General features: G+C 36.7%; 1 protein-coding gene across 2 annotated transcripts; it reads left to right on the forward strand.

Annotated features, from left to right (window-relative positions):
- Positions 1-3,818: 3,818 nt before the first annotated feature.
- ITGB8 (integrin subunit beta 8) lies at positions 3,819-97,737 on the forward strand. 2 transcript variants are annotated; one of them, XM_069587636.1, is made up of 15 exons: positions 3,819-5,065; positions 39,018-39,103; positions 49,159-49,330; positions 58,264-58,510; positions 59,843-60,008; positions 60,593-60,751; positions 74,914-75,009; positions 78,951-79,040; positions 83,082-83,216; positions 85,997-86,402; positions 88,825-89,050; positions 90,288-90,394; positions 93,626-93,789; positions 93,886-93,995; positions 94,080-97,737. In XM_069587636.1, the coding sequence occupies exons 1-15, from the start codon at positions 4,939-4,941 to the stop codon at positions 94,105-94,107; spliced, it is 2,319 nt and encodes a 772-aa protein (XP_069443737.1). In that variant the 5' UTR covers positions 3,819-4,938; the 3' UTR covers positions 94,108-97,737. The 2 variants fall into 2 exon arrangements, with proteins under 2 accessions (XP_069443737.1, XP_069443738.1); XM_069587637.1 differs by having other exon boundaries at positions 93,886-96,551.
- The last annotated feature ends 46,442 nt before the right edge of the window (positions 97,738-144,179 follow it).

The following is a 144,179-nucleotide window of genomic DNA, read 5'->3' on the forward strand; positions in this document are numbered from 1 at the left end:
ACCCCATGAATCGCAGCACGCCAGGCCTCCTTGTCCATCACCAACTCCCGGACTTCACTCAGATTCACGTCCATCGAGTCCGTGATGCCATCCAGCCATCTCACCCTCTGCCGTCCCCTTCTCCTCCTGCCCCCAATCCCTCCCAGCATCAGAGTCTTTTCCAATGAGTCAGCTCTTCGCATGAGGTGGCCAAAGCACTGGAATTTCAGCTTTAGCATCATTCCTTCCAAAGAAATCCCAGGGCTGATCTCCTTCAGAATGGACTGGTTGGATTTCCTTGCAGTCCAAGGGATCTCAAGAGTCTTCTCCAACACCACAGTTCAAAAGCATCAATTCTTCGGCACTCAGCCTTCTTACAGTCCAATTCTCACATCCATTAGGGGCTCTTAAACCACAGTATATAAAGCACTGTTTGAGAAGTTAGTAACAATGCATACTGCTGGGCATCACACCACATCTACGAATTCAGTATCTCCTGAAATAGTAAAGAATCACTCTACAGGTGATTATGTTATAGGCAATCTTCAGTTCACAGCATGAGGAACACTACTTTCTGTAACATTTCAGTGAAAAGTACTTCTTGATGGCTTCTATTCTTTATTATTGGAAGAATCTAGAAATCATAGTCACAATAATATATCCCACTGGCTCAATCATTCATCATTCCGAAAAGCTGTAGATGAAACAAGTTCACAGACAACTTGTGAACATGAACTTAAAACCTCTGAATAAAACTTTGAATATCTTTGATCTCGACTTCAGAAAGACACAATATTAAAATGTGAATATGGCTTTGGCTGTAACCATGGGGTCAATGGGCTTCCCCAGTGGCTCAGAGGTAAAGAACCCACCTGCAATGCAGGAGCCAGAGGAGACACGAGTTAGATCCCTGGGTTAGGAAGATCCCCTGGAAGAGGGCATGGCAACCCACTGCAGTATTCCTGCCTGGAGAATCCTAAGGACAGAGGAGTCTGGTGGGTTATAATCCATAAGGTTGCAGAGTCGGACACGACTGAAGCGACTTAGCAGAAGCAGCAATATCCAGTTAAAGGCTGAACACACACTAAAAGGAGCAGTCTCTCAGATGTTTCTGTCACTCCTATTAACTGTCTGCAGCTTATTCATTTCTCACCATAAACTGAGATATCAGGGTTAAAGGAGTAGGTGAGAAACTTAATTCATCCAATCTTATGACTTATTACTACTAAAGGATTTTGATTATAGGAAGCCCAAAATGAAGAGCTAAAATGTTATTTTTAGACTATACGTGAATTTCATTTGCTTTCATTAACATAAATAATGAAATATCACCTGTCAGAAATTTCAAAGACACCAGAGCACGATAGAAACAAAAATTACTCAGGTCACTATCTTCTGAAACATTTTTTTCTTTGTTAGATTTCTGCAGGTAATACATGAAGAGAATAATACAACATTTATTCACAATAAATACTGTACATTTTTCTTACAGGAAAAAGGTGAGTTGTGGTGACAGTTTTTTGTTGTAAAAAGCAAACTTTGCCCCAAGCGACGAGCTATAATTGGTCTTAGAAAACCTTGCAGTTGATTTGCAAGATTTAGGAGAATTCACTTTTGTCTTTATAGCCCCAAATGTAATTTGTTAGTAAATAGCTTGCAAGGATCACAGTCTTGCAGCTGGAATATTCACTTTTTTTGATAACCAGAATTACGACCTCTTCGCAACTGGTGAGTGATGATACATGGAGTTGTGCTTATTCTTCCATGTCTCCATAAAACTGGCATCCTGACATATATTTGCGTGAGCTCCATATAACACAATATGAGACTCTTTCCAAAGGGCTTCAAATTTACAACGTTACAGATTTATATGTTTGTTTTATTCCTCTTGCCACACAGTTGTGTTGACTAGGATATACAGCAGTGATATCTAACAACACAGTTTAAAATTTTGTACATACCTTCTCAATTTCACATTCTCATTATTATTTGCATAAATTTATATCTTATTTAATATGTAACTTCCATTTACATTTCCAGCACTAAGAGTTAGACTTTAAAATGTTATGAAACTTTGATATGATAGTCACTCAACAACACAGAGTGTACTTATATTAACACATCCTTACAGAGTTTATGGATTGAACTTTTTGCTTTATTGTAGCACTGAACTGTCTCAAAGGTGGCTGCATTCCTTAGAATTCCAAAGAACTAATCTCTGGAAAATACACATGCTGCCTCACCAAAGAGTCACTAATCAGAGCTTGAGTATGTTCCTTTTGTGTTCCAATTTCAAATCTCCATCCCCATTCCAGCTGTTTCTCAGGCTCTGTCCTTTAGGACCACCAAAAGCAAAACTATAGCTGTTCAAACTTGGAAGTGAGGAAAGAAAAAATGAAGCTGGGCTGAATTTAATTTTATCTACTTAGAGTACATTTCCAATAGTGGAATTATATTTACAAGTATTTTTTTTTTTTTTCAAATTTGGGTCATTCATTCAGTCTCTCAAAAGGACTTGCTTTGTAGATCCAGAGCACTTGTAATTTTCCAACTAGGTTCCTGGCTTGCTTAGCTAACTAATACTGTGGGCCCCAGTGTTCAGTCCACACCTGAAAAGGGGGAGTTTTTAACGTCGTGGTTTATTAACCAGGTACTTTCCATTCACTCAGTTAACAATTAGAAAAGAGAAAGAAAAAAAAGAGAGAAAGAGCGAGAAACCCTCCTACTTGTTTTTTTACTCCAAATATGGAGATGGAAACTATTAAACAAATAAGAAGGAGGGAAACTCCCGCATATTTCACCTTGACCTGGCTGGAATGGCATCAGAGTGATGCCTGTAAGAGGTGGCGCTCTATATAAAAGATAGTGCTGCTAATGGAAAAATGAGAGGTCAGACTTTACTACAGGGAACCTCTCCTGCCCCTAGAGGAAAAAGAGAACCATCAGACTGTCTCAGATTGGAAACAGCGCCTTGTTTTCAATCAGGGGTACTGGGTTCCCTCCCTCGGCCTAACGTCGTAGTAATGTGACCCAAAGAGGCGCGCGGCTTTCCCGACAGCTGCCGGGCATAACACCGCCTCCCGGCTTGTACCTAAATTTCTGAGCTGTAAACCGGCAGAAAGGTCCTCCCACCTCCTCTCCTTAGCCTCACTCTTCTGCTTCGCCGCCCTTTGTAATTTCTTTGTTCCGTTTATTCGGAAGGTGACGCTTAAGGTCAAAAGATCCATTGTGACTAGCAAAAGCCCAGGGCCACCACGAGACTCTGGGAAGAACAGGGCTGTCCAGCTCAGGGCTGAGGCTCCAAGTAGAGAAGGAGCCGTGAGAAATTTCAGCCGCAACTCCGGGTACAGCCCCTGCGGACCGGCCCAACTCTCCAAGGGTTGGGAAGACGCTCGACAATCTTGCGGTGGGGCAAAGGGTGAGCTACTAATTCTGCAAGCAAAATGGGCAGCGCGCACCATCGGAACAGAGGGTGTTGGGGGCAGGGAGAGGCCTCTAAACTCCACTTAGTCTGTGGTAGCGGCCGAGCAGTGAGTATCTCCCAACAAAGGGGCGCGCAGCGTCGGGGTCAGAGGCTGGGACTTTCGCGCAGCTGCCACTCTTGCTGAGCGTGTCTCCGCGCTTGCTAGGCGAGCACTGGGGTGCAAGGATTCCGGGAGGAGGGGGAAAGAGAACCGGCTGTGCGATTCCTGCTGCGTGGCTACGCATCAGGAGCTCTTGTGAACGATGGGAATGGCAACTATCAGAGCCAAGGGGGAGAAAAAGAGCTGGAGTGAGCAAAACAAAGAGCGAGTGTGGGCCGTGGTGACTTCATGCCTCACCAATGTCCCGCCCACGCTGCTCCGAGCTGTTGCTGCTGCCGGAGCCGCTGCCGCTGCGCCTGCGGGCGGCCGGGGCTAGGAGCTCTGTAGCGTGGGGCGGTTTCCTAGCAACTCGCCGCCCTAACGCTCCTAGCTATCCACACTTTGGGAGCCCCAACCCCCCTCACCCCAGACGGGGGCCGGGACAGGACCATTCCTCCCCTCCCCTCGCCAGCTTCGCTTCTCCGGAGTGCACCCCAGAGAGCGACAGCTGTCCGGGCTCCGGACGGCGGCACGCCTGAGCCTCACACTGGGGCCAAGAGAACCAGGGCACTAAGCTCCCGCCCCGTGAAACCAGGCTCCTGCGCCCCCGCGGATCCTCCCCTCCTGAGCTCTCCGTCGGTCGTGCGCTTCTCTTCGGGTCAAGCAGGGAGCTGCGATGCCTCGCACTGTGTCCGCCGACGCCGGCGGGGGCTTGTAGAGCGCTCGGGGGCCGCCTCCCCTGGTTGCTGGCACCTCAAGCTTCCTCCCTCGCTAACCAGGACGCTGTCGTTTCGACTTTGCCCGCTGCTCAGCTGACGAGGCTGCAAAGCTGCAACTAACTGAAGTTGGCCTCCCTACCCACCTGTGGAAGAAGCTCGAGCTGATTGATGCGCCATCGACTTTTTTCCCCTTCGGCCTCGCCAACGTCCCCTCCCACAGATGCAACATCACCCACTGAATGTACATTAGGCTGGTTTTTCCCCCAGCTTCGGGCTTTGTTTGGGTTTGATTGTGTTTGGCTCTTCGCTAAGCTGATTTATGCAGCAGAAGCCCCATCGGCTGGGGAGAGACAAAAGCTCTTTTCTTTGTCCCAGAGCGGGCTGCGGAGCCTTTGCTCGCGTCGCCGCCTCGGGCCACTGGCCGTCAGAGGAGCTGCTTCTCGCGGAGCTCTTGGGACCCGCAAGATTGCCGAGCTGGGAGGGCCGCCGGGGCCCTGAGATGCCGAGCTGTGACCAGGCCGGCGTACCTGCAACGTTTGCTCCAAGCCGCGGGGTCCGCCTGCTGGGCCTGCTGGAAACGTCCTTGCAACACTTGGCACTTCGCGCCGCGGAGCGCGAGCGCGCATCCGGTTAGCAGCCAGGCGGCGGGCGCGGTGTGGTGCGGACTGCTTTGCATTATGTGCCGCTCGGCCCTGGTTTTTTTTACTGCCACATTTGTCTGCCTGCAAAAGTGCAGGCCAGGTCCTGCCCCATTCCTTCGGGCGGCCTGGATGTTTTCCGTTGTTCTTGGACTGGGCCAAAGTGGTAAGTTGTTTTCTTTTGTTTTCTTCCTTTTCTCAAAGGTCTTGGGCTGTCAAGAAGAGCATCCCAGCCAGGTAAGTGGCCTGGTGACAGCCTCCAACTGCGGAGAACTTAAGAAGGGCGGGTATGTGGCAGCATTCTCCATCGCAGGCAGCCCAAGGGAGGCCAGGTGTCAACCAAGCATTTCCTCCCTGGTGTGACGGCAGTAACTACTTGTATCAGGAGACACTATGTGTTGCTCAAGGAGGCAGTAACAGAATGAAAGTTTGGAAAGGTGGTGGATATTTATAGAAGCCAGTTTAGCTGTTCCGCTTGGTCTTTGAAGGTGTCCTCCTTGAAGGCATCCTTGAAGATGCTCCCCCATGTTTCTAGCATTTGGGTCCATTACCCACTAGCTTGCATTTGATTCAAGCTTGAGAATGAACTGGTATAATGAGAGTGATGGTCCGGTTTGTGAGTCCCTGAAGGAAAAGGATAGCAGCACACGTTTATTCTACCATAGTGCTTAGCCTGAATGAACTGAACACATATGAAGAATATTCCTGCTTTAAGTCACTGTTTTTTCAGCTCAAAAACCAATTCCCAGCTAAGTGATCCCTCAGTGAGATCAATGCCTGAGCCTGAGACTCTGAGACAGAAGCCTAGTGCAAGATTGCCAGCTTTCATTCCAGGCAAGCCACTTTTGTCAGAACGACCTGATTTGGAGAGGATACTTCTTTATAAAGGATATCATCTTCATTTTATGAATCACAAAGAAAAGCTCAAGTCAAATAGTGTATGAAAAGGTGTTTTGGCACTTCTGAATTATATGCAAATTTAAGGTGGCAGTACTGGATCGTTAACAAACAGTAAGACAAAGTAACAGTAATAATCGAATTTAGGATGAGTTCTTATTGGCATTAAATATAAGGCAAATATTTATTTTTACCAATGCAGTGCTTATTGCCATACTTTTTAGAAAATGTTACTTTATCTGTGTTTGGTCATTGAACCTTTAAATTCTATTAGAGCCTTTCTCTCATCTCTCCTGTTAAAGGAGACTTGTAATTGTTTTGTAGACTAAACTGTTCCTCTATGCTTTGAATAGTCAAATTCCTATATGATTAAATAGAAATTAAAACCATCAAGTCATAACCACATAAATAAGAGTCTATAATGGAAAAATGCTATCAATTGGTCACATATATAGCTGTCTGACATTTGTTTCAAAAAATTTACCCAGCTATGTGAAATGAGAGCAATTAGAATTAATTTTTAACTTGTGGTTGTTTTTTTGGCTTGTAAATTGATTTTAAATAAGTGAAACTTCAGGCAAAGGGAAATGTAACATCATTAATTGTCTCAAGTGAAATACTCATTTATTGCAAATTTTCCACTGACTATAACTCCATCCTGTGTTAATAAGTAACAAAGTATTTTCTGGATTTTGTAAATAGGCACACACATATGCATTAGTAAAACGATCAAAACTTGTGTCAACAAAGTATATTTTGTCCCCAGTAGGTAGACAAAAGAAAAAGCCATACTTGCCCCCAGATTCTGCTAATAATAGTGAGTTTTTTAAAAAAAATATTCATTGTGTTTGTTAAGATTAGTCAGGTTCTCCTCTAATAGCTGTATTTCTATCCAGTGACTGTAGCTGATTTGAAGCAAATATTATGAATGGGCTCCCTTGCACCTGCAGTTGTAAAAAGGGAACGCTTATCTGAAATCAGAACAAGGCATCCTTTTCCCGGTCTCTGTCAATATACAAAGGTTTCTGATGTATACTGGTTTGCACTACAGTTAAAAACATGCAAAAAATTTAAATTATAGCCAGGACAAGTCAGAAAATTAGAGATCAGCATAAACTGTTGTACTTTTGTGATATAGCTACAAGTCTCAAATTATATGTCTTCACAGTACAAATTAGATGCTTAAAGCAGAATAGAAATTTAGGTATCAGTTACAAAGGAAATCTTGTTCCCCTGCTTGGTAGTTTACACCAAGGAAATGTTGAGGGCAATAAAGTTAAACAACAACAACCAAAAAACCATCAACTGCACAACTCTGGGTTTAATTTTCAAAGAAGAACTTACAAGTCCCAAATATAATGAATATATAGTGAGCAAGGGGGATGTTATTAGTAAAATCTGAACATTATTCTGATCTAGAAAAAAAATTATTGGAGTTTGTTTTTCAACTTTCATTGGTGGAAATTACCGACAATCAGAGAAACAATAACACCATAAAATGGTTAATGAGTAACTGGAAAACACTAAAGAATACCTAATGGTTAATATTTGAAGAGTTAATGTAGGAACACTTCCATTTCTACATTTGCTAGTTTTGAATGGCTAAACATCATTTTAACCTAAATTTTCACATAACAATATGAGTGAAAAATTTCAGAAATTACCATTTCTTTTTAAAAAGTGGTAGCTATTACCATGAAATTTCATCTTCTGTGCATAATCAACTATTCTTTTAACATAAAAATCAACTGGATTACCATTGTTTTGTAAATGTAGTATTATTTTTACCTCAGAACATATTTTATAGAATAAGCCTTTTCAGAATTCTTTATGCTTACCTAAAGTGAAAGGATATTTAAAAGAACCGATGCTTAATTTTTAATTTTTAAACTCCAGTTTTCCAGATTATTTACACAATAAGCATGCAAAGTGCTTCTGTCTTAAAGTAACTGAGATACTTTTTGATAAAAAAAAAAGCTTATGCTGTATATGAAAAGGGCTTCCCAGGTGGCTCAGTGGGTAAAGAATCCACCCGCAATACAGGAGATATAGGCAGACATGAATTCTATACCCGGGTCAGGAAGACCTGGAGAACGGCATGGCAACCCACTCCAGTATTCTTGCCTGAAGAATCCTATGGACAGAGCAACTTGGTGGGCTGCAGTCCATAGGGTTGCAAAGAGTCGGACACAACTGAAGTGACTGAGCATGAAAAAACACACATATGTAAAAAGGCAATGTTTGTGCTGTATATTTTCAAATCATATAAGTAGCTGTTATGATTTGGATAATGCCATACAATTTCTGAGCCCTCAAACTTTGTTTACCTATTATCAAATTATCAGAAATTTCACCATCTAATGGATTTCTTTGGATTAAGCATGGTATTGACATCTGTTTTTTCTAATTTTTAACTTTATATTACGGAAATTTTCAAACAAGCACAAGAAGAAAGGTGTAAGGAATCACCATAGGTCTATAACCCAGCTTCATCAACTATCAACTCAACCCAAACTTGTTTCATGTCTTCCTCCCACTCATTTTCTTTTCCCAACAAGACTCTTTGGAAGCAAATATCTCATATCATTTTGTTCTAAAATATTTCAGTAAATCAAAATACTACTACAGGAGAAGCACACATTTAATCACCACAACATGAATTTTTTTGGCTGAAATTTAGGGCCACAAGAACATCCACTATCTTCAAGGGAAGAATGTAGAAGTGAGAGAGGCAAGCAAAGACAGACAGTTTTAAGCATTTATTTTGCAGTGGTTCTATTATATAGCTCCACTAAAAATATTTGTTAAAGTATCCATGTATGTGAAAAAAAAAATGTAATTAATTTATTCTAATTGAATCACAGCAGGTGATTTGAGTTTCAGTTTTAAAGATTGTTCCCCTGTCTCTTGAATTGTCATTTTTCTCCTCTAGATCATTTATAGCATATGCATATCCATACATGCTGTAATAACTCTCATCTTTTATTCTCAGTCTCCTTCATAGCAAAAGTTCTTGAAAGAGTTGTCACATACTTGCTGTCTCCAATTCCCCTCACCTTCTCTTTTAAACCACTGCATTTAGGCTTTCTTTATCTTCTCTGATGTTATGCCACTCTGTTATGACTACAGTGACCTTCCTATTGTCAGATCTGATGATCAGTTCATCGTTTTCATTTTTCTTGACCTGTCATCGGTCAGCGAGTTGATACTGTTGATCACTCCCACCTTTGAGGCACTCTCCTTGACTTCCTGAACCCACCTTCTCTTGGTTTAAGCTCCTTATCCATTCTTGATGTTGGTTCTTTCTCATGTTCCAGCCTCCAAATACAGGAGTGGCCCAGGATTCAGCCCTCAAATATTCTTTTCTAGATATATACTGGTCTCAGGTGGAGCGATCCAGTGTTGGGTCTTAAATATCATTTCTATGCTGACAGCTCCAGTCCTGCCCTCTTATCTAAATCTCCAAAGCAAACTGCCTATTCAAGACCTCCACTGTAGGTCTAGGGCTTCCCTTGTAGATCAGCTGGTAAAGAATCTGCCTGCAATGTGGAAGACCTGGGCTTGATCCCTGGATTGGGAAGATCCTCTGGAGAAGGGAATGGCTACCCACTCCAGTATTCTGGTCTGGAGAATCCCAAGGACTATGTAGTCCATGGGGTCCCAAAGAGCTGGACATGACTGAGCGACTTTCACTTCACTTCACTGTAGGTCTAAAGATAACCTTAAGATATTCAAAACTAAACTTTCCATGTTCTCCTTCAAGCTTGCTCCTTTCACAGTCTTCTTCATCTTAGTAAGTGATGTCAGTCTCCCAGTAGTTCAGGATAATACTTTGGCAGTGCCCTTGATTTCTCTAATACCTTCACTGTCGATCCCTGGGTTGGGTTGATGTCTCTGTTTCTCCCACATTCAACAGTCAGTTCACCACTTCAACTGCCTAAAAAGATGACTTTGCAGTCATTTTTTTTTTTCTGGTCCATTCAGAGTTGATGAAAATTGAATTAATAGTGTAAGCTTTTTTTTTAAAAAAATATAGGATATCTTCAAATGGTAGAACCATATATAACACTCTATAAAGAATAAGAGGACTGACCAGGTAGAAAAAGTTCTTAGAATATTACCAGCTGATAATTTTTTAAAATATATTTTTAAAAGTATGTTTAAGTCTTAAAGATATATTATTTATTCATGAATATATATATGTACTAGGCTAATTAAATCTTGATTGGACTGAAAACATAATTAGTTAATAATAAAACAAGGGAAGTAAGAGGATATAGTTTAGAAGAGAAAGGGACATTGTTAAATAGGATTTAATGTAGACAATTAATAAGATAATCCGTTTCCATTCCAATTTGATATTTTTATGAGATGTAAAAGTATATATGATATAGCAATACTATATTGCCTTTTCAGTTTTCCTGTACTCCATTTTGAATGATCTTCCCTTGAAGCAAACAAAATATTTGAGATAATCTGGTTTGTGTTTAACAGTTTAGAGCCTTTTCTGTCCCACCTGTTAAATTTCATTTATCCAGGTACAGTTTATGTTAAATTTCTTACTTTGTCCACCATGCCCTTCCCCAGGGCCATTCTGTTAACCACTAGATGGATGTCAGAGGGTACAGTTTTTATCTAAAGTTCTTTAAACTTTAGTAAATGGGGCCTGATATGCAGAGACAATCCAGTTTTCTTTAAAAAAGTAATAAACTATTTGCCTTGTGATACAGTCTTTCTCTTGTTTGTACTTATTAAGCAAAGATGCTCAAAGCATCCTCCTTGAAAGTGCCTGTTGTATAGTAGTCTCCATTATTTACATGACATCTTTTCACAAGTTTGATAAGTCTCAGTGAGGAACTTACATTAAAAAAATTTTTTTTATTATTGAATCTTACATTACCAAACTGACACAAGGAAACAGTCTTTTTAATATGTTCACTGAGTGACCTGAAAACAGTCATAACCAATTCTGTATTGTTTATGCTCAGTCTTCCTTTGGCCTCAAAACTCTAGTCCCTGATGCATCCCAAGTCTATACATTTAGAGAAGTTTTGCCAGCATGAGGACTGTGAGGCTTTAAGTATCTTCTCCAGTTCTATATGAAATATATTCTGTAAGCTATTTATTGATTATAAAAGAAGCTATAGAAAAAAATAGTATTTTATGCTTATGCATATTGCATTTTATTAAATTGAACAATTAGTGAGCTTAATAAGTAGGTGATCTAATTGTTAACCTCTGAAAATGTAACTTTCCCATTTGTATCCAAAAGATGTCTTGTTAAGTATGGCTTCTATATGTAGTGGGAAAAAAGTGCAATGCTTATGTAATTTCACAAACAACTGGGTACTCTCTCTCTCTGTACCATGCACTGATATAAACAATCTAAATGGCATTAATTTAATCTTCATAATAACACTGTGAGAGAGATAGGTTTGTTATTCCTGTTAAAGAAATGAGAAAACTGCTGAAACATAGAAGAGATAAGTAACTCATTCAAAATCACGTAGCTAGTAAGAAGAAAAGATGGGATGAAACTCCAGTACTTTGGCCACCTCATGCGAAGAGTTGACTCATTGGAAAAGACCCTGATGCTGGGAGGGATTGGGGGCAGGAGGAGAAGGGGACAACAGAGGATGAGATGGCTGGATGGCATCACCGACTCGATGGACTTGAGTCTGAGTGAACTCGGGAGTTGGTGATGGACAGGGAGGCCTGGCGTGCTGCAATTCATGGGGTTGCAAGGAGTCGGACATGACTGAGTGACTGAACTGAACTGAACTGATGCTGCCTCATAATTCATTTTAAAAAAGCTTCTAGATGTTGCTTGAAGTTATACCTTCAGTGTGACCGTCAGGTAGAGGGCTTTGTAAGGAGGCCCATGGCATATTTGGAAAAAGGTCTTTCATTCATCCCTTCTCAACTGTTGGTGTGCAAAGGGAATTGTGGTGGAAGTCTGGGTGTTTTAGGGTTGCCCAGGAGGCAAGAAGTGACGGCCACAGTTGAGGGCACATGCGAGCGCCCAGAAGCCTAGAAACAGAGGCTGGGGCTCCTTCCCTGGAGACTGCTGGATGCCCTATAACGCTGAGGTGCTCACAAAATAACTGAAGAGAGGAGGATAAAGGCTGGCGAATCGGGGTATGGCCAAAATATACTTTCAGTGGCAGCCCTCGAATACTCCCAACTCAACCCTAAATACTTCTCACTAAGGTTGTTTTCATATGGGAGTAAGAAAGGGAGAACACAAGTGGCCTTATGAGAGTAATCTGGAATGAAACTCTGCCTCCCGAAGGATTTCCAATGTGTTAAAGATGTGTATGACTTGTTATGAGACAGAAAGGAAAAGGGAAAGTTCAGTCAAAGAGTTCAAAGAAATAAAATCATGATGCAAGGCATCACATAATTGACCAACATAGGGCTTATCACATTCCTAGCCACTTGGAGCCACTCTATTATAGAGCTTGATACTCTGTATCGTTTAAAATATTCATATTAGTTTTTCCTCCCTGCATTTTTACAAAGTAAGTGTCCCTTCAGCTGTTAAATATTTGCACTGATTAGTCACAGCCAATAGTCTAACAGTATTGGTCATTTAGAGCATAGCACTTCTGGTGTATGCCAGGCTCAAGGCATCTACTGCTATACTTTCTTCAGGCAGAAGTTTTTGCTGCTTTTGTGTGTTTATGTATTTGAGTATTTTCAGTTTTATAACTATTTGACAATCAGCAGCTAGTTCACATCTAAGTTGACTGCCTACAGATTTCTGAAAGTGGTGACGGGTATATAGGTAATCAACATGCAGAGCTTGTTTAGTGAAACTTCACCCTTGTTTCCTGGACAACCACAAAGGGATATGGTATGGGACACTCCTTATTTTTTTGGTTCAGTCAGCTTTGTTAAATCTGGTATCAATGAAGATGTCTAGAGTTCCCACCTTCTTCATGGCAAATTTCCAGATATCTATGAATGTCCAAAGGTCATGCTTCTTTTAAAGCCTACTCCTTACATGCACAGGATGCTGATGGCTTATTTTCTGGTCACCACCCCACTGATGGCAGAATTGCCCTCTTGCTCACCAGTCTTTTCCATGGGAGTCATCCAAAAAGAGCAAGATATTATGACTCTTCAGGCAGAAGTTTAATGCTGAGGCATTGAAAGCTCTATCTAAGCACTAAGATTAACATGATGCTTACATTCTAATTGAAGAGGACAAATACATATTATATATATATATGCATGATATATAATTATAATTTATAATATAGGATATGTATCATACATACATGTATATGTATGTGTGTATATATATGTGCGTGTATGTGTGTGTGTGTGTGTGTGTGTGTGTGTGTATGGTAAAATGAAGAAAAAATAAGGCAGAGTGAAGAAAGTGTTCTGAGAATGACTGGGCAGACTATTATATACAAGACAGAGTAGGCCATTCTAATAATGTAACATTACATTTTTTAAATGTTTTTCTTTCTATGGTAAACTTAATATATTTTACAATGTTTCTTATAGTTTAGCTCCTTACGGAAAATGGGAGGCAAAAAGATATGCTAGGATTTCTAAGCTGTTAACAGTAATAGGAATTTTTTCTCTTTTGCTATTAAAGGGGATCAACTTTTCACTAATGGCTAGGAAGGAAAGAGTTCAAAAGTCATGAGGGAGTGACAAGATGATAAATAAGCGGGTGATTTTAAGATGACTAAAGGAAAATAGAGGGTTTGGGTTTTTAGCATCAATTCTTTGTTCATAATGGCTTATCAAATCTATCCCCTCCTTTTAATACAATGCCACTAGGGTAGGGAAAGCCTGAAATAGCCTTCATTCCAGGAGGCAAATCTTTTGGCAAATTCTATGCGTGTCCTAACCAGTCTCTATTATTACAAACTTTTGTCCACATTTTATCTCCCTACTCAGAACCTTCCATAGCTTTCATTGCCTTCAGGCTCCTCTGTATGGTATGCAAAGCTCTTCCAGAACATCCCATGCCTAACATTGTGGCTCCTTCTTCATACTCTGTCTCCTGATCAACCTGTGACATCCTTGAGAGGAGAAATTGTTCCTGTTGATTCTGTGTTTTCAATGCCTGGCACGCAACAGGCCCTAATAAATTATTTTAAGTAAATGACTCAATGAATGAGGTGAGGATAATAGTGATCAGTTTTAAATTGGGTAGGTAAGCAAATAAGCCATATTTGCTCTAATTCTCAGTAGAATTTGATTTTTAAGAAATACACTTTTCTTTTAAAAGTGAGTTCTACTATGAAAGGTTTAACACTATAAAAGATGTTTGTTTCTGCATTCCCAGTCCACTTTGAAAAGCAGTCTCTTGACTTGATAGGCAAATCTTTAGCAAAGATCAAAACAGAGACTTGGTACTTTTTAATCTACTTTTAACAAATCTGTTTTGTTTTTCAAATTTCTGTGATTATTTTCATTGTTTTTAATTAAATATGAAAAGTAACCCTCATCCCTTATCCTCAATGTATATTTTTAAATTGATAACTGTTTAGATGATAGAAACTGAAATTTGTAGTCATTTTAACCAAATACTAAAAAAAAATGTAATAAAAAGACTAGCTATTCTAATAACTTTAATCATTATTCATCCAGATTTTCTTAAAGCATCTATAGCTTATAGTTAATATTTGCAAAGTATATTCTTTATGCAAGACACACTGCTATATATATGGTATGAAAATATATTCTTTAATGCCCACAACCCTCTGAGGTATATATTCTGATAATTGCCATTTTATAGGTAAGCAAACTAAAGAGTCGCTGAATAACTTGCTCAAAATCTCTCACTTAATAAGTAATAGAGCCAGAATTCAGATCTGCATGCATTTGACTCTGCACTCTAAATCATCACTACAGACTATTTTCCAGGAGTAAGAAGAATCTGTATCATGGGCCTTTGGGGCCCTGCTCTGGCCCTCTCCACGTCCAAGGAATCCGTGGGGCATGCCTATCCAAAGTCTTCAGTTCCCTTCTAGATCATCTTTAGAATTCTCTGCCCAAACAGCCCCAAACTACTTTCTTTAGACTGTGCCACCCATATGCCAATCCCTAGGAGAGGGGAAATAAATAGAACTTGGACACGCAGGCTGGAGTATCCATGCAGGTAAGTTATAGGCTATTTGTAATGCAGAATAAAGCTAGAAGTGAGAGAAAAGAGGGGCAGATTGAGGGCTGGAGAAATAACACACTGCCAAGTTCCCAACCAGAAATCTGAAAGAGTTCACAATCCTAAATTGAGACCTACCCTTCTAGGTCATCAATGCATGCTTATCAATGTAGGAAAACAGAACTTATTTTACTTAACAGTTTCTTAGCCTGGGTTTAAACTGTTAAATATTTAATCCTGTTATGCCTGCCATCATTTGTACTCTGGTTCCTGGCCCTAAAATAAGTTAGGGACAGGTCTGTCTAGTATATTAAATATTACTGGGGTGAGGATGATAGATAATGAATACACCATCTATGACTGAATAAAGAGAACTACTTTATGTCAAGGTAGTTTTGGTAAAATTCTTAAAATGTGTACAGATTACCCTGAATTTTATTTTCTTGTAATTAGTATCATAGAGTCTAGTGTATGTATATTTTTAATTTAGTTTTACTTTTTAATTTCCTCTTATTAATTTAAAACATATTATAGAAAATAACATTTTATTGACATGAATTAGCCAATTTGGTTTAATTATTCAGTTGGCATATATTTAATATCTATAAGTGAATTAATGTGTACAAAAAATACTGCCATGTTGCCTTTATGGACTAAAAGTGCTAGTTTTCAATTTAAAAATCAGTTTTAATGTGACTTTCTGTTTTTATAGAAAGTAAGTTAGCATAATTTACATATCAAAGGAAAATGTATTAAAAGTTAAAATGGTTTCCACTGGGATTTTATAATTTAATTAAATGGTGTTCTACCTTTCAACGTAAGGACGAAGATCAATCCTGGTACTGCTGCTGCTGCTTAGTCACTTCAGTCATGTTCAACTCTTTGAGAACCCATGGGCTGCAGCCTGCCAGGCTCCTCTGTCCATGGGATTCTCCAGAAAAGATACTCGAGTGGGTTGCCATGCCCTCCTCCAGATCTTCCCGACCCAGGGATTGAACCCCGGTTTCCTGCATTGCAGGCAGATTCTTTACCACTGAGCCACCAGGAAGCCCAAATTCTTGTGAGGAAACTACTAACATTAAACAAAAACGTATTAAAATGATCTTCTCTGACATTTTAAAAGATTCCCAACTGAAATTAGTTCAGGAAATAAGAATAATCTCATTAAATTAAAATTGCAGTGTTAAAGTATAATGGTCTTATTGGATATATACTCTTCAGATGATTCTAAAAGACACTTTTATTTTGAATACTATTATTCAAAGTATTAGCAGTTCATGTTTTAAAACAGCACACAAAGTCAAAAAAGTGGTCTTTCATGCTGACCTTATCAATGAGCCAAATATCATTACTTATGTTGTTTTGAAGAGAGTTGTTACTCTCTTTCCTAGGTGTTTTTGTTGACGCTTCATTTTAATCTACATATACTGTTACATTTGTCAGAGTCGGTTGCCATTCCAGATCAGCAGTGGTACGTTTTGATTATTCTAGAGAACTGCCCCAATAATCATAGCCTCCACGTGGTATAGAATGAGGAACAGAACAGTGACCAAAGGCTATTTCAAGCTATAGTCCATGGGAGACACTGAATTTGGAAGGGCTGAAATGGGAAAGGCTGGCAATGAAGACAGAAGAACAGAAGACTAGAAACATGTTCAGTTCAGTTCAGTTAAATTGCTCAGTCGTGTCCGACTCTTTGTGACCCCATGAATCGCAGCACGCCAGGCCATCACCAACTCCTGGAGTTCACTCAAACTCACGTCCATTGAGTTGGTGATGCCATCCAGCCGTCTCATCCTCTGTCGTCCCCTTTTCCTCCTGCCCTAGCCCTGAAGAAATGTGCCAAATACTTATTAGATATGTGAGGTGTGCAGTGGCTTTTGGTCAGGAAATGTTTTAATATTTTGGACTCAGCCTCCTTTTAGGATTGAAAGAGTTAATATACTGATAGTAAAATACACCCACAGTCAAGGTAATGTTGTCCAAATATACATATGGTAACAGAGTTCTATCCTTAGAATTGAACCACGAACATTTTCCAAGACAGAAGCATTTTTCCTGATTTCAGTGGGTAGCCATATATTCAGTATAATTTCCTAGTAACTGGTGCAGGTACTAGGTAGGAAAAAGAGCTTCATTCTTTTTTTTTTTTTAAGAGCTTCATTCTTACACAATGAAGGATGACCATCATCCTCTGAAGGAGCTTCAGAATATTATGAGTTTGAACAAAGAAAATATTAAAAATTCAATATTCTACAGGATCTTAAGAAGGTCCTTAAAAAGTGCCAGACTAGAGAATGCCTTTTTTACTCACCTACTCAAGTCAGCCTTGGAGGTCAGGCTGGCTACACCTAATGGTGTAAGGTATTCACTGGCTGCAGCAGAACAAAGAATACAGGAAAGTTTTGGGGTGTGCAGAAATTGCTGTAGAATTGGCTGTTCTAGTTGAAAACAAAGAACTCATTGTAGCAGAACTGAATTATTGGCAGAAAAGAGAGCTAGCTGGTCTCTTTCTTAATATAAGGCATACCTCCCAAGGTATCACTCTATTATTGTCTTTCGTGCATTTGGTTTTGATTTATATGCTGAACTGAGGACAAGTGAACCATGATTTGCAAAAGAAAACCCTCTAGAAATGAGGCTCTATACATGAGGCTCAAGTTCCAAGAGAATTCATCTGGAAGATGATAACACTGAAAAATACACTCAAGAAGGGAGTCAGTTTCAGGCATCCTGAACTTTGATTTAAAATGTCCCTTTCGATGAGTGTTTCATCCACCGCTATCTAGAACCAGAGCCCTAAGGTGAAGCTTAATGTATATAATTACAGTACCCAACCCCTGAGGTTGGTAATGGAAACACAAGGACTAAATATTATTGGTACCAGTATTTAGTTCAGAGGATAGAGCTTGTTTGATGCCTCTTAAAGACTTGAAGACCACACCAGCCACCAGATGCTTGGTGTCATCTAATGGAATTAAGATGGGGTGTTAGAAGGGGTTAGGCATCCTGAGTATGTACCTGGGCCCCACTGAAGACAGCATTGCACAGATGCAAAATAAAGCCCAGGGTCCCCTGATAGGGAGCACATGTTGCAGACCCTTGGCTACTTGGAGGTCAGCAGAGCATTGATGCCTGAGATAATTGTTTTTGGAGAACAAGGCTGCTGGATAGATTATCTGGTGGTAGACCTGTTGGGATAGAAACCAACTTATAGGCATTTTCAGAAATCACATGTCAGGGATTTGTGGACAAATTTTCCCTCTTAGAAATGTGTTTGATTTTGAAGTTAAAAAAAGACAAATGCTGTTTATGAATGAATTATTTGGTGGTACAGAAATGTTAGGTCAGTTAGACCTATAATTGGATATTACACCCTGCTTTCCCACAGGGCAGACTTCTCAAATACTACCCAGATGACATGGGGTTTTTTTTTTCTCTTACATTGGGCACCTATAAATTCCTTTGGGTTTAATTTTTTAAACAGAAAAGACCATGTACAGAACTTGGATTTTCTTGGCCCTTTAACTAAATTATATACAGATATAGCTTGGAGATATTTTGAGTTTAATTTCAGACCACTTCAATAAAGCAAATACTGCAAAAGCAAGTCACAAATTTTTGGCTTTCCCAGTGCATATAAAAGTTATAACTACATTATTCTATAGACCATTGAGTATGCAAAAGCATTGTCAAAAAATAATGTACATACATTAACTTAAAATACTTTATTGCTAAAAAATGCTAAGTATTATCTGAGCCTTCAGTGAATCATCATCTTTTTGCTGAATGGGGTCTTGCCTGGATGTTGATGTCTGCTGACGATCAGGGTGGTGGTCGCTAAAGGTTGGAGTGGTTTTATCAGTTTCTTAAAATAAGAGAGCAGTGAAGTTTGCTGCATCAACTGACTCTTCATTTCATGAAGGATTTCTCTGTAGCATGCTATGCTGTTTGATAATAGATACAGCAGTATTTCTTTCAAAACTGGAATCAATCCTGTCAAATCCTGCCACTAGTTTATCAACTAAGTTTATGTAATATTCTATGTCCTTTGTTGTCATTTCAAAAATCTTCATGGCATCCTCACCAGAAGTAGATTTCATCTCAAGAAACCACTTTCTTTGGTCATCCATAAGAAGCAACTCTTCATACGTTAAAGTGTTTTGTCATGAGATTATAGCGATTCAGTTACACCTTCAGTTTCCACTTTTAATTCTAGTTCTCTTGTTATTTCCACCATTTCTGCTGTTATTCCTCCACTGAAGTCCTCAATCCCTCAAAGTGATTCATGAGTGTTAGAATTAACTGCTTCCAAACTCCTGTTATTGATATTTTGACCTCTTCCCATAAATCACGAATGTTTTTGATGGTATCTAGAATGGTTAATCCTTTTCAGAAGTTTTCTATTGACTTTGCCCAGCTCCTTTGGAAGAATCGTTATCTATGTCAGCAATAGCCTTATTGAAATATATTTAAGAAATGTATTCATTAAAGAAAACTTGAAAGTTTAATTTACTCCCTTAATCCATGGTTGCACAATGATCTTGTGTTAGGAGGCATGAAGATGAATTAATCTTGAATAGCTCCATCAAACTGCTTAGGTGACTAAGTACATTGTCAATAAGCGGTAATATTTGAACAAAATTTTTTTTTGAGCACTCAGTCACAAAAGTGAGCTAAAAATACTCAGTAAACCATGTCATAAGCAAATATGCTCTTATTCCAGGCTTTGTTCTTTCACTTATAAAATGGAATAAGTGGAGAAGATATATCAAAATTCTTAAGGGCCCTAGGCTTTTTCAAATAGTAAATGAGTATTGGCTTCAACTTGAAGTTACCAGTTGCATTAGCCCATAACAGGAGAGTCAGCCTGTCCTTTGAAGCTTTAGAGCCAGGCATTGACTTCTCCTCTCTAGCTATGAAAGTCCTAGATGACATCATATCTCAATATAAGGTTGTTTTGTTTACAATGAAAATCTGTTGTTTGGTGCAGCCTCTTTTTATCAGTTATTAAATGTCTTAGCTAAATCTTCTGGATAATTTGCTACAGCTTCTATACGAGCACTTGCTACTTCACCCTGTTCTTTTATTGTACGGAGACTGTCTTTCCTTAAACTTCATGAACCAACTCTGCTAGCTTCAGACCTTTCTTTTCTGTGGCCTCCTCACTTCTCTCTGCCTCCACAGAACTGAAGAGAATTAGGGCCTTGCTCTGGACTGGGCTTAGGCTTAAGGGAATGTAGTGGCTGGTTTAATCTTTTATCCAGACCATTAAAACTCTCTTCATATCAGCAGTAAGGCTGCTTCACTTTCCTATCATTTATGTCTTCACTGGAGTAGCACATTTGATTTCCTTCAAGAACTTTTTCCTTCTATTCACAACTTGGCTAACTGTTTGGCACAAAAGACCTAGCTTTCAGCCTGTCTTGGCTTTTCAACCTGCCTTTCCTTACTCAGCTTAGTCATTTTTAGCTTTTGATTTTAAATTGAGGGGCATGAGATTCTTCCTTCACTTGACTGCTTAGAGGCCAATGCATAGTTATTAACTGGCCTAATTTTATTTCTGTAGTGTCTAAAGGAATAGAGAGGCCTGAGATGAGGGAGAGAGAGAGGAGAATGGCATGCTGGTGGAGCAGTCAGAACACACTTAATATTTACCGATTTTATTGTCTTATATGGGCATGGTTCATGGTGCACCAAAACAATTATAATAGTAACATCAAAGATCACTGGTCACAGATCATCATAGCAAATATAATAATAATGAAGAAATAAATATTTTAAGAATTGCCAAATGCTGCACAGAGACATAAAGTGAACAAATGTTGGTGAAGTGGTACTGACAGAATTGCTTAATGCACGGTTTCACAAATGTGCAGTTTGCAAAAACACAGCAACTACAGAGCACAATAAAGTGAAGTGCAATAAGATGGGTGAGCCTGTAGATACTTTTAGCTCTACGTTAAAGAATTCAAGATTCAGAGTACTCCAGAATTGGGCATTTGAGTCCTATGGAGCTGCCACAGTAGTAGAGGACCTACTGCCTGGTGAATCCAATTTAAGCTATTTGTTCGAGGCCTTTATTGACAAGCACAGAACACCCAGAAAAATCTCTAAAAATATGGGATTACCTAAATTTTGGTAGTATCTCTCCAGCATAGCAGCCCTCCTATGTATGACTTACCTACAAGGAATTTGGGTCCCCAAGAGCTTTACACTTAATAGAATAAATTCACTTTTCCAAGGTTTGGGGGATGCTGTACAGTAAGTGGCCTGAGAACAGTCTGAATTAGCTGGTCATACAAAGAAGGCTATTGGATGTTGCTGAGATCTATAGTGACCCCTCTATCTAAAAGATCACAGGAGATGCTACATGAACACTGGGAGACTAGCAAGGAATTCTAGAGTCTGAGAGGGCATTATCAACAACATATATATCTTAATTTATATATTAAAAATGGCATATTTGGTAAAAAAAAAAAGGCCTTTCATTCATCTCCCTTTTTAACTGTTGGTGTGCAAAGGTGAAGTATGGTGGAAAACTGGGTGTTTCAAGGCTTCTTAGGAGGCAAGGAAACAATGGCCACAGGTGCACTGGCATGTGAAAAAGAAACCTAGGAACAGAGTTAGGAGTTGGCTTGTTGTTTGTTTGGGAACAGAGCAGAACCTCCCAGGGAAGAAGGGGTAGATAAACTGATCTATCTCTGCACACTCAGTGGATCTGAAAAATGGATCTGACAGGGTGGAGAGGCACTCAGGAGCCTGGGTCATGCTGAAGAAGCAGCTCCTATTTACCATTCAAAAATAATCGTACTTGATTATATATTTAAAAGGGCTTCCCTGGTGGCTCAGATGGTAAAGAATACACTTGCAATGCGGAAGACCTGGGTTTGATCCCTGGGTTGGGAAGATCCCCTGGTGGAGGGCATGGCAACCCACTCCAGAGAGAAGCCCGGCTGGCTACAGTTCATGGGGTCAGAAGGAGTCAGACAAACAACTGAGCGACTAAGTACAAGCACATATATTTTAAAAGGTAGCTTGGGAGTCTTTAGCAGAAGCACAAATGTTGACCGTGAAAGGAGTGAGACATGAGGTCCATGGGGAAACTGAGTGAAAAACAGATGGGTTCAGAGATTAGACCTGGGGTGTTGCAGGATGATTTAATTTTTCTGAATGGAATGCTGCTGTTTTGCCAGCATTGATTGATCCAGCTGAATGGACTGACTTTCTGTAGCAACTTAACAATACTGTGTGATCTCTAACAGATAACATATATTTGGGAGCCAGACAGAATAGAGATGTAATCATGTAATAAAAGGATCTAGCAAATTCTTCAAGGAAGTGTTTACTGATCTTCCCAGCCTCCCTTTTAGATGATATCCTCCTGTCATTTGCCACCATTGCACCCAGCCTGTTCTTTTCATAGCACACTTGTGTGATATGTTAGTTTTTGCCATTACTCTATAAACTTCATAAGGCAGATGATTAAATGCCATGATTAAACAATTAGACAGATATGAAACAATAAGCAAATAATTCATGAATGGACAAATGCCATCCAAATCCTTACAGTTTCAAATTCCATGAGAAGTAGAATTTTCTGCTCTCTGTTCCCAGATGATAATGTCTTTTCCTCTTTTGACCAAATCTTTGTCCATTCTCTTGCTTCTACTCAAAATATCTTTTAATAATACCAACAGTTCTGCCCACGAGAAGGTGAGAAACAGTTATAGTAAAACCCTGGTTACCTACAGTGCATGTGAAAGGTGGTATCTTAATTAAATCCGTGGTCATTCATAGTTTGATGCTTTCTTTTGAAAATCTTTTAAAGATATATTTATAAACTTTTCTGTCTTGTTAAGTACATCATTCAGACTTAGAGATCTGAGGAAGCCTCACAGTTACCATTCAATCGATAAATCAAAACAAAAGGTACTGTTTTCTCATACTAGTGTACATACAAACTAGTAGCATTTGTACTAGTTGCTGTGGGAATGGAGGAGAACCATGCAGGTGGTTTAGCTGAGCTTAGAAACTGTGTGAATACGTAACACAAAATAGTGATTTGGGGCTGATGTGGGTGACCTAGGGTCATTAGTGTTGCAGGGCTTCGGACATCTCCTGAATTAGACAAGATATAGGTTAAGTATATCCTGATGGCAAGAGAGAACCTTGAAGTCCCTTCTAAGTATTAATACTTAATTTTAAAATTTCCTGTGCTTCAGCAGAGAATTAAAGTGGAGAGCCTTGATTAACTGAAGGTTTCAACTACTTAGGTTTTACTGTACATATGGTTCACCTTTTCAGGCACAATGTATTCCTGCTGCTGCTGCTGCTAAGTTGCTTCAGTCGTGTCCGACTCTGTGCAACCCCATAGATGGCAGCCCACCAGGCTCCCCCGTCCCTGGGATTCTCCAGGCAAGAACACTGGAGTGGGTTGCCATTTCCTTCTCTAATGCATGAAAGTGAAAAGTGAAAGTGAAGTCACTGAGTCGTGTCCAACTCTTAGTGACCCCATGAACTACAGCCTATCAGGCTCCTCTGCCATGGGATTTTCCAGGCAAGAGTACTGGAGTGGGGTGCCATTGCCTTCTCCCAATGTATTCCTAGAAACCATCATAAAGTGCATCAACATAAAGCAAATTCAGGCTGTGTATCCTTTACTCTAAAGGTATGTGTGATTTACTTGCACTGTCTTTAGTTATTAGCAGAAATTGTTAAGTCAGTGTATATTTCAGTCTTTGTCTAAGATTGTAAGTCAGTCTTTGTTTAAGAGAACAAAGAAAAATTTGAGTTAATGTAATTTAGGTATTCCAGGTAATATAAAGGTAAGGTTGGATCATATCTTAAATATGAGGACTTGGTAGAAGCATTTGCAGATTTGAAGAGAAAGAATTAGAATAATGAACGTGAAAAACTATGATGGAAAGTCAACAAGAAATGAATCAGCAAGGCCTAGGGGTTAGATAGGTGAGAAAGAAATTTGGAAGGAACAGTGCCCCACAAAAACAGCTTCAGATGCTGATACAAGTTGTTGCCTAGGGGATGCATAAATGCTGCTGCTGCTGCTGCTGCTGCTGCTAAGTCGCTTCAGTCGTGTCCGTCTCCTAGCGACCCCATGGACTGCAGCCTACCAGGCTCCTCCATCCATGGGATTTGCCAGGCAAGAGTACTGGAGTAGGTTGCCATTGCCGTCTCCACATAAACACTACTTCTGTGTATTTTCAACTTTATGTTTAGAATTCTTGGTTCAGGAGCCTGCCTTCTGTCTCATCCTCTGGCTCCTCCTGAATTTGTCCTTTATCTTACTTCTTTTGGTCTCTGGGTCTAATAACTTACTCATGGTTTCATGATCCATTGGCCTCAATAGCTCATGAGAATTCCCTGCTGCAGTCCTGGACCTCAGGGACTCCCAACAATTCTGTCTAAGGTGGAGGTAGTGAGAGTGATATGGGTGATTTTATGGATTTTATGAAAATCATGAGCAAGATAATGAACACACTGTAAACTTTAGAAAAGTGCCTGGTGATGATAACAAAGATTGGGAAGAGTTCAAATAAGAGCTGTGAGTTTGGAAAGAATAGAAGTTGATACATCTTGGGAGGCAGGGAGGTGAGGAATCGGGGGAAGAACCCTACAAATAGTAAGAGCAAGATTAAGGTGTTGGTTGAAGATTTACCTGAAGAATCATGGAATTCTCCAGGCAAGAATACTGGAGTGAGTTGCCATTTCCTTCTCCAGGGGATCTTCCTGACTCAAACCTGGGTCTCCTGCTTTGCAGGCATATTCTTTATCATCTGAGCCACCAGGAAAGCCCCCTGAAGAATGATAAATTCTAGCAAAGCTGAGTATTTACAAAGCGGAAGCAATAGCTGGGTCATTTGGGGAAATACAGAGACTATGGAGTGAGAATATCAAAGCACAGTACGTACTACAGTTCATGTTAGACTATCAATATAAAATGTCCTGAATTCCCCAACTCTTGGTGATTTTTAAAGAAAATATCCTTGTCCTTGGAAAGTACATCTTGAAGATTATGAGGTGAAGCACTGATCATTGATATACATGTATAAAGAAGTAGTCAAAGTCCAGCCCATAGAAGTAAATTGGGCAATTAACTGAAATCATTTTGGTAATTTAAATACTATAAAATATTAAATTTCATTCCTACAACGTAGAGCTAGGTGAAAATTTTAAATCATAAATCAGAATTTTCTTTGCCTCAGTCGAAAAGTAAAATGAATATTATAAGAGACACTGAAGTATTTAGAATCATCTTTAGCTAAAACATAAAAGAGATTTTACTGTAGAGAACAGAATATAAAACATATTATTAATGTGTATGTCAAACTATAGTAGAAACTAATACTAATTACTTATACTAAGCAATAATATTAGTACTAATTACTAACATACTTAATCTTACACTTGGTGTTAGTATCTACTCCTTTCAGCTTTTCATGCTGCTGAAGGCTTGCAAAAAATTCTAATTAAAATATAAAAAATAATTTTTGAATTTGAAAACTATTTTATCATCTCACAGCTGAGCTCAATCCATTTGAAGGAGCATTACAATAATTGATCTGAACAGAAGTTATTTAAGCCAGGTAAATATAGTATAGGGATAAATGACTTTAGTTAATTGATTGATTAAATTGATCTTTAAGCCAGAAAACTCATATAATGTGCCACTGGCATACTTTTTTAAAATCACATGAAGTAATTTAGTATTTTTATATGTATTCTCAAGAAAGGAATCTATTTCCCCGTTGTGCTATGATTGTCCTTTATCTAACAACTAATACTCCATCAAATTTAATTTACAATATTAATCTTAAACTTATTGACAAAATTTACATCAATAAGTCAACCTTACTGATAAAATTTACATCATTTAAAGTGCCAGCTGAACAGTTTTTGAGTTATGTATAGACCTGCCAAACTAACACTGGAAACAACATACAGAACAGTCTCATCCCAGCAAAAATTTGTTTGTGCTTCTTTGCTGACAAAGTTAAAATATAAAACGATGAGTGATTCTGTGTTACAGCCAACTGATGAGTAACTAATATATCTAACATATAGGGTTTTGGATGACCTTTAAAAATACACCTTTCATATTATAAATTGATCTTAAAATGTCCCCACAAACTAACAGGAATGTACATGCTATAAAGTGAGAGTTTTCTGCTAATCATATCATTTAAATTCATACTCCACTTTTTAAAGTGTTTTCACAATATAGTGGATGAATACAGCATTTAAGAGGAGGAGCACTTTCCCTAGTTCATCAGCAAGGAAGCAAAACCTTAGCAAAGTTAAATTATGAAGCTAAGGTCTGAGAATAGCCAATTAGGGCAAGAACAAGTTGCCTGCTTCCCTGTTCCAGATTTGGCTTCCAGGGCAGAAATGGAAATTCACAAATGGAAACTGCAACTGCAAACACCATTTCAAGTGCTTCTGCCTAATTAGCATGCAGCCCAGAACTGTCCCCTGGCAAGAGATTGGGGAAACACAGTTGTAAAAGGAGAAGCTCTCCCCCTTGCTGAAAAAGTGCCAACCAATCTGATTCAGGCACATGGTAAGACATTCAAGCTGAGGCTCTGGTGTTAAAACTCAAAGTTTCCTTGTGCATAGAAATAAAATGAATTTTGAAAAGGGCACCGAAGTACTCAGGGAAGTCTTTGGCACTGAGGACAGAAAATAATTCTACTGGGGAGAATCTAACATCCTCATCTCCAAAGTTGGACTGATGATAGGAAAAGTAATGACATGCTACTAATATGAAAGAACTGTCTTCAGCTACATGGGAATTATTATTGAGTCATCACTTAAGAATTAATAATAGTACTAATTAACAAGGGTTTTAAAATCATACTTTGGTATAATTGTCTTTATGTTTTCTTCTATTCTATATAGGACAACGTTTAAGAGAAAAGATTCTGTAGTCAGAATTGGATTCACACTTGTTCTCTGGGCTTTCTAGTTATGTGACTTTGAAATGAGACTTTACCTTAGTTCCTCTTCTTTAAAATGGGGATAACAGTGCTTTCTCCATAAGACTTTTATAAATTTTTAGTGAGATAATACATATGAAGTGCTTGGTACAGGGCCCAAGAGAGAATAATCACTGAATAAATATTTGGAGTTTCCCCCCTTATTTTATCCTATTGTGTATACAAGAGTGGATTTTCAAGTGGCAGAGTCAACTATAGATACCTTTTTGGTCTCTGAAATGTAATTACAGGAAAACCAAATGCTGAATGAGCTAAAGCTCACTCTTTGAGTTTTAATTTATTTTTTTAATTTAGAACAAAATTCTTTACTATACAAAGTGTTTCTCTGCTGCTCTAATCAAATGCACACCTGCAACATGACTTCAAGATTAAAAGATATAATGAAAAAAATGTATTCCTACTATCCTTGGGCATTTTTCTTTACCTCCTTAACTAAGAAATGAATAGTACTTGATTTTTTTTAGGTAGGAGAAAGGAAATTCATGCATGCCAGGAGTTGGAGAGGAAAAACCCCTAGAACTCTAGTGTGCTAGATTAAAAAACATTTAGAGGAACAGAGTGGGAAACCGGTGAATATTTTGGCTTTTATAAAAAGGGAGTGTGCCTCATAAATAGGACAGTTGGAATGTATGGAAAAGTTCCAGTTAAAACAAGACACAAAGCACATGACTAATATTGCTTTTCCAAGTTAGACAAATGCAGCTTTAACCAGAATTCGCTTCAGAGGGGCCTCTGGAGCCCTCCTTGAATCTTGAGATTTTCATCTTTTTTCAAGTTCCAAGTCTGAAATAGGAAAGCCATACTGAGATAGACTGTGTTTTTGCCCCTCACCTTTCTTTCTGAGTTTCCCTCGGTTTGTCACAAATTCTTACCAGGTGAGTGAATGTCAGAAGACAAACTGATATACACAGGCAAAGCAGCAAATGCAAAACTGGATTTGAGCCTCTTCAGGAACTATCTTGTTTTATGTTGGATACCTGTGTAGCCCACCAAAAGAATATTCACTGTTTAGGAAATAATATGAACTGCAAAGTCATTTTCAAATGCAAATGACAAATATTTTTATAGTCTTTCATCTTCTTGCCATTTCAAATAAGATATCTAAAAAAACAAACAAACAAATTTTCAGCCAGAGTTCTGTATGTTACCTGTCCTTCAAACCTGATGGCTCTTCCTCAATGTGAAGAGATTCCTTCAATAATAATTCATGGTGTTTTATTTCTTCTTTTACATTTTCCGTCATCTGAGCATGAATTGCCTTGTGTTTTGTTATTATTTCTTGTTCTATGCACGAAACAACTGTGCATTTAACGTGACCTGAGGCCTCAGCTTGCCTAAGGAGTTTCAGTTTACACCTGTTTCACCAGTGTAATTAATAGTTCCCCCTTTCAAGTTAAAAGGTGCTCTGGTGTAGAGCATAAGTTACACAGTCACCCAAGGTGGTCTGCAATCAGAACTTTTTCAAAGCAAAGGTGGTTAAAATGTATATAAATGAGCCACAATAATACTGACTCATGTTGGGATTGCCCCAAACAGGGCAGGGCGGACTAATGGAATGTGAAGTATTGCCCTAACATTTCTTAACCTGCCCAGTGTTTAAAGTGGCTTTATTTTCTCCATTTATGCTCCAAAAATTTTTGTGCTAGCATTAAAATTGTATTGTATTCACATGATATTTTTTGCTGTGTAACAAGGAGGGTTGAAATTTGTCCCTGAAACAAGGATTACATATAATAAAAAGCCACATATAATAAAAGACTAATAAACCTAGTTAATGAGAAGAAAACATACTAGTGCTATTTCCTAACATTTGCATTATAAGGAAGTTCTGCTCAGTAAGAAGTTACTCAGTCTCACAGGGGCAAAGAACATTTGCTGAAATGGAATTTGATTTAGATCTGAAAAATAAGAAAAATAAAATAAGGGCATCCCTGGTGTTCAGTGGTAAAAACAAAATCCACCTGCCAGTGCAGGGCACACGGGTTCGGTCCCTGATCCAGGAAGATCCCACATGTCTTGGAGCAACTACTTATCCTGCGCTCTAGAGACCCTGATAGCTCAGTTGGTAAAGAATCCACCTGCAATGCAGGAGATCCCAGTTTGATTCCTGGGTTGGGAAGATTCACTGGAGAAGGGATAGGCTACCCAATCCAGTATTCTTGGGCTTCCCATGTGGCTCAGTAGGTAAAGAATCCACCTGCAATGCAGAAGACCTGGGTTCAAGCCCTAGGTTGGGAAGATCCTCAGAGAAGGGAAAGGCTACCCACTCCAGTATTCTGGCCTACAGAATGCCATGGACTATACAGTCCATGGGATCGCAAAGCGGCAGACTGAGTGACTTTTGCTTTCACTTTCACTTTCTAGAGACCAGGAGCCCCGACACTGAGCCCATGTGCTGCAAACTGAAGCCCATGCACCCTAGAGCTTCTCTGCAATAAGAGAAGCTGCCACAGTGAGAAGCCTGGTCACAGCACCTAGAGGGCAGCCTCTGTTCTCTGCAACTAGAGAAAGCCCAGACAGCAATGAAGAACCAGAACAGCCAAAAATCAATAATTTTTTTAAAAAGAGAAAGAAGGCAAGTGAATTTGGTAGTTTTGCATCTGATAATGGTAGCATTCAAAAGTGCTATTTCAATTCAGTATCATTCCATTGGGAAGATCCCCAGAGGAGGAAATGGCAATCCACTCCAGCATTCTAGTCTGAGAAATCATGGACTGAAGAGTCTGGTGGGCTGCAGTCCATGGGGTCACAAAAAGTCAAACAGGACTTAGTGACTAAATAACAACAAAACTCATTCCATCACATTTTCAAAGTTCTTTAGAAAGAAACTAACCTTGCTTTTTAAAAAATCAGCAGAAATATTACCAGAAGACCAATGTAAGGAAATTTAGGTATATTTGTGTCACTATAGGTATATTTGTGTTTTTTTTCACATTTGGAAACATCAAAATAAATTCATCATTAATAAGATGTGAAATATTAAGTAAACATAGTTATATTGCCTTTTGCAAAAATATGTTTGAGAAAGAAAGATTATTTAAAAATGCAAATAATCAGAGCTAGAAAGACTCCAGAAATTAAATAGATAAACTCAATTTAGAATATCAATTATTTGGGTGTCCCTGGTAGCTCAGCTGGTAAAGAATCTGCCTGCAATGCCTCATCACACGTTTATTAAGTGCATACCAGGTGCTAGGCTCACACACTGAGGAAAGGAAGAAAACAGATATAATCACCTGTTTTCTAGGAACTGACAGTCTAGTAGGTTTACTTTTCCAAGGTAAAGCAAAACATGAAAAATCAGTCTCTTTATGATAGATGATCTGTCTTTTTAATGCTATGCTTAACATTTCTAAAAAAGTGCTTACATTAATTCTGCTCCTCTTTCTCTTTTTTTTTCATTGTTATAGAGTTGATGTAAAATATTGTAATTTACTGATATACAACATAGTGATTTACAATTTTAAATGTTACATTCCATTTATAGGTACTGTAAAATATTGGCTATATTCCCTATGTGGTACAATATATCTTTGTAGGTTTTTTTTTAAACATAATAATTTATACCTCTTAATCCCCTAACTATATTTTGCTCTTTCCTCACTTCTTTCTCCCCACTGGTAACTGCTAGTTTTTTTCTCTATATCTCTGAGTCTGTTTCCTTTCTGTTATATTCACTAGTTTGTTTTATTTTATATATTCCACATATAAATTATATCATACAGTATTTATGTTTCTCTGACTTATTTCACTTAGCATAATACTCTTCAATTCATCCATGTTGTTGCAAATAGCAAAATTTTACTCCTCTTTATGGCTGAGTAATATTCCATTGTATATAATAGAAGATATAGAAGATGTGTTACATATATAAACATATATGTGTATAACATATATAAATATATATAACATATATAAATATATAGATGGAATATTTATACATATATATAGGTTTCCCTGGTAGCTCAGTTGGTAAAGAATCTGCCTGTAGTGCAGGAGACTCAGGTTTGATCCTGGGGTCAGAAAAATCCCCTGGAAAAGGAAATGACAACCACTCCAGTATTCTTGTCTGGAAAATGTCATGGACAGAAGTGGCTGGGAGGCTATACAGTTCATGGGGCTGCAAAAGTTGGACACGACTTAACAACGAACACATTTTCTAAATACATTCATCCATTGATGGACACTTACGTTGCTTCCATATCTAGGCAACTGTAAATGATGCTGCTATGAATATCTTATTAATTTATCCTTTGAAACAGATAAAAAATTATCTTAGGCACTGTGTTCATCTGCTGGTAAAAGGGCCTTTAAAAACAGTGACCTAAGTAAGATTGGTGTGAATTTTCTTCTTAATGTCAGAAACAGTTCTGAGAGACAACCCAGAAAGAGGGGAGCAACTCCACAGAGATGAGTAGCTTGGGCTCCTTTACTTTTGCAGTCTTTACTATCTGTCTGTCTGTCATGAGACAGACAGACTGTGGCTATCATGAGAAAGGTTACCTCAAATCTGAAGATTGCTGCTGCTGCTCAGGACATCACATCTATGTTCTAGGCAGGAAGAAGGAAGACAGGCATAAGGCAAAAGGGGCCTTCCAGCTGAACCAGCCCTCTTTTTTGAGGAACTCTGACAGAACCCCCATTCAGCAACTTCTGCCTCATCATCCTAGTCATCAGAACTAATCATATGACCACAGAAGAGAGGCTGGAAAAGGTGGTGATTCAGATCTTCTCAATGCCATATTCAGCAAAACTAGGATACTGTTAGTAAAGAACCAGGCAGGCAAATAGCTGTCCCTGCCTGCTATTCTAATTATTTATCGCTATTTCAGTCAGTCAGTCAGTTCAGTCGCTCAGTCGTGTCCGACTCTTTGCGACCCCATGAATTGGCAGCACGCCAGGCTTCCCTGTCCATCACCAACTCCCAGAGTTCACTCAGACTCACGTCCATCAAGTCAGTGATGCCATCCAGCCATCTCATCCTTGGTCGTCCCCTTCTTCTCCTGCCCCTAATCCCTCCCAGCATCAGAGTCTTTTCCAATGAGTCAACTCTTCACATGAGGTGGCCAAAGTACTGGAGTTTCAGCTTTAGCATCATTCCTTCCAAAGAAATCCCAGGGCTGATCTTCAGAATGGACTGGTTGGATCTCCTTGCAGTCCACGGGACTCTCAAGAGTCTTCTCCAACACCACAGTTCAAACGCATCAATTCTTTGGCGCTCAGCCTTCTTCACAGTCCAACTCTCACATCCATACCTGACTACTGGAAAAACCATAGCCTTGACTAGACGGACCTTAGTCGGCAAAGTAATATCTCTGCTTTTGGATATGTTATCTAGGTCAGTCATAACTTTCCTTCCAAGGAGTAAGCGTCTTTTAATTCCATGGCTGCAGTCACCATCTGCAGTGATCGCTATTTAGGGTACATCATTATAGGAGATATTGATGGCACCCCATCCAGAGTCCTTTTATAGGCTAGCACACCATCCCCAGCTACTTTGAGTTTTGGCTGTTGATGGCTCCAAATGCCACCTTCTTAGAATTGGCTTCCACTGAAGTGACCCACATGCTCAAAGATAAATGGGACTTTAATCCAACCTGTCCCCTTCCTATGCCCTCCAGGCTGCCTGAAACCAATGAATGACTGGTATGAGGGTATAAAAGTCGGACCACCTTTGCCTCAAGGTGGAAAAACACTGTGGTATCAATTTGCTATGACTTCTCGGTGGGATTAGGCTGAGATCAGACTTTGTACCAACATATTTGCTAAGCAAATGAGCAATTCAATTTTATATTATATATGTGAACTCCCAAGGAACAAATGAAGAAAAAGAGAAATACGAATGGCTGTATTACTTCCTTGCTCTCCATCTTTTGAGATACTGCCTCAGGCACTAACTTCCTTGTAATATATTTCTAAGCTTTACCCAGCTTCCCTACCCAGATCCATCTTTTCCAAAGAGCTTCCCACATTTTCATCTTTTCTCTGTTGCCTCTTTAATCCTTATTAAAATTTAACAGTGAAAAAAAAATTAACCGTGACTTTGGTGGTTTTGTTTGCTGTGCCTGGTTTTCTAAGGATGAGCCATAAATCACCTCCTCCCTCTCTCTATTTTTTGAGGGGCCTTTAGTAAATCGTTCTCAATCAAAACTTGGAATAACCAGATAATTGGAAGTGACTAGAGCACAAATCTATTTCTTTGTTTTCATTTTTATATCAAATGATAGTACATTAAATTTCATGTACGTGAGAGCTTTCAGTTACCAGGTAATATATGTCAAAATATCTAACATTTACATGACTATGATATACATCGAGAACAAAGAAACTCTGAAATTATACTCCAAACTTTATTCTGTGTGTGCTCAGTTTGCCTAGTTTTGACTGTTATCAAAATAGAATACATATCCATTATAATATGATTTGTTTTTTTTAAAGAAAGCAGTTTATATAATTATCCAAGTTTAATTTAATTTGTATAGTAAATGCAATCAAGAAAAAATGGAAAAAATGCATTTCTGTATTTTTTACAAATTATTCTGTCTAGAAGTAACAGGAGAATCTAACATGATTAATTCTAGATAACAAGTACAATAATCTTTATTAGTTTTCATTGTTCATTATTTCAGATAACAATGGACATCCTTTGAATTTTGTTGAAATTCTGTGGTCTAGACTTTAGAGCACAAAAATGTTTCCTAAACTTCCACTTGATCTGATCCTTTGATTTATGGAAATAGCCCAAGTTAAACACTGAAATTTCTACTGTCTTTAGGTTATTTTTTCCTGGTCTAATTTCTTCCTCTTTTTTGCTTCTATAAATTTAACATTCTCAAAATAATGGTAATAAACATATCATTTAAAACTAAATACATAAATGAGTGTCATGAGCATGTAATTTCTTGATTTTGTGTACTTTATCCTATTGATGATTACTATTTGTTACACTTCATGACAGACAGTTACCGAGGTTTTCTTCACATGTATCATAAACACTTAATTCTGGGAAATGATTCAAAAATTATTCAGATTAAGTCAGTGTTCACTTTGTAAAATTTGAACAAAATGAAGGTGTTCTAAGAGATTTTCAGAAATCCAATTAGAGTCATGCCAAATTGTATTGTAATAGATTGGACTGACATTCATATATTTGACTAAATTGTTCAGTTTTCCTGTAGTTGTGGCAGGCAGGGGTTACTCTCTAGTTGCACTGCATGGGCTTCTCACCAAGGTGGCTTATTGGGGAGCATGGGCTCCAGAGTGCATGGGCTTCAGTAGTTGAGGCACGTGGGTTTAGTTGCCCTGTGGCATGTGGAATCTTCCTGGGCCAGGGATTGAACCCATATCCTCTGCACTCGCAGGTGGATTCTTAACCACTGGACCATCAGGGAAATCCAGGACTTTCATTTTAAAGAAAACCAGTTACATTTTAAACAAACTTAAAGACACACAATGCCTTCATTTTTTTTTTTTTAAAGTAGAACTAAACATATATACACAGATGTATGTGTATCCATTAGTCACTCAGTCGTGTCTGACTCTTTGTGACCCCATGTATTATAGCCCACCAGGCTCCTCTGTCCATGGAATTTTCCAGGCAAGAATACTGGACTGGATTGCCATTTCCTTCTCTGGGAATCTTCCTGACCCAGAGATCGAACCTGGCCCTCCTGTGTTGCAGGCAGATTCTTTACCGCCTAAGATACCAGGGAAACCCTACACAGATGTGTGTATGCAAACATATAAATATATATGTATAAATATATATATTTGCATATATATATATATACACATATAACTTATCATAATAACATAACAGGAATCCCTTTATTGAGTGCCTATATATGCCAAGCACTGTTCCTGGCATGCTTGTACTTGTGATGCATCTCATATAAGTATTTTGATACAGGTAAAGTTAGCCCCATGTTACAGTGGAAGAAATGGAGCCTCAGAGAATTTAGGTAACTAGCTTAAGGGCACATAGCTGCTAAATGGTAGTGCTATGGAAATTTGGTACTTTGTTTCCAGTAACCAATTAACAATGCTACTTCATCACATCTGTTACCTCCAGGTGTAACATGATGAGAAAAAGTAAGACTTTCCACTCATGCTAATAGATCAAGGAATTTGACTTATTCAGAATGTATGCAGTTACTGACAGTATGATGTTAAATCCTTTATTGATTTCTGTCATGGCAGCACACTTTCTAATAAAATAGGGTTTGTGAGGCACTTAGGCCTAAAACAAATGGACACAAAAGAGAGTTCTGAGAATATGTGGTTTATAATATTATTATTCTGTTTCCACTGGCTAAAGAATTTAATTAGAATCCATTAAAAATCCTTAATTGGAACACAGTGTTGGCACATAAAGAACAAGGTGTTTAAAGCCATATAACTGGACAAATACCTGGACAAGTACCCTCCACTGCCATAGAGGAGGGGGAAAAGCCGCTCAAGCACACCCTCTAATGAGGTGTCAGCTCTGAAGGCTGCTAGGAGACTTTTGCCTTCCTGCAATGCTGAATCAGGGATGGGAATAAACTGAGAAGATCTGGAAACTGATCACACACACACACACACACACACACACACACACTCCTAACACTCGGTGTCTAATAGCCTACATAGTAGCATGACCATTCAGTATAAACAACTGCTGACTAGTATGATATTTTTATGTTAGGTATTAACTTACTTGCATACTTTAAAACTAAAAAGGAAATCTGTAAAATTATGCTTACCAAAGTGTATCTGACTCATCTTCTCTAAAGTCTAACCATGACACTCTCTAGCAGTAGTATTTGACACTATTCCTGCAGAGTTCAGTTTATGGCCTTACTCCAGTTCTGCAGAACCAGAAGGCCTACCTCCTTTATACCCATATATGGGATCATTTTCCTGTAGTTAAGCAGACTCTGAAAAATATCAGCCTTGGAACCTAGGAAATATTAATACAACCAAAGTCTCTATCTCTCTTCGTCTCTTAGGTGACGAAGTTTGAAAACAAAAGTTGACATTCAACTCAGTTCAGTCGCTCAGTCATGTTCGACTTTTTGCGATCCCATGAATCACAGCATGCCAGGCCTCCCTGTCCATCACCAAATCCCAGAGTTGAACTTTTGAAACAAAACAGTCAGAAAGCAAATTTCAGAGAGAACAGATGTTTGCTTATAAATTCATTATTTACTACATGTGCTCTAGAAATACGAGCCTGACTTGAACTTGAACTGTATTAACTTAAGACAGAGTCAGACAACTATTAGAAAAAAGACCAGAGTCAAAGAATCTGCAGTTTCCCTTCTAGGAGACTGCAGTCTTCACTGCCAGAGCAAAGAAAGTGAAAGTGAAAGTGAAGTCAATCAGTCGTGACTGACTCTTTGCAACCCCATGGATAGTAGCCTGCACCAAGCTCATCTGTCCATGGGATTTTCAAGGCAAGAGTACTTGGGTGGGTTGCCATTTCCTTCTCCAGGGAATCTTCCCAACCCAGGGATCGAACCCAGGTCTCTCACATTGTAGACAAAAGCTTTTCCGTCTGAGCCACCAGGGAAGCCAGAGCAAAAGTCTCACCTATTAAATGAAATGCATGGTCAAATCTGATCTGAAATAGGCTTAATTCCATCTTCCAGTTGGGTCAAGCTTTAGTTCAGTTCAGTCGCTCAGTCGTGTCCTACTCTTTGTGACCCCATGGACTGCAGCACACCAGGCCTCCCTGTCCATCACCAACTCCTGGAGTTCACTCAAACTCATGTCTATCGCGTTGGTGATGCTGTCCAACCATCTCATCCTCTGTCGTCCCCTTCTCCTCCTGCCTTCAATCTTTTCCACCATCAGGGTCTTTTCCAATCAGTCGGTTCTTCACATCAGGTGGCCAAAGTATTGGAGTTTCAGCTTTTAGCATCAGTCCTTCCAATGAATATTCAGGACTGATTTCCTTTAGGATTGACAGGTTGGACCTCCTTGCTCTCCAAGGGACCCTCAAGAGTCTTCTCCAACACCACAGTTCAAAGCATCAATTCTTCAGTTCTCCGCTTTCTTTATAGTCTCACTCTCTAATCCATATATGACCACTGGAAAAACCATAGCTTTGACTAGACAGACCTTTGTTGGTTATGGAATGTCTCTGCTTCTAATATGCTGTCTAGGTTGGTCATAGCTTTTCTTCCAAGGGTCAAGCTTAAGAGTTGGTAAAGGTCAAGTTAGGTCTGCAAATGTGCTTGATTTATAAACCTAAACTGACTTTCATTCTGGGGACAAAACTAAAAAGGTCACTCCTCTCCTAAATACTTTGTAAATAAGCAGGCTTTACAGTTTTGGAGGATAAGCCAAATGGAAAGTTTTTAGGTTATGGAGTCTTCATAGTTGGAAACCACACTCATAGTAAAGAGAGCCCAAATATTAGTTTTTTTTAGTATCTGGAATTCTAGACTAGTAAAGAAAATTCTAGGCCAGTGCATCTAAATCAGGGAAGATGTTTTGGATAATGTATTTTAAAAGCTGATGTAAAGTCAAGGACAAAGGATGAAGCAGACATAGAGAGGGATAATAAAACAATGAGATGCTAGGGGAAAATGTTTTTAGCTTAACTCATGAATGCCTGGGAAAATACAGGGAAGAATGCTCACTACCACCCCAGGTTAGCACCTCTCTGCTATGTTTACTCTCCTATATTCCTCTCTCTCTTCACTGCCAATGCCCATCCCATGCTACCTCCAAGTCAGAAGATTCTAGAATGTTGGGGCAAATTGAGAGAGAAGAAAAGAAGAAACCAATTAGATGGGGACAGCTAGAGATTTTGTAGGTTCTATCCACTTCCATGTGTGATTGGGCACACACAGTCTTTTTTCATGCCTATTACATGTTTAAAACAGAGATAAACACAAATGAGAAGAAATAAAATGAGATGGCAAAGAGCCATGCTATGTATCACTGCCTCTGGGGAGCCATCCTTAAACTTGCCCTCTTCTCCGACCCCTGCCCTCCCCTCTAAGCAGAGAGAGAAGTTCCTCACTATATTCCCATAGTGCATTGATGATATTTTGTTATGGCTATCACTCTGTATTTTATTGTTTGCTTATATGGTTTTTACCCCATCTGGACTGCAAACTACTTAGAACCAAGATATCTATGATATGTACTGTGTGTCTGAAGTAATGGGTAGAATGCTGTGATTTCCCACATTTCACAGTAAAGGATGAAATATAGGAAGCATGTAATTGTTCCAATAAAACCTTATGATAAAATAATTTATGACTCACTCTTTATTATATTTTAGGTATTTAAGTTTACAGTGATGAGTCTCTTTTTAATGATCTAAGTAGTAGGTGGCTAGAAGGATAAAGGTAAACAGTATCCCAGCTCAACTATGTTATTAACACACAATAGAAAAGTGTGGGTATCTATGCAAAAGTGAATTGGTCATGATATTAAAGTGGTTCAGTCACAGAAGTTAAATTAGGTTAACTAAAACAACTCATTCATTTTAGCCATTTTACTTCTAAAATGATGAATGATGCCATTTTATCTGGTTCTGATATCCTACAAGTCAAGATAATCAGTATTAATGCACTCAGAATTACCAAGTTAACTACTCTGTATGTCCATTAAGATTGTTTCACAGAAACTTCATTCACTATGACTCAGCACATATTTATATGTTGAGGTCTGTACATGATTATTTTTATAGGAAGAATTCTAAATCCAAAACCACCTCATTGGTTCAGATAATATGAACTATGGTGAAACTTTAGCACACTAAAAAATTTGGAGGATCCTCTACCATTGCAACAGAATTTCTTACCAAACCCCCAAGACTGACTAAAGTCATATTTTTATCACCTCCTTCTCCTTAATCTTATAAAGCTAGATAATTAACTATCTAGAAAATATGTCACATATTAATTGCAGTGATCAGGTTAACTCTTCTCAAAGAAATTATATATTTTTGTTGTCACATATTTATAACTATGGGTAAGCTTATTTCAGTTTTCAAACTACACTTCGGTCTGGAATTGCACATAATTCCCAATGTGAGAGTAAACCGTAATGCCTCATTTTATCCTCTATTACAGAAGACAACAGATGTGCATCTTCGAATGCAGTGTCCTGCACCAAGTGCCTTGCGCTGGGTCCGGATTGTGGATGGTGTGCTCAAGAGGTGTGCCTTTTTCCTTTCTTTCCCTTGTGGATCCTTTGTCTTTTCCTGAAAGTGACCTTGCTAGCATGATTTCATTGACCTAATATTCTGTGCCTTGAAGATGCATCAGGAAAAAAGAAAGATATTGTTGAGCATCAGGAAAATGTTTTATGCTTGGAAACAGAATGTTTGGCTGACTATAAGTATAACCTTTTTTATTAGGAAAATTATGGTAATTTTAAAATGAAGTGCAAACCATTTTATGTTTTCCATCTGTTCTATAGAGAGAATTGGCAAACACAGATAGTAACTTTTGATGGGTCATAGGCTTTGTGTGAAATTCTTGCTGCAGCTTGGGGCATTAGGTTATATGTCCAAGTTGGATCATTGTTTTGTGCTTGCTTATTAAAGAAAAGCAAGCTAATTCATTATTCCATCTCATTTGTTTTTATTTGAAATACTTGGAGATAAGTGATTTGCTCCCTTTCATAACACTGAACATCAATTCATTGGCTACTTACGGAAAATTTAATGCTTTTGTTTGAAATGTGACCCTATTCATGCAATATTGTGTACATTTAAATTCTGTGGTATACAAAATAATCAGAAAATGTTTATTATTCAAAATTAGTATTTTTGTAGTCAAATAAAGAGAAACATATCCCAATAACAAACTTTTTAGGAAAACAATTATAGTGTTTTCCTTCCTTATTGGGCTCTAACGTTGTTTTCAGTTATTTCTTTTGTTGGTAATTTTCAATCAAAACTATCTTATATATTAAGTTTCAATGAAGAAGCCATCTGCTAATTTGGGGTTCTTAATGAGATTTCCTAGGTAACTTACAATTATTTATGTAGTTCCTGGAAATTGAAACTAATAGACTTTTAATGGCCTTTTGCTTGGTGTGAAGAGAAATCTCTAGCTTTTGCAATTTGTTGATTTAGTTGAAAAAACTGTACCTATCATTATCTTTACAATCTCTCCTGTTACTGCTTACCCTTATGCATCCCCCAGGAGGAAACAGAAATATGAAAAGTAGCAAAGGATGATGGTCAATACTTTCTTCTATGCAACAAGTCAGGGAAAAGGCAGGGGAAGGGCTCATGAATAGTAACCATATCTATAAGTAAGCAGTCCCCCTACTGACAGCCTGAAAGATTCCTGGATGTCCTATTGGCTTTATCAGTCAGAAAAACAGATGCCACTCAAAACTAGGCAGTGCTTTGCCAGAACTCATAGAGCCACGCAATGTAATAGGACAATTCCAGAGTTTCCAGGATCAATTTCATTCCTCCTATGATCCAAATGACCAGGCAGAATTCACTCTTTTGTCTGAGCCTCCTTTTCCTCATCTCTACAGCTTAGAGTTTGGAGTTTCCTTCCAGGTTTTCCTTGTCAGGTATGCTTGATATTCATTGATATGTTGATATTTCCTGACCCTCACCCAACATTCCATTTTAGAGTTTTACTGCAGCACTAAGGAAGATGATTGCCCTGGAGAAGGAAATGGCTACCCCACTCCAGTCTTTTTGCCTGGAGAATTCCATGGACAGAGAAGCTTGGCACGTTACAGTCTATGGGGTCACAAAGAATCTGACACGACTGAACACAAGGCACATGCTGAGGATACACAAAGAAAGATTATTAGAGTTGTGAAGACTGTGCCAGCGTAACTTCAGTTCCTTAGAACTTTAGTGATTATAGTTTAGAGGAGTTTTCAAAACATGATTCAGAAACTCAGTTGTCAGCTAAGTGCAACATGCCAGCCATACAGAATCAGTCAGCTTCCAGAGAGCACCCTTCTCCATTTCACACCTCTACTGGCACGAAAAATTGGAAGAGTCACAGTTACGGGAGCAGCAATGTCAGTCCTGCCACAAGGGAGGGATTTTGTATATTCAGAGGAGGAATAGGTGGTCATATGGAAGGAGGTAAGCCAAGAAGGAAAGGTGGAGTGGCTTCCAGTGGTGTTTGCTATTGGTCCAATCCTCAGAAGGGGATCTCAGAAAACATCCAGAAATGACTTGGCTATTCATGTCCCAAAATATCCTTCTATGTGGTACAAGGTAGCCTAATATTTACATTGAAAAACCAGGCTCTGAAATGAGATCAACTGGGATTCAAATCCCAGTTCCATCAGTTTCCAATTATGTATACTTGGCCATGTTAATCTATGCACTGTGAACCTCAGTTTTCCCTAATTCTAAAATGGAAATAATAACTGAAACTATGACAAGTGGTGGAGTTTAAATGAAACTGTATGTGGGAAGCATTTGGCACACAGGCTTTGCTTAAGTTACTCTAAGAGCTACAGTGAGACTCAAGCAATTCATTCAGACTTAAGAAAATTGCCTGAATTAAGAACACATTAGAGGAAGCAACCTGTGTTAAGACTCAGTCACACTGGAAGACAAGATATTTGGCTTCCTTTGTTTTCTGGGTCAGTCTATCGTACTTTATTTTTGTTGGACTGTTTTGATGTTGCTTATGTGTGTATGTTCAGTCACAAGTGTGTATATTCAGTCACATGTTTATATTCAGTCACAGTTTTTATTGTTGTCATAAACAATACAAAGACTCTACACTGGGCTTTTGCAGTTCTGTGCAGTTTTCTTTTTTTTCTTCTTCTTTTTTTTTTCTTTTCTCTTTTTTATAATTTTAATTTTTAATTTCTTTAAACCTATTATATTTTTTCTACATTTATTCCTTTCTTTGCCTTTCCTACTGTACTTTTCCCCTTGCAGTTAATCTTTGATGTATATAAATCTTCATCTACCTCTATTTAGCTTTGCATATCTATTCTTTCCTTCTTTTCTTTCTTTCCTTCCTCTCAACATATTTGTTAGTTTTGTTTTCATTGCTTTATTTCCCACTTGGCACCTTGCTTTAGTTTTGTTTTCCAGTTTGTGCTTTAGTTAGTTTTGTTCTTAACTGGTAAATATAGTTTTTTATTTCCTATGTTTACTGAGTCAATCTACTGTACTTTATTTTGTTCAACTGTTTTTACTTCGCTTTGGGTGTATATGTATATATTCCATTATTTTAATTTTTGTTTGCCTGATTTTGTAATGGCAGTTTATGTGGGGTTCAACTTTGGTTATTTGGTTTTGGGTATTTGTTTTAATCTCACTTAATGCCATAACAAACCACTTGTGGAATCTTAGTTCCTGACCAGAAATCAAGCCCTGAGCCTTTGGAGTGGGAGCATTGACTCCAAGACCCTAGACTACCAGAGAACTAACTCTAGGATTATCAAATAGTGAGAACTCACACAAAGGAAATCACTTAAATATAAGACTAGGTGTCACCCAACCACCAGTAGCACCCTGTGCAGGACACCTCATCTAAACAACAAACAAAACAAAAATACAAACCCAATCATCAGCAGATAGGAGTACCACCTCACTCAGCCTTGCCCATCAGAGGAAAAACAAATAAAACTCAGCACAAATCTCAGCCTATATGAAGCTGACACAAACCACTGGACCAACTTTAAGAGGACAGAAACCAAAAGGAAGAAATAATTCAACCTTGAAGCCTGGGAAAAGGAGACCTCAAACACAATTAGTTTAAAAAAAAAGAAAGAAAAGGCAGAGAAATACTACACAAATGAAGGAACAAACTAGAAACACAGAAGTCCAAATAAATGAAGAGGAAATAGGCAAATTACCTGAAAAAGAATTCAGAATAATGATAGTAAAGATGATCAAAAACCTTGAAAACAAAATGGAGAAAATGCAAGAATCAATTAACAAAGACCTAGAAGAATTAAAGAATAAACATACAGAGACAAACAACACAATTACTGAAATTAAAAATACTCTAGAAGGAATCAATAGCAGACTGTCTGAAGCAGAACAATGAATTAGTGAGCTGGAAGATAAAAAGGTGGAAATAACTTCTGAAGAGCAGAATAAAGTAAAAAGAATTAAAAGAACTGAGGACAGTCTCAGAGACCTCTGGGACAAAATCAAATGCATCAGCATTTGCATTATAGGGGTCCAGAAGAAGAGGAGAAAACGAAAGGGTATGAGAAAATTTTTGAAGAGATTATAGTTGAAAGTTTCCCCAATACAGAGAAGGAAATAGTCAATCAAGTCCAAGAGGAACAAAGAGTCCCATACAGGATAAACCTAGGAGAAACACGCCAAAACACATATTAATCAAACTAACAAAGACTAAACACAAAGAAAGAATATGAAAAGCAGCAAGGGAACAGCAACAAGTAACATACAAGGGAAACACTATACGCTTAACAGCTGATCTTTCAGAAGAACCTCTGCAGGCCAGAAGGAAATGGCAGGATATATTTAAAGTACTGAAAGGGAAAAATCTACAACTAAGATTATTGTACCTGGCAAGGATCTTATTCAAAATGGATGCAGAAATAAAAAGCTTTTCAGACAAGCAAAAGTTAAGAGAATTCAGTACCACCAAGCCAGCTTTACTACAAATGTTAAAGGGACGTACATAGTCCAGAAATACAAGAGAAGAAAAAAGATCTACAAAACAAATCTCAAACAATTAAGAAAATGGCAATAGGAACATATATATATAATAATTACTTTAAATGTAAATGGATTAAATGCTCCAACCCAAAGACACAGACTGGCTGTATGGATATAAAAATAAGACCCATATATATGCCATCTACAAGAAACTCACTTCAGACCTCAAGATACATATAGACTGAAAGTGAGAGGATGGAAAAATATATTCCATGCAACTGGGAAGCAAAAGAAATCTGGGGTAGCAATCCTATCAGACAAAATCGACCTTAAAGAAGATTACAAGAGATAGGAAAGACACCACCTAATGATCAAGGGATCAATCCAAGAGGAAGACATAACAACTGTAAATACTTATGCACCAAAAAAAGGAGCACCTCAATACATAAGACAAACATTAACAGACATAAAAGAAGAAAATGATAGTAACATAATAATAGTAGACTTTAACACCTCATTCACACCAATGGACATATCATCAAAACAGAAAACTAATAAGGGAATCCAAGTCTTAAATGATACATTAGATGAGATGGATCTTACTGATATCTTCAGGACATTCCATCCAAATGCAAAAGAATACACTTCTCAAGTACACATGGAACATTCTCCAGGATAGACCACATCTTGGTTCACAAATCAAACCTCAGTAAATTTAAGAAAACTGAAATCATATCAAGCATCTTCTCTGACCACAACACTGAGTGAGACTAGATATCAATTATAAGAAAAGTCTGTAAGAAACACAAACACATGGTGATTAAACAACAAATTTCTAAATAACCAACAGGTTACTAGAGAAATCAAAAGGGAAATAAAAAAATTTCTAGAAACAAATGACAATGAAAACACAACTCAAAACCTATGGGATGCAGCAAAAGATGGATTAAAGACCTAAATATAAGACCAGAAACTGTAAAACTGTTAGAGGAAAAATAGGCAGAACACTCGATGACATAAATCAAAGCAAGATCCCCTCTATGACCCACCTTCTAGAGTAATGGACATAAAAACCAAAGTAAACAAATGGGACCTATTTAAATTTAAAAGCTTTTGCACAGCAAAGAAAACTACAAACAAGGTGAAAAGATAACCCTCAGAATGCGAGAAAATAATAGCAATGAAACAACTGACAAAGGATTAATTTCCAAAATATACAAGCAACTCATATAACTCAATGCCAGAAAAAGAAACAACCCAATCAAAAAGTGGGAAAAAGACCCAAAAAGACATTTCTCCAAAGAAGACATACAGATGACTAACAAACACGTGAAAAGATGCTCAACATCACTCATTAATAGAGAAATCCAAATCTAAACTACAATGAGCTATCACCTCATCTGGTCAGAATGGTCATCATCAGAAAGTCTACAAACAATAAATGCTGGAGAGAGTGTGGAGAAAAGGGAATGCTCTTGCACTGTTGGTGGGAATGTAAATCGGTACAGCCAGTATGGAAGACAGTATGGAGATTCCTTAAAAAACTAGGAATAAACCACCATATGACCCAGCAATCCCATTCCTGGGCATATACCCTGAGGAAACCAAAATTGAAAAAGACACGTGTATCTCATTGTTCATTGCAGCACTATTTACAATAGCTAGAACATGGAAGCAACCTAGATGAATGGATAAAGAAGTTGTGGTCCATATACACAATGGAATATTACTCAGCCATAAAAAGGAATGCATTTGAGTCAGTGCTGATGAGGTGGATGAACCTACAACCTATTATGCAGAGCGAAGTAAGTCAGAAAGAGAAAGGTAAATATCGTATGCTAAAGGATATATATGGAATCTAGAAAAATGGTACTAAAGAATTTATTTATAGGGCAGCAATGGAGAAACAGACATAGAGAACAGACTTATGGACATGGGGATAGGGGAGGAGAGGGGGAGATGTATGGAAATAATAACATGGAAACTTACATTACCATATATAAAATAGATAGCCAATGGGAATTTGCTGAATGGCTTGGGAAACTCAAATAGGGGCTCTGTATCAACCTAGAGTGGTGGGATGAGGAGGGAGATAGGAGCGAAGTTCAAAAGGGAGGGGATATATCTTTACCTATGGCTGATTCATGTTCAGGTTTGACAGAAAACAACAGAAGTCTGTAAAGCAATTATCCTTCAATAAATAAGTAAATAAAATTTTTAAAAATCACTGGCCATGTCATTAACAGAAGGAGCTGTCCACTCCCCACATGCTGACCCGATATCACTGACAGGAAAAATGCTATGTTATTTTTGAAAGCTCACCCACCATTTAGGTACATATGTACAACTGATGGTTTTATTTCTCAGCCAGCAAGGGTAGAGGGACAAGAAAGGAAGATGCAATATTTTCTCTGTTCATGATCAGAAAAGATAAGCAAAAATAACTTAAGCCTGGTTTTTATAACTCAAAGCTGGACAAAAGTAAAAGTTCACTAGAAAATTTATACAGGGTATAATCAATTTGTCTGCATTCTTGTGTAGCATGTTAATCTGTGATTTTATATATTTTGACTTCTCTTTCTCTCCATGTTACATAAAAGTATCTGGAAAATACTTAGAACAGATAAGACTGTATTAATATTATCTAGTTCAATGTTTCATATTCCTTTTAACACATGTGAAAGACTTGACATATCTATGTCGGGAAAAAGAGACAAACATATCTGAAAGTTTTAAAGGCTTCTCTTCCTCTTCTGCCTGATATGTCAGACACAGGTTGTGACTACATAGCCAGAAGTTTCCAGGTCAGTCTTGGAACATAATTAAACTAAACTATAATTTTGAGCTGGCCAAAAAGTTCATTCAGATTTTTCATGTCAGCTTACTGAAAAACTCAAACTCTTTGGCCAACCCAATACAAAGAGCTTTCACTGTTAAAAAGGAAAATGATAGAATCTTTTCATTTCTATGCAGATTTCCATAATTGGAGCATAGAAAAGATTCAGAAATGAGTACAAGAAAAACCTTTTCCTATTTATATCTCCAGATTATTACATTAAATGGATGAAAGTAACAACTGATGAAAAGTCAACTAGGGTAATAACTTCAACCTGGGTGTTTCATTCTCAAGTAGGTTTTAGATGCAGACAGTTGGGAGGATGATTTTGCTTGAGTATTTCTTGTGAAAAAAAAAAGTAAAATACAAGAATTAAAAGTTTTCAAGGCTCAAATCACCTTAAAATGATTCAAATCACCAAAAGTTAAAAGGGTGTGATTTCAAATTCTTTTCTTTTATACAAGGTGGAGAGTGGGCCACAGTGGGTAGGGGCAGCATCCCATTCTTTGTTTTGATGCCACAGTCGCTTCTTCCCTTTTCAAATCTAACTGTCAAACTGGCAACGTACTTCTAACTTAGTTTTTATAGTAAAGTAAAAACAGCCACGCTGATTCAGACACTGCAAAACAATTGAGACTTTTTTGCCTGTTTCAGCAAAATGATTTGACATTTAAAGGTCAAGTGATATAGCTTGATGTATAGTTGCAGTGAATTAACCACCCTCCCTTCTCTTTCATTCTCTGTATATAAATCACAAAATTCTGGCCAAAAAGAAAAATCAGAGTCATTTGTACCATATTTACTTTCCTAATTTGAAGTCCTGCAGTTTTTACTTTTGTAAAACACATGTGGCCTTTGGTCTGTGGCCTGTCATGGGAGGCATTAATGAGCGTACATGTACCAAGCCCTATATGCCCTCAGTATTCCCCAGGCTCTAAGGACAGATGAGATCTCCTCATCTAGCCCTATAAATCTAGCAGTATATGCCACCTTTCTTTGAGTAGCTCCAAGTTGTTTAAGAACTAAATCTTACATTTTGTACCCCTAAGTTTTATCAACAGATAGGATAAATTTGGAAATGAGAAATTAAGGCTTTAAACATTTTAAATTTCAGACTAATATCTAGGTGTGTGGCCATCAGCAAGGCAATTGTTTTTATTCCCATGAAGTCATTCACCAATGACACCTGGAGATTTTGATTGAAAAGAACATCTTTCTTCTCTTTTAATTATATTTATAACTGTGCACCGCACTCTAATTCAGGATCAGTACTGGGAAGGGTAACATACTAAACATTTTTGTGCCACATACTGTCTCTGTTGTGCATCCTTCTTCTTTATTATTGTTTTACAGCATTTTAAAAATATAAAAAGTATTTTTTAACACTCAAGCCATACATCAACAAGCTATGGTTGTGTTTGTCTTACTGTCTCCAGTTTTCCAACCCTTGTTCTAAATTGAGAGAAGAATTAAATTAAAATCCTTATATGAATGTTTTTACACTGCCTACCTCCATTCCATCTAATTCTTCATCAGTGCTAGGGATCTCTGTATTCACAATTAGTGATCTCACATTCAAGCAGTATTAAACTTGATAATCTCCTTTCTCCATAACTCCATGACATTCTTTGCTTCCTCTAAATTTAATGCCTATGATGATTACATTAACTCACTTAATGGCTGAATTCTCTGATGGTCTGCTGACTTAAACAGGGACTCTATCCATCCTCTTCTGTTCTGCATCCTCAGTACCTAACAAAACTACTGTCCCTGAGTTAGTATTCAATCAATACTCTTTTGATTGAATGAATAATTGATTGGAAGTGCAATTTTTGAATCAGTTGAACTGGAGAAGGAATGACTGAATGCCAGATCAAAATAACCACTCCCAGGAAGATCACTAAGCAACTATTCAGCTAATATGTAAGCAAATACCCCAAATAATTCAGGCCAACATTATATATAATAAACTATATTTCTATACTTTTCAATACATTTCCTATTCTTAGGGAGAAAAACTGGTTACATAAAAAATAAAAATATTAAATTTTTCTCAGTCAAGATAAATTTTAAGCTTGCTCAACTAATTCCAAGTTTATTGGATGGCTATGGAATTAGCATGAACTAACCAATGCTGAATTGTAATGAAAGTTCAAGATTCAGTTGCAAAATCAGGAGAATCTGAGCTGCAATTTCATATCTCCCAGACACTGTATCATCTTCCTTGGTTTACTGAATTACTTACATGCTATTATGTATATAAGAAGTGAAGGAATTTTCAGTCCAAGAAATATAGATTTCCAGTTCATTCTTTTATGAATTTGGTACCTAATTAGGCACGTACTTTCTGAGGACTTGTTCCCACATTCCGAACATAATAGAATATAGTAAACATATCATTTGGGTTCTTTGAGAATTAAAGCTTACGTGCAGAACCACACTGAATGGTCTATTTTGCCTAAATTTTCTTTTGGAGCAGAATTTCCAAAGTAAAATATTTAGAATTAAATTGGTATAATTTTACAGTGATCAGTTAATGATATTTAAAGTACTTGGTTTAAATCTCCTTTTTAATACTCATTTTTTCTTTCAAAATAAGATTTAGAAATTAGACTTCTTTAAGACAAAGTTGCCAGTATTCTTACTGGAAACATGCAGCTATTCTTAATAATCGTATAATTTGTACAATATCAGAAGATGGTTTCTTGGTAGGACTCATTATGTGGTTTTCTTTGGTTATAACTGGGATGATATGCACTAAAACATCAGTGATTTTCCTTCTTTTAAACAGGATTTCATTTCAGGTGAATCAAAGAATGAACGTTGTGACACTGTTTCCAATTTAATACACAAAGGCTGCTCTATTGATTTAATAGAATACCCTTCTGTGCGTGTAATACCAAGTGAAAATGAAATTAATACCCAGGTGACACCAGGAGAAGTGCTGATCCAGCTGCATCAAGGTACAGTTATTTTCAAATATATCAATGTTTATTCTCAAGTTAGAATTATATCTAGCCTTTGTTGCTGTATGTGTGCTCAGTCCTGTCTGACTCTTTGTGACAGCATGGACTGTAGCCCACCAGGCTCCTCTATCCATGGGCTTTCCCAGGCAAGAATACTGGAGTGGGTTGCCATTTCCTTCACCAAAGGATCTTCCTGACCAAGGGATCAAACTCATATCTCCTGTGTCTCATGCATTGGGAGGCAGATTCTTTACCACTGAGTCACTTGGGAAGCCCCAATCTAGCCTTATTTGCTCATATTTAACATTTTATGACAGGCAGTACTGTGGCTGTAGAAATAACAGTGGGCTCAGAATCAAGAAATCAGAATTCTCGTCTTTCTTGTGCCTATAGCTAGCTAGATGTGTGGCCTCGGACATTCTCTGCAAACCTGACCACGCTTTATTATAATTATGTGTTTCTAGTCTTGATCACATTATACTATAATTGTGTTCCAAGGACACTGCCAGCTCTGTATAGGAAGAAGAAAATGTTTTATTCCATTCTGTTTTTCCAGTGCCTATCAGAGTGCTGGCATGTAGTAAGCATTCCATAAGTGTTTGCTGAATTTGTTAGTTGATTAATTAGTAAGAGATTAGCCTTTGTGATAAGCTTTTAAAAACAAAACTATAATTCATAATTATCATAATTAACTTGAACTGCTTTAGTCCCTGAGAGTAACACACACTTTTCCTGCTATACTTCTCTAATACTTGTCCTTCCATACATTTGTATTCCATAGTTTGGTGTGTGTAGTAGGCCACTGGGAAATTACTCATTTTCTTTAGTGCGAGAGAATCTCAATGAACAAACTGCATATGGCAAGATAACTTCAAGTACAAAAATATTCATCACTAAATTAGATACATTTAGTTTTAAGTGGTATGCAGTTGCCTTGAAGCCTTCATTATTTCATTTTGAGTGGTCTTGTCCTATTACTAAATTTTTGAATAACTATTATCGACAAATGCCCTCCTAATTCCAAGCTATTTTTCTCAGACTCTGATTACCAGAATAACAAAGTCCATTTCTTTCTTGGCCTTAGGCATACTCCCAGCTTCCAATTAAAACTGTGCACGTCACCATATCAAACAATTATACAGACTAGTATGGACATATGAATGCCAGCTGCAAAGGGATACACAAAAATGAAAGTAACTAGGTTGGTATTATGACACTTGTCACCTTCTATTGCTGCCATAACAAAATACCATATAGTAAGTAGCTTGAACAAAAGAAATGTATTTTCTCACAGTTCTAGGACCTAGAAAGTCTGCCATCAGGCACTGCCAGATTCAGTTTCTGAAGGGGGAGAGAGTGACAGATAGAAAAGGAGCGCTCCGCTACATCTAAATATAAATGCACGGATTCCATCATGAGGACCCGACCCTCAGAACATCATCTAAACCTAACCAACTCCCAAGTGCTCCATCTCCATGACCATATTGTGAGTTAGGGCTTTAATATATAAATTGGGGGGGGGGGGCTACAAAATTCAGTCCATAGTCCTTGATATATAAAATAATATTTTCAAAGTCCATGAAATAGTTTTAGAAATTAATTTTATTTTATGCAAAAAAGCTGAACTCCAAGTGAAACTGTTTTCATAGGCCAACATCTCTGAACACCTTGCAATAAAATTTGAAACCAATATAAGATGATTAACAAATATTAAATAATAGAGAAACTAAGGAAAGCTTCTCCTAAATAAATTCTATCTCCAAGAATAAATCAATATTCTACTCACAGACAATTTAATAATAATGATAATAACAACAGCACACATCAGAACATAATGGGATGTGTTCAAAGTTGCTCTCAGGAAAACTCAGAACTTTAAATGCTCTTATCATTGAAAAAAAATGAAGCATACAGATAAATATATAGGAACAACAAAAACAAAGAAATAAATTAGTTAAGAAAAAACAAAATGAAATGAAATAAAAATATAAATTAAAAAGGAAATGAATGTATAAATCTAATAGCTAAATTGCTGGCAAAGCTATTTAGAAAAAGAAGACCCAAAGCAAATGACCTGATTATACAGACTATGACCAGAGAAAAAAATATTGGGGGAAAAAACTTCAAAATATTAAAAATGGTAAAATATATTAAAAATGGTAAAATATATAAATTATGATAAAAATAATTTCCTAGGAGAATATAGGTGACTAAAATTGACTCAAGAAGAAGTAGAACCCTAAGAAATCTAATAAAGATATAAGAAGTTAAGAAAATTCTAAAAGAAACTCTCCCCAAAAACATTAGGTCTAAATATTTTCATGGGAAATACACTTTAATGTTCACCTAAACATTCAAGGAACACATTATCCCTAGGCTACATAAATTCTCCCATGGTGTTTTGAGAAGGCATAGAAGCTACTCAATTTTTACAAGTTATCATAACTTTAGGATCAAATCCCTAATAACATTTTAAAGAATCAAATTAAATTTCATGTTATAATAAGAACAATAAGAAAAATGTCACCATACAAGTAGATTTAACCTGCAGTAGTTGATTATCTTAAAATCAATGTATTTTTTGTCATCTTAGTTTGCCAAAAGAAGAAAAATATTTATTGTTATCTCAAGATGCCAGAAATCATACAATAAAAATTAGTGTCCATTCCTGCCCAAATAAAATTGAAGAATACTTTGTTAATACATATTAAAATCCTTCTGAAAGTTTTATATAAAAGCAATCAACAAGAAAACCAAATATAAGTTATAAACATATTGAAAAGATAAAGCAAAATTAATCTTTTATGTCTACACAGAAATCCAAGCAAATCAAACAAAACTAACACTAAAGTTAAGAGGCTGTGAAAGGAAAATGTTTAAATATTAAATGTAATCTAAAAGAGATCATTTCAAAGCAGCAACCTAAAACATAAACTGTCTGGCAAGAAACTTTCTAAAAAATATGTAGAGTCCATTGTGCTACCTAAAAGCCAGTATGAATAAATGCAGAAGAATTCTATGTTCCTGAAAAGGAAAACAATATTATAACAATTACAGTTTTATATATATATATATATATATATATATATATAATATATATTCCAGTAATATAACAAAATCTAAGTGAATCAATAAATGTAAGACAATCCCAATGAAACTTGAATGCACTTTGTTGGAACAAATATTCAATGATACTCCTTATACATGTATGTATCTGTATCTGTTGATCTCTCCGTGTATATATAACAACCTATTTATTTAGAATACATTTCTAGTCATAGATTTACTAGGTTACATATATTATTAGATTATTCACAAAAAAAAATCATATCCAGTTAGGCTTTCCAGAATCAACTTCGCCTATTTCTCATTCTTTTTAATCTCTTCAGTTTGTTAAGTGTAACTCGCCCATTAGTTATTTTCTTTTGTTTTTTTTTCCTAGTACTAGAAAGCTTGAACCTTTTTCTTAAGTTTATTAACTATCTTTACCTCTCTATTTTGTGTGTGATTTGCCCCATCCATACAAATTTGCTTATTTTTCTCATTGAATGTTAATTTTCAACAGCTTACAGATGAGGCTTATCATATATCATTTGCCTCTAAAAATATGACTAACAGCCTTTAAAAATGTCTTGCTCTTTTTTTTAATACTTAAGATTTGAAAATTACAAGGTGAATTTTTTCTACTTGTATGTTACATTTAAATTTATACACTTAGATGAATTTAGTTTGTTCTCTTTTGTAGACATAATGGTGGCTGAATCCTCCTGAAACTATAAAATAATAGTTCAAAACTTGATAAATTGTTTCAGTGCTGTAGATAAGCAATGGCAGTGGTGGTAACAATGCAGGAGGAAAATGGCCAGACTTGAGAGATAATGTGGAGGTTTTGTCCCCAGAGATTGGTGAAATCATTATGGGGCTTGATTTCAGTCAATACTGATGAATTTGTATATGAAAATACTATAATTGTCTAGTGTGTATAAGTTATCCTTCCTATAGCTTTGAAAAACTATATTTTTATAATCTGCATATATAGCAAATAATTATTAAAATAGGTATAATAAATTCATCTAAAAATGTACTGTGGCATCAAAGACATGCTAGCTTTAGGGCATAATATATAAAGCTGTATCTGGAATTTTACCAATTCCATATATATATATATATATATATACATATATATATATAAACTTCATTCCTTATGATGTAAAACTCCTTTACACTCTAACACAGAGATAAGAGTTGAGGGTCTGTTATAATGCATACTATGTGTAAAATACGTTTATTCCCTAATCTTATATTTATTTGTTAGATTTATTTATAGATAATCACTTTATTTTTGTCTGATAAAAACTCATGACCTTCTATGTAGCATCTATTAAGAATTTTAAAAGCTTTTATGGATATTTCTATTATATCATACACTGACTAAGCTTTTAAAAGAATATTAAGAATATGTACAAAATACACAAAATCAAATATTTTAAATGAGATTTTTAAAGTACACTTTCTTTTACTTTCTACTTCTTAAACTATACCTCTTTTTCTTATTTTTACCTATCAATCTTATAGAGAAATAATAACAGAAATAGGCCACTGATCCTAGTTGATATTCCCTAAGAACAGTGAAATGAGATGAAATCTTTAGGAGGGTAGGAAAGAGAAGAGAATTCTCTATTTCTGCTTCAGAAGTAATATATGACAGGGATTCATATAATTTATACTTCACTAACTGAAGAAAATGTTTCAAAGTTGATTCATTTTAATAATATAAAGAAAAAACTGATTTAGCGTAGCTTAATTTAAAATGTAAGATTCTTCAGGTATTCTTGAATTCAAAACTTAAAAAAAAACATACAGAGTCATGCATTTTTCGTCAACACCTGGCCCATATCCCTTATTTTAGCCCTACAGAAATCCAGAAATGTGCCAGAGTCTGTACGTTGCTGTTTCAAACCTGTCTCATTCTTGGCCCTTCTCCTTCCCCTGCCCAAAGACAATGAATAGAAACTGGCAGCTCTTTTTCCCTTCTACATGTCTCCATATTTTCCTATGACTTGTTAGTTTCATCTTATGCAGAATATTTTTAAGTTATCTTTTCTTAGTGTCCAGACATGTTTGTTGCAACTAGTTCTTCAGAGATGCTCACACCATTAAGTTGAGTGATTTAAAACTCATTCTAACAACTTTAGTTCTTTGGTCTATTCAAACCAATATTGGCATTAGCTGTAAGTAGGTCTCAACTTTCCTCCAAGTCCCCTTTCTTATTCTATGTCACAAACTATTTTTTTTGCCTTTGAAGTTAATCAAGGGAATAGGATTAGAGCCTTTAAAATCTCAAAATATGAAGATGAAGCTTTCCTGTAGCTGACATAAGTGGTGACATAAATATTTGGGGGCCAGATGATACTCTTTTCCTCTTACAGAGAGAAACTATTAATATTTAAGATCTCCTGAACTATGTGAAAGAAAGTATAAATATCAGCTTCTTACTATGGTATACATGTGGGCCTTTTCAAATGCTGTATGAAAATATTCTTCAATTATACTTTAAAGAACATTTATGAGTGGCTATGCATGTACCAAATCAGAGGCTTCAGAGATGACTAAACAGTTCTTATCCTGATGTTGCTTAGAATCTAGTAGTAACAATAATGGTAATAATTACTAATGTCTATATATTTGTGTGTGCCTGGTAAGTCACTTCAGTCATGTCTGACTTTTTGCAACCCTGTGGACTGTAACCCTCGAGGCTCCTCTGTCCATGGGATTCTCCAGGCAAGAATACTGGAGTGGGTTGCCATGCCCTACAGCAGATCTTCCAGACCCATGAATCAAACTGGCATCTCTTATGTCTCCTGCATTGGCAGGCGGGTTCTTTAACATTAATGCCATCTGGGAATTTACTAGATACGAAATATTGTGGTAAATATTTTCGATAGATCACTTCAGTTAGTAGCTCTTACTCACTAAAATAATCCACCCCCACGTAACTCCTCTCTCAGAGTAACATTTAAGACTTTTCTGCTGGACTTTATATTACAATGGTGATAGCCACAGATATTGTTTTATTTTTAGATTTGATTCTTTCTCATTCAGTATATTCAAAACCTTTTTAATGTCATTTTCCCTTTGAGCCCAGTGTTGGTGGAACCCCACTATGAACTGAATGAGGATTTTATCAAGGGACATAGTATCCATATTCCCATGAAAAGGTATTTATATCTACTGCCTATATGAAGAGAAGGTTTCTGTTTCATATCCAATTATCCAATCCAAAGCCAACTGGAGAGCATAACAAGGGAGTGTCATGAAGTGTCATTTGCTCATCAGCAAAATGTGGTAATCTAAACTTGGCCCCTTCAGCTTCTTCCTTAACAAGCAGTCTCGGGTCAGCCTATTTAGGGCTGCCTACCTTAAGCTCACTGCTTAAAGCTAAAACCTTTTAGGAAACTCAAGTGCCTTGCAGTTTTAAAGTAGTGATTATTGTTCTCTCCAGCAATGAGTAAAAGGCCTGTGTATAGAAAGATTTTCCTTTCTCCTATGGTGAAAATTTGTCTTACTGAGGTGTCAGTCCATGCTGAGGTCTTCCACTGACCCAGGTACATGCGCTAATGTCAGCATCTATGTAATCCAAAATCAAGCCACAGCAGACTGCACCCTCTAACCCTGGTCACTTGGCAAGGGTTCCTAAAAGCCGTCTTCTTTGCTGAGGCTAGTGAGCCTAGGATTTGCTTGCTCAGCTGTGAGCAGTTGATATGTGCTGAAAAGTGAAAGTGAAGTCGCTCAGTCGTGTCTGACTCTTTGCGACCCCATAGACTGTAGTCTGTGAGGTTCTTCCATCCATGGAATTTTCCAGGCTCTAAGAGTACTGAGTGGGTTGCCATTTCCTTCTCCAGGGGATCCTGACCCAGGGATCAAACTTGGGTCTCCTGAATTGCAAACAGGTGCTTTTACCGTCTGAGCCACCAGGGAAGCCAAGGCCCCTGAATGGCTGGAGCTCTCCCAATAGCTCAGGCCTCCAAGGACTGTGCTTTTGTTGATTCTGTACAGACTCTGCCTGTGGCTGAGATAACCAACCAACAGTATAACAACTCACACAATACACTGAATATCTGATGTATTTTTCAGTGACTCTGTCAAAATAGGCAACCATTCATCTTTAGGCAGAGCCAACATAAACTACAATGATCCTTGATGGTGAAATACCATGTGGCCAGTGCCTAATGCCTCCAGCCATTTGCCTAAGTCAACAGTTAAAAAACAACTACACAAATTAAAAAAAAAAAAATTAAATGCTGACCCACATATTAAAACACAAGCTCCTCCACACGAACTACACTTTCCAACATACTCCATTTCTATTTTTCATCAATTCAGCTCTGTCTACCTGATTCTATCATTCTCCTGAATTAAACTTCTCTACCCAAACGTCAGGTCACTTCCATGGGTAGACTTTTTCACCATATACTTAGAAAGCAGAACTGAATATATGCTCTCTGTAGGCAGCCCAGCTCCTAAAAAAAGGGAGTGAGAAAGTTGACTGGGCTGGGCTATGCAAACCCAATTTCTCCTCCCAAACTCAGGCAGATGAAACAGAGATGTTATAATAAAGAATTTTCCTGCATGTAAAGGCAAATTTAGGAATAAGTAAATAGCCACTTTCTTCCATAATTAATATTAATAAAACCAAAAAGCTTACTATTTTTAATACATTCCATAATCTGGCTGAAAAACATCTGAACTATTAAATAAGTTTATAATGTTGCTATTCTTATGCTATATTATGCTATTATTATGCTTAAAATATGCTATATGTTTAAGCATATTAAGAGTGAAAATGATTTGATAAATTATAGGATTCCTTTTCATAAGTAGATCAGGCTACTAATTATGTACTCAAGTTGGTATTTATTCATTTTTTTTCCATTCAAAATACTCCCCATATACAAATAATTAATGACTTACAAAGAATTTGCTTTATTGTTTAAAAAAGTAAAATTCAAATTGTCTGTATTTAAACTGATAACTTTTTACCACGTACTTTAAAAAGTTAAATACAGAAGTACTCATTCTGAAAGGTACCAGATCTTTGTATCACATGATAATGGACAGAGAGCTAAATAAAACTGTATTGCAAAGACAGTTGTCCTTTGGAGGCTCCAACAATTCTCCTTTTATGGTGAGTTTCTCTTCTCATCCAGTTCCTTTGCCTCTGTGATCCCTCTTCAATATATATGTTTCTTAAGCACTTATGCATTGTACAAATGCGGTCCCCTACATAGCTTAGGTTCTCGGTGTGGCTGCTGCATATCATTCTTTAGACCACTGTCTCATTTTTTCTTACAACTAATGGTTGGGAAGAATCTTATCAAACAACTCATGATGAGGTAGTAAGTATTCTGAATAGCTTAATGTACTTCTTAGTACCATAGTTTCTGCACCTCATATATAAATATGCCTTAACCCAGAAGAATTAATTTACACCTGCATCCAATAAGGGGTAAATTTTCTTAGAAGGCCTTTCTGGATGTCTTCAAACCTGAAAGTCACCTGCAAACAAACACAGTCTTCTAGTCTCTCATAACAGAATGCTGTTTGATGTCTGGGCTGTGCTTTACTAGACACTAGAAATGCAGGTGCATATGGTGATAAATATATTCCCTATTACATTTATATTGAGTTGGTCTGTTTGCTGTTATCTTTGCCCCATAGAATTATGAGAAATGCTTTGCAGAATTTGGAGACTAAAACATTGGTATGTTCTTCTAACTGCCTTAAAATTATTCCAGAATATTCCCAATTTTCTTCATTATGCACAAATTAGTGATCAATGTTCTATATCTAAAATGTGACTGATTTATTGATAGCTTAACCTGAGATGTTAAAAATGAATACTACACTATGTTTGTCTTTCTTTGAACTAGGAGCTGAAGCTAATTTTATGCTGAAAATTCATCCTCTGAAGAAATATCCTGTGGATCTTTATTATCTGGTTGATGTCTCAGCATCAATGCACAATAATATTGAAAAATTAAATTCAGTTGGAAATGATTTATCTAGAAAAATGGCATTTTTCTCCCGTGACTTTCGCCTTGGATTTGGCTCATACGTTGATAAAACAGTTTCACCATACATTAGTATCCATCCAGAAAGAATTCATAATCAATGCAGGTATCTAATACTAGACATGGACTTCCTAATACTAAACAAGTTTAAACCTTGTAAAATCTCATTTTGGTTTTATATCAAGGACTTACTAAATTATCTATTTTTGTTTTAATTAAATGAGAAATAAAAATATTGATAGAGGAAGGACATTCCTATTTGAAACTTCTAAGATTAAAAGGGGCTTTTATTTTTTATATTTTTCACTTAGTTTTTATTACAAACATTCAATAATCAGGCTACCCTATATATAAATACCCCTTTGAATATTCTGTATTTCTCTTTTTTATTGTTCCAAATTTGCTGAAGCAAGGCTTATCAATTTTAAAGCACTTTTTCTGCCAGTATTGCACCTACATTTCTATTACTGTATTGTGACTGTGTTTATAATTACTTTGCTTATAATGTTATTTCAAAGAAAACTCAGCTAGCACATGGAGGGTAGGTGGGTCAAAAAATGAGGATTTGTTTGCTAGAAAGAGTTCTTTTTCTTATCATTTTGGAAGGCTGATTATAAATAGTGTGTGCCCTACTGTGAAAGGAAAACCGACCTTTAAAATACAAATTTCTCACACAACATTTAGCCTGTTGAATTTCTGGAAAGCAAATATAAATGTGTCCAGTTCTCCCTTAACAAAACATTTAATTTTATCATCTTCTTTCTGACTTTCATACATTGCCCAAATCACTTTACAGCGTATAGTCTAATTTACCAAAACAGCACTGCTGTCTGTTGTAGTGGAAAAAGACTGATGCATCTCTATATGGAGCTTCATACACCTTCTCCCCAAGCACAGATGCAGTTGAGAAATAATCCTTACCTTTGAGGACATCATGGAATTCTCAAAAAAATTTTAATGAATTTTGACCATTCATCAATGATTCTACAAGAATCACTTTAAAATTAGCAAAATATTTTAAAATATCTAACAAAAGTACAGTATTTTAACTAAATTCCTAAAAATATTTCCCCAAAAGTGTTTTTCAGTTGTTCCATGAACAAATGTGATAGAAATCACTGAAAATTCTCATCTCCTCTTAAAAACTCAGAGTGTATATTAGCATAATAAAAGCCCTTAGGTGTCCTATATTAAAGGAACATGCTTAATCTTTATGTTTTGAAGCCAAGCTATTATATTCCTACCTGCAAAGAAATATTCAGCAATATTGAGCTTTTCTCTGATTTTATAAAATATAGATTTTTCTCTAATAAAGTTTTATTGGCAAAAAAAAATGTATTCCCTTCTCACATCAACCACACACTTTTACATGAGTAATATTTTGGATCTTTGAAGGACACATAGCAAAACAATTTGCATTTCTTCTTTACCCATACAGTGACTACAACTTAGACTGTATGCCTCCCCATGGGTATATCCATGTGCTGTCTTTGACAGAGAACATCACTGAGTTTGAAAAAGCAGTTCACAGACAGAAGATCTCTGGAAATATAGACACACCTGAAGGAGGTTTTGATGCTATGCTTCAGGCAGCTGTCTGTGAGGTAAGAAGTTTCATATTATTGAGTGTTTGCTCAGATATAAAATTCCCCAAGAATTTATGATTTCTCTTTGGTTTATGGAGTGAAACATTACAGAAAAGAATACATTCTTCTCCTATCACTTACTTGTCACCAATGATACTCATTTTGGTATGTGTTCAGGACAGAGGGACTAAATTAGGAGAAGTTTATAAATAGGGAAAGATACAAGGGAAAGAAAACCTTATGTTCTTGGAAAATCATTTCCAAAAGGGCTGCTCTTTCCACTCACTGCTCTGCAAGGAAGAGCCAGGAATAGCTTGTTGTCCTACTCACATCACATTAGGCAGTCTGAGCTTTGTAAACCTGGCCTGTGCTTCCTCTGTGGGAACACCAGAAGTCTCTTGCCAGGAACCAGTGTGGTTTAATGGCTGTGGAAGAGGATATACAAATAAAAGTTAATGGTATTTGTGAAACAGCGTTGAATTTATGCACATAATTCTAGCCTGACTTAATGTTTGTTAACTTATATTTAATGTTTACTTCAGATACAGACCACAGTAAAATCTATGTTATTGTACAAGATCTAATTACATGTTTATCTTAAGAGTCATATTGGATGGCGAAAAGAAGCTAAAAGATTGCTGCTGGTGATGACAGATCAGACATCTCATCTTGCTCTCGATAGCAAGTTGGCAGGCATAGTGGTGCCAAATGACGGAAACTGCCATCTGAAAAACAATGTCTACGTCAGATCAACGAGCATGGTAATGTAACAATAGCCTATTAGTAATTATGACTCTTTGGGTTAGTATAAGTTTAAATTGGCAATTTCAGCTGTCCCTGTACCAAGAAATTACCTAAAGGGTCATGATGCAGAGTCAGGACAAGTCATGAGAGACAAGTTATAGAACAATGCAATCTATAAATTTTGATCAATAAAATGTAAGGCTGAAATACATGGACAACATCTAGTAGCTGACTCTCTAATGTCCTACAAAGCAATGTATAATTTATGAAAATAAAAGTGATAGAAAAGCTTACTTTTTTATGCAACTGAAGAACCTTCAAAGGAAAAGAGCATATACATATATGTTTGCCTGACTACTTATAGCTAGTTCTACAGGGTTAGTATTGAAAAACATATTAGAGATGAAGAAAAGTGTATTTGGCCTGAGGAATCCTCAGAGAAAAACAAAATCTAAGTAGAGACTAGGGGAAAAAAGGAGTAAAACAAGGTTGGCTTTTAATATTTTATACTTCACTCCTTCCTTCTGAAGTTTATCGGTATTTGGGCTTCCCTGGGTGACTCAGATGGTAAATAATCTACCTGCAATGCTGGAGACCTGGGTTTGATCCCTGGGTTGTGAAGATCCCCTGGAGAAAGGAGCTTCCTGAGGGTTAGTTTCACCTCTGAATCATATATTTAAATACAATCTCCTAGACCCATATTTCCCAGCATTAGCTATTCTACATGTAGAAAATCAATTGCATAAAGCATCATTTATTTGTGATGTGATCCCTGTTTATACATGCATGCAAATGTTAGAACAAAAGTTTCCAAACTTTCTTATATTGTGGCACCTAGGTCTCAGTAATCTTTACCCTGGTACACAAGGGCAAAACAAACAGACCGCCTGACAGTTCCGTGTATTAAGTAGTTAGGGCCAAATAACATACCTATTTATGTTCTAAAAGCCTAGTAGCCAGTTAAAACAATAATACAGATGAATCATATATATGTATATATATATGTGTAGATATATATATAATTTGTGTCATTCTTAGTAAATATGTTATAATGGGAGCTTCCCAAGCCTTGGAATCAAACAGGACATAGCCACCCTCATTTTCTGCTACATACTGATTTTCATGCTGCTTAGTTTTGCTAAATATGACATCATGTAAAAGAACAGAGCCAAATGTAATCATAAAGCTGTGAACCACTTCCAGATGGTAGTTCATGGATACCTGACAGATGTCGAGTATTGCTATGCTTCCCTTAAATATTTAAGATATTTTGCAGCACCCTGGTGAGTGTACCACAGGGCTTGAAGACACCTCATGCACAGTTTGGGAAGTGTAATATCAGAAGCATATAAATTATGCTGAAATGTGTGTGGTTCCTACAAGTGAAATTTAAATCGTTTTAGTTAGTTAATCTGAAATGCCCTACCAGACTTTTTGAAAGTCTAAAGGAACAACTGCATTACCACATAAAACAAGATCAACCCTTGGTTGGTTTAGATTCCTGAAAGCAACCTTAACATTTAAAGATTTTTTTAAAGTAGATAGAATTTGAATTTTAAAATCTAGGATTTGGAGTTATTCCCTTAGTGTCCTTCTCATTGTTGATTCTCTCTTACTCAGTCACATTTCACTTCATTGGATTCATCCATTTTAGTCATTTCTTATCTTTCCTTCTGTTCAATCTCTTTTAATCTGAGATAGAGTTCTAATTCATTTACTGGGAGTTGAGAGAAGACAAGAGGAACCATTCTATTGTGAGAAAAAGAGAAGCTTTTTTTAAGGAAAAATAATAATTACATTATTCTCAAACTGCATTGCAATTATCCTTTTAAAGTTTTGCCAAGTCACTGAAGTCAGCTCTCCACATTGTACTTTAGATGGTGCTGCTGCTCATCTAGGAAGGATTCCTTAAGGCAAAGAAATGTTCTCATACTTTTAGACACATTCCATGCCATATAACCTTACAGAAACAAAGTATAATTCTGGTGGAATTTTACACAGTGTTTGGACTCATATATCAGGAATTTGGACAAACTATCATGAAATGTATTTGTCTTATTGAACACTTTTACCTATTTAAAAGAATGAACATATCACTGATAACCTTCCACATGTCACTGATAGGTACTGAATAAACCAATATTGCTACTACCTTAGAAGAGTATTTTACCTCATTTATCCCAGGCGTGTGTTTTAAGGAGTCCTTTCTTAACAAGTCTTATTCCCTTCATTTCCAGGCACACTGCCCTAAAACAAAAGAAATTCAAGCATTTTGATTGATCCCTTGACTGTGCACTTATACACACAAGATGTACTACTGCTCTGAAACCTCCTCTATCCAAAGCTACCCTGAGCCTAACTCTAAGCACATTTATCTGCTCATATTAAAACGACTTCTATTCTCTCCTGTTCAGCCATTACAGAGGAATTTGAAAGGATAAAGTTTAGACAAGCAATAAAATATTTTGCTTCTTAGTTTTATCTCCAGCAGCCAATACCAGTAATGTTGAATAGTATCTGGGCCTCTTGGTCCAAGACTCTGGTTCTTTCATTTATAAAAGGTAATAATTGATAAAAGCCATTTCATATGTCTAATTTACATCGTCCAGAGTTCTACTGCTTATTCACACAGCTATTTCATGAGGATCAATGTGAATTTCAGAATAGTAACATCTACCATATTTTGAGGTTTTATTAACTGAAATCACTGTTGCTACATACAGTATCAGTATACTGCACACAGTACAGTGCATACTATATGAAATTTATCTTTATAACAACTCAGTAAGGTAGTCATAATTATCTTTCTTTTATAAATAGAAAAACTGAGCATATAAGAAATTAAGAAACTTGACTGAGGACACACAGCTAAAAAGTTAATCAGTAGCAGAATCAGGGTTCAATCCAGTTCAATCTTTTAATAAATATGTATTCTTAACTACTTTGCCATACTGTCTCAAGGGATACCTAGAAGAAATAAAGTGGTGAAGTTCTTGGTGTAAATTTTGCTCTACTTTCTAGTTGCAATCTTACTTATAGAATAAATAAAATAAAGTATATAATTTTTCTTATATATATTACATGATGAGATAAATTTTTAAATAATTCATATTTAAACATTATTATATTTTATATATGACCATTGGCAAATAATGTTATAGTATTAACTAAATTACATTTTCCACTGCTTTTTCTCCAAGTGCCAGAATGAAAAACTTGAGTAGTAATATAGTTTTATAATTTACCAGTTATAATTTATAACAGTTTAAAATTTAAAAATTAATTCTAAAATGGTAGCTGCTGCTGCTGCTAAGTCACCTCAGTCATGTCCGACTCTGTGCGACCCCAGACGGCAGCCCACAAGGCTCCCCGGTCCCTGGGATTCTCCAGGCAAGAACACTGGAGTGGGTTGCCATTTATTAATGGTGTAGAAGACAAGTTGTTGATACTGAGGCTTTAGAATTTCATCCTGTTTCCCTACCCAGCTCCTCCAGGGTGATTCCCAACCTCATTCAGAGCCCTCTTCATAACCAGTCACCCCCACCCTCAACCACGAGTAACGCCAGGGTCTCCAATAACAATGAAACGGGCCCAGGGAGCAAGTATTTGGAAGTGGCAAACAGGTCACACAATGAACCATTATTAATGAGATTTTTAAATATTGCTGTGACTCTCAGTCCTCATGGAGAGATGCAAATAGGCAAGATCCTACCACACTGCTAATTGCATTTAGTAGGTTAGATTTGGTGTTTCTTTCTCTGAACCTTTTTTTCTTTTTGTGCCTCACCATTTTAAGGTCAGTGATTCTTCACTCCTCCTCTCATTTAACTCCCCAGAAGTCCTTTAATTTATATAGTCTCATAGAAATTACTAATATGTCATAAGAATAATAAAGTTAATTTCAACATAGCTAAACTAAAGCATATAATCAAAACTTTCACCCTATTTCCTGATTCATACTTTTTCTCTGCTTAACACTGTATAAAAAACTTTCAAAATTAAACAGATAAGATTAGAGTGTTAGCACCTCTGGGTTTTATGAACATGCACCATCAGCAAAGTAAAGGGAATTTCACCCAGGCAAAAAGCACCTAGAAAGTTTTAAGTTTGTATGCAATTTTTTTTAATATTGTTATGACTTTTAGTTTAAGGTAAGAGAAAACTTTCAGCAAGAGAAAAACAGAGTGACATACAGGGAACACCCATAAGGCTATCAGCTGATTTTACAGCAAGTTTTGCAAGGGAGGGACATGACACACTTAAAAGTGCTGAAAGGGAAAAAACCCTACAACCTAGGATAGATACTCTGTACAGCAAGTTATCATTCAGAATTCAAAGATATATAAAGAGCACCTCAGACAAGCAAAAACTAAGAGAGTTAATCAATATTATCCAAACTTAAATGTTAAATGAAAAAGAAAAGGCTGTAACTAAGAAATAAATTATAGGAAGGGGGAAACACCACTGGTAAAGGCAGATATATGGTAACATGGTAGTTCAACTACATAAATAAGCTAGTGAAAAGGTTACAAGACAAAATTATAGAATCAACTAAAACTATAATAAATAGTTAAGGGATAGGAATGAAAATGTAAAACATGATATCAAAAACACAAAAGGTGGAAAGGGGATAGTAAAAAATTTAGCTCTTCTACAATATGTTTAAACTTAAATGACTATCAGCTTAAAACAGGCAGACATAGTTATACATCAGCATACATGAACTCCATGGTAACCACAAATCAAAAACCTATAATAGGTATACAAAAGCTAAAATGAAAAGATATGAACTAAAGTCTACTACCAAACTAAAAAGAGATGAACACAAGCATACTATCTAAAGCAAATCATCAAACTACAAAGGAACAGACTGAAATAAGACAAAACAGAGAAACAACCAGAAAAAAGTAACAAAATGGCAATAAGCACATAGTTCAGTTCACTTCAGTTCAATTGCTCAGTCCTGTCCAACTCTTCGTGACCCCATGAATTGCAGCTCGCCAGGCCTCCCTGTACATCACCAACTCCCAGAGTTCACTCAGACTCACATCCATCGAGTCAGTGATGCCATCCAGCCATCTCATCCTCGGTCGTCCCCTTCTCCTCCTGCCCCTAATCCCTCCCAGCATCGGAGTCTTTTCCAATGAGTCAACTCTTCGCATGAGGTGGCCAAAGTACTGGAGTTTCAGCTTTAGCATCATTCCTTCCAAAGGAATCCAAGGGCTGATCTCCTTCAGAATGGACAGTTTGGATCTCCTTGCAGTCCAAGGGACTCTCAAGAGTCTTCTCCACAGTTCAAAAGCATCAATTCTTCGGCGCTCAGCCTTCACAGTCCAACTCTCACATCCATACATGACTACCGGAAAAACCATAGCCTTGACTAGACGGACCTTTGTTGGCAAAGTAGTGTGTCTGCTTTTGAATATGCTATCTAGGTTGGTCATAACTTTTCTTCCAAGGAGTAAGTGTCTTTTATTTCATGGCTGCAGTCACCATCTGCACTGATTTTGGAGCCCAAAAAATAAAGTCTGACACTGTTTCCACTGTTTCCCCATCTATTTCCCATGACGTGATGGGTCCAGATGCCATGATCTTTGTTTTCTGAATGTTGAGCTTTAAGCCAACTTTTTCACTCTCCTCTTTCACTTTCATTGAGAGGCTCTTTAGCTCCTCTTCACTTTCTGCCATAAGGGTGGTGTCATCTGCATATCTGAGGTTACTGATATTTCTCCCGGCAATCTTGATTCCAGCTTGTTTCTGTTTCCCATGATGTACTCTGCATAGAAGTTAAATAAGCAGGGTGACAATACACAGCCTTGACGTACTCCTTTTCCTATTTGAAACCAGTCTGTTGTTCCATGTCCAGTTCTAACTGTTGCTTCCTGACCTGCATACAGATTTCTCAAGAGGCAGGTCAGGTGTTCTGGTATTCCCATCTCTTGAAGAATCTTCCACAGTTTATTGTGATCCACACAGTCAAAGGCTTTGGCATAGTCAATAAAGCAGAAGTAGATGTTTTTCTGGAACTCTCTTGCTTTTTCCATGATCCAGTGGATGTTGGCAATTTGATCTCTGGTTCCTCTGCCTTTTCTAAAACCAGCTTGAACATCAGGAAGTTCATGGTTCACATATTGTTGAAGCCTGGCTTGGAGAATTTTGAGCATTACTTTATAGCCTGTGAGATGAGTGCAATTGTGCAGTAGTTTGAGCATTCTTTGGCATTGCCTTTCTTTGGCATTGGAATGAAAACTGACCTTTTCCAGTCCTGTGGCCACTGCTGAGTTTTCCAAATTTGCTGGCATATTGAGTGCAGCACTTTCACAGCATCATCTTTCAGGACTGAAATAGCTCCACTGGAATGCCATCACCTCCACTAGCTTTGTTCATAGTGATGCTTTCTAAGGCCCACTTGACTTCACATTCCAGGATGTCTGGCTCTAGATGAGTGATCACACCATCGTGATTATCCGGGTCATAAAGATCTTTTTTGTACAGTTCTTCTGTGTATTCTTAACCACCTCTTCTTAATATCTTCTGCTTCTGTTAGGTCCATACCATTTCTGTCCTTTATCAAGCCCGTCTTTGCATGAAATGTTCCCTTGGTATCTCTAATTTTCTTGAAGAGATCTCTAGTCTCCCATTCTATTGTTTTCCTCTATTTATTTGCATTGATCGCTGAAGAAGGCTTTCTTATCTCTTCTTGCTATTCTTTGGAACTCTGCATTCAGATGCTTATGTCTTTCCTTTTCTCCTTTGCTTTTCATTTCTCTTCTTTTCACAGCTATTTGTAAGCCTTTCACAGACAGCCATTTTGCTTTTTTGCATTCCTTTTCCATGGGGATGGTCTTGATCCCTGTCTCCTGTACAATGTCACGAACCTCATTCCATAGTTCATCAGGCACTCTATCTATCAGATCTAGGCCCTTAAATCTATTTCTCACTTCCATTGTATAATCATAGGGATTTGATTTAGGTCATACCTAAATGCTCTAGCGGTTTTCCCTACTTTCTTCAATTTAAGTCTGAATTTGGCAATAAGGAGTTCATGATCTGAGCCACAGTCAGCTCCCATCCTACCAATAATCATTTTTAATATCAGTGGGCGAAATGCTCCAATCAAAGGGCATAAGGTGGCTCATTGGATTAAAAAAAAAACCCCATCTATATGCTGCTATAAGACACTCACTTGAGAGCTACAGATACACAGACTGGAAGTAAGGGTTTGAAAAAAGATACTCTATACAAATGGAAACAAAGGAAAGCTGAGGCAGCAGACCTGCATCAGACAAAGTAGACTTTAAAAGAAAGTCTGTAACATAAGACAAATAAGGGCATTAAATATTATATAATGATAAAGGGATCCATACAAGAGGAGATTACACTTATTAACATATATATGCCCAGTATAGGAATACACACACACACAGAAATAAAGAAAGAAACAGACGTAATACAATAATAGTAGGACACTTTAACATCCCAATGACATCACTGAGGAGATCATCCAGACAGAAAATCAATAAGGAAACAGTGGCCTTAAATGAACCATTACACCAGTTGCACTTAATAGATATCTACAGGACATTCCATCCAAAAATAGCAGAATGCACAGTCTTCTCACATATACATGAAACATTCTCCAGAGACCACATGCCAATTGTCTCGACAAATTTAAGAAGATACAAATTATATCAAACATCTTTTCTGACCACAATGGCATGAACCTAGAAATCACCTATAGACAGAAAAGTGGGAAAAGAACAAAGACATGGAGACTAAACAATATGCTAGTAAGAAATCAGTGGTCAAAGAAGAAATTGATGAGGAAATCAGAAAATAAATTGAGACAAATAAAAATGGAAACACAATACTCTAAAATCTATGGGATATACCAAAAGCAGTTCTAAGAGGGAGGTTTATAGTACAGGCCTATATCAAGAAATTAGGAAAAATTTAAAGAAACAGCCTAACTTACCATCTAAAGGAAAACAAACACAAAGTCCCAAGGCAGCAAAAGGAAGGGTTTAATAAAGATTAAAGCAGAAATAAATAAACTGAAGTTTATTTAATTTCTTAAACTACAATAAAAAAGATCAACAAAACCAAAAGCTGTTTTTTTAAAAGATAAAATTAATAAGCTGTTGACCAAGATAATTAAGAAAAAAAGAGTACCCAAATACACAGAATAAGACATGAAAGAGAAGTTATGCTGTAATCACAGAAATACAAATGATCATAAGAGAATATTAAGAACTATTAATACCAACAAATTGGACAAACTAGAAGAAATAGGTAATTTCCTACAAACATACAATATTCCAAGACTGAATTAGGAAGAAAAGATAATTTGAACAGATCACTAACTAGTATTGATACTGAATCAATAATCAAAACCTCCCAAACAAAAGTCCAGGACCAAAGAGCTTCAGGAGAATGCCACCAAACATACAAAGAAGAGTTAATATCTGTCTTTCTTAAACTATTTCCCAGAATTGAAAAGAAAATACGACTTCCTGAGCAACTTTCACTTTCATCTATTTCACTTTCAAACACTTCCAAACTGATTCTATGGGGCCACTTTTACCCTGAAACCAAAATCAGACAAAAACAATACCAAAAACAAAAACAAAAAAAAACAGGTCAATATATCTGTTCAACATAAATGATTATATCACTATACGCAGATAACATGATACTATATATAGAAAACCATAAAGTCTCCTTCAAAAAACTATTAAAACTAATGAATTAATTCAGTAAAATTTCAGGATACAAGATTAATATACAAAATCTGTTATTTTTCTATACACTAATAATATATTAGTATATATTTTCTCAGGGACAGAAAGCAAGAAAACAACTTCATTTAAATTTGCATCAAAAGGAATAAAAATACCTAGGAATAAACTTAATCAAGAAGGTGAAAGACCTATGCTCCAAAAACTATAAAACATGATGAAGTAAACTGAAAATGATAAAAAGAAATGGAAAGATATCCCATGCTCTTGAGCTGGAAGAATTAGTATTGTTAAAATGGCCATACTACCCAAAGCCATCTACCCAAAGATGTAATGCAAATTCTCATTACCAATGGCATTTTTCACATAACTAAAACAAATTATTCTAAAATTTATATACAATCACAGAAGACCCCAACTTGCCAAAGAAATATTGAGAGAAAAAAACAAAGCTGGAAGTATGCTACAAAGCTATAGCAATCAAAACAGTACGTACTGACACAAAAACAGACATATAGATCAGATACATAGATAGCCCAAAAATAAACCCATGCACATACTGTCAATTAATCTATGACAAATGAGGCAAGAATATACACTGCAGAAAAGACAGACTCTTCAACAAATGGTGCTGGGAAAACTGACAGCTACATTCAAAAGCATAAAACTAGAACATTCTTTTTTTCACATCATATTCAAAAATAAACTCAAATGGATTAAAGACCTAAATGTAAGACCAGAAACCACAAAACTCTTAGAAGGAAACATAGGCAGTATGGTCTTTGACAAAGATCTTAGTACTATTTTTCAGACCTGTCTCCTCAGGCAAGGGAAACAAAAGCAATATAAACAAATGGAACCTAATCAAACTGAAAAGCTTTTACACAGCAAAAGAAACCATCAACAAAGTGAAAATGCATCCTATTAAATGTGAGATGTTTGCAAATGATATGTCTAATAAGGGGTGAATATCCAAAATATATTAACAGTTAATACAACTCAATATTGAAAAACAAACACATGTATTTTAAAAATGGGCAAAAGACCTCAATAGGCATTCTTCCAAAGAAGAAATACAGATGGCCAACATCTGAAAAGATGTTCAACATCACTAATCATTAGGGAAGTGCAAATTAAAATCCCAGTGAGATATCATCTCATACCTGTCAGAATGGCTATCATCAAAAAGACCACAAATAACAAATATAGAAGAGTAATGTAAAGAAAAGGGAATCATAGTGCATTGTTGGTGGGAATTTAAACTGGTACAGCCACTATGGAAACAGTACTGAGATTACTCAAAAAATTAAAAATAGAACTAAGATATGATCCAACAATTCCACTCCTAGGCACATATATCTGAAGAAAATGAAAATCAAAAAGACCTATGTACCTCAATGTTCATAGGAGCAGTGTGTACAAAAGGCAAGATAGGAAAGCAAGCTGTCCATCAAGAGATAAATGAAGTTTGTGGTATATATATACATATATATATATATATATATGTATATATATATATATATATATATAGCAATGGAGTGTTACTCAACTCTTGAATGAACTACTGCCATCTGAAATAACATGGATGGATCTAGAGGGTGTTTTGTTGAGTAAAATGAGTCAGATAGAGAAAGACAAATACTGAACATATTCACGTATATGTTGAATCTGAAAAAAGTACAAATGAATGACTATAACAAATCAGAAACAGACTCACAGATACAAACTGGTAGTTACTAACAGGGAGAGGGATGAGGGAGGGGCAAGATAAGATAAAAGGATTAAGAGGTAAGATTATTAGGTATAAAATAAGATACAAAGATGTAACATACAACACAGGGAATATAGCTAATATTTTGTAGGCTAGGCTATTATAGCTAATTGCTTATAATCTATAGAAACAGTGAATCACTATGTTATACACCTGAAACTAATATAATATTGTAAAGCAACTACACTTCAATTAAAATAATATGTACATGTATATGTGTGTATATATATATATTACAGATTTTTAAATTAATGAAATGCCCGATTTTAGCTTGCTACTCTGCGATCTGTTTAGAACTGTAAATGCCATGTGAACAATAAGGACTTCAATAATAACTTTAGATTAGACCTAATTTGAATGCTTCTCATGCTTGCAGAAAACTAGCCAGGAAATTATTTCTGCAAACAGTATTTAGGTGTTTTTGGGTTTTTTTTTCCTAAGAAGTGAAAGCAAAGTTGCACATAGAATCACCTGGGCTAGGCTCAAAGTAGACTCACACTGCTTCTAATGCCCCTAAAAATGAAAAAAAAAAAAAAATGATTTTCCAAAGTAACTCAACAAAAACAAAAACTGATGAAAATATTTATGAAATAGAATGTTCTAAATAAATTATGTTTGGTTAAATCATGTTTAAGCAGAAAATTTGTTATTACCATTCTCATTAAACAGCTTACAAAAAATGATTAGTCCATGCCCCTCATTCACTAACTAAGGATATCAAGAATGCAACAGACACCATGTTGACAGGAGCCACAAATTCAAACACTTCAGGAGCCAGGTGGAAATGGTAAATGCATGAGGCAAGTCAAAGCATATCCAACAGCCCAGCATCTAGCCTTTAGTAATGCTCTCCAAATGTCTTTTACTGAAAGCTGTCTTTTATTAAGCAGCTACGGTATTTGCTCCTTTACACTTAGGGAGCACCATCCAATATCCCAGTGAAGTATAGATATTGCTATTACCTCCATTTTATAAGTGAGAAGATGGAAGCACTAAAAGAATCAGGAACGTGTCTGTGGTCACACAGCCCAACATAGCAGTGTCTAGGTAAATGACAAGCAATGTGACATCAGGACATGAGCCCCTCAGTTCAGTTCAGCTCAGTCGCTCAGTCATGTCTGACTCTGCGACCTCATGAACCACAGCATGCCAGGCCTCCCTGTCCATCACCAGCTCCCAGAGTCTACCCAAACTCATGAGCCCCTACTAATCATTAATTTGGGCTTAATAATTAGAAGATGGTAAATTAAACATGTTAACCCATTTAATCCCCACCGTAACTCTGAGAAGTAGATACTAGATACTAGTACTTATACCTATTTTACATATATAAAATCTATATCAGAGAGGTAAAGACAGATTCCCAGTGTCATGGAGCTAGTAATTGCAGAACCAAGAGTTGAAGCCCCAAGTGGTCTGTTTCCAGGGCCCCTGCTCCTGGTATGGCTCTCAGCCAGAACAATTTTGTATCCTGCCTCCATGAAGATATTGCAATGTCCAGAGATATTTTGGTTGTTACAACTAGGGGAGGAGGGACATATTGGCATCTTATAGGTAGAGGCTAGGGACATCGCTGAGTATCTTACAACACGCAGGACAGTCCCACACCACAAAACAAAATATAAATAGTGCCACTGATGAGAAACACAGGCCTATGAGATTATTACTGTGCAGCCATAGAGACAGAAAAACAGGCCAATGGGAGAGATGGCAACTGACAACACATAAGTCTTCATCTTTAAATAAATCTGTGCTATCAGATTGTTTTCATGCTCTGTCATCTAAAAATTGATTTATGAAAAATAATGGAAAAATAATCCAGATAATTGAGTGCTTTCACTTAACCAAGACATTTTTCCATATCGTAGTATGATATGCAATACTTCAAATTCTATATTATCGTATAACTTTTTATAATGAATCTCTTTTATGGAGAATCTTAAATGCTTATTTTTTTTATCACTACATAAGTACATTATTAAAATTCATACATCTCTACACGGTTATTTCTTTAACCAAAACTGTTTTCATTTAATCTTTCTTACCTCCTCTTTCCTTCTGACATTTTTAAGTTATTTCTCACAAATCACAGAGAAGGTGTTGGTGAAGAAGAAAAATGTGAAAGGAATCCTTTTGCCCTTAACTACTTAGGCGTTGCTTTGGCACATTGCTTTCTCTTCTCCCTTTTGGCCATGAAATTTTTATCTCTATTAATTATTTTCAATGTTTAGAGAAACAATATGTAATAGGTTAGATAGAGGGGGAGTTAAGGCTGAGGAGTAGCGACGTCACCAAACCAGGACAGCTGGCTGAGAGGGAGTATTCCTGCTAGTGAAATACAAGACATAAAAGGTAAAATACTTAATACTTAAAAGATAACTGTGCTTCATGGGGGAAAGGGGAAAGGGTTCAACAATGGCCATTAATCCTCAACTCTCCTGTTAACAATGGTTTATTTAAACATCTGTTAAGCATTTGTAACTTTAACAAATTGGCCTCAAGGTACTTAGAATTTACTTTTAAAACAGTTCTTTCTAGGGTTAAAAAATGTGTTCTTTTAAGCTTAAAAATACACTGAACTTCTTAATGATTTTCTGAGAAAAAATAATTTTCTGGATTTAAATTTTGTATATTTTCAGTCAGTGTTACTTCCTGTTTTTGAGAAGGAGAAAGCGATTAAGAAGGCTCCAAAAACTGCTTATATTTTGGACAGTTTTTTAAATATTGGTTTTATGTGTGTTAAGTATAAGCTGGTCAAAAACATGTGGATTAATTTTTCCATAAAATATGAATGGTTTTAAAAATTAAGAAGAGGGAATGCTTGGCAAACTCTGATTATTTTTTGTCAAAGCAAAAATATTTGAAAAGCAGTTGTTGCCATTAGAAAATATTCCCAGTACAGCTAGATACATTTTTATCATAAACTGACAACCCAGGATTTGAATACAGGATTTTCTTCTTTTAAATAGACTTTGTACTACACCATGTTACATAGCAAATATATATTGCATGCATGCATGCTAAGATGCTTCAATTGTGTCCAACTCTTTGCAACCTTATGGACTGTAGCCCGCCAGGCTCCTCTGTCCCTGGAATTCTCCAGGCAAGAATACTGGAGTGGGTTGCTGGGCCCTCCTCCAGGGGATCTTTCCAACCCAGAGACTGAACCTGGGTCTCTTGTGTCTCCTGCATTGGCAGGCAGGTTCTTTACCACTAGCGCCACCTGGAAAGCCCATCAAATATATATGCATATATACATTAATATATTCGCATTTCAACACTTGTTACTGAATTTCACCTCAGAATGTGATTGTCACTAATATGTCTCTGTTTCTGAATATTACATAATCTTTTAATTATGTCACTTGGAGTCCAGTGTTAACCTAAAAGGTGCTAAAGACTTTGTACTATGTTGAATGCAACCCTCTTCATTTTTCTGAGCTTCTGATATTTTTATGGCACTTTTGTCTTTAAAATATCCTTAATACTTTGATGTTAACCTTATTTTTTTTAGTAATTTAAATGCCTCTAGTAAAACAATAATCCTTCCCAACCCAATACATTTTTATGTTAATCATACAGTTCTACTTATAACAGATGTTTGGAAGTGCATGGAACTGATGCACTAAATTTCACCCCCTTTGTCTCATTTTCTCATTTCTCATTACAGGAACATCCCTCACTAGGCCAACTTTCAGAAAAGTTAATAGACAATAATATTAATGTCATCTTTGCAGTTCAAGGAAAACAGTTTCATTGGTATAAGGTATGTTAACTCCCAAAATGTAAAAATTAAAATGTTTGTATCTATAGTTAAAATTAGAATACTTCTCAGAACCCCAGGTAAGGATTCTGGGGTTCTTATACTTTGTACCATCTATTTTAAATACTAAATTAACTAATGTATACTACACAGTGTCCTAAGTTAACATTTAAGTATAAATAAATGCAAATTCTATGTTTGCAAACCTGAAATTAGAATCAAGTGAGAGCACTGATAGTACTTGGTACTGAAGTGAAGTGAAGTGAAGTCGCTCAGTCATGTCCGACTCTTTGCGACCCCATGGACTGTAGCCTACCGGGCTCCTCCGTCCATGGGATTTTCCAGGCAAGAGTACTGGAGTGGGGTGCCATTGCCTTCTCCAGAGGATCTTGCTGACCCAGGGATCGAACCTGGGTCTCCCGCATTGTAGACAGACTTGGTACTGACTGTGGCAATATTGGAGAAGACTTTTATCAGGTGAAACATAGTTCACACCCCAACTATACCATGCCCACATTTCTGCTTATTCTAGTCCTTGGGCATATCTTTATAATAGATTAGATTGGGGAGCATCAGTATTTTTCAACAAATCTAGCACCAACATACCTAGATTTTCTCTAGGTCATCTAATAAAGGAATAAGAGGAGCCATGGAAGTGGCTGACTCAGCCAAAGCCTTCCTACATAAGAATACTTTTGGTTTTGTCCGGAATCTTTTCAGCAAGGCAAGTCCTACAAGCAGAACAGACATTTGACACCTGCGTCACTCTGGCAGCACCCCACGGGATTCCTCCTGTCACCCTCGATATAGAACTTCTGTGATCCTGCTATAGCTTTCTTTGCACAGTCTTTTAGATTCTTTTTTCCGGAAACTCTCTTTTCTTCATTTCTACAATGGTGTGATACCCTAATTTTCGTTATACATGTCTGCTCACTGGATCTTCATCTCCCTTGTTGTCTTTGCTTTTACCTTGTACCCACAATGTCCTTTACTCCTTTTTTTTTTTTCAGAGAAACTATTTTTTCTTTTGGTTTCAACAGCTACTTGAATTCATTGGCATCTGCCTTAAAGCTGGTGTTCCTGTCACCAGTTTCCCTAATATCTGACTACTACATTTATCATCTGAAAGTGCTACTTTAATTATATCATTTAATCCCTTAGCAATTGTATCATTTCTTCCCTACAGTGAAGATGTAATTCCCTCTTTTCCAAAGTTTACATACCATGGAATTCATTTTAAGGAAACAGCTGTTATATCCACAGAAGTAGAGCTCGGACTCAAATTAAATGCCCAAATCACTTTATTAACAATAGTAACAGCTTCCACTTTTTGAGTACTTACTGTTGTCAAGCACTGAGTTTATTAACATTAATTCATTTGATATTCTTTAAACTCATAACAAGAAGGATAATATTACTAATATGCCCACTTTAAAGATGAAGGAAACAAATGCATTTAGGGAGGTTATATACTTTCCTAACAGCCTAAGTCCTGTGTTCTTAACCTCTAAGCTCAAATTTCAAATTGAATTTCAACTCACTGAGCAGCTTTTTATTCTTTTGCTCCTTTTTCTCTGCTATTTATTACTTCTTGATGGTGATATTGGCTCTAGTAGTTTCTTCCTACTCCTTTAAGAAAATTTCCACTGACTGTTAAACCATAAAACCAGGTTTATTATTAATTGAATTGCATGTAAAGTAAAAATCAACAGGTTCTAAAAGCGTAACAAGCTCTGCTGAGTCCTGTGTATGCCATGCAGTCACCCAATTTGGTTGCTCACAGACATTTTTATTAATCACCTTTGTCTGAGTTGTAACAGCTTCTTAACCCATCTCCCAAATCCACCTTTCACCTGGCTGCAGGATGAGCTATTTGAATCACACTTTGAGTAAAGTGCTCCAGCGGTTTCCTCTGATTATTATGGCACATGAGGCTAGTGGGTCCCTGCTTGCCTCGCTGACCTCATCCCCCAAAGCTGTCTGCCTTAAACTTGTCCCTCCAGTCATGCTTCTAATTCTCCTGGGAACACACTCACCAGGCTCTTTCTTTCCTTTGTAACTCTGTTCTTGCTATTTATCTCCCATCCCTGGAAGCGATTCTCCATTATTAGTTGATTAACCCTTACTTATCCTTGAAGACACAACTCATGAATCACCTCCTCCAGGAAACAGTCCCTGACAGATTTCCCCATGCCTCAAATGCCTGCTCAGTATCCCTTGCATTCAGTTCAGTTCAGTTCAGTCGCTCAGTCGTGTCCGACTCTTTGCGACCCCATGAATCGCAGCACGCCAGGCCTCCCTGTCCATCACCAACTCCCGTAGTTCACTCAGACTCACGTCCATCAAGTCAGTGATGCCATCCAGCCATCTCATCCTCTGTCGTCCCCTTCTCCTCCTGCCCCTAATCCCTCCCAGCACCAGAGTCTTCACCAATGAATCAACTCTTCTCATGAGGTGTCCAAAGTACTGAAGTTTCAGCTTTAGCATCATTCCTTCCAAAGAAATCCCAGGGCTGATCTCCTTCAGAATGGACTGGTTGCAGTCCAAGGGACTCTCAAGAGTCTTCTCCAACACCACAGTTCCAAAGCATCAATTCTTCGGCGCTCAGCCTTCTTCACAGTCCAACTCTCACATCCATACATGACTACTGGAAAAACCATAGCCTTGACTAGATGGACCTTAGTCGGCAAAGTAATATCTCTGCTTTTGAATATGCTATCTAGGTTGGTCATAACTTTCCTTCCAAGGAGTAAGCATATATGACTATTGCTTCATGGGAACATCATGTTTTGAAACTGTCATTTACATTCCTATGAGATCCTTAAGGGTAGAAACTATGTGGCCTAATAATTTAGCATTTCCAAAGTGGCATATGATGTTACTTAACGAAAGTTATATAAATGAATTTTTTAAATGTCTGACAAATATATTTCCCTTTTACCTGAGGTACTAAATTATTTGTAGTAGCTTCTTGTTCAAGTAGTAGCTGGCATACAGCAAGAACTCAGTGATACTTGTGAATGATAAAATGAATATATAAATGCATTTCAAGACTTTTCATAATCTGATTCCATATAAATATGCACCATTCACTCTAGTAAAACTAGTTACTTCTCTATTCTTAGTTAATCTACAACTTCGGTAAACCTTTAAGCCTTTACTAATTCTCATTTTCTCACTAGGAATACCTAGAGTCCATTTTTTATGGACCATCAGAACACCTGTTCGATGAAACTTCCATTTGTGACTTTGATTTTTTTTTTCTCCTGTCTGGACAAACATGTCCTAAAGACCGCTCCATGAAAAAGCAGTTCTGCAAAATATTTATGTTACATGAGAAAACAGTTTTGTAATTAAGTAAATGTTAGAGAATGCGGCAGTTATTGTAATAATGCTAAATTATTTCTGAACTGCAGGGGTATACATTTTGAGTCTCTATGTGGAAGAAACCATATGAAGAGTTTATCAAATTCATTTGCCCTCAGAACCATTTTCATTTTAAAATCTCTTGGGACTAGGTTCTGTGGTCTATACTTTAAAGTTTAAGTCAGCATGTAACTTGGGTACTCACACACACGCATGCACATACAAATACATATCATTTTAGGTATATATGTTTTAGCTGCTTTAGTTAGTTGCTTATATTTTTTCTTGTGTTTTAACTTTTTTATTCATGTAATGACTCATCGTCCATTGATACCTATAAGATTTTTAAATACTTCTTGATTGCTAAGCCACTGTTCAGTTCAATTCAGTTCAGTCACTCAGTCATGTCCGACTCTTTGTGACCCCATGAATCACAGCACGCCAGGCCTCCCTGTCCATCACCAACTCCCAGAGTTCACTCAAACTCACGTCCGTTGAGTCGGTGATGCCATCTGTACATAGTAAGATGCCACTGTACATAGTTGTAATTTACTGAATGCTATTGGTATGCTTTCTAGGACCTTCTACCCCTCTTGCCTGGCACTATTGCTGGTGAAATAGAATCAAAGGCTGCAAACCTCAATAATCTGGTTGTAGAAGCCTATCAGGTATGTATACATTGGACACATTTTTTTTCAAATAAACTTTTAACCCCAATTTCTATAGCAAGGTACAAACTAATGCTTTATCATCTTGAGAGGAGTGATGGAAAAACATCAGATTAGGAATTAGGAACCTGATGTAGCCCTGGCTCTACCACTAACTAGTTACAGAACCTTGGTAAAGTCATTTCAGCTTTCTGTGTTTGACTATGTCCTTTGACACAGTTTACTAAATTCAGGTTGAGCTAGAGACTACTAAATTTCCTTCCTTATTAAATGTTCAGAGAGTCACCAAGTCACAGCCATAGAATATACTTTATTACCAAGAAATATCATAATTTCTAGTGCCATAAAGATAATGAATCCACTGTGTTACTTAAACAGCAACTTTCCAGAAAAAAATGTACTAAGATATGGAGACTGCTGGGAGAATTTTGTTGGGGTCTCCTAGATCATCACTAGGTTGTTCAGTTGTTTGATTCAAAGAATTACCTTAAGTAATTCTCTTAATTACTTTAAGAGATATACTATTTTATTGAGATGACAGTTGTACGCTGTTCCCAGGTTGTGAAGAGTAGGTGCTAAATACAAAGTTAAAGAAATATCTGCTCTCTCAACCTAGGTCATTCCTGGATAGAATAATCTCTTTTAGGACACTGTAGAGACAATAACTGTCATTGCACTACCACTACGAACTAGTTATTTTCCATACATGACCTCATTCAATCCATTCAACTGACCTATAAGGCAGGTATTAGTACTCCCTTTGTGTATTTGTAGAATTTCAAAGAAGCTAAGCCAATTAACCAAAGGTCAAACAGCTAACAAGCAAAAGAAGCAGAACCAGAACCTAGGTTTTCCTAAATTCTAGCTTTCAGGTGCTTCCTTCTGTATTATACAGTCTGTTTTCTTTTTTCTTTTTTTTACATAGTGTTCAAAGATATGCTTGGTTCTATCTTGAATTTACGTGCCATTGACAAACTCTCACTTCTTCAAATGCTCTTATTGACTTCCTGACACAGTAGAGTTGAATGGTATTAACAGTAGCCCAAGTATTGTTAGAAATCTCAGGCATCTCATTTTCTTCATGGAACATCTACTTTCAACTCAGGTACAAAAGAAAAAGATAGAAGGGGATACAGGATAGAAAGTGAAGGACTTGTTTAAACTTTCTTTCCTTAAAAGGAAAACAAATCTTGCAAGGTTTTTTGTTTGTTTTGCCAAGGAAGTATTCTATGTCTCAAGACTATATTGGATGAAATAGGAAAAGCATCTTTAATGACAATTTCTTTCTCACTGTTACCAAAAAGAGAGCACTAATAGGACTAGAGGGACATCTTATCAAGGAAAATCAAACCTGTGTATAACTCATTTCCATCAGTAATTTGTTCCCAAGGATAATCAAAATAAGAAAGGATCTTACAGTATTAGAAGTCACCCTATTTTTCATAATATGAACCCACAAATTACCCCTTAGAAAAAATAGAAGTTGATAAAATTTCCTACATATCAAATTACACCCGTGGGAAAGGAAACAATAGCTTTATTTTTATGTCTTTATTTGTTAGGTTAGGTATGTGATGCATTATCTAATTGTAGTTCTGATTAACCTTAAACAATTTTGAAAATACTAACAAAATCAACAAAAACTCTGACTAACCAATATCCTTAAGCTGGGATTCTGTTATAATTTATATGTCTGTACTTTAAAGTTTTTTCTGAAAATTCATTTCGTCTTCACAGTCCACAAGAAACCACATTCATAATTCATTGAAGAAAAAAACTAATATTTTATTCTACTTTGTAATTCTTTGCATTTCATTTTTAAGACTTTTGTAAAATTACATACAAATTTAGTACATGGTGAATGTGATTGCATTTTATTTTCTATCCTTTACGTTGCCATCAAAATTGTGAATTGAATCACCAGTCTATGTCTGACGCAGGATGCAGCATGCTTGGGGCTGGTGCATGGGGATGACTCAGAAAGTTGTTATGGGGAGGGAGGTGGGAGGGGGGTTCATGTTTGGGAATGCATGTAAGAATTAAAGATTTTAAAATTTAAAAAATAAAAAACTAAAATTAAAAAAAAAAAAAAAAGAAACAAAATTAAAACTATATAAAAATTAAAACTAAATAAAAACTATATAAATTAAAACTATATTAAAACTATAATAAAGTATATAATTAATCTTAATTTAACTGAAATAAAAAATAAATTATATTGAATAACAGGAATTATACTTCATAAAAAGTAAATTCTCTCTGCACCTGTTAGATATTAAAAGGCAAGCTTAAGACTGTCTGAAACTTGGGGAGGGAGGGGGAAGGGGTTTCGGGATGGTGGACACATGTATACCCGTGGCCGATTCATGCCAATGTATGGCAAAAACAACCACAATATTGTAAATTAATTAGCCTCCAACTAAAATAAATAAATTCATTTTAAAAAAAAGACTGTCTGAAACAATTTCTTAATCTCAAAACTGGGTAAAATTTTAGGTATTTGTCTTCATATCATGCTTGAAAAAACACTGATATAACTAGCTTAAGGTTTTAAGGGAAACAGAATTTCAAACAGCAAAAAGAACACTGATGGTATTCTGGTATTTCCTTCTGATTTGTCAAATCATCACCATATCAACACCATTAGTGGCTCAGTGGTAAAGACTCCACCTGTAACACAAGAGATACAGGTTCAATCCCTGGGCTGGGAAGATCCTCTGGAGAAGGAAATGGCAGCCCACACCAGTATTCTTGCCTAGAGAATCCCCATGGACAGAGGAGCCTGCTGGGCTACAGTCCATCAGGTGATAAGGAGTCAGACATGACTGAGCAGGAGAAGTTTCTATTTTTTCCTGAAACTGTTTAATTAAGTGATTACAATGTATGGATTCTCTGGTTGATAAAAAATGTGACTGATATAGTCTTACCTAATTCAAATAGAATTTACTAATTTGAGGAAGTTATCTTACTCTAAAGATTTACTATCATAATTCCATGATCAGTTATTAATCTCTTTGTTGACTATACAGTTGAAAAAGAAAAATTACTCAAGTAAAGAATTAGAACCCATAGGGATATCTTTTTCCTTCATACCATGTTCCTCACTCTCTTTTCTTACATATTTCATCTTTTCCCTTTCCTTTTGTTTACAAAAATAAGGATTTTTGCATGTGGTAGACTCTTAGTTTTATCAGATGAAATTCACACAGATCTGCAGAATATATTTAATATAGCTGTAACTTTTGGAACTGAGATGGGAAGAAATTAGGATGTGCTTGATACACATAATCAGAATAACTGGCAATATATACATGTTTTTTGAATGACTGTGTATATATAAGTGAATAAATGAGTGAATGATTTTCTGCCCAGTAAGAGGCCCTATTTCAGTATTAAGAATTGAAACAATAAGCAAGCTCCAGGGATTTGGCCAAAATTCTAGGCCATTCTTGGAGAATTTACAGGGCCATAACTGGCAGGTATTTCTTATACCTACAGTATAGAAATGGCCTCCACAAAATTTACCTTTCAATTCTGTATCAATAAGACATTTTAGTTTCCATGATAGTCTTAAGTATCTGAAACTGAAATGTTTCTTTAATAGCAGTACATGTCAGAAGTGTGTTCCAGATTTTAAGCTGTTAAGATTTATGTGCTATGATGTATCGTATTGTGTATGTATTCTCAATGCTTTCTTCAAATTTTATCACAAAATATAAATATTATTGGATTAAAATGATTATTTCTGTAACAGGCTGAGTGAGAAATGTCTCTGAAGTGATCAAAATGCAGTCATGGAAATACGTGAAAAAAATAGAGCAATTTAAACACAGATAATCTAATTCTTTAGTATTTTTTATGTATTTCAAATGTAGCTAGGTCATTATGTGGAAATACTGTTTTCAACCAAGATTTTATAAAGACAGACTCTTTGATTTAGTTAAAAAATTAAATCTAGAATGATATGATAAACTTGACTTTGTTTAGTTGCTTACATTTGAAACTGCTATAGTATACAACTAAAAAATGTCATCTCTGCAGAAACTCATTTCAGAAGTGAAAGTTCAGGTGGAAAACCAGGTAAAAGGCATCTACTTTAACATTACTGCCATTTGTCCAGATGGGACCAGAAAGCCAGGCACAGACGGATGCGGAAATGTGACAAGCAATGATGAAGTATGTGGGTGTGCATTTTTCCGATTTAAAGTAAATTAACTTGTTTGGCATGCTTTCTCACAGAAAACTCAAACCATTCTGAAAACTTTGCTTACTACTGACCTTAAGAATCTCATTTACACTTCAAAGTAACTTTCATTGTCTATTCCTAAAGTTCCTACTAGTTGTAACTCCATTGACTGTTCTCTCAAATTCTCTAGTACTTATTTTAAAATAAATATGTATCATATTAAATACTTATTTAATAATAATAACTTTATTATTATTGATGACACAGCCAGTATATGTTAGGAAATCACATCTCCTCGAACAAGAAATGTCTGTTCTTATGATGATGATAATACCTTTTTGTTTTAAATCTGAAAATTTTCAGAGTAAATGTGAAAGCTGAGGGTAAAAGCAATACAGAAGAATGGGAGTGATGGAGCTGTTGATAAGGATTAAGAATTATAAACTTCTCTGGTGGCTCAGACGCTAAAGCGTCTGTCTACAACGTGAGAGACCTGGGTTCGATCCCTGGGTTGGGAAGATTCCCTGGAGAAGGAAATGGCAACCCACTCCAGTACTCTTGCCTTGAAAATCCCATGGACGGAATCTTTCACTTTGTGATTGTCCCAGGACACTTATATTATCTCAATACAATGATCTAGGAAGTAGGGAAATTTGTTAAGGACAGCAACAATAAAAAGAAGTGTCATCATTTAACTAAAAAGGAATGAAATATGGAAAAGAGATTCAGATTATAGCAGCATGAGGAAATAGGACCATGGGAGATAAGGATTCTCCCAGGACTGGCACAAGAGAGAGTAAACACACAGAAATATACTTTAAAAAGAAATTCTTGTAGAACAAAGTGATTTTCAGTGAGTCATTTACCTCAGTGAGGCATCAGTTGCTTCATTTTTAAATAAATAACTTGAACTAGAATATTTCTAATCACTCTTCCATCCATCTCTAAGCTTCTATGATGTTATTATTTTAATATCATGCTATACAGAAAGAGCTATTGAAAGATTAAAAATCCTACTGTTCTGTTAATAAGATTGAATAAAGGATAATCTTCCTTTCTTTCTGATTAGAATATACTTTTCCCTCTTGGGAAGTTTAGAATCTGCAGACAGTATAGTTGCTCCAACAAACTGTATATTTGAAATTAATTATTTCAAATTCAAGTTCTGTTGGCTTCTCTATAATCACTCCTTGAATTTTGTCCAAAAGACATTTTATACCAGTTTACAAAAAATATATTTTATTTACACTGAATATAGAGAAACTTTTTCTTTTGTGCTCGTAAAAAATAATGCAGTTATTACTTTTTGAGAAAGGATTAGCTTCTTAGAAGAAGCTCTTTCTTTCAAAATCAATTTTGGCAGAATGGTTTAGCTTATTTCTTTTTCTTTGTCTACATCCTTTTTTTTCCCGTCACTTTCAACCAAGTGGTATAAACAGTTTGACTGTCAAGAAGAGTTATTTGACCTCTTAATTATAGAAATCCCAGGTTTTGCTCTACTTAATTTTGGCAGTGACCACATTATCTTACAATCTGTTACTCCTTAATATTTTAAAGAGAAAAAAACATTTCAAGTCTGACATCAATTGTACTGATTTTAATATTATGAGACTAATTCTAATTCTGCATGGATATAGATAACATATAAACCTAAATTTAGATCTTTCTTATTGTGTGTGTATGTTTGTGCTTGTGTGTGTATGTATTTGTGTTAGGCTTTTTGGTTGGGATGGATATCTATAATCTATATACATAAGAAAGAGGAAATCTCCATATTTTCATATATATATATATATCCATCCATATATATATACACATATATATCCATCCATATCTATTTACCTAATCTATCTCCATCCCAACCAAAAAGCTTAGCACAAATTATTTTTAAATTGTAATATATCTCAGTCTAACATGGAAGAAAACTATAAATCTTGTTTGCCAAATTACCTGAAGATTATGAGTTAACAAATATAAATACACACACTAAGCCAATTGTGTTGTGGAGAAAAAACTGAGAAGAATTTGGCAAGAGAAAGCAATTATGTAGTTTCATGGGGGAAACCAATTCCTTCCAGGCCAGATCATTATTGCAGACTAACATCTCCACTGAGAAAAACGTATGACCTTGTACTGAGATCTTAGGACTTTTAAGTTGAGAGTCCTAAATCTTTTTCCCTTGAGTAACATCAGGGAAAGCTCCATGTTTTCCTCTTAACATTATGTATAAACTAAAATTTAACTCCAAAACTTTACTTGGGCTCTAGGAAAACAAAAACAAAATAAAAATTGTTCATTTGACAATTGTTCATTTCAGGGTTTTAAACCAGTAGAGCAGAAGCCCTTGACCTTAGTTTATTTGATCTATCTCTAGTGCCAAATATTTGCCATAACTCCACAAGTTAAGGACTGGATCTAGAAAATGGTCTTTTCTCTCTCAAGTTTGCTAAGAAATCATCTGAGGATATAAATGAATGATTAGAAGTAGATACCTTTCAAATAGGTTTGAATCCATGTCCATTTAATGGTGCATGATAGGCAAGTCTCAGTCATTGTATCCTTTAGCTCTCCAGTTCCTTAATAAGGAAATGAAATTAAAAGGTAATGTTATATCTACATATGAAAAAATAATGCATGTGTAATTTATAAATATTAATTTCTTATAGATGGTATAGTATTGACTTAAAATATCACTAACATATATAATATTAGTAACAAAAACAATCAAAGTAAATAAATGTATTTTCTTCCCTCTCACCCACAAATTTAGGTTCTTTTCAATGTAACAGTTACAATGGAAAAATGTGATGTCACAGGAGGAAAGAGCTATGCAATCATCAAACCTATTGGTTTCAATGAAACCACTAAAATTCATATACACAGAAACTGCAGCTGTCAGTGTGATGACAGCAGAGGACCTAAAAGAAAGTGTGTAGAAGAAACTTTTCTAGATGCCAAGTGCTTCCAGTGTGATGAGAATAAATGCCATATTGATGAGGATACATTTCCTTCTGAAAGTTGCAAGTCACACAAGGATCAACCTGTTTGCAGTGGTAGAGGAGTTTGCATTTGTGGGAAATGTTTATGTCACAAAATTAAGTTTGGAAAAGTGTATGGAAAATACTGTGAAAAGGATGACTTCTCTTGTCCATATCATCATGGAAATCTGTGTGCTGGTGAGTATAAATATGTACATACAGTTATTTATATAGTTGTATATTAAGCTAGCATATATGTTAAAGTATCTTTAAATCACATCTTTATAATTACCAACCCTGAATCTGAATTTGATATTTAAACTTTCAAAGTCTGTGAAATTAGGACATAGCCACAAATACACTGCACATGATTCTGGTATTTATAGTTTAAATTATTTCGTACAGGAAATACTTAATTAAAACCTAAAATTAATTCTTATTTACAAGTATGCCATGACCTTGTAAAGACATATACCAGAAAAGGGAATTACTGACAATGTCTGACAGATTTTCTATAATCTGGGTATTCTTCTAGAAGACTCTGATTTATCCTCATAAATGGTCACTCCCTTCATCTTGTTCAGAGAATAGTTAGCTATAAAAATATACTTTCAATTCACTGTAAAATTCTTAATGTGTTATTAGAGATGGCATTATAAATCTATAGTAATATAAACCTGTCTACTTTATTTTTGGAACAACACCAGCAACAGAATTGTCAAAGGACAGTACTCTTCAAGAAAATACAGGTTTCATAAGAAACGAAGATTAGTCCCAGAGGCCACATACAGACCGAAATTTAAAATGAAATAATTTCAAACAAAAAATATCAAAAGTATGTTTTGGCTAATTCAGTTTACTGCCACCTAGAGGTTAAATTCTAGAAAATATATGCAACATTTGAAAATAAATGCAAAATACTTTTTAAATTAATTTTTCTATGGTAGTGAACTAAATCTATTTATTGTTAAAGTACCTTTTAATGTTTGCATTTTGGTAAGTAAATGTTAAATTATTGATAACATGAAATATTTCATTGTAATAAGCTTTAGGAAAGTAATAAACATACAAAATAAGTTTTTATTCTTGTATAAATTAAAAATGTGCCCTAAATATGGGATGGAAAATTTCCTTTCTATCTTATACACATAATATTTTATATTCTAAACATTTATTCAGCTGTACTTGGCATCTAGGTAGAAAGGGTTATAGATGACTTTAGAATAAACCCACAATTATTGTCTAAGTTTTTTAGAGCTAAAACTGCTTGGGACAGGGAAGAGAAAGAATTCTGAGGTCATCATTTCCTATAGCTGTCAAGCTCTCAATGAAGTCTGGAATATTGAGACACTGAGAACCCCAGTCTCTGTTAACAGTAAAATATTAAAAATCAATGTGCTGGTCCTTCTACATGACTATGATAACTACTGTTCCACAGGCAATTGAGAATCTGCTTTGAATTATTTGTATATAAATTATAACCACAAACTGTAGGCTGACAAGTATTTTCTTCACTAAGGTCCTTTGAAAATAATAAGACATGTTCACAGATCTGCGGGATATTATTAGGCATGCAGCCCATATACAGAGAATCGAGTCTGGCAGACATTTGCTTGGCCTGGATATCATTAATTTTACAGTTAACAAATTGAGCTGATCCAACAGTAGAGGCTATGGAACAGTTACACTGTGAGGTGCTCCACAATAAAAGGAGAGAGGACATAAGCCAGAAATTGAGGGAACAGAGAAAAGGAAGGGGAGGAGGAAGGAGGGAGAAGAGAGCAAGGAAAAAAGGAAGGAAGGAAACATCTTTGGTTAGATAAACTTGAAAAACATTATACAGCCCTGAAAATGTACCCTCTCTTGAAAATTTCTAGTTCATATTACCATATTAAATTTTGGCTACTTTCTACAGGCTAAAACTCACTTAACTAAGTATAATCAGTGTTCTTCCTCAACTCCAACATGCACAAACATACCACCCCGATTTCTCTCTTGCTTTCTCTCATTTACCACCTAATAACATTTCACAACATACCTTATTAAGACATGCACCACTAACCCGCTACATAATGTGCTGAAGATGTGAAAGGACTACTTCAGCTTCCCTGGAGATCTCCTTTAATCAAGGCACTAGCAGAACTGAAGCTCTTAGAAGACTTTGCCCAATGGACATTCAAAGTTATCCCAGGCCCTTAGCAATAATGAATGACTAGGAGAGAAAATTATAGAAGCTATTCATAAAATACTCCTTTCTTTCAAATTCCAAATCAGACAACATTACTTCAGCCTCTGTTACTTCTTTGTATCTGTGTCTTTTGACTTTAGAACTGAATATCCAGTGACCTTCAAGTAGCTGGGCAGCCACTGCAGCGGGGCAGAATTCACAATTGTCAGCACAATAGATTAGCATGGGGAGATTATCTACAATAGGACAGCTTTAAAAATAGTCACTCCTAAGTCCTGGGATTGTCTATGTCAGACAAATAGAAAATGATGCTGTTTCCATTCACTTGACTGTCAGTGTGTTTCCATGGGATGGAAGGGAAATTCATGTTTGGAAATGCTTCACAAAGTCAGTGGTCTCGGTAACTTAGATCTCGGAGTATCTTTGTTGCAGGGCATGGAGAGTGTGAGGCGGGCAGATGCCAGTGCTTCAGGGGCTGGGAAGGGGATCGCTGCCAGTGCCCATCTGCATCTGCCCAGCTCTGTGTCAGTCCAAAGGGCCAAGTGTGTAGTGGGAGAGGCACATGTGTATGTGGCAGGTGCGAGTGCACTGATCCCAGGAGCATCGGCCGTTTCTGTGAACACTGTCCCACATGTCACACAGGCTGCAGTGAAAACTGGTATGTGTTTTCTGGTTCCAAACCTATGTAAAGCAGTCCTTCATTTAGCCATGTTGAATCTTTGCTATTTCGCCTACCTTAACCAAAAAGTTGCTGGATCTTCTCCAGACAAATTATCATCATGCTAAAAAAGAACCGAATGAGGAATTTAGGAATTAGAAGACTTAGACTCCAATCTTGGGTCATGCATGAGAATTTATCTAGGTATTCACTGCCTTTTTGAAACAGTTTTTTTTTTTAAGAAAAAGAATAATATTCAGTGTTGATAAAGATTCAGTGGGGCTGTCCCCCCAGCTTTCTTGAGATGTAATTGATGTATAATCTTGTGTAAATTTAAGATGTACAATGTTATGATTTAGGAGCTGGCTGCTTCCCAGCTTACTATTAATTAGCTTTATGATCTAGGACAAAATTGTTTAAATTATCTGCACCTTAGTTTCATGATATCAAAAATGCAGATAGTAATAATGCTGTGCTATAATTCTGTGAAATAATTAAATTAGATGTTCATGTAAAAAAGCCCTAAACTTTTGTACTTGGCACACAGTAATCATAGAATAAATGTTACCTATTATTATTGTTTTATTTTTATTCTTTTAAAGATAAAAGAGTAGTAGCTATGAAGCACTCTAGAAAGAAGTGATGGATAAGTAAAAGGTTACATTAAATAATGGCAGCATTGTTGTTGTGCCAGTAATTAAGTGCTCAAAGACAACTACTCAAAATATCACTACGGCTTACAATTTGTTTTATTCATTTTTTTAAAGATATTCTCCAGTTTTCACAATTATGCATAAGAGGTTATATAACTCAGTAGGGAGATAATGATGGAGGTATTTCTAGTCAACTCAATCAAAATTTGAACTGTATATTCATTGCAAAATTTTTCTAGTAGTATCATAATATTCATCTTCTAAAACAGCTGTGCTAGCTGGTTTTGCTTTTGATTTTATAGTAAGACTATCTTATTCATTTCCTAGAAATTTTATTTTCAATACAAAAAATATCATTATGTTGATTTTATACATTACAATATTTTAAGTGGCTAGAATGTAATTTTGCTTGGTATTAAATTCAGCCAAGATTACAAATAAATGTCACATGTTTCTTTCCCAGTTTAACAAGTCTGCTGTCCTGAAAAACTACCCTATTTTGTCATTTTATTGTTTACAGAAAATACTACAAGCTACAACCTTTCAAAGAATTAAATGTTTTCACTTCTGTTTCCCCCTTACAGGAATTGTGTGCAATGCCTTCACCCTCACAATCTGTCTCAAGCTATACTTGATCGGTGTAAAACTTCATGTGCTCTCAAGGAACAGCATTATGCGGACCAAACATCAGGTAAACAAAAGTTTAATAATCAAAGTCCTGAAGAGTATCTGTAGAGAACCATGTTCCCCCTAAAAGCTCAATCCTAAAAACAGAAATAACTGCTTCAATGTTTAGTCTCCCAGAAATGGTACTCTATAAAACCGGTTGAGGATATTTGCCATGGTATGACTAAACTGTTAGATCTCTTATCTCAGCTACCCAGCTAAATTCACATGCTATGCAACTCCATGGAATTACACCAAAGAGATTTTCTTGAAAGACCTCATGAGCCAAGAATAGGCGTTTCCTATGTTAAGTCCATTTCACCTTTAAAGATAAGGTCTATGGAGCCATAGTTATCCTTCACAACCCAAACCTGCTTCCAGTCATAAGCTTCCTCATGTGAAACTAACATTTACTTTCATGTTTCAGGTGATGCAAAAAAAAAAAAAAATCTAAATAGTAATGATCTGCTTTTGAGAAGTACATAACTTCAAAAGGCAATTCCTTCCTTCAAAAGGCAATAATTTTCATTCTGATGCAAATATAATCTAGAGTCGAATGAGGGCTTCCCAGGTGGCCCTAAGTGGTAAAGAATCTTCCTGCCAATGCAGGAGATGCAAGAGATATGGGTTCCATCCCTGGGTTGGGAAGATCCCCTGGAGTAAGAAATGGCAACCAGCTCCAGTATTCTTTCCTGGAAAATTCCATGGACAGAGGAGCCTGGTAGGCTACAGCCCATGGGGCTGCAGAAAGTCAGACACAACAAAGCAGAGTACAGCTTTTTTTCCAGGGTGAATAAATATAAAGATGGCACAATGGAAATGGTATGGAAATTTTAGTCTGAAGACCTTAGCTTAAGCATGTTTATTGATACTCTTACTAGTAGCTAAACAGTATTAACCATCTTACAAAATTTCCCTGAGCCTCAGTTTTCTCATCTATAAAATGGAAATAATATCAACCTCAAAGAGTTGTGTGAATTAAGCCAGGGAACATTAAAAAAAATTAAAAGATGATATATGAATGAAAGAAGCATGTGAACTCTGTCTTCAAAGACCATTTTGGACAAAAGTTCACTAGAACCCAAATGCCAGTGCCCTTCTTTTGTTTAGGTTTAAGATGTTAAACTATATAAGAATTTGAAATCAAGCCTGATATTATGTATTCACTGAGAACATTCCTACTGCTACTGTTATTTCTGGTCTCTCTTCCAACCTGTAAGAATAATTCTAGGTCTTAGAGAGATTGCACAGAAAGAATAAACTTTCTCCAGAGTTTTGTTTCCTCTCCCCTCATATCCATACTAACCTTAGCCCATAATAAATTTAGATTTGAAAAGAGCCCATGTGCTGCCAGATGGGGCTGTAACAATCACACCCCAAAACAAGTGCCTTTTCTAATAAATAGAGCACTGATTGTCAACATGTAATTTATTATGTTAAGTAAATAAACCTATTTTGACCTAAGTGTGGCTAACAAAATGTATTCCCTTAAAGCTCCTTAGGAAAATCCCTTGCTTGACCTAAACTAAGAAAAGAGGCATGGCTGGAGCTAAATTTTTGGTTCTCCAAAATTAAAAATTTTTAAATGCATACAGATTTGACTCCTGAAAAGGTCTTCCGTCCTAAACCATTAGAAATATTTATAAAATGTATTAGTATTAATAGCTAGAGGGCTCCCCTCCCCTTCACAACTCTTGTGCAAGGAGAAGAAAAAGGGCATTTGTTAACCACCTCTATTATCTATCCACTTGATCACACTTAAAGGGTTATTTTGCTTTTCCTGGCTAAACTCCTACTAGGCAAGAAGCCAGAAAGTGAGATCAAGCCACGTGCCCCCTTAGCTGATTACTATTCTAAGTCGGCCAAGGGAAATGAAAGGCGTGCATGTCACGAACCTGGGCACTACCAAAGGTAACACCTTTTAATAGAGCACCTTGGATTCTCTCTATGTATGAGACTATAACATGGAGGACTCACACTTGGATTTGGTGCTTCTACTCCAGTTAGTGGTCCTCCAGTCTCCTTTTAGTGTTTCTTTCAAGGAACCTTAACATTGTAACGAAAAAAAACAACAACTGGCTCTAAGTCTTCCCGCTTGGAGATGAGCCCTTGCCCTTTTTACTAAATTCTTGGCTGTTTAAGAGCATGCTTGGTCATCCAAGGGAATTCAAACAGAAATCACTCATGACTGGGTGACTGCTTTTCTAAGTCTTGGCAGGTCCCCTCCTGAAAGGCCTTCTCAAGGAGACTTTCAGACAGTTAGATGAAGTCCCCAAAGTCTGGAGAATGTGCAGAAAAACACATGGCACTTTAGGCTGGGAGGTAATTCTGTGAGTGTGGGGCAGCTGATGAATTCTGTGGAATACTTGTGTATTATGCAACCATGTTCCTCTTAGATTAGGGTAATACCTCTGGCAGCCACAGAGGCTGTAGACTTTCCAACTAGAGCTTGCCAAAGGTCTAGTGCTAAAACAGAGACCTAGCATGCCCCTCTTAATACAGCATTTCCTTTTCCAGCTAGTAATTATCTGCTCTTGAAAAAACAAAAAGTGGTATTTTTAGAAGCAGAATATGATAGATTTAGTTAACAGACAAGTAAAAAATAAATTAATAAAAATTGAGGAAAGAGATTTGGGTATTGTCCCAAACTGTACACTCCCATTTCCTGGAGAAGCTACGTGTAATAATAATGAAAACTTACACTACAGTTTCAAAGGAAATATTTATTCATCTATTAGAGTAGTACTGATTTTAGCTTCTGCAGATGTTTACTTTATTTTCCATTACTGATGTGTAACAAATGAGGAGTAAGCATAACAAGAAAAACATATGTTAATGCACAGAGCTGTTAAATAATTCTTAAATCCTATTTTCTACTTAGTGATCCACATCATACCACAAAAACTGTCCTTCTCTCTGTCATGGTTGAAATCATATTTAGTTAAGGATTTGGAAATATTCTAGTTAGTACAAGAATCAAGCTGGAAAGAAATAATCTTATTGAATACCTCAATTGTGGCTATTCTCTGAAGGAGAGTTTTCTGGTGAAAATACTTGAATAATAAATGTGTAATAATTAGTTTACTTTTGAATCAGCAACAATGGAAGTCCTTTGTTTTGAAGATGTAGATTTGCCAATATCTCTGATTCTCTTAATTGAGATGATAAACATTATTTATTTCTAATATTACTGTTAGAATCCTTTGATTTACTCATTCCAGTTTTTAAAACCATGTATTTATTTGCTTCTTTACAGAATGCTTTTCTAGTCCAAGCTACTTGAGAATATTTTTCATCATTTTCATAGTCACATTCTTGATTGGGTTGCTTAAAGTCCTGATCATTAGACAGGTGATACTACAATGGAATAATAATAAAATTAAGTCCTCGGCAGATTACAGGGTGTCAGCCTCAAAAAAGGTCAGTGAATTCTAAAAATGAATTACTATCAGTGTGTTATTGTCTACTTTCAATATTTAGGCCCTTAGTTAATGATAACATTTCTTCCTTATCAAGGACAAGTTGATTCTGCAAAGCGTTTGCACGAGAGCAGTAACCTACCGCCGTGAAAAGCCTGAAGAGATAAAAATGGACATTAGCAAATTAAATGCTCATGAGACTTTCAGGTGCAACTTCTAAAATGATTTTTTAAAAAGTACCTTATGGGAAACTGGATTTTAAATAATTGCTCCTAAAATTTACTATTTTAGAAGTCACAGGAGGAGACAGATGTGCTAGATCATGCCAGTTGCTGGTTGTCTACTCAGATGAAGACTGACAAGCATCCTCATCATCATGTGACTCACACTGCTGCTGAATTTTTCAGAGAAAAATGTGTCTTACTACTGTTTGATACTAGTGTCATTGTAGCACTTTACTGTAATATATAACTTATTTAGATCAGCATAGAATGTAGATTATCTGAAGAGCACTGACTACACTTTACAGGTACCCACCATTTGTACACTTCCCAGAGAGACAATGCTGTGAGATAGTTTTGGCATTGTGTCACTACAAGGATACAGTAATCCCTGCACCAAACATGCAAACGAATAATGTAGTTATACTAATGTTGCCAAACACTTCAACAACTGGCAGCAGTGAACAGACAAGACCAGATAGATGAATAAATGATTAGTGTTTCATTCGTTCAAGAGACAAACAGATAAAACCTTAATCTTGAGGGATATTGCTTTTGAAATAGTAGTTTTATGCATGTGTGTTTGTTTTCTTTGACAAGATGGATACTAATTCTAACATTCTTTCCTCTTTGCCTTTATATTTTGGTTTTCTTTCTTACAGGATAAGTTTATATATGTCACAGATGACTGGATTAATAAGTGCTAAGTTACTACTGCCATAAAAAATAATAATAATACAATGTCACTTTATTAGAATATTTTTCAAAGTTCAGTGTTTAATAAGGGACACTTCAAGTAACATCAAAATCTGAACAGCTTCATTGTTTGCTGATGTAGAGTTTTAGATCTTCTTACCTGGTAAACTGGATGGATTATTTCACCACTTCATTTGTCTAATCATCAGGTTGAAATTCACAAAATATTTAGAAACTCTGCCTCAAGCAAAGTGCCACACTTTTGAATGTGTTTTCTCTAATATTTATTCAAAGCAGATAGTAATATTTTTCAAATTAAAACTAAATTAAGCTATATTACCTTTTCCCTTTGAAGCAGTCTAAGGACATTCTTTCCCTGAATCACCTCAATCCAGCTCACCAGAATTCTAAAAATACACAATTAGAGAAGAATAGACAATATCTTTAGAAATAAGCTAATTCATCCTTGTGGTTATAAAGGGGAACTGAGGCTCAGAAAGTTCAAATGATTTTTCAAAAACCCCTCAGTGACCAAGTGGCAGCACTTAAAGAGAACTATTTTATTGCCAGGCCAGTGCTCACTGAACAATGTCATACTACCTCTTGAATCTTTAAAATAGTCAATTGGCAAGTATTTGTAAATGTGATTTACTGAAGTCTTAAGTGAATGAGCATGAGACAATTCTAAAACAAAGCAGAAAAAAGTAATTCAAACCAAACTGTCCATGGTTGGAGTACAGTTTTCTGCTAATCAGCTTCTAAGAGACTGCAAAATGTCCTAACTAGTGGAGAAGGCAATGGCACCCCACTCCATTACTCTTGCCTAGAAAATCCCATGGATGGAAGAGCCTGGTGGGCTGCAGTCCATGGGGTCGCTAAGTGTCAGACACGACTGAGCGACTTCACTTTCATGCATTGGAGAAGAAAATGGCAACCCACTCCAGTGTTCTTGCCTGGAGAATCCCAGGGATGGGGGAGCCTGGTGGGCTGCCATCTCTGGGGTCACACAGTCAGACACGACTGAAGCGACTTAGCAGCAGCAGCAGCAGCAGAGGGAAGTCCATTCACACAGGCTGTGTGAACAGCATTTCCCCTGGGGTCGTGCAGTGCTCAGTCCAAGAGCTTGATACAGAGGTGAACTTTTATCTTTCATAACAGGAACTTCATCACAACTACCATATCCTTACAGATTTATTCACTCTGATTTTATTGGCTAGAAGTCAAATAGTCCTGTGTACAGCACAGAGCTTTGCCTATGACAACAAAGGAAGTTATTTTAAATTCCTTTTAAATGTCCTTTTACAATCAGCTTCACCAATTTTCTGTCTTCCAGCACTTGAGGTAATCCAAGTGCCAGATAACTACATTTCGATGAAGACTATATCCCATACACCCTAAAGAAGATTCAAAAATATTTAATAAGTTGTTCTAGAGCCAAAAAACACAGTAGTTCCATCAGCTGTCCCCTGAAGCCAGGCAATTACGATGCTAAGTTGAGCAGTATTTCCTTCCCCAAATGAGTGATCAGCGGCATTGACATAATTCAGTATTATGACTCACTTATGCAAAATACCTTTGATCACCAAGGATAACATAAAAATTGTTTTAGCAGCTTGCCTGTCACACATTGCATCCTTTTAAAAAAGGAAATAAATGAATACCTGTCAGCCTCCAAAGGAAAAAGTGGAAAATATCCATTCATTGAAATACTGAAAACTTTGACACATTTAAAATTTTTTAAACATTACAAGGTTCATTAACTAATGTCTATGTGGGCAGAATTATCCAAAACAGGATAATACAATGAAATCCTTAAAATAAAGGGATGAATATTTGGACACTCTCATTAGTTTGCACTAATTTATAATGAAACAAGGCTCTTCTCATAGGAAGGGACAAGCTTCCTGATAGGCAGTTGGTGATTGCAGTTATGTTTGTGATGTCTTGTCCTTTCCTTTTTTATTTAAAGATCTAATTCTTAAAGATTTTAAGCTTATATTTACTTGAATAATTGATATTTTCCTTGTGAGAAGATAATTAATATTTGATTAGTTAGAATTAATGAAAAGTTAAGGGAAAACAGGGTATTCTTAGATTAAATAATTTATGTAAACAAAGCCTATTTCAACTAATATGATCACAGGAGCCTTTTGAGATTCACTGATATTAAACACAAGTAATGAAACTTTAAATGGTTAATGAAGTTAAGAACTTGAACAATTCTTTTGGTACGACAGCATTTCTGTGCCCTAAAGTATGTCATGATTTAGAAATAGGCCATATATACACTACAATATAACTGTATGAATTTTACTTCTCTGAGGATATCTTTATACTGCAATATGTGTGGATTTATAAGCATCTTTTTTTAATTTATTAATATTTATGTACAGACATTCTCTGAAAGACTCAAAAATTCACTAAAAATCTGATTATGCCCTAAACGTTCAATTTAGTTTGGTTTAAACAAATACAAAAATCTAAGATTACCTAGAATAGATTTCTCTAGAGGAAAATTTGTGAAAACTCAAAATTAAAATTAGTGGATGCATCAGATGCAATACTCTACTAAAGAATAAATTTCAAACATTTTGAATATAGACTTAATCGCTATTAAAAGATATTCTTATGCATGACAATGGACATCCATACAATGTTGAAAATTATGATGGATTATGAAATTTTTTCTCCATAGAACTATATTCCTATGATACCCTTATAGTAAGTTAAACTCAATGGCTTTTCCTTCCTTTTCTTACTCCTATTTTTTTTCTACTCACTTTTCCTAAGAGATTACCCCAAAACTTCAAGTTTTATTAACCTAATTGTGAAAAATAACTGCCTATAATAATATAATGAAGTTCTTCATTTCCAAACATCTCTTAATGATTTTAAAAGTCATTTGAATCTATGTACCTAAACAAAGACCCATTAAAACTGAGAATTTTAAATGTTTACAACTGTTCATGCTTATTTCAATTTTAAGGGATTTGAGATCCATATATTTTAATAAAAGTATCTAATGAAATACAGGTACTTGGGAGTTCAATCTTGTGCATATTATATTGTTTTATTTACTCTTAACATTTAATTTACAACTATCCTTATTTATACTGACCTTAAGAACTCCACTTAATGCAATGCAAGCTGAGACATATTTTCAAATAAATATGAAACTAGCATTCTTTCAGATCATTCCCTTTTTTTCTTATAATTCTTCAATGGCCAATTTATTATGGGTTATACATGTTCATATTTCATTAGGTCTAAGACATCTACTTTTCAATTTAACATCTCTGAAATATATCTTGCAATGATTATTGGCCTGTAAGATGCAGTTTTATAATTTTACTTAAATGAATAGTACACGAATTCATCTTTAATTAAATGTTCACGGGTATAGAGACATTCATTTCTATATAAATATTTAAGAACACACGTATGATACACATGAAGTCAGTTTTCAGTACATCTGAATCACATTACCACTTAACATGGAGCCTAACCATCTGATTATGAGTTTAGATCCTGCAGACCTTTAAGTTATAAAAGCTCTTTCAACCGTCTATTTATACTTTATGCTTCAACAAACCCTAACCTAACTGACAAGAATGAGTGAGTTTCTCCCAGGTTTGTTAACAAATGTTTATTCTTTCTATTACTCTAAAGAATACTTTCATGTGATCATCTCACTCTTAAACAGAATTAACTGGAAAAATATTACATAAAATCATCACATTTAGATTTTGCAATTTTAAGATTTTGAAGCATTTTATGTGTCTTATGTCAATGACAGGAGAAAAGTATCATACAACCAAGCAGTGTTGTAAGGGAATTTTCCCTTAAAGTCCTCCTCCACTTGTATTTTTCTATATCCTTTCTGTTCTTTTGTTTGATTTTTCCCTTTGGCTTTCATAAATTCACCTTAAGCCCATGTAATGACTCATAAAACTGCATATTTAAATTATTTGACTTACATGAAACAACTGTTCAGCTATCTGGGCAGCTGTCAATGAAATACCTGAGAGCACCAACACTACTCCTTTATCTGCCTGGATTTCTTTCCACAGAAACTTACCTTCATAAACTAACTCTACTAATCAGGCTTCTAAGCTCCATAACCTATTTCAGTTAAAATCATCTATCCAACACTTAAAAAAAAAAATGCCATCATCAAGGATGGAAATGTATGATTTGTGTAAAAAATCTTTACTAACTTTACACTGTACCACAGATAAATGTGATTTTTATAACAATTCCATACAATGACAAATATGGCACATAGATTTTCTTTAAAATACTGAATATAAAATAATTTTAATTCTAAATTATAATAAAATATAAATTTGCACATATTAATATAGAAATTCTTTTTGTATATATTTAACATAAGTTTAAAACTATTTTACATTTACCAGTTACTTCATTAAAGTTTTTTAAATCTGTAAAAAATTAGTAATGTTTTTAAATTATCAGTAATATAACCTATGTGTTTCATTTAACAACTCCTGCCTCTGTAGAAAACATTTTAATATAGAGTGTATTTTTAAAGTATTTGAAATCAAAATAGTTCTAAGAAAGAAACAAATTCTCATTAAACAAATTTCTTACTATTTCTGACTTTGAATTATACAGAAATCTAAATTGCCTTAAATGACATAGAAAATTGGGAATACAGTAATTTCACTTCGATACTATGAGCCTGTTCATATAATTCTGATTGACTACTAACTTTGGTTTATATATTTATTAAAAAGCTGATACTGTAGTTTGTTGTGAGATGTTTATTTTTCTAACAGAGCTTATAATAGTTATGACAAGGCATTTAATTAATGCATCATTTTGTTTAAAAGTAGGTGTTAACCAATATGAAATTCTATGTTTCAAAATAAAAATGTGAAGATCTAAGAATGCACAGGATGTTTCTTTATTTATCATTGTGTGCTACATGACCCTCAGCACTGCCAGGAAATAGCACATTGTCACACAAGGAAATGTAGTAACATTCATATATTGTCATCGGTAGAGGACATTATATAATTCCAAAAAGCTCCTATTACTGGAAAACTGTAGAGTCAATGATAAAGATGTAAGGTCATTCTCACTGATCTGTTTTCCTTCCATAGCTGCCTAATGGTGAAAGCAGAAGAAATATCCTAATTACAAAGAACTGAAAAATTAGCTAAAGGACAAATTGGGCTTTTTTTTTTTTTTTTTTAGCAACCAAAGGCTTCTACCATCACCTTGATACAAACATAACATGTTCATAATCTTTAACTGCACATGCTCCAGAGCCACATTTAAACAAGTGAAATTTATGGGATACCCTTGTATTGTGACTTTTCTTTGTTTAATCTGGTGGAGAAGGCTCTATTTATAATAGCCAGGACGTGGAAACAACCTAAGTGTCCATCAGCAGAGGAATGAATAAAAACGATGTGGTACATATACAATGGAACATTTGAGTGTGTGGGGGTGTATGTGTGCTTGGTTGCTCGGTCATGTCCAACTCTTTGGAACCCCATGGATAGTCTCCTCTGTCTATGAGATTTCCCAGGCAAGAATACTGAAACAGGTTGCCATTTCCTTCTCCAGGAGATCTTTCTAACCCAGAGATCAAATCCACATCTCTTGCATCTCCCGCACTGGCAAGTGGATTCTTTACCACTGTACCACCTAGGAAGCCCCAGAATGGTATATTACTCAACCATATAAAGGAAAAAAATGGCTCATTTATAGACATGTAGATGGACTTGGAGACTGTCATATACAGTGAAGTAAGTCAGAAAAAGAAAAAAAAAACAGATACTAACACATATATGTAGAATCTGAAAAAAAAATGTTACAGATGATCTTACTTACAAAGCAGAAATACAGTCACAGAGGTAGAGAAGAAACCTATGGATACCAACTGGGGGAACAAGAATGGGATGAATTGGGAGACTGAGACGGACATGTATACATTATTGATACTATGTATAAAATAGATGGGCTTTCCTGGTGGCTCAGATGGTCTCAGACGGTAAAGAATCCACCTACAATGAGGGAGAACTGGGTTTGATCCCTGGGTTGGGAATATCCTCTGGAAAAGGACATGGCAACCCACTCCAGTATACTTGCCTGGAGAATCCCCATGGACAGAGGAGCCTGGCAGGCTACGGTCCATAGGGTCACAAACAGCTGGACACAACTGAGCGACTAAGCACACATATAAAATAGACAGCCAATGAGATGATACTGTACAGCCCAGGAAACTCTACTCAATGCTCTGTGGTGACCTAGTGAAAGCAAAAGTGTTAGTCACTCAGTCATGTCCAGCTCTTTGTAACCCTATGGACTGTAGCTCACCAGGCTCCTCTATCCATGGAAATCTCCAGACAAGAATACTACAGTGGGTACCATTCCCTTCTCCAGGGGTTCTTACTGACCCAGGGATCAAACCAAGATCTCCCACATTGTAGGCAGATTTTTTAAAGTCTGAGTACCAGGGAAGCCCTAAATCAGAAAGAAATCCAAAAAGAGGGGATGCATTTGAACTGTGCTCCTGGAGAAGACTCTTGACAGTCTGTTGGACTACAAGGAGATCAAATCAGTCAGTCCTAAAAGGAAATGAAAACCCTGACTATTCATTGGAAAGACTGATGCTGAAGCTCCAATACTTTGGCCACCTGATATGAAGAGCTGACTTACTGGAAAAGACCCTGATGTTGGGAAAGATTGAGGGCAGGAGGAGAAGCGGGTGACAGAGAATGAGATGGTTGGACAGTACCATTGACTCAATGGACATGAATTTGAGCAAGCTCTGGGAGATACTGAAGGACAGGGAAGTGTGGCATGCTGCACTCCAGGGGGTCACAAAAAGCCGGATGCAACCAAATGACACAGGTATATGTATGGTTGATTCACTTGGCTGTACACTGAAAACTAATACAACATAGTAAAGCAACTATATTCCAATAATCTTTTAAATAAAAAATAATAAAAGAAAGTAAAGCAGATGAGGGAATACACTGACAGCTAAGTAAGTTATGTACACAAATTCCCTATCTTTAAAAAGTTGTAAGAGTTTAAAGAAAAGGGTAAGTGTAGCATGAAAGTGAAAGTCGCTCAGCCGTGTCTAGCTCTTTGTGACCCCATGGACTATACAGTTCATGGAATTCTCCAAGCCAGAATACTGAAGTGCCTAGCCTTTCCCTTCTCCAGGGGATCTTCTCAACTCAGGGATCAAACCCAGGTCTCTTGCATTGCAGGCAGATTCTTTACCAGCTGAGCCATCAGGGAAGCCCAAGAATACTGGCATGGGTAGCCTATCCCTTCTCCAGCGGATCTTTCCACCCTGAGAATCAAAACAGGGTCTCCTGCATTGCAGGCAGATCCTTTACCAGCTGAGCTACTAGGGAAGCATGTGTAGCACAGATAGACAGGTTTCACTGGAGAGATCAAACGGAAGCCATCGGGTTTAACAAGGCCTTTGTTTTTCAGTATTCATCTCATTTGGGTTTGGGCTACAGTCTTTTAGGCTCAGAATACTGGTTTTGTTAGGAGTGCTATTTGGCCTCATTCTTGTCTTCCCTCCTTAGCAAAAGGACCCACCCCCTGAGTTTGAATAGAGCACACAGCTGAGCTTAACCATCCAGACTCCTTTGCAGCTAAATGTGGTTACAGGACTAGATGTTGGCCAATGTGACAGATGGGAGAGGAACCTAGGATCTCACTTCATCTCATCTCACTTCATGTTTGTTATCTGGACAACTGGAGCTATCTTGGCAAAGGAAACCCTGTACTGAAATATTCAGAGCTTCCTCTTGAGCCAACAATTGCTGTCCTCAACTGAACCCTGGTAGGGAAAACAATCTTTTTCAGCTAAACCATAGCATTTGGTGTTATAGCAGATAATTTGTACTCTAATAATGTGCTGTTTATAAAACTATCTCACTAATTCTTCAGCAATACTAAATATCATTTCTGTCAATTTTTCAAGGGAAATGAAGGCACAAGAGGTTAAGCATCATGCCTAAATGTGCACAGCCTATAGGCAGCCGAGGCCAGACTCACAAACAGATTTGTTTTTCACTCCATAAATTACTGATGATATGCTTTGTGAGGACAGATTTTACTAAATTAATTAGTTTTACTAGTTTAACTATGTCCTTATGAACCAAAAAACATGTACAATAAAGTTGAAGAGCTAATATACGTGCAGAAAAACTGCACAGAAAGAATTGAATGGAATCTAAAAATGAAAAATAAAATGTTAAGTGCACTCAGATGTTGTAATTAGACTGACGTAGGTCCATGGAGATAGCATTTGGCCTAGGCCTTGCAGAAAAGGTGAGTGTAGACATGCAGAAAAGTAAGGTCAGGGAGCAGTATTAACGACCCAATCAAAAAATGGGCCAAAGAACTAAATAGACATTTCTCCAAAGAAGACATATGGATGGCTAACAAACACATGAAAAGATGCTCAACATCACTCATTATTAGAGAAATGCAAATCAAAACCACAATGAGGTACCACTTCACACCAGTCAGAATGGCTGCGATCCAAAAATCTGCAAGCAATAAATGCTGGAGAGGGTGTGGAGAAAAGGGAACCCTCCTACACTGTTGGTGGGAATGCAAACTAGTACAGCCACTATGGAGAACAGTGTGGAGATTCCTTAAAAAATTGCAAATAGAACTACCTTATGACCCAGCAATCCCACTTCTGGGCATACACACCGAGGAAACCAGAATTGAAAGAGACACATGTACCCCAATGTTCATCGCAGCACTGTTTATAATAGCCAGGACATGGAAACAACCTAGATGTCCATCAGCAGATGAATGGATAAGAAAGCTGTGGTACATATACACAATGGAGTATTACTCAGCCGTTAAAAAGAATTCATTTGAATCAGTTCTGATGAGATGGATGAAACTGGAGCCGATTATACAGAGTGAAGTAAGCCAGAAAGAAAAACACCAATACAGTATACTAACACATATATATGGAATTTAGGAAGATGGCAATGATGACCCTGTATGCAAGACAGGGAAAGAGACACAGATGTGTATAATGGACTTTTGGACTCAGAGGGAGAGGGAGAGGGTGGGATGATTTGGGAGAATGACATTCTAACATGTATACTATCATGTGAATTGAATCGCCAGTCTATGTCTGACGCAGGATGCAGCATGCTTGGGGCTGGTGCATGGGGATGACCCAGAAAGATGTTCTGGGGAGGGTGGTGGGAGGGGGGTTCATGTTTGGGAATGCATGTAAGAATTAAAGATTTTAAAATTTAAAAAATAAAAAACTAAAAATTAAAAAAAAAAAAAAAAAGAAATGGTAATGTAGAAAAGATTGGGGATTCTATCCAAGGACATTGAAAGCTTGTTGAGATGCAGCAATGGATAATGAAAAACAATGATCTGCAGGTAACGGTCTATGGAAAGCTTGCTTCCCTGGTTAAGCAATTCGAAATTTGGTTACAAGGAAAAACAAAGTTCTAAAGTTTTTGCACAGAGAAGTAGTATTATTGGAATTACACATGGTTTGGCATATACTAACATAAATTAAATATAATCTTTAATTAGACATTAATTTTTCCTTCTAATACTAACTATAAATACTATATAATAATATTAAATATTGATTTTTTAATGCTATTCAACTTTTAAATGCTATTTAATAATCAATTTAAATACTATTTAGTACTAACACTGAAGTATATAAAAGGAGAAAAAATTAAAAATCCAACTTCCTAATAGTAATCACTCTTACACATAGGCATATTTTCATTTTATTTTTCTATGCCCTTTATAACTTATTATGCAGATAATACATATTTTTTGTAAAATATCCAAAAATACCTAGACATTAAAATTAAAATATTTTTCCAATCCAACCACCCAGAGTTGACCATTGACATATATTATGTGTGTGCATTTGTAATTAAGAAAGAACTATGTCATAAATAGTACAGTATAAAGATACTTTTTCTTCAAAAATACTTCAAACATTTTCCATGTCAAGATTTAAACTATAGTTTTAATAGGTGGATATTATCCCATCCAAGAATGTGCCACAACCATAGCTCTTATGTTCAATGAGAAAATGAATGACCAAGAAATAATACCAAACATGAAACAATGGTTAACAACTTTAGTATTCAATAGGAGGAGATTGGTTAAGTAAACTATTTTTGAATGTGAGAGATCTCCACATTTATACTGGCAGGTGAGAAGGAGCCAACAAAAAGAGAAACGTTTATATTAGGAAGGTTTGCATTAAGGTCCATCTAGTCAAGGCTATGGTTTTTCCAGTGGTCATGTATGGATGTGAGAGTTGGACTGTGAAGAAGGCTGAGCGCCGAAGAATTGATGCTTTGGAACTGTGGTGTTGGAGAAGACTCTTGAGAGTCCCTTGGACTGCAACCAGTCCATTCTGAAGGAGATCAGCCCTGGGATTTCTTTGGAAGGAATGATGCTAAAGCTGAAACTCCAGTACTTTGGACACCTCATGAGAAGAGTTGATTCATTGGTAAAGACTCTGGTGCTGGGAGGGATTAGGGGCAGGAGGAAAAGGGGACGACAGAGGATGAGATGGCTGGATGGCATCACTGATTCGATGGACGTGAGTCTGAGTGAACTACGGGAGTTGGTGATGGACAGGGAGGCCTGGCGTGCTGCGATTCATGGGGTCGCAAAGAGTCAGACACGACTGAGTGACTGAACTGAACTGAACTGAAGGTACAATAGGGGAGTATTTCAAATTATGACAAAGAGGAATCAGTGAAATGAGCTTGGAGAATTTTCATGAGGAAATAATGGTTTAGACAAGTAGACAAAACGGAACAAGAGCTACTGTTATAAGGAAGATTAGCAAGAACATGGAGACTGACTAGATACAGCTGACAAGGAAAGAATTAAGTTGAAGAGAATTCTGATGTATAGTCTAAAAGTCACTACAGGTGTCCACCAAAATTGGATAAAAACCCCAAATCTGGTCTCACAAACCACATTGTTTTTGCCACTCCATGACTTTTAGACTAAATTCTAACTTTATCAAAATATTTGGCCAGACAAAACTAAAGCTGCAAAATTTTAAACCATGTCAATGGTAATGCTTTCAGTATTATCAAAATAAGCCCAAATGCAATATAGGCATTTTTCCTTCTAATCTTGTTATTTATATATGAATATTTTAATCATAATCAGAAGCAGTGTCAGGCTGCACAAGAAAAACAAATGGCACCTTGACTTTCAACTTTGCAATCCTTTAGCACTTATTTGGACTGGTGCATTGTTTAGGGCACAGTGCTGTTTAGATTTCTTCCAATGAATTGCTTAAAGTTTGCTAAAGAAAAAAAAAAAGAAAAGGAATAAAGTCTGTCTATAATAATGAGAGGAAAACACTTTCTTTATTGGGCTTTGTCATACTTCATGCTAATTTTACATTGTTACGACTACAAAATACATTCTTACCATCATTAAAGTCATGAATAATAATTATCCACTAAAGAAAATCTTAATTTGCCATTAATATCATATTTTTAACATTCTGTTAAATTAAGGATAATCTTTATCAGCCCATGATTTTCAAAGAGTAGTTCCTTGACCAATAGCATCAGTGTCACATGAAAACTTGTTAGAAATGCAGATTTTTAGTTTCTACACCAAATCTTCTGAATCTGAAATGGCCCAGCAGTTTTAACAAATTCTGTAAGTAATCCTGATACCTGCCAAAGTTTAAGAATCAATTTTCATAAACAGTGTAAGTAAGCATCAGGAAACCAAAAGTTATAAATTATACTTTCTCTTGTACAACGGTCAGTACCTGATACTGAAAACTCAGTCCAAGTACTTACTTATTAAGTGCTGAGTGAGTCAGTAATGTTCTGTTTTCTTTGAGCCCTTCAGAAATGCCCCTTTGAAAAGACAGTGCTTAAAATCTGTCTGTCATTTGTTACATTAATAGTTAAAATCAAAGTAATATTGTCTGGCATATTGTTTAAAAAACAAAATTGACCTCAATAACTCTTTCAAACAAGTGTAACATATTCAGTATATGTAGAGGAAGCCCACATTAGAAATTGTTTTACCTGTTCCTGTTATCCATCTATAGTTCTCTTTTTTTTCTGTCACTTAAACACTCACTGGACTTCCCTGGTACCTCGCCTGGTAAAGAACCTGCCTACAATGCAGGAGACCCCAGTTTGATTCCTGGATTGGGAAGTTCTCCTGGAGAAGGGACAGGCTATCCACTCCAGTATTCTTGGGCTTCCCTGGTAGATAAGATGGTAAAGAATCAACCTGCAATGCAGGAGACCTGAGTTCGATCCCTGGGTTGGGAAGATCTCCTGGAGGGCATGGCAACCCGCTCCAGTTTTCTTGCCTGGAGAATCCCTGTGGACAGAGGAGCCTGGTAGGCTATATTCCACGGGGGTCACAAAGAGTTGGACACAACTGAGCGACTAAGCACAGCAAACACTCTCTATTCTCTTCAAAAGCTAAATGCATGTAGATATATGTGTGGGTATATGAGATAGCAGAGAATCTCTACCACAGCCCTAATTAATTGGGAGATTCCTAACATGGTCTGTGGAGTTGCATCTTGGTCAGAGGACTAAATCTTCTCACATTCTCACGTCTACCAAAGTATACAATTTCTCTTCTCCCTCTTTCTCCAGAGACACTTGCAAGTATCCAGGTCTGTTGGCTGTCTATCAAAGACAACTAGGCATAGCATCCTTTCCATTCCACTCCCTGGTCACTGGAGTAGAAAACCCTTCTGCTCCCTCTTCCTTTGAGGAATCATAGCATACTCTGGAAAAACATCAATGTCACTCCTTTCTCCCTTACCCCGGATCTAGTTTCATCTCATCTTAAAAAAAAACAAAGTAGCTTTATAGTCATGTGTTCAAATTTATCTCTAGTCCTCTAAATTTTTCACTTAGTTCAGTAGTATTTCTGCTTTAGTGTTGACTTGGACAAGGGAAAACAACCTGTACAGTACCAATGAATAGAAAAAAAGGAAAGAAAACACATGTACATGTATATAGGAGTCAGATAGATCCAAGCATTAAAAAAAAAAGTGGTACTGAGAACATATTCTGGGACTCTAGACCCCTCAGGCCAATTAGGATATAAAAGAAGGCAGAGACAGGAAGAAATGGTTATTGTTAAAAATAATTTCTGAGAGATCCGTATTTGAATCTTCACTTCAGCTCTCTTTGGGGACTAGGATAGCATACTCCCTCCAACTAACAGCCTAGTGGGATTTCAAGAGAACCCTCAGGACCTTTTAAATGTAGTTCCTATACCTGGGAGACACAGAAGTCTAATGCCTGGCTTATGCCAGAAACAGGCTTCATCATAGATTAGTGCTCATAACACATAAGGCTATGGCCTGAGTCTTATCTCCTGCCAGGAAAATCAGAGGGGATCAATGACTAGTACTAGGTATGTCAGTCTTAATTCAAAGAAAATGTGATTCTCACTCTAGAGGGGTGTGTGTGTATACATATATATATGCATGCATGCATACATTCATATATATAATTTGAAACAGTGCCATTTTCTTTCCTTTCAAATATCAAAACAATACTATCAGACTCTGCTCAAAAATGATTTTATATATAACTTAAACTCCCCCTCCCCTGACCAGAGAATCTGAAAACAACAAAAAAACAGGTATTGAAAACATTGCAATAATGTTTATTATATTTTATAACTATTTGAGTTCATTTTTAGGACATTTAATATGTATGAGGTTACTGTGCATAAAAAATATTCACCTTAATCTAAAATTGATTTTGCAAATATTGGTTACTTTTCACTTGGCAATTTTCTCACTTCCTTTGGTTTGACTAAGGTTTTTATTGTTTTCAAAATTACAAATACAGAATATTATTCAACATTTAGAAACCACAGTTCTCTTTTGTCCGTGGAGAATTTGTGAACAGGCCAATTATTAAGCTTCAAGATTTCATTATTTTGTCCTTTAATGACCCTGACTCTATTTGGGTAAAGAAAAATATGTAGGGCTCTTTAAGTCAAAATTGTTTAACCAGAATGGTAGCTATTTATGTCAGCTTTTAAATTTCCTTTATTAATCAAAGAAATATATGCAATTTAAGCTTCTTCCTAGCTCTTTAGTCAGTTAGTAATAATAAGCATATATCTTAACTCTCTATTCTGGTAATGAGTAGAAAATGGCCTAATTAGTCAGTAAGTCATTTGAAAACAAAAGCCAATAGAAGGAAAAAACCCACACACTTCCAAGATATGAGGAGAAAGTAAATGCATTCTTTAAAATGATGGTGGGTAAAGGTATCAGTGAGTCTTTATGATGGGTGTAGGTGGTTCAAGAATAAAAGAGAGACAAACGGTGAAGAAAAATCACAGCAGGAAAAATCTCCATCACTTACCTACCAGCCCTTACACACACACACACACACACACACACACACACACATACACACACATACACACACACACTTAGGAGTAGAACTGTTAGGTCAAACGGTTAGTGTACAGCTGCTTTCAGAAACAACCAATTTGGTTTGCAAAGTGGTACAGTTGTTTTCAGAAACAACCATTTGGTTTGTAAAGTGGTTATACCATTTTATAACTTCCCTGGTGGCTCAGACAGTAAAGCGTCCACTTACAATGAGGGAGACCCGGGTCTGATCCCTGGGTCAGGAAGATCCTTTGGAGAAGGAAATGGCAACCCAGTCCAGTACTCTTGCGTGGAAAATCCCATGGATGGAGGAGACTTGTAGGCTACAGTCCATGGGGTCTCAAAGAGTCGGACACGACTGAGCGACTTAATTAACTAACTATACCACTTTACACTCCCAGCTGCAATAGATGAGTATTTCAGTTGCTCTGCAATGATTTTAGGAGTTTGTAGTGTCAGGTGTCTTTTTTTTTTTCAAAACTTAAAACTTTCCATTTTGTACTGGAGTATAGCCTATTAATAATGCTGAGGTAGTTTCAGCTGAACAGCAAAGGGACTCAGCATTGCATGTACATGTATCCATGTATCCATTCTCCTCTAAACCCTCCTTCCATCCAGGCCAGCATATAACATTGGGCAGAGTTCCATGTGCTATATAATAGGTCCTTGTTGGTTATCCATTTTAAATATTGCAGTGCATACATGACCTTCCCAAAGTCCCTAACTATCCTTTCCCCCCAAAAAAACTTGTCTTCCAAATCTGTCTCTTTCTGTTTTGTAAGCTCATTTGTATCATTTAAGATTCCATATATAAGGAATGTCATACAATATTGCTCCTTCTCTGTCTGACTTACTTCACTTGGTATGACACTCTAGATCACCCATGCTGCTGCAAACGGCATTATTTCATTCTTTTAAGTGGCTGAGTAATATTCCATTGTATACATGTACCACACCTTCTTTATCCATTTTTCTGTCAGTGGACATTTAGGTTGCTTCCATGTCTTAGCTATTGCACACAGTGCTATAATGAACACTGGGGCACACGTATCCTTTTGGATCATGTTTTTTTCCCTGGATACATGCCCAGGAGTGGGATTGCAGGGTCATACATAGCTCTAGTTTTAGTTTTCTAAGGAACCTCCATACTGTCCTAGATAGTGGTTGTACCAATTTACATTTCCACCAACAGTGTAGGAGGGTTCCCTTTTCCCCACATCCTCTCCAGCATTTGTTGTCCATGGACTTTGTAATGATTCTGATCAGTGTAAGGTGATATCTCACCATAGCTTTGATTTTCATTTCTCTAATAACTAGTGATGTTGAACATCTTTTCATGTGCCTATTTGCCATCTGTATGTCCTCTTTGGAGCAATGTCTATTCAGGTCTTCTGCCCATTTGGTGAGTGGGTTCTTTGTTTTGATGCTATTAAGCATCATAAGCTATTTGTAAATTTTGGAGACTAATCCTTTATCAATCACATTATTTGCAAATATTTTCTCTCAATCTTTGGGTTGTCTTTTCATTTTGTTTATTGTTTCCTTTGCTATGCAAAAGCTTTTGAGTTTAAATAGGACCCATTTGTTTATTTTTGTTTTTATTTCCATTATTCTGGAAGATGGGTCAAAAAAAGATGTTGCTGTGGTTTATGTCAGAGAGTGTTCTGTCTGTGTTTTCCTCCAGGAGTTTTTAATTATTGGTGTCACATTTAAGCCTTTAACCCACTTTGACCTTATTTTTGCACATGGAGTTAAGGAATGATCTAATTTCATTTTTTTACATGTAACACAGGCCTTAAATGACACTTTAGATGAGTGGGACTTAACTGATATTTTATAGAGCATTACATCCAAAAGCAGCAGACTGTATACCTATCCTTCTCAAGTGCACACAGAACATTCTCCAGGACTGACCACATTCTGGGCCACAAGGCAAGCCATGGTAAATTTAAGAAAACTGAAATCATATCAAGCATCTTTTCTGATTACAAGGCTATGAGATTAGAAATAAATGCTATGAGATTAAAAATAAATAAGAAAAAAAAACTCTAAGAAACACAAACATATGGCAGCTAAACAATATGCTACTAAACAGCCACTGGATCACTGAAGAAATCAAAGAGGAAATTAAGAAATAGCTAGAGACAAATGAAAACAAAAGTACAATGATCCAAAACTTACAGGATGCATAAAAAGCAGTTCTAAGAGGGAAGTTTATAGCAATATAATCTTACCTCAAGAAACAAGAAAAATCTCAAATAAACAACTTAACTTTACACTTAAAACAACTAGGGAAAGAACAACTAAAACCTAAAGTTACTAGAAGGAGAAAATCATATATATTAGAACAGAAATAAATAAAATAAAAACAAAGAAATCAATCACAAAGATCAATGAAACTATTGACAGAAAACAACAAAATTCTGTGAAGCAATTATCCTTCAATAAAAAATTCATTAAAAAAAATTCATTAAAAAAATTCATTAAAAATTCATTAAATAATTTTTAAAAAAGATCAATGAAACTAAAAGCTGGTTCTTTGGAAAAATAAACAAAATTGATAAACCTTTAGCCAGACTCACCAAGGAAAAAAGGGAGAGGACTCTAATCAATAAAATTAGAAACAAAAAAAGAGAAGTTACAACTGATTCCATACAAACACCAAGGATCATGGGAGACTACTATGAACAACTGTATGCCAATAAAATGGACAACCTGGAAGAAATAGGCAAAATTCTTATAGTCTCCTTAGACTGAATAGGAAAGAAATAGGAAATATGAACAGACCAATCACAAGTACTGAAATTGAAACCATGATTAAAAATCTCCCAACAAATAAAAGTCCAGGGTCTGATGGCTTCACAGGCGAATTTCATCAAACATTTAAAGAAGAGTTAACATCTATCCTTCTGAAACTATTCCAAAAAGATGCAGATGAAGGAAAACTTCCAAACTCATATTAATGAGGCCACTATCACCCTGTTACCAAAACCAGACAAAGATATCACATAAAAAGAAAACTATAGGCCAGTACGACTGATGAATATAGAAGCAAAAATCCTCAACAAAACACTAGCAATCTGCATCCAACAATACATTAAAATATACCGTGATCAAGTGGGATTCATCCCAGGGATGCAAGGATTTTTCAACATCCCCAATTCAATCTATGTGATATACTATATCAACAAACTGAAGGATAAAAAAACACATGATCATCTCAATAGATGCATTAAAAAAGCTTTTGACAAAATTCAGCACCTACTGATAATAAAAACTCTCCACAAAATGGGCATAGAGGGTACACACCTCAACATAATAAAGGCCATCAAAGACAAACATACAGCTAGCATCATACGCAATAGTGAAAAGCTGAAAGTATTCCCTCTAAGATTAGGAACAAGACAAGGAATTCCACTCTCACCACGTTTATCAACATAGTTTTTGAAGTTCTAGCTACAGCAATCAGAGGAGAAAAATTAGTAAAGGAAATTCAAATTGGAAAAAAAAGAAGTTAAACTGTCACTGTTTGCATATGACATGATACTATACGTAGAAGATCCTAACAATGCTACCAGAAAACTACTAGAACTCATCAATGAATTTGGTAAAGTTGCAGGTTATAAAATTAATACACAGAAATCTACTGCATTTCTATACACAAACAACAAAAGATCAGAAGAAATTCAAGAAGCAATTCCATTTAATAACACATTGAGAAAATAAAATACTGAGGAATAAGCCTACCTAAGAGACAAAAGAGCTGTCCTTTGAAAACTGTAAGATGCTGATGAAAGATATAGAAGACATAAACAGATGGAAAGATATACCATGTTTGTGAACTGGAAGAATCAATATTAGCAAAATGACTATACTACACAAGGCAATCTATAGATTCAGTGCAATCCCTATCAAATTACAAATGGCATTTTTCACAGAACTAGAATAACAAAAAATCTCAAAGTTTGTATGGAGACACAAAAGACCCCAAATAGTCAAAGCATTCTTTAGCAAGAAAAACGGAGCTAGAAGAATCAGGCTCCCTGACTTCCAACTATACTACAAAGCTGCAGTCATCAAAACTATGGTACTGGCACAAAAATAGAAATATAGACCAAAGGAACAGGATAGAAAACTGGAAAACCCAGAAATAAGCCCATGCACCTATGGTTAAATAATCTATGACAAAGGAGGCAAAACTATACAATGTTGGAAAGTGTCAGGTTTTTCAAAACCCTTCTAGTAGTTGTGTACTGCTCTATCTTGGTGGTTTTAATTTGTACTTCCCTAATGTTTAAAGGTGCAGAACTTCTTTCCAAGTGCTTCTTTGCTATCTGCAGTGGTCAGCACCCAAGTCGCCCACCCCTCCCCCCCACCACATGATCCTGAGATACTGGTATTCACATCTCTATGTACTTTTCTCCTAAATTCAATAGGGCTTTGTAGCAAATAGGATATCATTAAAATGATTCAAGGTGACTTCTGAGGCTAAGTCATAAATGCCACTGTTGCCTCCTCCTTGATTGCTCTTAGCTAACAGACTTTGACGTAAGCCAGCTGCCATATAATCAGGACATTCAGAAAACCCTACAGAGGGACTTTACTTCCACTGCAGATGCCAAAGTTTCAATCCCTGGTGGTGAAACTAAGTTCCCACACAGTGGACATAGAGGCTAAATTTAAAAAAGAAAAAAGAAAGCTTAAAGAGAAAACCCTATGGAGAGTCCCACCTGATAAAGAACTCAGGCCTGTAGACACTAAATTACCCAGCACCAATTTGCCAGCCATGTGAGCCATTCTGAAGGCAGATCCTCAAACCCCAGTTAAGGATTCAGATAACTGCAGCCCCAGTCAAAAAAAAAAAAAGACCACCACCAGTTAAACTGCGCCAGTGAAACACCAGTTAAACTAACTCCTTGATCTACAAAAGCTGTGAGACAAATTTTTATTATTATTTTAAGAAATCAAGTTATTTAGTAAATTATTATGTGATAATAGATAATTAACACACCATTCCTATATCTTTTCTTTGGTAAAATGCATGCTTGTGCCTTCAGTCTATTGTTTTTAGTGGGCTGTCTTCTTGTTAATTAGTTAAAAGATTTCTTTATATATATCCTTTGGGTGTAAATCCTTTTTAAGATAGGTGTTTATCAAATGTTTTCTCCCAGCATTTTGGCTTGCTTTCTTTCATTTTCTTAAGAGACTCTTTCAAGAAAATAAATTACATGCCTAATTTGTCTACATTTTTATTTTGTGGTTCATGTTTTTGGTATCATAGCTAAGAAATCACCCTATGAAAGGTCAAAACAGTTTTCTCACATTTCTTTCTGGAATTTTCATAAATTTAGGTCTTACTTTTAGATATACAATCCATTTTTAAATTCTAAAATAATACAGTGCTCATTTTTTTAAATCTAATTATTCTAGCAACATTTCTTAGAAAGACTATTCTTTATCCCTTAAATAAATTTGGTATCTTTGTAAAAAAAATAATAATCAATTGACTGCAGTAGACTCTCAAACAATGCAGGGGTTATGGGAACTGATCAGTTGCACAGTCCAAATTTGGGTATAATTTATAGTCAGCCTTCATTGTGCATGATTCCTCCTTGTCTGTGATTCGGTATCTGCATATTCAACCAAACATGGATCATAAAACAATACAGTATTTACTACAGAAAAAAGTCTATGTATAAGTGGACCTGAGCAGTTCAAACCCAAATGTTGTTCTAGGGTCAACCATACATGGATGTAGTTCTATTTCTAGTCTCTAATCTATTTTGTTGGTCTATTTGTATATCCTTTACCAATATTTTATTACTCTAGCTTTAGAGTATAAATCTTGAAATCACTATGGATTTTCCAACTTTGTTTTTCTTTATCAAAAGTTCTTTGGCTATTTTTAGTACTTTGTTTTCCAGGTGAATTTTATAACATACATTTTTCAGTTTCTGTAAAAAAGCCCAATGAAGTTTTAGTCAGGACTCTATTAAATATATAGATCAATGTGGGGTGAATTGAAATCTTTACAATCTTGATTCCTCTAGTACGTGAACAATATACATCTCTCCACTTATTTAGATGGTCTTTGATTTTTCTCAATGATTTTTATTTTTCAAAATAAAAATCCTACACATATATTATTAGATTTATCCCTATGCATTTTTAAAATTTGTTATAAATTTATTTATTTTAATTGGAGGTTAATTACTTCACAATATTCTACTGGTTTTGCCATACATCGACATGAATCTGCCACGGGTATACACATATTCCCCATCCTGAACCCCCCTCCCACCTCCTTCCCTGTACCATCCCTCTGGGTCATCCCAGTGCACCAGCCCTGAGCATCCTGTATCATGCATTGAACCTGGACTGGCAATTCACTTCATATATGATATTATACATGTTTCAATGCCATTCTCCCAAATCATCCCACCCTCTCCCTCTCCCACAGAGTCCAAAAGACTGATCTATACATCTGTGTCTCTTTTGCTGTCTCGCATACAGGGTTATCATTACCATCTTTTTAAATTCCATATATATGCGTTAGTATACTATATTGGTGTTTTTCTTTCTGGCTTACTTCACTCTGTATAATAGGCTCCAGTTTCACCCACCTCATTAGAACTGATTCAAATGTATTCTTTTTAATGGCTGACTAATACTCCATAGTGTATATGTACCACAGCTTTCTTATCCATTCATCTGCTGATGGACATCTAGGTTGCTTCCATGTCCTGGCTATTATAAACAGTGCTGCAGTGAACACTGGGGTACACGTGTCTCTTTCAATTCTGGTTTCCTCAGTGTGTAGGCCCAAAAGTGGGATTGCTGGGTCATAAGGCAGTTCTATTTCCAGTTTTTAAAGGAATCTCCACACTGTTCTCCATAGTGGCTGTACTAGTTTGCATTCCCACCAACAGTGTAAGAAGGTTCCCTTTTCTCCACACCCTCTCCAGCATTTATTGCTTGTAGACTTTTTATCCCTATGCATTTTATATTTTAATTCAATTTTAAATATTTTTAAAATTAGGTTTTAATTTTCCATTCTCAGTCTAGAAAAATGCAATTGATTTTTGTACATTCACCTTTTACCCTATGACTTTTCTAAACTTACTTCTTAGTTTTTGCATTTTTTTAGATTTTTTGTGATTTTCCATTTAGGCAATCATGTCACCTATAAATAAAGATAGTATTTCTTCCTTTCTAATTTGTATGGCTTTAATTTATTTATCTACCCAACTGTACTGGCTTGAACCTTCAGAACAATGTTGAATAATGAGAATATGCACTTTGCTGTTTCCAACTCTTGAGCGAAGGCATTTGTCTTTCACTATTAAGTAAGTTATGAGCTGTAGACATTTATATTTATGCTCTTTATCAACTTGAGGAAATTCCCTTCTGTTCCACATTTGCTAAGAGTTCCCTCATGATGGTTGTTGACTTTTTCAAATGTCTTTACCTCATCTATTGACATGATCAGATTTTTTTTTCTTCCAGCTTATCAATATGGTTATTTACATTTACTGATTTTTTTAATGTTAACTAACCCAGCTGTTTGTAAAGACCCTCCACAATATAGCCTTACTCTATATATATTCAGCCAAATTTTGCAGAAGCTGCGATCACAAACCCTAAGCTGTAGGACCTCCCTATCCTGATCAACTGATGCTCACCCCGACTCATAATCTTCTTTTTCCGTCACCTATCTGGATCCCTGTCTCCCTTCAAGGTCCAGTTCAATTCCAGCTTCTCCATGAGCCTTTCTCCAGTTATCTAAGCTCTCTCTCCATGGGCTAATTATTTGAACATGAGCACTCCTCCAAATGTTTTATTAGCAAGAAGCAATATCAAGAAGAAAGAAAAATTGCTGGGGGTCAGTAATGGAGATAAATGTCCGTAGAAGAGAGTAGGGTAGAATAATATCTGAGTATCACAATTGGCATTTTTCTCCTAGTACAATAATACAGGGAATTTCTAGTTCTAGTTCTGGGGAGATTCCAGTCATGTTATGCTCATAGATAATCCTCCTCCCACCCTCACTGTTCTTGGAGAAATTCTGAAAAGATTGTGCTCATTTGCTTTTTTTTTTTTTTTTTGGTAGAACTGTAAAGACAAAGAAAACCTCCTGTTTCTCTGAAAATCTTCTGTAAAAATATGAATAAAATAAAGATAAAATACTGTATTTATTTATTCAAAATGTCCAGCAGTACCTCGTATGAAACACTGTGTTAAATTTTGTAGGGGAAACAAAGATAAAAACTGTTTGACATCTCTGAATTTAAATTACACATAATGCAATTTTTGTATACTTATGTTTACTTATTCTTTCTTGTGTTGAAATAGCTATTCCTCTGTAGTTTCACCACCCCAGAAACACACAGCTTCCTCCCACCTAATATATTTAGTATAAAAATACTAAAATATATTATCACATAACACATTATTAACATCTATTTTGCATAGGTTTACAAAGTCAGTTTTATTATCAAACAATTGTGAGATATAATCCTTGAACTTTAAAAATCATTTTGAATATTTTGTCATAATCTTTGAATAGAAAATCCACTTAAAACATAGCAAACTGTTTTTAATAAAAATTAAAAATAAAAAGAACCTTGTTTAAAGCCAGCTTTTAGAATTAAAACCATATGGGAGCTCTGATAGTGCAGCTTTTGGCTCTGTCACAATTCCCTGTGATGAAACTGGCACCTGTTTTCATGGAAGTATTTTGCCACTTAGCTTTTGGACATTTGCAGTTCTGGCCTTAATAACAGTCTCCAGATGATTATTAAATTACCTGGATAAGGAACTGCAAGTTGTTAAATATTTATTTTTTTAATTTATTTGTCTTAGTGTGACAAACATAGTTCAGAGTAACTGCCTGAGCAAACAAATATTGCCAAATGCTGGATTAGCACTACCCCCTCAGATCAGTATCTCAAGACACAACAGTAAAACTTTGGTGATTTCCATGATCCAAGATGAAAAACAAAGAAGAAAGTCTGATACTGTAAATGATAGTGGGGATTTTTCTCCTTTATATTAAAACTCCACTAATTAAAGTTCAGCTGGAAATTACAGTACTCAAAGGTCAAAATCAAATGCATGATTTGAACTACAAACAGAAGTCAACTGCATTGAGTTAGTTACTGACCAGGATCTTGGATGAATCCCAGCTTTACACATTACTCATTATCAAATTTTGTGTGCAAGTCTTAATTCTACCTTGAATAATTTAGCAATCATCTGCATGAAAAGTCTATGTGAACATACGTTCTTCTATCCCCTGACACTCTGATTTTCCGCCATGTTTTTCTAGTTAAGACTTATCAACTTGAAGTAAATAATTCATTAGTTATAGTTAAGATATGGTAAAAGAAGAAATAATATAAAACAGTTTATAAAAGGAATGGTTCAAAAGTCTAAGCTATGTAGAGTCCTCTTCAGTGACTATCTATAAGTCATCCATGAAAACCGGTATAGAGAGTTCAGAGTATCTGAGCTGAGAGGGAATATAGGAATCACCCACAAGAAAGAGGAGTACCTTATTCACCCTTTGCCAGCTCCTGCAGAGCCATACCAAACTGAGGAGGAAATAATCTCCACAAATGCTGTCTTCCCTAAATATAACCTTTGATTCATTCCTGTAAGGTGTGTTTGTTAGGTATGCTTAGTGTATTATTTAAGAATATTCAATTCTCCTATGGAAGACAAGGAAAGCAAATGGAATCCATGAAACTCATGAGGACTATTAAATATAGACAGGAAGTATAAAAGTAGCTGTGAGAGATAGGATTAAGCATAGATTGTAAGTTAGTAACCTGTGAGATACAGTAGACACAGATAAAATAAGGACATAATGATAAATACAGGTAGAGATATAAAGAACAAAATACCAAATATTCATATGGCACATGAGACACTAAAACTTAATACTCTACCTAATATTTATGAGGCAAAAGAGAAACCAAATATTTATGAGATACTCAATGCTCATGGGATTTAAAATTGCTCCCCAGGCACTGGTGACACTCATTCTGGCTCACAAGACCTCTGCAGATAAAATCTACAACTGCTCAGCCAGCTATTGGGCAAGTTACAGTTGTGGCCAGAAATATTTGCCCCTGGGTCTCTCCTATAACAAGAATTTATTGACTTCAGGCCCTTTTCATTGGCTGAGTTCCTTGCTCACTCTCAACTCTGGTCCTTGTAATTACCCTGACAGCGGGTATGACTGATAAGGCAGAGAGAAAGATAAGACATAGAAAAAAATGTATAGCACAGAATTCATATAAAGTGGTCCTTCCAATTCTCTACCCCTTCCTTAATGTATAAACCTCCCCAATCTCTTTCTCTCATTTCTCACTCTTCGTTTTAAATTGATTCAACAAAACATATGCTTTGATGATTCGAGTTTAGTCTCCGAGTCTTTCTGCTATGTGACCTCTGGGAAAGCTTCTCTTGTATACTTGCAGGCTTCCATTGAATCAAGGTAATTTTCCCATATGACACCCCATCCCCACCACCTCCAATGTTTGGTGTAGAATATGACAGGCATTTAATGAGTCCAGGAAGTTCTTGTTGATGCTGTTGAGCTCTTGCCTTAGACCCTCTTGCTGTCATCTGCACCTAAATAACAAAGCACTTTCCTATACCTGAGGCACTTTTTATGTAAGCAGATTAATTTTCCTTCTACAATCTCCCATTTCTTTCTGAGGTTTAGGTTGCCAGTTTTCCATTTTATTAGTTTTGTCATAAATATTTTTTAAATATTTTAGGTCATTATTTGAAAAAAACTTTTATTAATTATTGAGAATCTTTCTCCCACTCCTATTTCTAGTCACACAGTTTCCTCCTCCACAAACACCAAATATTTTCAGTTTTTTGAGTAGGAGAAAGTAGACCAAAAAGAATGACCCAAGTCACTCAACCAAATTTAATTTTTACATTATTCTAGAGTCTAGAGAGTAAAAAGGAAATAATTTAACCAATTTATACCAAAAAACATTTAAAGCATTTTATTATTATAGAAATAGTTAAAAGTGGCTTTTTGGTACTTTGCATCATGTAAAGGAATTTTCAAATTATGTTTTGATAATCATTGAAACTCCTTGAGATAGAAATATAGTAATACTAGATGTGTGATCAAGTTCCTTAACCCCTATGTGCCTCAGTTTCCTCATTTCTTAAAAATGAATATACTGATAGTACCTATCTCATAAGGTTGTTATAAGTATTAAAATAACCAATGCATGTAAAGTGCTTAGAATAAATGCTTAGTACTTAATCATTTGAATCTTTTCTTTTGTAAATTGTTCCTATCCTTTTATGATTTCTCTAGACATGTTTATTTTTTAAAATAACACTGTAAGCATTAAACATTTATAAAAGATATAAACTTTATAAAAATAATAATACTTAGAATTAGACTTTATTGAACTCTTGCCATTTCCCAGGCATTCTGCAAAGTACTTTATCTAGGTAATCTTATTTAAAACTCAAAACCACCTTATCAGTAGATATGTTATTATGTCACTTTAACAGATAAGAAAATGGAGATTTATCATGTTTAATTAGTTTCCCGGAGGCCTCAAAACTGGAAAATAAAGATGTCTTACACCAATGAGTTTATCAGTTTCTGTCTCTAAAATTCATAGTATTAATATTGTGTTTAGTGCCCTTTGTCAAACATTTGTGTGTGTGTGTGTGTGTGGAGGCACTGCATAGCATGTGGAATTCAGTTCCCTGAACAGGGATCAAACCCATGTCCCCTGCAGTACACTTAACCACTGAACCAACAGAGAGGTCCCTATCAAACTTCTTAAATATTTCACACTCTATAATTTGCCTTTTCAGTTCAGTTCAGTCACTCAGTCGTGTCCGACTCTTTGCGACCTCATGAATCGCAGCACGCCAGGCCTCCCTGTCCTTTTAGCTTTCCTTATTTATTTATTTATTTAGCTTTCCTTAATTATGACACACAAATGTTTCATTTAATGTAGTAAGGTCTAACAATGTTTTGTCATTTCTTTTTATCGTTTTTATGATTAGAAAGTCACTTTCCACCCCAAGATAAGATATTCTGCAATATTTTCTAGTTGCTTTAGAGTGTTTTTAAACCACATTTAATTCATTGATCAATTGGTATTTATGTTTTTAATATGAGGTTAGGGATAACTTGATTTTCACCTCTAAATAATTAACCAATGTCCCAGTACCATTTATCACATAATTCTTTCTTTTACTAATATGTGAATTCACTGTAATCACACAAACTGAAGGTAAATTTTTCTTTATAAATTTGAATTACAGGAATATGAAAACATATTCTACTATGAAAACATTAGCAAAGCATCATTTGAGCAAAAAATTCAATACCTACACTTTAAAATCTCAGAAGAATAGGGTAATTGCAAAAAGAGAAATAGGAAAAAATGATAGACCATCTATGTCCCCATGCTGCAGGGTGCCTAGAGCACAGCACTGTGTATTCTAGTAAATGATGACCCTGGCCTGTGCAACTCTGGTCTGTGAAGCCCTGTAAACAGCAACTGGTTAGTTTGGGCTCCCCCAGAAGACACCACCCTCTCTCCTCAAAATTCAAATGGAGGTGGTTTGTTTGAGAGGTAACCTGAAGAATCACTGGTAGGCAAATGGGGAATTAAAAGAAAAATGGAAAATGACCAAGGAAGAGTGCCTTATAAAACTCTATTGCTATGGGCAGAGTTTCAGCTTAAGTCCTCACTCCTTGGACCCCACTCCTTGGAAATGTCTACCCTAAGGATGAGGGACCTGGACATTTTATGCAGCAAGTTTCACCAGTCTGGGGTTAAAATCTACTGGCAGTGGTGTCACTTCAATAAGTCCAGATGCCTCTGGAGGCAGACCTGGCTTCAGCAGCCAGATGACTGCAGACAGAATGTAGGGTGCACTACAATAGCGAGCTCCAGGAATTGGGATAGGGACTTCGGGCTTCTTTCTGCTCCACTGCTAAATAAAAATGCCATTAGTCAGCGTTCATTTTAAATGAGTTACTGAATTACGAGAAACCTTTAGGAATGAGTCCCTTGTGATTGCAGTAATAGAAATATGACTACTTTTCTGTATGATCTATCCATCTACTTTACCCAATCTATCTATTCTAGGGTGATTACTTATTCTATCACTCTGTCAATCAACTCTTGTACTACTTTGATATTTTAACCACAACTGTTAGGTATTTTAGGACAAATCCTTCCTTTTTATATTTTTCTTCAGAATGTTGTTAGTTAATTTCATTCTTCCAAATGAAAATCAGATTTTTTGCCTCAAGTCCCACACCCATCAAAGACAGAAATCCTGTTAGGGATTATATATTAGGATTTTTTTAAAAAAAATGAATTTAGTAAGAATTAACCTCTTAAGGGACAAAATCAGTCTTCCTGTGCAAATCTGCAAATTCAGCTCTTTTTTTATGCCTCTCAACATATTGTTGTAGCTTTATTCATAGGACACACAAATGTTTTGGAGGATTATTTCTGGATATGCTATATGGCTTTCTTTTTTGCTATTCAGTAAAGAATATCCCATACCCTCTCTTTATTATATCTTTTAGTTAGGTATAAAGCTGCATATAAGAAAGGCATTGATTTTTAAAACTTCCTCTTATTTTACCCAATCTATCTTTTTAATTCTAAGCATTATTTTTATTATTTTCTTGTGCTTCACTAGGTTATAACCAAATCATATGTAAAAATTATCATCTTCCACCTACAAAAAATTCTATCATTGTTTATGTCTTTGAATCAACGCAGTGTCTCTAAGGAGTAATATCCTTCTGGGATAGTAAGAACTTATTTGGGTCTTATTAAAATCATTATCAGTTTATTAGTGTTAATTTACTAGTCAGATCCTTTATAGGAGGATATTTAATTGAGATAATGTATTAAAGGAGAAAGAAGAAAATATACCAGTATTAAAAAAAAAAAAGGCTGGGGTTGTTTTAAGCCTGTGGAGGTAGATATGAACAAACCTAATTAATGTTGGCTGGGGAAATACCAAACAAATCTGTTCTGTCTTCTACAATGATAATTAGGCAAGGCTCTGATCTCCAGTGGCCTCCCCACTTATCAACCTGGCCCCTGTCCAGGTCTCCATCTAGCTACTGTTTTCACTCCATTTGATGACAAGAAAGAACAGAGCAAGAATTGCTTTCACAAGGAGCTTGGCTCAGTACCCACACATTTTCTGAACTGCCTTGGGCTGCATGCTTGGGATATGAAGAGTATAAAATTCTGGATTTGATTATTACACAGCTAGATTATAAAGCATTTTGCTAGGCTTCTGGAAGTACGCTAGGCATAAAAAAAAAGAGATTAAAAAACAGCTTCATTATTTTTACTCAAGAATACTAAGTATTGAGCATTTTTTTCAAAAAGTACAGAAATTTAACTTACAAAGAGATACCTTTAGGTAGAATTTTAGCGGCATTTTAACTAACTGTAAATGACTAGAAGGAAGAAAGTCTCTATTTGCAAATTCAAAACTTCTCTTACTAAGCACTATTTGATTGAAAATAAGGATGGAAGGAAAGGAGGGAGGGAAGGAAGAAAAAAATGAAAGAAATTCTTATATAACCAGTAATTCAAGTGATTTTTTTTCAATGAAAAAAATTAGATATAATTCTCATTTTTGCATTTTATTTTCCTTTAATCAGTATGCCTTTCTGTAAGACATCTTCCTGAATATCTTTGAGGAAAAATTACTCTGGGAATTCTCCAGATGGAAGTACCATTCTGAAAGCTAAAAAAAGTCTGAGAAAATTATCACCTTTAGAAAATGTAAAGCCTTTGTGTGTGAAATGACTGACATGGAAAACTTGTTTTTAGACCCAGTAAACTAAGATTTTCCAAAATTATTCAAGACTGGCTTTAATTATTGTCTTTTTGGTAAATGAAATAAGATTAACAGTCTAATCTTTTGGAACTCACTAAACAGAAAATAGAAGGTCCTAAAATGTAAAGGTAGAAGCACATATTTCTTAATTGGAACCAAGTTAACACTGTCTGTATGTTTTTATTCAGCAAAGTCAAGTTCTTAAAAATCCCATATATTAAAGCATAGTTTATTAGACACAGCATATGAAATGTTGTCTTAAATATTTAATTACAAATATTTAAATATAAAACTCAGTGAATAAATATCATTAAATCATAATTTAAATATACTCATTTTTAATAACTTTCAATGGATCAGAGTTCTTATGCAAAATGTTGATGAACACAAAATAAGTCAGAGTTTGAATCCTGACTTGCTTTCAAAAACCTCAAATTAACTTACACAATGAAGCCAATTTCAAATCAAAAGCTCTTTTAAATATATTTTACTGAAAAAAATTTGCCATATTCTCTAATCACATAAAGGCATCTAACACTTTCAGTATTTTGTGCTGGTTTAGTAATGCAAGTCACTCTTTGTATAATGAAAATGGACTTTGGATACTGGAAACTCTCAAAAATAACAGAGCTATTTAATTTTTTTTTTCCTACCAGTCAGTGCAATAAATGCCTAGCAATACCTTCACCTTGTGGTTGAACTCATTAAGTGCTCCAGAATAACTTTCACAATTGTAATTACACAATTAATCTAAAAACTCAAGTGTAGTATCACATTTTAAAACCTTTTCTTTATAAGACTACTCTTCTATAATATTTTGGTTTCCTTTCATTTAATAATGAATTTGTCTGGCCTTCATCCCTGGTTACTAGGAGGTATCCTCTAAAGCTTTGGATTTTTTCAGTTATAGGGGTATTTTTGCTATTCATGGTGGGCCTTTAAAACCACACTCAAGTTTACACTAACTAGGTGACTCTTGGTAGACCCTTTGATAGTTTATGCCAACAAGATGACTTGGGTTGGCCATGCCAGAGAGACAAACAATATGATTAGAGGATTAGGGTTTTTAGCCAGGTGACACCACCTCGGCCACTGAAGAAAAGAGAGGGACTAAAGACTGAGTTTAGTCATGTGAACAGTGGTTCAGTCAATCATTCCTATGTACTAAAACTGAAATGAAAATACTGGACAAAACTACGGTGAACTTTGCTAGGTGGCAATACATATATTGTCATACGCTACTGTGCTGGTAAAGTAACATGTCCTGACTCCTCGGGGAAAGGACAACTGAAGTATTGTGTTTGAAAACCTCCCAGACCTTACCCTTCAGATCTCTCGCTTTGGTTGGATGTGATATGTATCCTTTGCTGTAATAAAACTATAATAATAAGTATAGCACTTTCCCTGTGTTCTATAAGTCATTCTAGCAAATTATCAAATGCTGGGAGGAGACAGGAAGTGAGAATCCCTAAACTGGTATCTAGCAGGTCAGAAGTGAAGGTGGTCTAGAATTCCTTTGTAGTCTATGTCTGAGATTAGGATAGTTTTTAAAGAGGACTATCCCATGGATGGAGGAGCTTGGTGCAGGCTACTGTCCATGGGGTCACAAAGAGTCGGCCGTGACTGAGCAACTTCACTTCACTTCATTTCATGAGACCCACGCCACTCCAGTACTCTTGCCTGGAAAATCCCATGGACAGAAGAGCTTGGTAGGCTGCTATCCATGGGATCGCTAAGGGTCAGACACGACTGAGCGATTTCACTTTCACTTTTCACTTTCATGCACTGGAGAAGGAAATGGCAACCCACTCCAGTGTTCTTGCTTGGAGATCCCAGGGACGGGGAGCCTGGTGGGCTGCCATCTATGGGGTCGCACAGAGTCAGACACGACTGAAGCGACTTAGCAGCAGCAGCAGCATGCTCCTAATCTGTGAAGTTAGGCCTGGCTGGTATCAGAATCCACTGCAGTCCTTTTTAAATTAAAATCATGTCACATTCTACTTATATTCTAAATTCTTAATGTCTTTTCTTCTTTGCTTTCTTTCTTCTATTAGTGATTTAATAGCCAACTGTAAGACTGGAGATAGTGGGGGTTTTTTAAAGTATAATTTGGTTAAGAAGGTCACAAATGGTGCTGTTATTTTTCCCCGTTTTCTTCCTAGGTGGTAGGGTGATATTCTTACATCAAGATTAATTTATCTAAGCCATGTTTCTACACAGCATCTTAGTAACTGTCTCAATCTCCTAAAGATAGCTTTTTAATCTTAATTTTTTAGAAAACCTTTACTTTTTTTAAAATTTAAATTTTATTTTTTTACTTTACAATACTGTATTGGTTTTGGCATACATTGACATGAATCCACCACAGGTGTACATGAGTTCCCAACCCTGAACCCCCCTCCCACCACCCTCCCCATATCATCTCTCTGGCTCATCCCAGTGCACCAGCCCCAAGCATCCTGTATCCTGTATCAAACCTAGACTAGCAATTCGTTTCTTACGATAGTATACACGTTTCAATGCCATTCTCCCAAATCATCCCACCCTCTCCCTCTCCCACAGAGTCCAAAAGTCTGTTCTTTACATCTGTGTCTCTTTTGCTGTCTCGCATACAGGGTTATCATTACCATCTTTCTAAATTCCATATATATGTGTTAGTATACTGTATTGGTGTTTTTCTTTCTGGCTTACTTCACTCTGTATAATCGGCTCCAGTTTCATCCACTCCATTAGAACTGATTCAAATGCATTCTTTTTAATGGCTGAGTAATACTCCATAGTGTATATGTACCACAGCTTTCTTATCTATTCATCTGCTGATGGACATCTAGGTTGCTTCCATGTCCTGGCTATTATAAACAGTGCTGTGATGAACATTGGGGTACATGTGTCTCTATCAACAACTAATCTCAAAAATATACAAGCAACTTATGCAGCTCAATTCCAGAAAAATAAGTGACCCAATCAAAAAATGGGCCAAAGAACTAAATAGACATTTCTCCCAAGAAGACATATGGATGGCTAACAAATACATGAAAAGATGCTCAACATCACTCATTATCAGAGAAATGCAAATCAAGACCACAATGAGGTACCATTTCACACCAGTCAAAATGGCTGCGATCCAAAAGTCTACAAGCAATAAATGCTGGAGAGGGTGTGGAGAAAAGGCAACCCTCTTACACTGTTGGTGGGAATGCAAACTAGTACAGCCACTATGGAGAACAGTGTGGAGATTCCTTAAAAAACTACAAATAGAACTGCCTTATGACCCAGCAATCCCACTGCTGGGCATACACACTGAGAAAACCTGCATTTCTAAAAGAAGCTTCTAATCATGATTTTTTATGATGATTATAAAATAAACTGATTTAAAAGAAGATTTTTCCTGTGATTTAGCATTTTTTGCTAATTTATTAGATCAGCTCTATTTCAAAGGAGAAATTCTTCTGCCTGACAGCTAAAAGAAATGTTTAACTATACTATTATTTTAATAAATGGATCTTAATTTGTATCAATAATATACAGTAATAAACAAATAGCAATAGTATAATGAACCTCTAGAATTACTCCATCTCTTTTCTCTTCTAGGACACTCAGATATTACCTAGGAAAGTATTCAAGTTACAATAGTCTCTGAGGTCCACATGAAATATCATATATGAACTCCTGGCTACAAGAAGTAATTTGCCATTGATGGGAAATGCATGAGATTCGAAGTTCCTTAGGTTATGTAAAAGGTTCCCTTATCAAATAGTGTTCTCAAGGAAGAGTCTAACTGCAAGAATAAACAAAGAGTTCCTGGCATTTCCCCCACCATTATCAAGGAAGTTCATTTTTCTGATTTTATTTTTTAAGATGAAATTTCAAAAAAGTAAATGACCAAAAAACCTTACCATGTAGAATAGGATCAGAGAATGTAAATGTCTTTGATATGGGCACAAGGAGCAGTCTATCAGGAATGTTAGCAGGACCACACAGTTCACTGACCCAAGCCAAAACCCAGTGTCAAAGATTTTGTTTTCTAAGAATCTAAATATGATGAACCTATGTGATTCATGCAAATGAATTTAACAACTGTGTCAGGAAATGTTTGTTATTTAATTCTCACTCCATTTTTGTGTCTAGTAACTTCACTTACACCAAGGGTTTGAAAAATGAGGAAATGAGTAGCAGAGTCATACCAACTTTATAGAAGCAATTTAACATTGCATATTGCTTCATTTCTTAGGAGATGAATCGCTTGAAGCAGTTATTTAAGGATAACTGTCTAAGAGGAAGAGAATGTGGAAGATAGACTAAAGCATGGACCATGTGCCTTCTCATTCATGGCTAGCTTTTCTTTTTTCCCAGCTTGCTTCTTAGACAAGAGGTAAATTTTCAGGAAAAGACAAGTGCACTCACACCTTTTTCTGCCCAGCTAACTTTTACTTCAAATAGTCATAACTGTAGCTCAGTTGGTAAATAAGCTGCCTGCAATGCAGGAGACTTCGGTTCAATTCCTGGGTCAGGAAGACTGTTGGAGAAGGGATAGGCTACCCACTCCAGTATTCTGGCCTAGAAAATTTCATGGACTCTGTAGTCCATGGGGTCACAAAGAGTCAGACATGACTGAGAAAATTTCACTTTCACTTTCAATGGCAGAATACTGGAGGGAAAACAAACAAGATGATCAATATTGGGGCATACTTACCTCCCTTTAGAGTAAGAAATTTCAGCATGCCCTTGGTAAACCTAAATCTTTGTTCTTCATGTTTATTTCACCTTCCCAGCAGACACTATTCCTATTTATTTGGTTTGTTTGCTCATGAAGTCCTGCCTTGTTCATCAAAGGAGTTGGAACACTTCAAAGCCAGAGCACACCCAACAAAAATACTTATACAGTATGAATGAAAAGAGAAAATCTACACAGACAAGCATGTAAATAGAAAATCTAGACCAATAAGCAACCTTAGTTCCCTTAGTTGGCTTCTGAGTTTCGAGGTAAAATAAAAGAATATAAGCACTCAGTGCTCACTTCAGAGAAAGAGAAGGTCACAAGTCAGGTTCTCTAGGAAGGAGACTTCCAGGCTAAGATTTGTATTTAGGAAGTTTAATGACAGGGGTGTGTACTCTTGGGATCAGCACCTACGGGGAAGTGAGGGAAGGCCAGTGGACAAAGAGAGAAGTTGGACTGTGAAGCCAACAAACATAGACTCTCGTATGGGGAGCACTGAATCTGGGGTGGCTCTTCAGAGTTCCCATTGGATAACACAGGCTTTATACCTCTCACTCCACCCCCTCAGATTGGGCTGTCACTGATGCAAGCTGTTTCTGGGAAGTGGAGTAAAGTTAGGCCAGGTGGCTTGCTTCAACAGAGTGCAATGAGGGTAGATGGGAAGGGCCTTAGCTGCAAGTCATCAGCTGTCAATTCTCCCAGGAGATTTGTTATGTGGGCTTCAATCCTGAAGGTCATGGTTTTGGTTGCACCCATACTGTTTACTTACAAAAGAAAGAAAACAGATTACTCTCTCTGGGAAAGCAAAGTTATTCCAAAACAGGATGAAAAATAAATTATTTTCATTACTTGGTATACAGAAAACAGAGTAATATGATGGAAAAAATTCTCACCAATCGCCCTACAGGAAACATGGTTAACAGATTTCATGGGATTGTTTTCCACAGTTTTCTTGATAAGAGAATGACACTAATATGCCTCTCCATGAGATTCTGTAATGGTGAATCACAATCCTGGGACCAGCTGGTGATCTAGCTTCATCATTCATTCATTTGTCCCTCTATTCAAGAAATATTTACTGAGTTCCTATGGTGCACAAAGCACTTTGCTAGACACAAGAAAAATTATGAGATGGGAGAAAGATCCAAAATTGCAGACTTTAATCAAAGAATCACATAATGCTGCTGCTGCTGCTGCTGCTAAGTCGCTTCAGTCATGTCCAACTCTGTGTGATCCCATAGATGGCAGCCCACCAGGCTCCCCCGTCCCTGGGATTCTCCAGCCAAGAACACTGGAGTGGGTTGCCATTTCCTTCTCCAATGCGTGAAAGTGAAAAGTGAAAGTGAAGTCGCTCAGTCTTGTCTGACTCTTAGCGACCCCATGGACTGTAGCCTTCCAGGCTCCTCCCACCATGGGATTTTCCAGGCAAGAGTACTGGAGTGAGTACAAATGTGAAATCACATCTTTGAAAATTATACACAAGAGATGCTCACTCTCCAGTGTTATCAAAGCTTCTAACAGTGAAAACTAACCTGGTTATGAAGGTCAGAGATGCTTCACTAAGGAAGCTGTTATTTTTCTGAAAGGTGAAGACAGAGTAGGAGCTAGCCAATTGTAGCAGAAAAGGGCAACAGACTCAGCATTAGAAGGGACCACAGAGCACCCAGAAGGCTGGTTTGCCTACCAGCGCAGGCAGATGCTGAGGGCAAACTTGAAAGAAGATAAAACGACAGCAGTAGGGAAAAGCAACGCAGGCAGAACCTTATAAGTTACATTATGGAATGTGGTCTTCATCTTGAGAGGACTAGGAAAACCATTCAAGTGTTGGGAGTGTGGAGGTAGTGCTCATAAGAAGGTGCTGAGTGAGGAGAAACCGCTTGTAAGACTCATTTGGAAGATTATTAGTTCTCTATGGTTGCTATAATAAATTAGCACAAATTTGGTGCTTAAAGCATACAAATTTATTACTTAAAATTTTGTTGTTCTGAAGTTTATAATGAGTCTCACTGGGCTAAAATCAAGTTGCCAAAGGGGTTCATTCCTCTCTGGGAGCTCTAAGAATCTGTTTTCTTGCCTTTGCAAGCTTCTAGAGACTACCCACAATCTTTGGCTTACAGCTCTCTTCCATCTTCAAAGCTAGCAATGGCTAGTAGAGTCTCAAATCACACTGCTCTGCCAAAGACTAATGTGCATCCCTCTTCAACACATAAGTACCTTTTTGATCACACTGGGCTCACTCAGACTATCCAGGATAATCTCCCCAATCTCAATATTAGCTAATTAGAAAATTTAGGGCTTCTTTGGTGGCTCAGATGGTAAAGAATCTGCCTGCAATGCAGGAAACCTGGGTTCGATCCCTGAGTCAGTATGATGCCCTCAACAGGGGAATGGCTGCCTACTCCAGTATTCTTGCCTGGAGAATTTCACAGACAGAGGAGGCTGGTGGGCTATAGTCCATGGGGTTGTAAAGAGTTAATTCCATTTGCAGCCTTAATACCTGTTTGCCTTATAACCTAACGCAGTCATAGTTTCCAGAGATTAGGACATGGACATTTGGGGGTCTACCTACCACAGCACAGACCAGAGTGGAGACAAGGAGAACAAAGGGAGAGGGTTTTGGACATGGTAGGGTCAATATGCAGAGCTCTGGACAGACTGAGGAGTAACTTAGGAACTAAGACTGAGAGGACTAAATCATGATTGTCCTGGAAGTGAGATCTCCAAGGAGCGATGTAATAATTCACAACACTTGAATGTATTCATTTACTCAATATTTCTTTTTGTTCAGATACTTTGTAAAAAGATATTGCACTATTTTCTGGGGATGGAGCACTGAGTAATTCATAACAGCCCCTGCCTTCTTAGAGCTTACCTTCAAGATGAGCTGCTTATGCCAAGAATGATTGTCTATAAATTTTTTTTTTAAGCAGACATCTGATGGGCACTAGATAATCACTCCTTTCAGACAAGGACATGATTGAAGCTTTATGCTGTATTCTCATTCTCTGTTGGCTACAGACACAGGCTATCTGAATTTGAATTACAGTTTTGATATGAGCTTATGTGCATGCTAAGTTGCTTCAACTGTGTCTGACTCTTTGCAACCCTATGGACTGTAACCTCCAGGCTCCTCTGCTCATGAGATTCTCCAGGCAAGAATACTGGAGAAGGTTGCCATGCCCTTCTCCAGGGGATCTTCCCAACCCAAGGGTTGAATCCATGTGTCTTATGTCTCCTGCATTAGCAGGCAGGTTCTTTACCACCAGTGCCACTTGGGAAATAAGCAACTGTGTGATTCAAGCACTGTCCTCAATTTGTCCCAACTGAATTCTTCATCTCTCCAAGAGTGATGGAAATTTGCCATAAACCTGCTTCTTAATTCTGATTATCACATGGTATATGAAAGTCTTAAGAGAAAAGAGATGCCTTTTGATATTCAATAAGGGGCTCCACATCGGACCAGACTTCAGACTTTTTGTCTTACAGGAGATATTTTGAACCTTATAGAACTTGTCCACTTTCATACAGAGTCTTTTCATAAGAAATATACAAATACCCCTCACAGATATTAAGAGTAAAAGGCAGGAAAAAATTATCTATAGTTGCAATATATGAAGCAACACTAAGCAGAGGCCTGCTGCAGTACTGAAGGTCTTTTAGGTTATATAATGCCTGTATTTCATGTTGCATGATTTAGTTCCTACCTACTGAAGCAGATATGGCATTACATAACACTAATCCTTTTCCTTTTAACTTAATAATTCTGTTACAAATTAAGATAAACACTATATGCTTATAACATAAAGTTTCATGCTTGCATTTATTCAAGTTTTACAAACTAAAAATATCTAACCTAATTCAAGTAGTATTATTTTGCTTCTCTCCTTAAAAGAAAAAAAAAAATATATATATATATATATACATTTATAGGAAATTGTCTAAATTTGTTTGGCTGCACCAGGTCTTAGCTGCCACATGCAAGATGTTTAGTTGTGGTATGTGGGATTTAGTTCCCTGAGCAGGGATTGAAGCTGGGCCATCTGCATTGGAAGCAGAGACTTAGCCACAGAACCTCCTGGGCAGTCCTTGAAAATCTTAAAATTTAAATCAGCTTTCGAAAGCAAGCAAGACTGGAGAGACAACTCTTACTCTTAAGGGCTTACCCTAACATGCAATTTCAGATAGTTGCCAAAACTTTCAAATAGACTTGTTAGGACTAAAATTATTTAAAAAAACAAAAAACATTAACTTCCATGAAGTTGACTATGTCTTCTCCTCCATGGGGTTTGCAATTCTCTGGTAATATATCTCTGAAAATTACTTTGTTAACTATAAATGATATACATAAACAATGATTATTCTTCAGTTATAACAATCTGGACAGAAACATGAAATTTGTTAAACAATTTCTACACACACTCACACACACACATACACACACACGCACATCAGATGTTCTAATTCAAACATGCAACATGGAGAAGTAATTTTGGCAGATGGTCCTAAACATTTCTCTTCCTTAGACGACCATCTGGCTTAAACATTCACCTCATAGTTTTCAATTTCTCATTCCTATTTTTCAAAAAAAATTGGTGTCTAAATTTACAATGAAATGGAAAATAATGAAACTGACTTTTACCTAGTTGGAGCACTGTTCTTTTGTGGAATCTTACAACTAGTTAGCCATACATAAGAATGAGTGTGAATGAATATATCAAGAGCAATAGAGATTTCAAATCAATACAAAGCAATACAGAGTTCATGCCTCACCCTAAACATTATTTTTGTACCATGGAGGACAGAGTAGTATTGGTAGGATGTGGTACATGGCATGAAAAGAACCAGTATTCTTATAAAAATGGGAGAAATTCATTCTCTGGAGGAGAAAGAAGAAGGAATTAAAGAAGGCTTCATGTACACCCATGTTACAGCAGCACTATTCACAATAGCCAAGGGGTGAAAGAAACCCAAGTACCATCGACAGTTGAATGGATAAACAAAATGTGATAAATACATATTGGGGCTTCCCTGGTGGTTCAGATGGTAAAGAATTTGCCTGCAATGCAGGAGACCAGGGTTCAATCCCTGGGTTGGGAAGGTCCCCTGGAGAAGGAAATGGCAACCCACTTCAGTATTCTTGTCTGGAAAATCCCAGGGACAGAGAAGCCTACAGTCTATGGGATCGCGAAGAGTCGGACATGACTGAGAGACTAACACTTTCACTTTCTTTCAAATACAGGTAGTGGCATATTTGTTGTTGTTCAATTGTTAAGTCATGTCTGACTTCTTGCGACCCTATGGAGTCTAGTCTGCCAGGTCTCCCTGTCCTTCACTATCACGCGGAGTTTGCTCAAACTCATGTCCATTGAGTTGACGATGCCATCCGACCATCTTGTCCCCTGTTGTCCCCTTCTCCTCTTACCTTCAATCCTTTCCAGCATCAGGGTCTTTTTCATCGGCTCTCAGCATCAAGTGGCCAAAGTATTGAAGCTTCAGCATCAGTTCTTTCAATGATTATTCAGGGTTGATTTCCTTTAGGATTGACTGGTTTGATTTCCTCACTGCCCAAAAGAGTCTCAAGAGTCTTCTGCAGCAACACAATTTGAAAGCATCAGTTGTTTGGCACTCAGCCTTCCTTATAGTCCAAACCTCAAATCCATATGTGACTATTGGAAAAAACATAGCTTTGACTATATGGACCTTTGTTAGCAAAGTGATGCCTCTGCTTTTTAATTTGCTGTCTAGGTTTGTCACAGCTTTTCTTCCAAGGAGCAAGCATCTTCTAATTCCATGACCACAGTCACCATCTGCGGTGATTTTAAAAAGGAAGGAAATTCTATCGCATGCTGCAACATGAATAAACCTTGAAGACATTAGGCTAGGAAAAACAAGCTGGTCACAAAAACCCAAATACTGTTATGATTCCATTTATATGAGATATCTAGAATAGTCAAATCTTAAAAACAGAAAGTAGATTGCTGATTGCCTGGGGCTGAGAGCAGGGTGAAATGGAGAGTTGTTTAACAGATATAGAATTTTCTATTTACAAAATGTAAAAGTTCTGGAGATTGGTGCTTCACAACAATGCAAATAAATTTATCACTACTGAACTGAACATGTAGATATGATTAAGATGATACACTGCATGTTGTTGATTTTTTTTTACCACACTTCAAAGAAAGAAGTCTTCAGAGAGAAAGGTCTTCAGAAAGAAACAATTGTTTAATTGTTTTGAATTAAACAATAACATGAGTAATTACAATAAGCTGGTGGAAGGGGGGACAATTCTAGGGAATCTTAAACCAAGAGAACACCTTGGGGAAAGGACAGAATTGGGAAGATACAGAATAGTCACAGACCAGCAACTAGTTTAGGGTGGGTCATATTCCATTTACTAATAAGCTGAATGATGCAACTGGAAATGAAGATTTGAGCCTATGGTGGACATTTATCTGTCTGCACAATACCACCTCTCACCTGTGCATGACTTGCCCCCCTCTTTCATTTAATCTTCCTCAATCCATATGGTTTGGGTACACTTAACCTCAGATTTCAATAATAAGGGTATCCCCTCCCTCAAATGTATATATAAATATACAGAAACAGAGCATTTACATTCCTCTCTAGGATTCTGTAGGAACTATCAGGAAAGAGGGACTTCCCTGGTGGCTCAGGCAGTAAAGAGTCTGCCTGCAATACAGGAGACACAGGTTCGACCCCTGGGTCAGGAAGATGCCCTGGAGTAGGGAATGGTTATCCACTCCAGTATTCTTGCCTGGAGAATCCCATAGACAGAGGAGTCCACAGGGTCACAAAGAGTCAGACATGACCAAGCAACTAATACTGCTTACTGCTATCAGGAAAGAGACTCTGTCTTCCCTAGACATTTAAAATTTAAACATCATGTCAACCTGTAGATGAACCTACACATCTTTTCCCACAGAGAATCGTACTGAAAAATCAGAATAAATAAGAGTTGAAATGGAAAAGGAAATTGAGTAGGTAGAAGGAAGGAAGAGAAAAGAAGGAAGGAAGAAAGGAAAAGGGGAGAGAGAGAAGAAGAAGGGAGGAGGGAGGAATAAAGAGGGGAGGGGAGGAAGGAGAAAAAAGGCAGAAGGACAGAGAGGGAGACGGGGAAAGAGAGAGAAGAAGGAATGAAGAAAGTGGAGGAGGAAAGCTCGATACCCGAAAAGAATATTTAAACAGCTGAATCCATCTGTGCCGGGGGAACAACCTTGAACTGTTCTGTTCTATAGACCCCAAATCCCTTGTTTGGCAAAGGCTGGTTTAAGAAGAGTTTTGTCACTTGAAATCATAAGAGCTCTGTATAATGTAAGTCTAGATTATGGGGAGCCTATAATAAGGCAACTGAAAAATATTTTATGAGTATTCACTTTGTTAGACACAGTGCTAAGTCCTTCATTACGATGACCAAAACAACTTTTGTTCCTGCCTTCACAGAGGTAACAATTTCTTAGGTCCCTAATAGATACCTGAGCCCTGAACCTTATTCCTGGTTATAGACATCTGTTTTTGTTTTTGTTTTTTTAAGCCCTATTTTGACAGTAAAGCTCAGATAGATTCGGTAACCACTAATCAAAAAGGAGTACGTCAAGGCTGTATATTGTCACCCTGCTTATTTAACTTACATGCAAAGTACATCATGAGAAATGCTCAGCTGGAAGAAGCACAAGCTGGAATCAAGATTGCCAGAAGAAATATCAATTAACTTCAGATATGCAGATGACACCACCCTTATGGCAGAAAGTGAAGAGAACTAAAGAGCCTCTTGATGAAAGTGAAGAGGAGAGTGAAAAAGTTGGCTTAAAGCTCAACATTCAGAAAACTAAGATCATCACATCTGGTCCCATCACTTCCTGGCAAATAGATGGGGAAACAGTGGAAACAATGTCACACTTTATTTTGGGGGGCTCGAAAATCACTACAGATGGTGATTGCAGCCATGAAATTAAAAGACGCTTACTCCTTGGAAGGAAAGTTATGACCAATCTACACAGCATATTCAAAAGCAGAGATATTACTTTGCCAACAAAGGTCCATCTAGTCAAGGCTATGGTTTTTCCTGTGGTCATGTATGGATGTGAGAGTTGGACTGTGAAGAAGGCTGAGTGCCGAAGAATTGATGCTTTTGAACTGTGGTGTTGGAGAAGACTCTTGAGAGTCCCTTGGACTGCAAGGAGATCCAACCAGTCCATTCTAAAGGAGATCAGTCCTGGGCATTCATTGGAAGGACTAATGCTAAAGCTGAAACTCCAATACTTTGGCCACCTCATGCGAAGAGTTGACTCATTGGAAAAGACTCTGCTTCTGGGAGGGATTAGGGGCAGGAGGAGAAGGGGACGACAGAAGATGAGATGGCTGGATGGCATCACTGACTCGATGGACATGAGTTTGAGTGAACTCCAGGAGTTGATGATGGACAGGGAGGCCTGGCGTGCTGCAATTCATGGGGTCACAGAGTCGGACATGACTGAGCGACTGAACTGAACTGAACTGAATCTAGAAGAGCATATTCAAACTTTCCTGATGATAACTCATCACCAGTCTTGTCTATTAAAAAAGACTTAGGTCATCCCCAAGAACAACCTAATTAGAATCTCTAAGGGTGGAACTTGGGAACATTTTAAAACATTAGTTGCCCAGCTGTTTCTTACCAGCAAAAAGCTTTGTGAAATGTGGGTTTTCAGTGTGGGTTCTGTTCAATGTGGGTTCCTTGGACCAGTGGTGGCTACATCATCTGAGAACTTGTTAAAAAATGTAGTATCTCAGTCCCCTGCCTAGGCCCAATGAATCTGCCTCTAATACTCTACTATGAACAGCTTGTATTATTTAATCTGAAAATCAGACAGGAAGAAAGAAGTCTAAAACAGTTCACTCAGAAGTACTCTCTAACAAAATCCTTTTATTTCAAAGTCAAGATGATATTATAAACACGATATTTTACTTTCACTGCTTTTGTTCTAAGCCCACTACAGTGATGTCCCTCTTTGTGAACTGTATCAAAGGTTAAATACTATCTATATCACACAAAGGGCCTTCCCTGGTGGCTCAATGGTAAAGATTTCACCTGCCAATGAAGGAGATGTGGGTTCAATCCTTGGGTCAGGAAGATCCCTGGAGAAGGAAATGGCAACCCACGTCAGTATTCTTGCCTGGGAAATCCCATGGACAGAGAAGCCCTGTGGGCTACAGTCCATGGGGTTACATGCCAGGGTCCAGCCCCAGTGGATCCAGGGTGATTCGAAGGTGGGGGGACGGCATCGGCGTCTTTGAAAAAATACATATTTAATTACAGATATAGAGAGAGATTAGAAACGGATAGTGTAGTAGGAGATAGTGTAGTGGAGAAAAGGAGGCTGAATCCAGATGGGAATTCAGCCAGAGAAACGGGAGCAAGAAAGAAGCGACATGGGGGAATCAGTCTTTCCGGAAACTGATCCGATTTCTTTATTTTGGGGTTTGCTTATATACCTTTTGTTACACATAGGGATGAATACAGAGTCACACGGGGGTCAGAAGTCCTGACCTTTATCAAAATCAGGTGCTTCACATAAATGTATAAAAAAAAGGTCTTAGGGATATTACATCATCTGGCCATGAGTGAGACCTGCTGACATTTTATGATCCTTTCTTTCTGATAACCAAAAAACCTATTTCTTCCAAGGGTGTTTTTTCTTAAACCAGGCACCACCCTCCAAATAAAGTTACATTCCTATAGGATGAGGGTGTAGTGAGTTACAAACAAGAAAGGAATTTATTTAACCCAAGGTTAACATGATTAATCTTAAGGGTTAATACTTATTTCTCCTATATGCTTAAAGGTTAATGCTTATTTCTCCTATATGCTAGTTATATTCGTTATAAAGGCAGGGAACATGGAGATTTAGCAGCAAACATCAGCCCAACAAATGAAAATCCTTTCACCAATGTTCCCCTTAAGATCTATTTAGTCTTAAGATAGTGATAAAATTACAGTTTTACACAGCAAGGACACAGTCATTTATAACCAAGTACAGTGATCTATTACAAAAGAGAAAATCCATTAACTCAAAAAGTCTAGTATTGCTAACCTTAAAAACTACTATATTTCCTTTTCTATAGTCCAAATACATTGATTAATATATTCCCAAGTGCCTAAGGGTATGGAGGCCTGGTGGCAATCATTGACTCAACAAGAAAAAGCCCTATGCTAATTAAGACTCTCAAAATACTCCAAAACTCTCTGTGCTGTTTATGGTTAAGAGGTAGTAAACAATCATGTGGCAGGAGTATGGATAATCCTGTCACAGAAGCTAGTCTGTCAGCAGAGAGGTTTGACCTGAGACATCCTTGTCCCACCCAGGGGAGGGAATAAGCAGCAATTATTGACAGAACAAATGAAAAACCCTTCACCAATATAATTCCTAACCAACCCACTATACTAATAATTTCTAACTCCCCAAAAGAATTTGCCTTTAGCAAGTCTAAAACATCTCGTGCCTCTTAGATTGGGAGGCTGTAAACAATCACATGTGGCCGGACGAACCTTTACAGGCGGGCTAGATAAACTTCAGAGGAGTCTGTAAGCTGAAACACTCTTGTTACGCCCAGGAATTTTTATTGCCTTGGAGCTGCACATTTACTCCTTCTCTGAGAGAAACAGTTATGGGGGAGAGCCCCCAGTAAAGTCAGAGGTGTAGGTGAGAGCATAAAACAGACTCTGGTTTGGGGGTAGATGCTCGGGAACAGGGGGTTTCCTGAGGCTTGATCACGCCTTTGCGTATGCCAAGCCTCCTTCCTCATGACCTTTGCCATGGGTGGAGTTCCTTACGCTGGCCCCTGGCAGTTACAAAAGAGTCAGACATAACTTAGCGACTAAACAACAATGGTATCATACAACTCTAAAAAGGATCATTAATGTCGTGTGCATGTGAATGATGCCCTCAAGAATTATATGCAGCAGCAACCCTGGATCCAAGTGCAACCAGAGATTCCTTCTGAGTCAAACTCTGAAAATTGAACCTCGGGATTGCATCAAAGTAATAAGGGACCCACCTCCATTTTTGATAACTGAGATACTGACAGTGACACTGTTCAAACAAAACTTCCTTTCTCTTTGAAGAGGGCTTCTTCCAGTCACTAACAGATACATTTATAGCAAGCATATGATAAAATAATATAAGATATTAAGATGATAGAATAGCACCTGCTTTTATCTTGCCTCCTTGTTTTTACATTTAATTTATCTTATAGGTATAGAGGGACCTATGACTTGCTTTTACAGGCTTTTATACTGATAATCTGCCACATTTATACGTCTGCAGATGAAGAAAGCACCATCATAAGGCAACTCTTAGGGGGGTTCCCTGGTAGCTTAGCAGTTAAGGAAATCTCCTGCAATGCAAGAGATCCCAGTTCGATTCTTGGGCTGGGAAGATCCGCTGGAGAAGAGGTAGGCTACTGACTCCAATATTCTTGGGCTTCCCTGGTAGCTCAGCTGGTAAAGAATCCACCTGAAATTCAGGAAATCTGGGTTTGATTCCTGGGTGGGGAAGATCCCCTTGAGAATGGAACAGCTACCCACTCCAGTATTCTGGCCTGGAGAATTCCATGTACTGTATAGTCCATGGGGTCGCAAACAGTCGGACACGATTGAGCAACTTTAACTTTGCACAAACCACTCAGCCCTATTTTACAAGAGTGCCAACTATATAGGCAGTTGGTAAACATACGATCAAAGTATCTAGTTTCAGCTGCTATAAATGACAGTATAAGGTAGTAATTAAAAGCCTGGATATTGGGGCCTATAGGTTCACATTGACTTTACCACTTACTAGCTATATAAACTTAGTTCAGTTCAGTCACTCGGTTATGTGTGACTCTTTGTGATCACATGGACTGCAGCATGCCAGGCTTCCCTGTCCATCACCAACTCTCAGAGCTTGTTCAAATTCATCACCATTGAGTCAGTGATGCCATCGAACCATCTTATCCTCTGTTGTCCCCTTCTCCTCCTGCCTTCAATCTTTCCCAGCATCAGGGTCTTTTCCAATAAGTCAGTTCTACCCATCAGGTGGCCAAAGTATTGGAGCTTCAGCTTCAGCATCAGTCCTTCCAATGAATATTCAGGACTGATTTCCTTTAGAATGGACTAGCTGGATCTCCTTGCAGTCCAAGGAACTCTCAAGAGTCTTCTCCAACACCACAGTTCAAAAGCATCAATTCTTCAGTGCTCAGCTTTCTTTATGGTCCAATTCTCACATCCATACATGACTACTGGAAAAATCATAGCTTTGACTAGACAGACCTTTACTGGCAAAGTAATGTCTCTGCTTTTTAATATGCTGTCTAGGTTGGTCATAGCTTTTCTTCCAAGGAGTAAGCGTCTTTTAATTTCATAGCTGCAGAAACCATCTGCAGTGATTTTGGAGCCCAAGAAAATAGTCTGTCACTGTTTCCATTGTTTCCCCACCTATTTGCCATGAAGTGATGGCAAAAACTTAAACTTAAGCCAGATACTTAACCTGGGTGTCTCTTTCTTCACCTCTATAATGCAGATAATGGAATTTTTTCAAGAACTATGAAAAGTCTTAGATTTTTACTGTTATGCTCCGAGCCCGTATCTCCGATCCAACCACGAGAGTGAACAAGTCCACCACAGTAATGCAAAAGCAAGAAGGGAAGTTTATTTCTAGCACGCTAGGGCTCAAGCCTCATCCGACGCAGCGGAATCAGTTGAGAGCCCCAAACAAAGGAGTATGGCGGCTTATATACAGGCAGTTCTTTGTCTCAGTTACAGGAGTAGCTGGCGTTACATGATTGGCTAGGCAGGATGAGCACATGTCCTGTCTCTTTCTGGTTGGTGTGTACGGGAAGTCTTCCTAATTTGGTCAAGGAATGGATCAGACAGGCAGAATGAGCTCATACATTGCCTCCCTTATGTTATCGCATATTGAAATTTTTCCCTATATGGTCAAGGAATGCTGTTTTTTTCCAGCTAACAGGAAACATGACTCAGGTCCCTGGTGCTATGCACCTCACTGAGCCGTCCGGCCTGCCTGACATTTACCACATCTACAAGCTAACAAATTAACTTACTAGTTTCACATATACTGACAGAAAACACAAGACTCCTGGATCTGAGACAGGACTTTACTCACAGCAAAAGCAGAGGCCAGAGTGTCAACCTTGCTGTGTCAGTTTCCCAAAACAAAATTTCCAGTAGCACTGTAGGTTTGCCCAGATGGATGTTTGTACAGACAGAGAACTGTGCTACAGAAGAGGAATTCTGGGCCTGGGGAGATTCTGCTTCGCTGCAGCCTATAAGCAAGACTACTCTTTGTCTCAAAGCTATATATTACCTCATCTCTCAAGCATTGCAAACACAATGCTGGAAAGTGACTCAGGTAAAAAGCTCTCAGGGCCTTGCATTCTTGGCATTCCTAGCAAGATGCATAACATGCAAGAGTCCCATGGAGGACTGTGTCCAACAGGTTCTTCGAAGAGTTAAATGAGTCAACACGAGCAACGTGTTAGGATGAGTAATAACTCTGTGTAAGTGCTAGTAGTATTAGTAGTAGGGGCTTCCCTGGTGGCTCAGGAATACTAGTAGTACTATAAGGATGTTAGCTGCCTATTTCTTTAAAGTAACCCCTCAATAATGTATATATGTACATACATATATATACATGTACATATATATGCACGTACATATATATGCATGTACATATATATGTATGTATGTATTGTGCAATATAATTAGATACACTGATAGACAGCGTGCCTGATGAACTATGGCCAGAGGTTCGTGACACTGTACAGGAGACAGGGATCAAGACCATCCCCATGGAAAAAAAATGCAAAAAAGCAAAATGGCTGTCTGGAGAGGCCTTACAAATAGCTGTGAAAAGAAGAGAAGTGAAAAGCCAAGGAGAAAAGGAAAGATATAAGCATCTGAATGCAGAGTTCCAAAGAATAGCAAGGAGAGATGAGAAAGACTTCCTCAGCGATCAATGCAAAGAAATAGAGGAAAACAATAGAATGGGAAAGACTAGAGATCTCTTCAAGAAAGTTAAAGATACCAAGGGAACATTTCATACAAAGATGGGCTCGATTAAGGACAGAAATGGTATGGACCTAACAGAAGCAGAAGATATTAAGAAGAGGTGGCAGGAATACACGGAAGAACTGTACAAAAAAGATCTTCAACACCCAGATAATCACGATGGTGTGATCACTCACTTAAAGCCAGACATCCTGGAATATGAAGTTAAGTGGGCCTTAGAAAGCATCACTATGAACAAAGCTAGTGGAGGTGATGGAATTCCAGCTGAGCTATTTCAAATCCTGAAAGATGATACTGTGTAAGTGCTGCACTCAATATGCCAGCAAATTTGGAAGACTCAGCAATGGCTTCAGGACTGGAAAAGGTCAGTTTTCATTCCAATCCCAAAGTGAGGCAATGCTAAAGAATCCTCAAACTACCACACAATTGCACTCATCTCACACGCTAGTAAAGTAATGCTCAAAATTCTCCAAGCCAGGCTTCAGCAATACGTGAATCATGAACTTCTAGATGTTCAAGGTGGTTTTAGAAAAGGCAGAGGAACCAGAGATCACATTGCCAACATCTGCTGAATCATGGAAAAAGGAAGAGAGTCCAGAAAAACATCTATTTCTGCTTTATTGACTATGCCAAAGCCTTTGACTGTGTGGATCACAATAAACTGTGGAAAATTCTGAAAGAGATGGGAATGCCAGACCACCTGACCTGTCTCTTGAGAAACCTATATGCAGGTCAGAAAGCAACAGTTATAACTGGACAAGGAACAACAGACAGGTTCCAAATAGGAAAAGGAGTACGTCAAGGCTGTATATTGTCACCCTGTTTATTTTACTTACATGCAGAGTACATCATGAGAAACTCTGGGCTGGAAGAAGCACAAGCTGGAATCAAGATTGCCGAGAGAAACATCAATAACCTCAGATATGTAGATGACACCACCCTCATGGCAGAAAATGAAGAGGAACTAAAAAGCCTCTTGATGAAAGTGAAGAGGAGAGTGAAAAAGTTGGCTTAAAGCTCAACGTTCAGAAAACGAAGATCATGGCATCTGGTCCCATCACTTCCTGGCAAATAGATGGGGAAACAGTGGAAACAGTGTCAGACTTCATTTTTGCAGGCTCCAAAATCACTGCAGATGGTGATTGCAGCCATGAAATTAAAAGACGCTTGCTCCTTGGAAGAAAAGTTATGACCAACCTAGATAGCATATTGAAAAGCAGAGACACTACTTTGCCAACAAAGGTCCGTCTAGTCAAGGCTATGGTTTTTCCAGTGGTCATGTATGGATGTGAGAGTTCAACTGTAAAGAAAGCTGAGTGCTGAAGAACTGACGCTTTTGAACCGTGGTGTTGGAGAAGACTCT

Source organism: Ovis canadensis, chromosome 4 (assembly GCF_042477335.2).
Source record: "Ovis canadensis isolate MfBH-ARS-UI-01 breed Bighorn chromosome 4, ARS-UI_OviCan_v2, whole genome shotgun sequence".
Taxonomy (NCBI): Eukaryota; Metazoa; Chordata; class Mammalia; order Artiodactyla; family Bovidae; genus Ovis; species Ovis canadensis.

Bases quoted from the DNA above. Each gene is read 5' to 3' on its own strand.
- ITGB8 (XM_069587636.1), top strand. From the start codon at position 4,939: ATGTGCCGCTCGGCCCTGGTTTTTTTTACTGCCACATTTGTCTGCCTG. The intron at 39,104-49,158 runs GTGTGCCTTTTT...TCTTTTAAACAG, and splicing joins GTGGATGGTGTGCTCAAGAG to GATTTCATTTCAGGTGAATC. The intron at 93,790-93,885 runs GTCAGTGAATTC...TTCCTTATCAAG, and splicing joins GGGTGTCAGCCTCAAAAAAG to GACAAGTTGATTCTGCAAAG.